This window comes from Eublepharis macularius, chromosome 4 (genome assembly GCF_028583425.1).
Source record: "Eublepharis macularius isolate TG4126 chromosome 4, MPM_Emac_v1.0, whole genome shotgun sequence".
In the NCBI taxonomy this organism is placed as follows: domain Eukaryota; kingdom Metazoa; phylum Chordata; class Lepidosauria; order Squamata; family Eublepharidae; genus Eublepharis; species Eublepharis macularius.
The window spans coordinates 40761004-40905182 of record NC_072793.1 but is presented as its reverse complement, the minus strand read 5'-3'; the positions used below and the strand labels follow the sequence as shown (position 1 = coordinate 40905182).

At 42.4% G+C, this 144179-nt stretch overlaps 2 protein-coding genes across 2 annotated transcripts; both read left to right on the top strand.

Annotated features, from left to right (window-relative positions):
• Window positions 1–51915: 51915 nt before the first annotated feature.
• TEKT3 (tektin 3) lies at window positions 51916–76089 on the top strand. Its single transcript, XM_054977813.1, has 8 exons — window positions 51916–52020; window positions 57284–57891; window positions 61229–61312; window positions 63798–63868; window positions 67238–67381; window positions 69570–69792; window positions 73166–73320; window positions 75812–76089. Exons 2-8 carry the CDS (start codon window positions 57313–57315, stop codon window positions 76026–76028), a joined length of 1473 nt encoding a protein of 490 aa, XP_054833788.1. The 5' UTR covers window positions 51916–52020; window positions 57284–57312; the 3' UTR covers window positions 76029–76089.
• Window positions 76090–95877: 19788 nt separating this feature from the next.
• PMP22 (peripheral myelin protein 22) lies at window positions 95878–131188 on the top strand. The gene is made up of 5 exons (XM_054978646.1): window positions 95878–96024; window positions 97740–97841; window positions 99069–99168; window positions 124051–124191; window positions 129457–131188. Exons 2-5 carry the CDS (start codon window positions 97764–97766, stop codon window positions 129621–129623), a joined length of 486 nt encoding a protein of 161 aa, XP_054834621.1. The 5' UTR covers window positions 95878–96024; window positions 97740–97763; the 3' UTR covers window positions 129624–131188.
• The last annotated feature ends 12991 nt before the right edge of the window (window positions 131189–144179 follow it).

Sequence of the window (144179 nt, the reverse complement as noted above, 5' to 3'; positions counted from 1 at the left end):
GCTGTGATTATCATGAAGGAACTGCCCAGATCGGTGCTGCTGGACCAGAAAAAGTACAAAGATCTAGTCCAGATTTTGAAGGACATGAGAATAAGATACAGATGGGAAATACCAGAAGGATTGTCCTTTGAATTTGGAGGAGTCAAAAAGCGCATCAGATCTGAATTGGAGAAGGAAAAATTCATTAGGGACAATGAAAAGGACTTACCAACAACAAGATTATGAATATGGAGTGTAAAATTATATCTTGGAATGTAAATGGACTCAATTCGCCTAATAAGAGAAAAAATATTTTCCACTGGCTATTAAAACAAAAATGTGATATCGTATGTTTGCAAGAAACTCATATTAAAAAGCAAGACATAAAATATTTAAAGTGTGCAAAACTGGGAAGTGAATTTGTGTCTGCTTCAAAAAAAAAGAAAAAAGGCGTGGTGTTGTATATAAAAGAAGAATTACAACCAAAATTAGTGGTGAGTGATGTGGAAGCCAGATATTTAGCAGTGGAAATAATGTGGAATTTAAAGAAGTTGTTGGTGATTGGAATATACGCACCTAATGGAGCAAAAGAAAAGTTTTTTGAGGACTTGGGAAAACAATTAGATGAATTACCTTATGATCAGATAATTTTAGCTGGAGACTTCAATGGAATTACTAATTTGGAGGAAGATAAGAAATCTGGAACTGCACAAAAGAAAAGAGGACTATTACCAAAATCTTTTTTTGCAATAAAGGAACAAGAAACTTTAGAAGACGTATGGAGGAGACAATATCCCAAAAGTAGACAATATACATTTTATTCTGCAAGACATTCTACTTTATCACGAATTGACATGATCTGGGCCTCCAAAGACTTAGTGTTATGGACTAAGGATGTGGAAATAATGCCTATGGTAGGCTCAGATCACAATCCAATTATGTGGAGATTTGGGAAAAGAAATAAAAGAAGAGGTTGGAGAATAAATGAAGACTTATTGCAAGAAGAAGAAAACGTTGAATTGTTGCGAAGAGAGACCAAATTCTTTATACAACACAACATGAATAAGGAAGTTTCAACTAATAAGGTATGGGACACTTATAAAGCAGTGACTAGAGGCATACTAATGGATTTAAATGCAAGAGTTAGGAAGAAAAAAGAGGAGAAGAGGTTAGAGATTATGGAGAAGATAAAAGCCAAAGAGATACAACTTAAGAAAAGACCAGGAAAAAAGAAGATATATCAGGATATTAAAATTCTACAAGAACAATTGACGGCAATGAATAATAAAGAATTGGAATGGAATCTTAAGAGAATGAACCAGAAGTCGTTTGAGGGTGCAAATAAGCCTGGGAAATATTTGGCATGGCAATTGAAGAAAAGAAAAGAGAAAAGAACCATAAATAAAATTTGTGAGGAGAATAAGACATATTTGGAACAGGCAGCCATTAGTAGAGCCTTTTTTAAATTTTATGCAAAGCTGTACCAAAAAAAGGAGGTGAATAAAGACTCTATAATGAGGTATTTGGAAAAGATGAAGCTCCCTGCAATTTCCGAAGAATGGAGAGAAAAATTGAATAGGGAAGTGACGGAAGAGGAGATAAAAGAGGCAATTCAGTCAACAAAATTAGGAAAGGCACCAGGTCCGGATTGATTAACAGCTAAATTTTACAAAGTAATGGTTAATGAACTGGCGCCTTTCCTGAAAGAAGTGATTGACGGAGTTATGCGAGATCAGAGGATCCCCGATACTTGGAGAGAAGCTAATATATCACTGATTCCTAAAGAGGGACAGGATTTGACTAATGTTAAAAATTATAGACCAATTTCGTTGCTGAACAATGATTATAAAATTTTTGCAAAGATTTTGGCTGAGAGAGTAAAAGGATGGATGTCTGAATTTATTGAGGAGGAGCAAGCTGGATTTTTGCCAAATAGACAAATTAAGGATAACTTAAGGACAGTTATAAATGCTATTGAATACTATGATAAGCGTTGTGACAGAGAGGTTGGTTTCTTCTTCGTGGACGCTGAAAAAGCATTTGACAACCTGAACTGGGTCTTTATGTTTGCCACTATGGAACAGCTGCAAATGGGAGAAAAGTTCATAAGAGCAGTGAAAGAAATTTATAGGGACCAGAGTGCAGCAATTGTGGTGAATGATGAGGTGACTAAAAAATTAACGATAGGTAAAGGTACAAGACAGGGTTGCCCTTTGTCACCATTGTTGTTCATTTTGGTTTTGGAAATATTGATGATTCAGATACGAGAAGATGATGCAATCCGAGGAATAAAAATAAAAGAGTTTTCCTACAAGGTCAGAGCATTTGCGGATGATATAATGTTAATTGTGGATGATCCAATTGAGAATATGCCAAAGGTTATGGAGAAAATAAGGGAATTTGGAGACATGGCTGGGTTTTTTGTAAATAAAAGGAAGTCAAAGATACTATGTAAGAATATGACTAAACAGAAACAACAAGAACTAATGGAAATAATGGACTGCGAAGTAACAAATAAGGTAAAATATCTGGGTATTGAGCTGACTGTGAAAAATATAGACGTATTCAAGAATAATTACGAGAAATTGTGGATACAAATAGAGCGAGACTTGATAAAATGGAATAGGTTGAATTTGTCATGGTTGGGCAGAATTGCAGCAGTAAAGATGAATGTATTGCCAAGAGTGATGTTCTTGTTACAAACAATTCCAATTATCCGGGACACTAAACAATTTGAAAAATGGCAAAGGAAAATATCGGACTTTGTGTGGGCAGGCAAGAAACCCCGTGTGAAAATGAAAGTATTACAGGATGCTAAAGAGAGAGGTAGAATGCAACTGCCCAATTTAAGATTATATCATGATGCAATATGTCTGGCATGGGTAAAAGAATGGATGACGCTGAAGAATCGCAAATTACTGGCTTTGGAGGGATATAAAAAAACATTTGGATGGCATGCATATCTGTGGTATGATAAAGTGAAAGCAGACTCTATGTTTCTACACCATTATATTCGGAGAAGCCTCTTCACAATTTGGAAAAAGTATAAAAATTACCTACAAGATGGAATTCCTTCCTGGGTGGTTCCGTATGAAGTAATAGATCCGAGAACTGTTGATAATGAGCAGCAGTGTTTAACTTACAAGGAGATAACACGAGTAGAATTTTCAAAATTGAGAATAAAAACAGAGGAGGAGTTGTCTCCATGTTATGGATGGTTTCAATACAGACAGATCAGAGATCTTTATAATTCGGATTGTTTGAAAGGAGGAATAAGAATGGAGAACTCAGAATTAGAAGATGTAATATTTCAAGAAGGCAAAAAGGAAATTTCAAGGATTTATAAATTACTTTTAAAATGGTTTACAGAGGATGAGACAGTAAAAGTCCAGATGGTGAAGTGGGCTATAAACTTTCATAAAGAAATAACAATGGAGGCATGGGAATACCTGTGGAAAATGACACTGAAGATTACGACATGTACAAACATTAAAGAGAATGTTTATAAAATGATTTATCGTTGGTATCTGACACCAAAGAAAAATGCGCTAGGAAATATTAATATGTCAAACAAATGCTAGAAATGTAAAAAACATGAAGGATCTTTGTATCACATGTGGTGGACTTGCGAGGTAGCCAAGCAATACTGGGGAGAAATAACAGAAGTAATTAATGAGATTTTACAAATCCAAGTGAATAAAAACCCAGAATTGCTGCTACTGAGTTTGGGAATGGAAGATGTTCCAGTGCAACATAGAACATTGTTATTTTGCATGACTACAGCGGCGAGACTTTTATATGCACAGAAATGGAAAGTACAAGAAATACCAACTGTGGAAGATTGGATTTACAAATTGCTGTACATGGCAGAGATGGACAAAATGACAAGAAAACTTAAAGATCTTGATCCAGGACAATTTAATGCAGACTGGGAGAAGTTGAAACAATATCTGGAAAAAAAATGGGATGTGAAGGGTGAACTGTGGCAATTCAAGAATTACTGAAATGTAATAAAAGAAAAGAGAAGTGACTTTACCGGGAAAGGGGAAATTTAACTATTAATCTAAGCTATTATTAGGGTTATGATAAAATTAGAAATTATAGAGTATTATATAATGGATGTTTTACTATGAATATATAAGATTAAGCTAGTTAGATTTTATTTACAACATATAGCTCAAGTAAAGAATATATAATGGATATTTTAGTATATTTTACAGATTTTAAATAAGCTTAGAATAAGAAATGTTAAAAGACGAATGTGTAATAGAATATTAGAATCTAAGCTAATATTAGAGGTAGGACGATTGTGAAAAGTAAAGAGTTTAACTAAATGGAAAGTAAAATGGATATAATGATATATTTTTATTATGATGATTGTTAATACATATTATTATGCTAGCACTATCTTATTTAGAATGGATGGTTTAATTGAGGTATATAATTGTACTATAAAGATATTTTTAGTAGAGATTTAATAAGCTTAGAGGAAAGAGTATTAAGGGTGTGTTTAATAGAAGATAGGAGATATTAGGTAATTAAGTAATAAGATAGACTAAGGGTTGGAAAACTGTTGGAAGTCAAATAAAAAGGGGGGAGGAAAGGGAGGGGGTTAGGAATAATTTTATAAGGGGGTAATGTATTGAATGATATTATAATCTAATCCAATAAAAAAATTTTTAAAAAAAGAGAGAGAATTTGTGCAAACAAAAGGTGGGGGAAGGTTTGCTGACTTCCTCTTCCCATTCATGGAAATCCTCCACTGGATCCAAACTCATAAATGCTACCATGAGTTCCTCAGAGAAAGGGTTGGATTAAATATCAAGAAATATTCTTCATAATGCAAGACCATGTTCTGAGTGTGTATGTGCTTTTATAAAAATCTTTTCTCCCTCCCAGCACTCCTTACTTCAAGCTTTCGTTAACCTTCCATGACAATACAAAAAGTTTTCTTAACGGTATTAACCATTAATGAAGAAGCTGTCCAAGCAGGCACATACAGTGATGCCCCCGTAAGAGTTTGTTGCTGGCACAAGTAATTATAATGTGTCTTGAGATTTTTTTCCATGCTGTCTTGGGGAGCAGAAGAAGTGACCATTAGGGCAGAATTGCACATATGGGAGCTATGCCAATGTGTTATATTTCACCATCTGTACAGGTGCATGTAAAAACCAGCAATTTCTGGTAATATGTATAATCATACCATGCCGCTGAGGAGCAGCCACAAGAGTTAATGCATTGAGTTAGTGAAGTTTCTGAAACAGGATAGATGACAAACTTGGCAAGGAAAAAGAACCAAATATACAACATTAATCTTTGCATACAAAATAAAAAGTAACAAATATAACAATATTTGTTCAAAGGCTCCCTAAGAACATTTAACTTCTCACATTTGCTGACGGAAGGCACATTCAAGTTTTGTGACCATTATGGATATAGAGGTCACAGGCCAGAAAAAGAGAAACCTTTGGCATGGACTTCTCCTGTGCACCAGAGAAGTGACCAACCAGCCAGGCTTCCTGCATGCCAGTAATGACATCACTTCCGGAAGTGACATCATCATGAAAGGCCAGCAGCGTGCACATACTTTGCTCATGAGTGAAGATATTTCTTCTGGTGAGTACCGGGGGCTCCCATCACTGCTTTGTCAGGTTTTTTGACAGAAACCATCTAGCAACTCTACAGGCATGATGGGGGGAGTAGGTAAATGCCTTGCTTGGGACCAATGGCAGTGCAGCAAAAGGTAGGCAGGGAGGATACAGATGAAGGGTAAAATCCTGGAGAGTTTCATTACAATGTGGAGGTGGAATTATAAGTGAGAATCCTAAGAAGATGATTATTAAATGGGTTGATGATCCCAAATACGTCATAATATTAAAGAATTCAAATAAAAAGTTCACTGTACAAAATAAGCTAACTCTGAATACCATTTCTTTACCCACCTCTGTCATTCCATAATATCCTAAATTTTCACCAAGGGAGCTGATCTCTGTAGTCTGGAAAAAAGTTGTACTTCAGGGAGATCTCAAGGCCTGGCCTGGAGATTGGCAAGCCTGATCATGACATTGGTTTCTTCCAGCAGTTTCTTCTTTCTTCTTCCTGCCATGGAGGATGGCAAAAACTGAAACAAAAGGATGCTATAGGTCCTAATCTTATTTATTTAAAACAGGCAGCTTTGGTTTCTTTGACTGGCTTGGGTCATATGGAATTTTTTGTTCAATTAAGATTTAAACAGAAAGCAAACATACTGTACTGAACCCTTGGGAAGCCAAGGCATTAAAAAAATTACTGACACCAAACTTTGCAGTACGTATTATTATTTCTGTGCATATTTGGAAATGCAACACAGCTGTGTTTTTCTAATTAGGGCCTTGTGTCTGTTGATTCTTTCATATTGAAGGTAGTAGGAAACAGAATCAGAGAAATTGCTTTTGGTTTTGAGAGATGCTAGCCTGGCCTGCCCACATTAATACTTCCCTGCGCTGTTTAAACATTGGAAGGAAATACTGTTGAAAGGAAGAGGCCTGGGGCAGAAAGTAACCTTTGAATCCACTCATCCTCCCATGAGGAGGCTGGTTAGGGCATGCAGATGTGATATGGGAGATGGAGAACTCCAGTCAAGGTTCTGAGCCGAAGTGTTTTTTAGTAGAAACATCTGGGACAAGAACGGGAGCTGATGCTGGGATAGAGGAATATTTATACAAAGCTAAAAAGTCTTTTGTAAAATCCATAAATTACATATTGCTGGGGAAATCTTGGGGCTATGGCTTTGTAACACACTTAGTTGTTCAGAAGCATTACTGCCAAATTCAGAAGCCTGATGGGAGTTGAAGATGACTGCTGGTTAAATGGAAAATCATTTTCATTAAATAAAATATCAAGTACATTAAACTGCAAAAATTGTACCTGTTCAGTGCAAAATAGGAACATTTCTGAAAGCATATTTATTTTGTGATTATTTTTAAGAGAGATTTGCATGCCTTAAAGGTTCTTCCCCTTGTCATCTGGTTGCTCCCTTCTACCCACCCATCACTCTCTCTTCTCTGCTCACATCGTCATCACAAAGATGGTTTAACTTTCACATTTCAATCATTTCCCAGTTAAGATGTTATAGATAAAAATGAGATACAATACAGTATGCAGTGTTGGGTGGCGGTGGTCCTAGGTCTGCTTCATGAGGATCCTTGACCTGGAGGAAAATCCTTCCTGCACCCTCTCCCCCCTCTCCTTACCACCTATATATCTCTGGCCAGTTTCTTCATACCCTCCATGCATCTGATGAAGAGAGCTGTGGCTCTCGAAAGCTTACACTACAATAATGTTGGTTAGTCTTAAAGGTGCTACTGGACTCTTTACTATTTTGCAACTACACACTAACACGGCTAATTCCTCTGGACCTTTGATCCAAGACTCCTACCAGAATAGAATTGATTGGATTCAATGTATATTTGGTGAATTTGTTTTTGTACATTTTAAACAATTTTTCTATGGCTATACTGAGGTTTAAAAACCTCAGTTCAAATAAGCTCTAAATAAGGGGGAAAGTATAAATAGTGAAAACTGTACATCTAGAAACAGGTTGGGCGGCCGGAGCCTGTGTTTTCTCTGTGTATAAGTAATAGCCACCACTGTTTTCTGTATGGGTAACTCAAAAGCTTACTTTATGAGTGAAAATTGGTCCATCAATGAAAATTTTCCCTATACTTACCATTCTCTTTGATGTAATTCATAAGAAGAAAATTGGGAGGAGGAGGAGAAAATTGCTGTGAGGCACAGGAAACAAAGCTCAAATTTATGGATGGAAAGTAGGGGGTCCTTAATGCATTGCGGCCATATTATGCCTTTCTAAAAACAATAGTTGAAGGAAGCTTTCACAGAAAACATAGTGGCTGCATTTTCTCCCCAGCCCAGTCTCTGCTGTAGATTACTGATCAAAAATGATTCACCACATGTGGCCAGGGTACATATTCTGGAAAAGAAAAAAAGGGGGAGGGGGGACTAGTGGCATATGCAATTCAGTTGTGGAAACACAGGGGGAAATGTGCACACAGAATTCACCACATTTGCTTAACAAGAAGTAAACTGGTATATGTGTGGCGTATATTCATTGTATATGTTACGACAAAACAGACTGCTCCCTCCTCTGATATTTGTGTGAGTTTGTTTAGTTGCAAGGGGTAGACTTCTTGTTTGATTCTAGAGCTGTATACTATAGGAATTATTCCCTTGTCCTGAAACCAGTTGCCCCACGCCTGCATCTCCTTGCAAATAAATGGAAGTTGTTTTGAGCACATCTGCCTTGCCGTTGTGTGAACCTAAGCGAGAACCCTATTCCTTGCATGCAAACAAAATGGAACATCACAATGTTGGTCTAGTTTTCTAGCCAATAACTACAAAGGGTAACTGAGAATTGCTGTGTGCATTGTCTAATTTTGTTTCTGTTGTTGTAAAATGATCAGATTACACAACTTTAAACACCTTGGATTTGAATTGTTTTATAATCCCTTATTAGGTTCAAGCCTAAAGTAATGGTTTCTGACTTGTCTCATTCCCAGATGTGTGGATGCTGACTGTGGTTACTCATTACTGGGATAATGGCACTCTGCATATGCTCAGTCAAATCAAAAAGAGTCCAGTTGCACCTTTAAGACTAACCAATTTTATTGTAGCATAAGCTTTCGAGAATCAAGTTCTCTTCGTCAGATGCCTGATACAGAGACTGGTCAAATACAGAAGATTTTGCTACCACAGACTAACACGGCGAACTCCTCTGCACATATGCTCAGTGTTGCTCTTCTTTACTACATATCTTCTGGGAACTATTGGCCAAATTCATGGAGGACAGGTGGCTAGTTATTAGCCATTATAGAGTATTCATATTGACAGGATATATAACTGAGTTCAGTATCAGGCCCTGAGAGCAAACAACAGGGCTTGCATTGCTATACCTTTAAATGCCTTTCTTGTAAGCTTTGAAAGTCCTTTGGTTGAACATTGCCGGAAGTGAACTCTGCACTGGATGAAACTGATTTGACTGTGGATTTACACGCACAACACATAGGGTTGTCATCTCTGAGCTGGGAAATTCATGGAGATTTGGGAGGGGAGCCTGGGGATGCCGAATTTGGGGACAGCTGGGAGCTCAGCAGGCATGTGACGTCATAGAGTCCACCCTTGGAAGCTGCCATTTTTTCTAGGGGGAACTGATCTCTGCAGTCTGGAGATCGGTTGAAATTCTGTGAGAGCTACTTGGAGGATGGCAATTCTACATTGTGTAGTTTTCCCTTGACTGTACCACTCAGACTGCACTCCTCCACAAAAACATTTCCTGTACATAGAAAACTAACAGGGGAAACTGTTGTAGCCTGGTTTGTTCAATCCAAATCTGGTAATGCACAAGGAGAGGTGGAAACAGCCCCCTCCTCTCGCAATACACACTGTGGCTCTGATTGCAGAAAGCTTTGATTGATCATATGGAAAAGCTTGTAGCAGAAAGCCTATAGCAGAGCACGCATTAGCCTTGAACTAGAGAGCAATAATGGGAGAATGGTATTTGCTTCATGTCTTGCTGCCGCCTGGGTGGCTTCTTCTCTGTGGATGAAAAGGAGCAGTTTGCTGGTCTGAGTCCAGCTGCAAATTAATGTTAGGAAATGATGGCTTTAATGTTCAGGCATGGCACAGCAAGAGGTGCTACTACATTGCAGGAGCATTGCAGGTGCTACTACTGCAGGAGGCTCTGCAGGGTAGCGTGGAAAGGGGAAACCTTACAGCTATCTGCTTTCCTGTAAAACTAGGAATAACAACAGGGAGCTGGGTCAGAGGCTGAACTATACTTGTTATGTTCATAATGATTCCACAAGTTGAGCAGAGACAGAATGTGTTCTATTCATATCACCACCATGTGTGAGGGATAAGAAGAGGGGGCTCAAGCATGGTTCTATGGCACCTTGGTGATGGTGTCAGATAAGATTCTAGAAGGAGGTTGCAGGCAGCTACTTTAATCCAAAGCAAATCCCAATATAAAAGCCATTCAATGTCTTTAGACCAACTAAAATGTGTGCAAGCTTCTAAGTTCTCCAGAGCTCTTCATTAGGCTGGATGTTAAAAACAAAACAGGGCACATTGTTCAGGCCATAGCATTAGAGCATCTTTATAGGTTATCTGTAGGATGCCTGGTTGCCTGGCAACCAGTGGGACAGGGACATCAGGGGGCAACTCATCTAGGGGTAACCCAGAAGAGATGTTCCATCTCTCTGGGAATCATCAAAAGAGAGTCACGACTTGCATGGGAACATGGAGTGACATCAAAATATCACTGAAGGTGATTACATTTTTCCCTTTGTCTTGTTGGCTGCCAGAATGCCAGCAGGCAATGTCCACCAGAGACAAGAAACCTCCCATCCCCAGCAGGGACATGGTAACTCTAAAAGATCCTCATTCATTTATTTAAGCATTTAATAGGTTAAAAAGGTAAAGGTATTCCCCTGCGCAAGCACCGAGTCATTACTGACCCATGGGGGACGTCGCATCACAAAGTTTTCTTGGCAGATTTTTTTCAGAGTGGTTTGCCATTGCCGCCCCCAGTCATCTACACTTTACCCCCAGGTAACTGGGTACTCATTTTACCGACCTCAGAAGGATGGAAGGCTGAGTCAACCTTGAGTCGGCTACCTGAACCCAGCTTCCACCAGGATCGAACTCAGGTCGTGAGCAGAGCTTGGGCTACAGTGCTGCAGTTTACCACTCTGCGCCACGGGGCTCTTCCCAAGCATTTAATACCCCTCCTCTATGGAATGTTCAAAGTGACCTACAATCAAAATATAAAATGCAATTATAAAAACACAACAGCTATAAATAAAACAAACTCAGCAATCCATAAACCATGACCATGAGCGGCGCAGCTTATTAGGTCATATGGCAGCGGCTACCTCTGTGGTCCCCTTCGCTAGGCTGCATATGCGCCCTCTCCAAAACTGGTTTGTGCGGAGGTACGATGCCATGCGGCACCCTCCGTCCCTCAAGTTCTCCATCCCAAGGGTCATTCTGTCCTCCTTGGACTGGTGGTTGTCTGATGACAATTTATTTAAAGGGGCACCTTTTGGCTATCAGCATCCTGACGTCACGGTGACCACTGACGCTTCTCTGCTGGGCTGGGGGGCTTATTGTGGTGATGTATGTGTGCAAGATGTCTGGTCTGAGAGGGAAAAGACCCTCTATATCAATGTGCTTGAACTAAGAGCCATACGTTTTGCATTTGTGTCCCTTACAGCATTTTTGAAAAACCGCCAGGTGTTGGTACAGACGGACAACACGACTGCCATGTACTACATAAATCAACAAGGGGGTACAGTGTCCATGGCGCTCTGCCAGGAAGCCACGCTCACTTGGCAATGGGCAATCAGGAATGGCGTGACAATTCGTGCATTACACGTGGCAGGGTCGGACAATGCCCGAGCGGATGCCCTGAGCAGGGTCCTTCTGCTGGACCACGAGTGGGAACTGAACGTAGAGTGCATTGGGCCGATCTTTCGGATGTGGGGTCATCCAGATATAGACGTGTTCACAACTGCGGCGAATTCCAAGGCCCAATTGTTCTGTTCCAGGGCAGGGAGCGACCCTCTCTCTATTGGGGATGCCTTCCAGTGTATGTGGACTCAGGGGTTGCATTATATGTTTCCTCCGTTCCCTTTGATTCCCAGGGTCCTGTGCAAAATAGAGGAGGACAGGACGGACTGCATCCTGGTGGCCCCCTTTTGGCCAAGGCAGGTTTGGTTTCCAAAGCTCCTGCGGATGTCCCAATGGACATATGTGAGTCTGCCCCCTCGGCAGGACCTTCTCTTGAACGGGAGCTTAGTCCATCACGACCCCAGGAAGCTGCACCTGACGGCTTGGCGGATCGTTCCTCCCCTGTAGGTTTTTCAGATCAGGTACAGAAGGTCCTCCTGAATGCTCGCAGACCATCCACTAGGCACTCTTATGTGGCCAAGTGGCGTAGGTTCGAAGTATGGGCACTTGCTAAAGGAGTGGTGCCTGCCAGCAGCCCCCTAGGGGTTATATTCGATTACTTGTGTCACCTGCGGGACCTGGGCTTGAAGGTTTCCTCTCTTAAGGTCCACCTTGCGGCTATCTCTGCTGCTCACACTCGAGTTGATGGTGGTACAGTATTTTCTCACCCGAAATCCCGTCAATTCCTTAAGGGCATGTTCAACCTATACCCACCTGTGTCGGCACCGGTACCTCAGTGGTCACTGTCCCTGGTGCTCTCACAGCTTATGTTGCCTCCGTTCGAACCTCTGGCAACCTGCCCCTTGGACATGTTATCGTACAAGGTATCATTCTTGGTGGCTGTGACTTCTGCTAGGAGGGTCAGTGAGCTGTCTGCGTTGCGGTCTGACCCTCCCTTCCTGGTGTTTCATCCGAACAAGGTGGTCCTGTGTCCCTGCCTGGGTTTCCTGCCTAAGGTGGTGTCCGCTTTCCACCTCTCACAGGATATTGCATTGCCTGCATTTTTTCCTCGCCCTTCCTCGAAAGGGGAGAAGGCCCTCCATTCACTAGATTTAAAAAGGGCCATAACCTACTATTTGGATAGGACAAAGGGCTTCCGATCAAGTCCTCACCTGTTTGTGTGCTTTGGGGCCAAGGACAAGGATAACAGGGCTTCTTCACAGACCCTGTCTAGGTGAATCGTGACGGCCATTAGAAAGGCCTATTCCCTAGCTGGGGTGGCTTGCCCACTTCATGTCAGGGCCCATTCTACGCGGTCCCAAGCATCCTCCTCGGCACTCCTCAGGGGTGTGCCTCTGGTTAACATCTGCAAGGCGGCCACATGGTCCTCTGCGGACACTTTTGTGAGGCATTATGCCATGGATGTCAATGCGGAGCAGGATGTTTCTGTGGCTAAGGCTGTCCTACATTCCCTTTTTTCCTAAGAGAGTCTTGGATGAGCTTCTTTGCGTACCTGCCAGGTACCCTTGGGTGAAATTGTATATATGTTATCTGTATATATGTATATACTGAATATTTATATACTTATTGCACATGTTGTATAGATGTATATATATATATCTGTGTATATAGTTGTCATTGTATTTGTTGCACATGTGGAGTGTTATTGGTGTTGTATAATAATAAAATTGTGTTGGACTTCACCCCACCTTCCTTATTGTGTGAAGCTTGGTACTCTCCCTTGTGTGGAAGCACAGAAGAACGAAGACGAAAACAGGGTTGACATACCTGTAACTTATGTTCATCGAGTTCTTCTGTGCTGACACGCAACCCTCCCTCATACCCCGCTGTGAATTCCAATGCACGATGCTGTGATGACTATAACGAATATTGGTGTCTTTGAAGGTTATGGCTATGTGTATTGGTGAAGCGGCGGCAAGGAGAACTGAGGGGCCGTTGATCGCTGGAGGAGCATGTGACCGTTTGGGCGGGAAAATGGTCGCTGAGGCACACGACGAATGGCCCCTTCAGAGCTATAGAAAATTCTCCGGCGGCTGGCCTGCGCCTGGGCAGTCCTTCGGCAGGGCGGGGGGCGTCGGGGGGAGCGGGCGGGGGGCGTCGGGGGGAGCGGCGCAGCCGCGACCCCCGGGGGCCCCCGGCTGTCTTTGTCTTTTGTCCTTTGGTCTTGTCTTTGTCCTTTGGTCTTGTCTTTGTCCTTTGGTCTTGTCCTTTGGTCTTGTCCTTGTCCTTTGGTCTTGTCCTTTGGTCTTGTCCTTGTCCTTGTCCTTGTCCTTGTCCTTGTCCTTGTCCTTGTCCTTGTCCTTGTCCGGGGTCTTGGGTCCTCGTCCTCGTCCTCGTCCTCGTCCTCGTCCTCGTCCTCGTCCTCGTCCTCGTCCTCGTCCTCGTCCTCGTCCTCGTCCTCGTCCTCGTCCTCGTCCTCGTCCTCGTCCTCGTCCTCGTCTTCGTCTTCGTCTTCGTCTTCGTCTTCGTCTTCGTCTTCGTCTTCGTCTTCGTCCTCGTCCTCGTCCTCGTCCTCGTCCTCGTCCTCGTCCTCGTCCTCGTCTTCGTCTTCGTCTTCGTCTTCGTCTTCGTCTTCGTCTTCGTCCTCGTCCTCGTCCTCGTCCTCGTCCTCGTCCTCGTCCTCGTCCTCGTCCTCGTCCTCGTCCTCGTCCTCGTCCTCGTCCTCGTCCTCGTCCTCGTCGAGGGGGACGAGGGGGACGAGGGGGACGAGGGGGACGACAATGGGGATATTTATTTTTGGCAACCTCTTCTACATGCAAAACTTAAAACTTTTTTGGTACAAAGTTGTAATGTTATAAAATGGTAAAAATTTCATAAAATTGTAATTTTACTAACAATCCAACTCAAATAAGTTTATAGATAATTCAAACAGTATTGCTTCTATAATCATATTAGGCATAAATATTAAACATAACTTTTAAACATTAAGTAAAAAGTATTAAATACTCAGTAGGGATGGGTTGAAGGTTTTATCTTAAATCCTGAGCAGCTTGAAACCTTCAAGTGAGAACTGAAAACACATTTCTCTGTTTTAGAGAAACTGTTTGTCAGTACAAAGTAAATGGGATGTATGTTTTTGTTGCACTCTCCCAACCAGGAGACAGACTCCTCCTAAGAGTTTAATGGCTTCTTTCATTAACAAACGCTAGTCGTTTTCATTACGTGAGGTATCAAAATATAAATGTTTATTTAAATAAAACATAGAAAAATAGAACAGATGAACACAACAAGAATTAAGTTTCCTAACATTTCTTAATGAAATCTAACTCAGTCAGATTAACGATGAAATGGATTCAAGTTACCATAGCACGTATTACAAGATTAAGTTCCCTGCCTACATCTTCATGAGATTTCTTTTGGCCAAAACCCTGATCTGCTATTTGGATTACCATTTTTATATATTATCTTATGCAGAAATCTAAGATCTTTTCATATGATAACATAGATAAATATCAAACCAATCATAATTTAATTCTTTTTTACTATTTCCAATCATGTGACATTCTACCTAGCTAAAAGTACCACTATGCCCAGCTGCAAGATAAGAGAGATGGATAATAAAAATGACAGGAAAAGTTACATGACCAGATCATCCTTGGTCTCTGCTAACAATTACAGAACATTTATCTGATACTGTTCACTATTTTTAATTGGCTGTCAAAGATAAAGAAGCACCAGTTATACACCATACTAGAAAAAGAACTACAGTGAAGTTCATACAGCATTATTTTGAATGCATATGTTTCACTAAGTATGTGTTCTAAACCATAATCAGCAGTGTACTGGTTTGAATCCCACTACTGACATGAGCTCAGTAGGTGGCCTTGGGTCAGCCAGTCCTCTCAGCCCCAGCTCCATTGTGGGGATAAGAATAACACTAACTTGTTCACTGCTCTGGGTGAGGCTCTAATATGTGTAGAAGAGCGGTATATAAGGACAGTTATTATTATTATTTATATTTCCATGACACCATCCCTTGACCTGTGAAATTAAGTCTTTTGATAAATATGAAAGTGATACAAAATATAAATGCATTGCATAATGTGTGAGTGTACATATACAAACTTTAAAAATTGTATACCGCAAAGCATGATTACTGAGAAAGCTGCTTTCACTACTTTCAGTGTGGAGACCTGCTTGTAGATCAAAACAACCTGGCGAGCTGTCTTCATGCAGAGTGCGCTTGGTTCTCTTGGCTTTCAATTCTGCTTTCGTTCAGCATGGGTAAAATCAATGTGTCAGCAGTAAACATTTGTATCACTCCTCTCTGAATGACCTTTTAAATTTTACTGCCTATCGTGTCAAAGCAATTAAAATTAACAATACAGTTACTAAGCTGCTAAGATCAATTAATGGCTCTTAGTCTTTATCTATTGATCTAGTGACATCTTCAAAACCCACTGGTAACAGACTATACATACTTCTCTTCTATCCACAATATATACACAAGGATTGATTACATATTCTTATCTTCTAAATTACCATATTTACATATTTAAATGACATATTCTTATCTCCTAAATTAATTATTCTTTACATCAAGTGACAAGTTGTGGACAGACTATGCTTGGACAGAATGTACACTGAGAATAAATGACATCAAACAAATTGGAAACTAAATAAATCACTTTTATTTAACAAATAAATTTCTTCTGAAGTCTCTTTAGAAATTAAACAATAGAAACAAATAAACTATGTGGCGTTCCTCAAATCCACGTGTAGGATGCTATGGAAGTGGTACTTAGAGGGAAATTAATCTCCATTGCCTCCTGTCATGAAGAGCAAAAAGAAAACATTAGAAATGAAATGATATCTAGAATAAGAAAACTAGAAGATGAACACAAAAAAGGCTAAATTTTCTCAACTAATAACCTTACTGAATCAAGACCAAAAGATCTTTACAAGCATATTTGCCAAAAGATTTTCTAAATTTAAATAACCAACTACATTCACCTTGACCAGACTGGCTTTATGCCAATAAGGAATCTTTTTGACAATACACGTAACACTTTAACTATAATTAATTTCTCTGAAGCATACAAAACCCCTGTATTACTTCTGGCCTTTGATATAGAGAAGGCATTTGATTAAGTGGAAATACCATATCTAAAACTTTTACTTCAAAAAATGGGTTTTGGTGACCAATTCTAAAATGCCATTAATGCTCTTTATCTTTCTCCAAAAGCTACAGTTAGGACTAACAATGTACATTCGATAGATATCCATATAGCAAGGGGAACTAGACAAGGCTGTCCCTTTTCCCCATTTCTGTTTGCCATTACTATAGACAGGGCCAGTGCTACCATTAGACCAACTAGGCAGCCGCCTTGGGCACAGGCCTCAAGAGGGGCATAGTTTTAAACAGATTACTTTCTTGAAAAAAATGCAACTAAGAAAACCTATTGAGCACCCCCTAAATGGTCCTGTCCATAGACATCAAGCAGCACAAAAGCTCACCGTAACATTTATTTATTTATTTGATGTATACCCTGCCCTCCCCACAGATGGGCTAAGGGTGGCTAACAACATTAAAAAATACATTAAAATCACAGAAACATACAATCAATAATATTTTTTTAAAAATGATTAAAATACTCCAGGAGCAGGCTATTTAAACAAATATTGGGAGTCTGTATAAAGGCATGGCAGATGGCTGAGGGCAGCTCTGGAAGAAATGGTGGTCTTAGATGGAAGAAGAAGGACACTCGCTGGCACTCAGCCAAAGGCCCAGCAGAACATCTCCGTTTTACAAGCCCTGCAAAACTGTAACAGGTCCCACAGGGCCCAGATCTCCAGCGGGAGAGCATTCCACCAGGCCAGGGCCAGGGCAGAAAAAGCCCTAGCCCTGGTTGAGGCCAGATGGATGTCCTTTGGGCCAGGGACCACCAGGAGTTGCTTGTCTGCAGAGCGCAACACCCTGCAGGGGACGTAATGGAAGAGGCGGTCCCGCAGGTATGGAGGTCCTAGTCCATGAAGGGCTTTAAATACCAAGCTTGACACCTTGAACCGGATCTGGAACTCCACTGGAAGCCAGTGCAGCTGGCACAGCACATGATGAATGTGCGCTTGGATGGACGTTCCGGTAAGGACGCGTGCTGCTGCATTCTGGATCAGCTGTAACTTCCGGGTCAGGCCCAAGGGCAGTCCAAGATAGAGTGAGTTGCAGTAGTCTAGCCTGGAGGTGACTGTTGCATGGATTACTGTGGCCAGGTCCTGGGGTGAAAGATAGGGTGCCAGTTGCCTGCCCTGTCGAAGATGAAAAAAGGCAGACCTGGCAACAGTCATGACCTGGGCCTCCATTGAAAGTGTAGCATCCAAGGTCACACCCAGACTCCTCACCATCAGTGAAGGTTTCAATTGTACCCCATCGAGGGCTGGGAGCTGGTTCCCAGCTCAATTGCCCCATCATCCAGACACAGAACCTTCAGGGGATTCAATTTCAGGTGACTCTGATGTAACCATACCGTCACAGCCTCAAGACCCTTGACCAAGGAATCCAAAGCAAGATCGGACTGGCCATCTGTAATGATTCCAAGTAAATGTGTGCATGTATCTTTAAATGCTTCATGAGATAGGTGAAGAGTGGGGGGTGAAGGAGATGGATGAGTGAGTGGTATGATTGGTTGAGGACTGAGAGGGTGGGTGGAGTGAATGCAGTTTGAGACTGAGAGTAGAGAGAAAATTTTTAGTCAGAAGAAAGCAGGCTAGCTGTGTGCTGCCTGAATATGTTGAAGTGTTTATGAGAGAAATATAACCTGTGTGGAACCTGAACTGAGCATGTTTGTGAAAGGACACTCAGTCAGGGAAAGAGAGGCCAGCTGTGTGAATGAGAGTAAATTAAGTAACTTTAAGAACCGAGAACTACGTTTATGAAACCGATACGCTTCTTGACTAAATAAAAGTTTATTTTTGTTTTGTTATATCCCAGTGTAGCTGTCATTCCTATCTTCAGGGCCACATAGAACCACGAAGGAGCCTGACGCTTAGGAACGTTACCAAAGGGAAAATTTAAATAAAATATCTTGGAATAAAATATTCCGGGTGGCAGCAGACTACCCAGAGGGTTAAGGGATAGATTAAAAGAAAAATCTACCCTAAAGAAAGTAAAGGTCATAACACCATCCATCAGCAGATAGAGCTGAGTGTCATCCGCATACCGGTGACAACCTAGCCCAAAGCTGCGGGCTAACCGGGCAAGGGGGCACATATAGATGTTAAATAGCATCGGGGAAAGAATCACCCCCTGAGGGATGCCACATACCAAAGAATGGTAAGCAGACATCTGTTCCCCGAGTGCCATCCTCTGTCCTAGATTGTGAAGGAAGGAGTTCAGCCATTGCAGGGCTGTTCCACAAATCCCCACATTGGCAAGGCAGTGGGTCAGAAGATTATGATTGACCATGTCAAATACTGCTGTAAGATCTAAAAGTATCAGCAGTGCTGACCCACTCCGGTCTAGGTGTCGCCGCAGATCATCTGTGAGGGCAATCAGAGCCATCTCTGTACCATGGCCAGGCCTGAAGCTGGACTGGAATGGATCCAGGATAGAGGCATCACCCAGGTATACCTGCAGCTGTTCTGCTACCGCCCTCTCAATTACCTTACCCAGGAACGGAATATTCGAAACTGGGTGATAATTGGCTGGATCAGCAGGATCCGGTGATGGTTTCTTTAATAAGGACCGCACCACTGCCTCTTTCAGTGAGTCTGGAAAAAAAACAGAACTCAGAGAAAGATTAATGATGTCAGCTAATGGTGCCCAAATCCCATCACCACCACTTTTCACCAGCCATGATGGGCATGGGTCCAGTGGGCACATGGTAGGTTTCACAGCATGCAGGACCCTGCCCACCTCCTCCTGGGAGAGTGGCCTGAATTGATCTAATATCAACCCTGAGGACAACCAAGGGGCCTCCAGTACACATACTGGATCAATTGCGGTGGACAGATCGTGGCGGAGTGACAAGATCTGATCCGCAAAATAGTCTCCAAAAGCCTTACAGCTTATTACCGAATTTACATTTTTATTTGTCCCATGTGTGAGGGACGTTAAAGACCAAATCACTGGAAAGTTGTGCTGGGCAAGAACTAGTGGACGCAGTGGAAGCTGCATAGTAGTCTCTCTTTGCAGCTTTCAGTGCCATCTCATAGGCCTTCATAAACGTCCTATAAGATGTTCTTGTCACTTCATCATGGAGTCGCCGCCACACCCGCTCTAGCCGTCTCAGCTCCCATTTGATTTGTCGTAGCTCATCAGTATACCAAGAAGCGACTCTAGTTCGGGGGCGGAGAGAGCAATGGGGAGCGATCTCATCAATAGCTTCAGAGAAACGGGCATTCCAATCCTCCATCAGCTCATCCAATGAGCCACCAGGGGGCATCGGATCCTGCAGAGCGTTCTGCAATTCAATTGGATCCATTTGACTTCATGGGCGAGCATAAATCAGCTTGTCGCCCAAGCAGGAGGGGGTCATGGTGCCCAGACAAGCCCTCAGGATGAGGTGGTCTGACCATGGCACAGCTATAGCTTCATCCAGATCCACCTTATCCCGAACCCAAAGATCAAATCCAATGTGTGTCCTGCTCGATGTGTGGGCATTGATACAAACTGGGAGAGTCCTAATGCTGCCATGGAGGCTATCATGTCCATGGCCTGTGAGGAGGTAGCATCATCGGCATGGACATTGATGTCCCCTAAGACCAGAAGCCTGGGGTACTCCAAGGCCCAGCCAGCCACCGCCTCTAACAGGCCAGGCACAGCATCTGCTGGTGCGCTGGGTGATCGGTACACCAGACAGATGGCTATACTCTCCTTGGCATCCCACACCAAGCCCACACAATCAATGCCAGCAATCTTTGGCAAGGGGAGCAGCCTGATGGAGAAAGACTCTCGAATGAGCACCACTACCCCAACAAGACATTTACCAATATGTAAAACAAGTATGAGAAACCTGTACCATAAATGTGTTGGAATATATGTGCGTTGCAAGGTCTGAGATTCAGTCATTATGGGGTTAATGTGTTTACCTACCATGCTATTGTTTAGATTGACCTGGAAGGGGAACCTGGCTCAAAGCCAATAATCTGCAAGCCCGGGAAACTTGAGAGTGTTTGTAAACTGTTATTGGTCAACAGGTCAGGTGATTTTCTTTCAGGGTCAAGAAGACAGAGGAAGAAGAAGATTCTCCATTCAGTTATCCCAGCTCTTTGTTTGTAACCAGTAGTGAGAACGTAGCTCCAGGCATTTGTTATTTTGTAGGCAATCCTGTTAACCTTTTTTCCTTTAGAAGTAAATGATTTTAAAAGCTAAACTCGTGTACTGACTCTCTATTGATTCAAGATCCATTGCACCTCTGAAGAAAAGCTATTTTTTAACCTTTTTCCCCAACCAAGTGGACCAGTTGAAGTAATTATTAAGGTGAAAAAGATGCTAGCGATTCGTGTATATTGTTCTTTGAATAACAGCAGTATGGTATGACTTTGGATAGGCAATATGAGATCATTAACTCTCGAAAAAGGCAAACCTTATGAGTTATATCATCCTCCTTTCAGATAATACTACCAGTCATTGCTGCATCTCAAAATAGTCTAGGAGACTCAAAGTTATCTCAGAAGTCTCAGTCAACTTGAGAGGAACAATCCTTACTGAAACTACTCCTTTTTAGCTCTCCAGAGAGCCAGCTAAAAAGAAGAAAGCAAACAAACAAAGTAACTGCAGACAAAAGTATCTCCTTTTCAAGTACATAATTCTCTCTCTCATTGTCTCACAGCAAACATGAGAAGGGGGTGGGGGTAGAAGACACTCTGTTGTGCCAGCCAGGAAAAAGGTGGGGAAATAGCTTCCAATGCTACAAAAAGAAACTTTTCAGCAACTTGAGGAAGCCAAGCAAGAAGTGAGAAGGAAAACAAAAGGGAAAACGTGGGAAACTGCCTCCAGAGCTAAGAAAAAAACCACTTCATAGAGCAAACTGTATCCCAGCAACACCAAGAGAAGAGGCAGAGTGGAAAACACTAAAATCTTCACAGCTATTCTGCTGTGTCTGGAAAGAAATGGGCAGAAAGTCAGCTTCATGGCTGCAGTAAAAGGGAGGAAAGTAGGGAAATTCTACTGAAGCAATGCGCAGAGCATACTTGCAGCAGAGGAACAAGTGCAGGGAAAAATACCTCTGCACTAGAACCTACAACTATATAGTCAAGCTTTTAAGGTTTCCTCAAAATCTGAAAATCCTTTAAAGAGTTGTGATGACCTCGTCCAGTCCTTAAGGCCCCTTTTGGTAGGTGCTTGAGAGGGAAAACTGGTCAAGAACAATTTGTCATCTAAACCTTGGTTTGATCAAAGCTGTATTTGTGCTAAAAATGCTTTAATCTATGCCTATAAGCTAGCACTGAGCGCTGAGGAAAAGACCAGACAGGATGCATATCGTTCTCTTTCATTTTTAAAAAAGAAGTATAAATCACTGGTTGCCCGCTGTAAGAAAGAACATACCAGAAAACTGGGCCAATATAACTGAAGCAGCTACGAGCAAAAACTCAGTGGTGTTCTGGAAACTAGTGTCAAATCGCGTCTCCACAGCCGCCTCCCCCTTGGCTTCCTCTATCCCCCCAGATAAATGGACTTCTTTTTTCCAAAAAATGTATGATGATCCTATTCAACCCCCTCCTGCCCTAACAATAGAAAATCTGGCCAAATGCCCCCCAGTTCATGCTGAAGAGGTAAAAGCTTATATTAGCCAGTTAAAGAATGCAAAAGCCCCTGGGGTTGATGGAATATCTCCAGAATTACTAAAAACAAATAAGGACTGGTGGGCAACTTTCCTAGCCTCCCTATTTACTTATATTGATGAAACCGGCTACATCCCCAATGATTGGGGAATGGCTATAGTAGTCCCCTTCCATAAGAAGGGAAAGAAGGAGGATCCATCCAATTATAAACCAATCAGCTTACTAAGCATTGTAAGCAAGTTGTCTACAAAACATCTGATGGAGAAATTTTTAGACTGGCTAGAACAGGAGGATATAATTGCTGATGAGCAAGCTGGGTTTAGAGCTGGCAGGTCAACAACAGATCACTGCCTAGTAATGCAACACCTTGTAGAGAAATACGCTACAGGAGACCAAGCATCACTTTACTGGGCATTTGTTGATTTAAAAGCAGCTTTTGACACAGTTTCTAGAAATAGACTTTGGAGGAAACTGCAGGCCTCCTCTATTGATAGGCGACTGCTGTCCCTTTTGGGGGCTATGCACAAGCAAACTGCCCTGAGTAAGGTGCAGCCAAATTGGGCATTTGACTGACCCCATTCAAACATACAGGCAGGTGTGCCTTCTAGCCCCCTTTCTGTTTATCTTCTACATCAACAATTTGGTAAACCTTTTGAATGACCCTGGATTGCACCCTCCCAAATTAGCAAATAGGCACATTCACGTACTGCTCTATGCAGATGATGCTGTATTACTTTCTAGGGCCCCCATAGGGCTGAAACGAGCCCTAAAAAAATTCTCCCAATTCTGTGATATTGAACACCTTCTAACTAATTACCAAAAAACTAAGATCCTGGCTTTTGGTAAAAATCCAAAGATCAGACGATGGGAGCTTCAGGGGCATCAGTTAGAACAAGTTACCAGCTTCAAATATTTGGGTGTAGTTTTGCAAGCCTCAGGTACCCAAACAACACATAGCAGCTTCATTGCTGATGTGGGAGAAAAAACAGCACACGGTATATTGAAATTCTATGGATCACAAGGGGGGCAGTATGTACTGGCTGCACTCAGATTGTTTAAAGCCAAACCATTGGCCCAATTAGTATACGGATCATTCTTAGGGCTGCCATCCTCCTCTTTCTCTCAACTTGAGAGAGTGCAGTCCAAATTCCTTAGAGCCCTATTACAAGTGCCCAAATGCATGCCTAACTCATGGGTTAGACTGGAAACAGGAATGTTAAGGGTAGAGGCCAGAATCACCATCCTTTCCATTTTCAAATGGCTGTCAGTGTTGGGGGGGAAAAAGGTTAAAAATAGCTTTAAATCATAGGTGCAATGGATCTTGAATCAATAGAGAGTCAGCACACAAGTTTAGCTTTAAAAAAAACATTTACTTCTAAAGGGAAAAGGGTCACAGGTTGCCTACAAAACAACAAACACCTGGAGCTACATTTTTCCTTACTGTTTACAACAAAGAGCTGGGATAACAGAATGGAGAATCTTCTTCTTCTTCCTCCTTCTTCTTGACCCTGAAAGGACAGTCACCTGACCTGTTGACCAATAACAGTTTACAAACACTCTCAAGTTTCCCGGGCTTGCAGATTATTGGCTTTGAGCCAGGTTCCCTTTCCAGGTCAATCTAAACAATAGCATGGTAGGTAAACACATTAACCCCATAATGACTGAATCTCAGACCTTGCAACACACATATATTCCAACACCTCTTCTCAAGGTCTACCATGAACGTCATTATGCATTCATATTTAAAAAACATCATTGAACTTTTCTTTCAGCATTAGGATCAAACATATTCAACATTTCACAAAGATACTCAAACTTAGTTTTAGACAATGGTTTAGTCAGAATATCAGCCGCCATTTCTTCAGTACGACAATGTTCAATTTCTATTAGTCCCTTCTGGTACATATCTTTCACAAGTTCACATTTAAGTCCAATAGATCTGCTTCTTGCTTTAGTACTTTCTCCTTGGCATATAGTAATACACGCTTTATTGTCCTCAAACATAACTACAGGTATAGGTTCATTTATTCCAAAGTCTTTTAGCAGGTTGAAGATCCACTCTAGTTCACTGCAGGCACTCGCCGCTGACACATATTCAGCTTCTGCTGTAGATTGTGCTACAATGGTTTGTTTCCTACTAGTCCAGTCTATCAGTCCATTTCCATAAAAGAATAGATATCCGCTGGTTGATCTGTAGTCACTTGATTCTTCTCCCCAATTGGCGTCCATATATCCAACCAGTCTTGGTTTCTCAGATGGCGAGATTCTCAGCTTTAGGTCTGCTGTTTCTTTCAGGTATCTTGCTATTTTCTGTATCACGTTCCAGTCATGATGATTAGGAGAACTTACTTTTCTGCATAAGATGCTAATAGCTACTGCTATATCAGGTCTTGTGGTTTTGCTCAAGTACAGAAGTTTTCCAATTGCTTCTCTGTATTCTCCAATATTCCTAAGTGGTTTTCCATCTCTTTCTCTCAAGTAATCAGGTTCAAGTGGTATACTTGTCGCATTGCAGTTTTTCATGCCAATAGATTCTATAAAGTCCAATGTTTTTCTTTTCTGACTTAGAAGAAAGGTTCCATCTTCAAGTCTTTCTAGCTGTATTCCGAGGTAATGTTGTGCATCTCCAAGTTGCTTCACCTCTACCTCTTTGTTCAGTCCATCAACTATTTCTTTGATGTCTTGTCTGTCTTGGCAAGATATTATCAAGTCATCAACATAAATAAGAATGTACTGGTATTGTCCATTTTTAACTCTGGTGTACAGACATGGTTCAGCTTTTCCTTGCTTGAATCCTTGCTTTTGTAGTAGCCCTGATATTTTGTCATACCAGGCTTTTCCTGCTTGCTTTAAGCCATATAGACCTTTGTTGAGCTTGTACACATGATCTTCCATTCCCTTGATCTGGAATCCTTCAGGTTGCTCCATATAGATTTCCTCAGATAATTCTCCGTTGAGAAAGGCTGTCTTTATATCCAGATGCTCTACTATCATGTTTCTTGATGCTGCAACACTGAGTAGTGTCCTGAACGTTGCATGGTTGATAACTGGTGCAAAAGTCTCAAAGTAGTCAGTTCCATATTCCTGGGAGAATCCTTTAGCTACTAAACGTGCTTTGTATTTCTCAACAGTCCCATCAGCATTGTGCTTGATTTTGAACACCCATTTGCATCCTACAGGTCTTCTGTCTGGGGGTAAATTTGTGAGAGTCCATACTTGTTTTGTATTTATGGATTGCAGTTCTTCTTCCATTGCTTCAATCCATTTGTCTCTTTCATCTGCAGGTAGTTTGCATATATCTTTCCAGTTCTTAGGTTCTTGGATAAGTTGCACAGTTTCACAGAATCCATACTTCTTTGGTGGGTTTCCTTTGTTGCTTCTTTCCGATTGTCTCACAGTGGTTGCTGCTTCTGTCTCCTCTGGTCCAGTCCCTGCTTCCCCTTCTGTTTGGGTAATCTCTTGAGAAGGTGGACTTGCCGGTTTCCCGGGTGTCACTGCAGGTAACCAATCGACCAATTCTACAGGAGCAGTTTCTGTATCACTTGGATCAGTTGTCACTGTGGATTCAGTTGTATTAGAAGCATATAATAAATGGCTCTCATCCACATACACCACGTTCTGTTCTTTGACTTAGCGCTCTTGAGGATTGTAAATTCTGTATCCTCTTCCACCAGTGGCATACCCTACAATTAGTCCAACTTCAGCTCGAGGATCAAGCTTCCTACTCCTTTCCTTTGGTATAAAAGCATAGGCCTTGGAACCAAATGCTTTGATGTGCTTCAGAGCAGGCTTCTTGCCAAACCAGGCTTCAAATGGAGTAATGCCTGTCACCTTTGAAGGTACTCTGTTGTGTAGATAAACTGCTGTGTTCACAGCTTCAGCCCATAATGCATTGGGTAATCCAGAATGTATAAGCATACATCTGCACATTTCCTGTATAGTCCTATTCAGTCTCTCATAACATCCATTTTGTTGTGGAGAGTGAGGTATAGTGACTTTATGTTCAATGCCTTCAAATTGCAAAAACTTCTTAAATTCTGCATTGCAATATTCTTCACCACCATCAGTACGTAGGCTTTGAGGAGCTTTTCCAAACTTATTCTTAACTGTGGCAACAAAAGATTTAAATTTCTCAAGCATTTCATCTTTGCTCTTCATCAGATATACAATGCTATACCTCGTTTTACTTTCAGTAAAAGTTGCAAAATATCTGTTGCCGCCAAGAGATGGCGCTAGTGGACCAACAAGATCAGAGTATACAGTCTCTAGAAGTTCCACATTATGAGTAGTGGACTTTCCTGTGTAGCTTGGGCTAGTTCCTTTTGCTTTAAGACAGGTTTCACATTTCTCTCTTGCTTTATCACAAACAGGAACAAAAATTCCACAGTCCTTTAACAACTTTTCAACACTTTGTATGCCTCTATGGCCTGTTCTTACATGCCATGAATGTAAACATTCCCTATGATCACAAGCACCTTGGCTAGTTTGATAAATCTGTCCTTCACCAGCATCAGCAACTTCTGGTCTTTCACTAACATCCACAAAATAATGCAGTCCATTTCTCTCTTCAACAGCAAACTTAACTCCAGATTTCCTTTCAACAATTACACTTCTACTACCCATTCTCTTCTGAAGAACCACCACACAGTCCTTTTCCACAAGTTTCTTAGTTGAGATTAAATTCTCTGCTGCTTCAGGAACAAGTGCCACATCTTGAAGGGTAACATTTACTATTTCCCCTCTTGTTGTGCATAGCTTAACTGGCACCTTTCCAGTTCCTAGCACATTAAGTGGTTGTTTATTTACTTGGAACAGTCTGGGTTTATCATCAGTATCAAGTTCAGAAAACAATTCACGATATTTGCAGATATGCCAGCAGCTTCCTGAATCGATGAGGAATAATTTCTTATCCTGAATATCTTCATCATCAAAAACTCTTAGTGAAAAATTACTCCTGCCATTTCTCTGAAATCTGCCTCTAGACACACTCCCTCTGCTTCTGGATCTAAAATTCCCTTTTCGGCTATAATCTCTTCTGCCACGAGAAGGCGCTCTTTCAACATGAGTCTCTGTACTAGGGTAACGTGCATTTGATTGGCTAGCAATGGCCGCTCCATTATTCATTCGGTTTAATGCACAGTCTCTGGCCATGTGGCTCCTTCCACCACAAGAAAAGCAGTTAGTCTGTCTGCCTCTATATCCATTTCCCAAATTCAAACCAGTCATTCCATCAGACACAGCCTGTAAATTCCTTCCCTCTCTTGAATCCAGTTCCTCTCTTAAACTTGTCAGCAATTGCTCCAGTGTTAAATTCTCTTTATGTCTCAAGAGAAGTGCTAAATTATCATAGCTACTTGGTAAACTTTTCAGCAAGGCAACAACAACATCCCACTCTTTTGGGGCCTCTCTGAGTTCATCCAACTCTCTATGCAATCTCATAAATCTTTGCAATTGAGCAGGTATAGAATCCCCTTCTTTAATTTTAAAATCAAACAATTCTATTTTAAGATAGATTATTTTGGTGCATGTCTGTTTTTCAAAACGCTTCTTTAAAGCTTCAAGCATCTCTTTTGCAGTATCAAAGGTATGCAAGTCCTGGACTTCATAATGAGATACTGAGGTCATAATTAATGTTTTGGTTAGAGCATTTTTCCTGGTAAATTCAAGCTTTATTTGAGGATCAGCTGGGATGTCTGCAGTTAGAATGTCCTCAGCATTATGCATTTCAAGTTGGGTTTTTAATAATGCCAGCCACCAAGTAAAGTTGCTTTTATTTAAATGAGGCATATTAAAACTTCCTTGGCTGGCTTGAAAGGGCTTTGGATTACTCACGACACCCTGGTCAGAGGAACTCATTTTTCAGCTGTGAAGATTCAGGCACACATGAAGTTAACAATCTCCTTTGTTCTCTGCTGCCGTCTGCCGGCTCGGTTTCAGGCTCCACTCTGAAGGTAAAAGGAAAAAAAAACCTTCAAATAGTTGTCAGCTGCAGTTTTCTCAGTGCAGACCAGTTTTAAGAAACTTTTAAAGACAGCGAGATCTTTAAAATAGTCTCCTTTTCCCAGTTACAACTGAATGCAGCAAAAAGGTTTGGTAGAAAAAAAATCTGAGCCTTTGTGCCTATCTAGCTTAGTTTCTCTCTTTAAAGATCCATTTCAAAAATTATTTGCTTGTTTGGCAAAACAAACCACCATAACAAAATCACCAACCAAAACCAACCATCCTCTGCTACCACTTTGTTGGGGGGAAAAAAAGGTTAAAAATAGCTTTAAATCATAGGTGCAATGGATCTTGAATCAATAGAGAGTCAGCACACAAGTTTAGCTTTTAAAAAAAACATTTACTTCTAAAGGGAAAAGGGTCACAGGTTGCCTACAAAACAACAAACACCTGGAGCTACATTTTTCCTTACTGTTTACAACAAAGAGCTGGGATAACAGAATGGAGAATCTTCTTCTTCCTCCTTCTTCTTGACCCTGAAAGGACAGTCACCTGACCTGTTGACCAATAACAGTTTACAAACACTCTCAAGTTTCCCGGGCTTGCAGATTATTGGCTTTGAGCCAGGTTCCTTTTCCAGGTCAATCTAAACAATAGCATGGTATGTAAACACATTAACCCCATAATGACTGAATCTCAGACCTTGCAACACACATATATTCCAACAGTCAGGACGTCTAAACCCACAAGGTCTGCTCCTTCTGTTATTCCAAGACAAATTTCAATCTAATTGGCAAAAGGCGACTCTGAAATCCCTGGGAAAATTGGGTCTTTCCCCTCAAAGTTTGCTAGTCATGGGGTTAGACCGAGCAAAATCACTCATTAAGCAGAGAGTGACAGACATTGAAAGACAAACAGATTTACTTAGAGCACCAGGTTTTATTTCTTCAGATACTACTAAATATATTGCCGCTGCTGCAGCCTATTTTTACTTTCTTGAATCCAGTAACTCCAGAAGGGCATTTACTTTAGCTAGGAGTTCAACTCCACCCTCTGCCATTCTGGAAGGAAAGTTTAAAGCTGTCCCTTACTCTCTTAGGCTTTGCTCCTATCCCCTAAGAGAAACTGACTCAATGGAGCACATCTTCTTTAACTGCCCAAGTCACAGTAAAATTAGAGCGGAAACCATCAGTCCATTAGTAGAAACATTCCCTGGAAGTTCAAATAAAATCAAACTTGATTATCTTTTGTCTGATCGGAATCACCAGACAACACATCAAGTAGCAAGATTCTGTGGCCAGGTCTACAAGCAACGCAAATCGCATAAGTCAGACTGAATGTATTTTAACCTTTTAAACAACTAATTTATGATGATCTTATTTTTTTACTCTTATATTTATTCATCATTCTTCCCCTGTATCCAATCTCAACTGTTTTTAAACTGATTTGCAAATGGTTTTATATGTACTGGTCACATAATAATAATAAATGTGACTTGACTACCTCTGCACTAAGAATAGAGGAAATACCTGAACCTACTTCATGGGATGAATTATCCTAGCTACCACCAGAAGAAGCTGAGAAATGGAGAAAAGCGGAGGGTGTGGTGTCGGTGTTGAACAGAATGATAGCACATTGAAAGAGCTCCATCTCTCCCATGCCTGAAATTTAAAATTTATGTTGGAAGGGTAAAGTAAAAATATTTACCCTTCCAACATAAAGATACACTAAGAGATCCGAAAGGCAGATTCATATTTATTAAAGGCACTATAGAAAACCAAACTTACACATTTGGCTCAATTTATGCCCCAAACCAAGACAGCCTAATGAAATTCTAAAACAAAGTTCATTAGAATACACATGTATCACTTAGTATAATGTGCTCTAAACCATATTTTCATGACAAACCCACAGAAACAGCAGCAACATAATCTAAGAGTATAATGGAAAGCAACAAATAGAAGTATCCTGCTCACTAGGTTGGAGGCAAGTTCTGACAACAACAGGGCCAACAACAAAGATTCTCAGGTCAAACTCCATGGTCAAGTAACAGATTCCAAAATCAAAGACTGTGACCCACCAAGGCTCAGGCAGCCAGAGCCTAAGAGCTCACCAACAGCCAAGTCCAGAATACCACAATTGTGACTAGCTAATCCCATGCTAGCTGCGGCCTTATAAAGGGAGTTTCTCCTACAGGTGAGGCTGGGTTCATTAAGCTTCTTTCTCCAAGCTGGCTCATCTCTGCTACTCAGGAGGAGTAGATCAGATCCTGTACTGGCTCTCCTGACATTTTCTCAGCAGGGGGAAGGCCGTGGGCTGCCAGGCATGCGCTCCTGTGCTTGGTCCATGCCTCTGTCCTTACCCTCAGCCTTCGCTGCTCCTGGGGTTCTTTGGGAGACAGTGGCAGTTCTGGCAGCAGGCAGGTCCATGCTAAGGCCGCCTGGCTTGATGACACTGTGGTTGTCAACCCTCCTGGAGATCCCCACAAATTACAACTGATCTCCAAATGACAGGTTTTAACATTCTCCGAAACATGGAGGCTTCTTAGGCTGGCCTATGTGGAATTATACCCCACATAGGTACTACCTGACAATAGATGCCAACCCACCTAGATAAACTCCCTTTATAAGGCCGCAGCTAGCATGGGATTTGCTAGTCACAATTGTGGTATTGTTGCTCTCCATTAGGTTACACAGCAGGGGGGAACACCAAAGGGCATGGCAGCAGTATCTTACACAAAAATAACACAACTCACTTCACATTAAAAAATCACCCCAAAAAATTGCTGTCAAAAGCACTTTATTTCTTTAACTGCTTTAGGTTACACAGTAGGAAGGCACAACAGGGCATGAAAGCAGTGTACTACACAAAAATAACACAACTCACTTCACATCAGAGAATCACCCAAACACAATTGCTGTCAAAAACGGTGAAGTGGGTTGTATTATTTTGTGTAGTACATTGCTATCATGCCCTGTTGTGCCCTCCTACTGTGTAACCTAAAGCTGTTCAAGAAATAAAAGTGTTTTTGAAAGGAATTGTGCTTTTGTGATTCTCTGATGTTAAGTGAGTTGTGTTATTTTTGTGTAAGATACAGCTGCCATGCCCTTTGGTGTTCCCCCCTGCTGTGTAACCTAAAGCTGTTCAAGAAATAAAGTGTTTTTGACAGGAATTGTGCTTTTGTGATTCTCTGATGTTAAGTGAGTTGTGTTATTTTTGTGTAAGATACTGCTGCCATGCCCTTTGGTGTTCCCTCCTGCTGTGTAACCTAAAGCTGTTCAAGAAATAAAGTGTTTTTGACAGGAATTGTGCTTTTGTGATTCTCTGATGTTAAGTGAGTTGTGTTGTTTTTGTGTAAGATACTGCTGCCGTGCCCTTTGGTGTTCCCCCCTGCTGTGTAACCTAAAGCTGTTCAAGAAATAAAGTGTTTTTGACAGGAATTGTGTTTTTGTGATTCTCTGATGTTAAGTGAGTTGTGTTATTTTTGTGAGGTGGAATGCTGGAATGCCCTTTGGTGTGCCCCCCCCCCTGCTGTGTAACCAAAAGCTGTTCAAGAAATAAAGTGTTTTTGACACGAATTGTGCTTTTGTGATTCTCTGATGTTAAGTGAGTTGCGTTATTTTTCTGTGTGGGGGACTGCTGGTGTAATGTGTCATAATGCTTTGCCTACTTGTACTTTGAAAGGGAGAAAATAATTTTTAAAAAACTTTATTTTGTGTTGTTCGTGTTTTATTCTTTGTTGTGCAGTTGGTTCCCATCATAGGGAACAATGGGGCTGGCTGGCCAGCCATCTCTGTAGGTGGTGGGGGAATTTGAGGGAGGGTGTCTGTGGTTCAGGTGCTCTTTCACAGGGACCAGCTGGCACTCAGAAGTGTGCCCACCATTGTGGCACCCCTGGGCTGTGCAGAATTGCCCAGGGAAAGAGAGTTTAGAAGTTCCCAGCATAGGGAACAAAGGGAGAGGGCTGGCCTTTGCCAGCCTGTTCCTGGGGTTATGGGTGTGGGGCTGCTGGGGGTGGATTTGGGTCTGTGAGGGGCTAATGTTGGGATTTGGGCCTGTGTGGCAGCTGGCGGGGGAGGGGATTGGGTTTGTGTGGGGCTGTAAGGGGTGGACTTTGGGGGCTGAGAGCACCTACTTGGGGAGGCCATGAAATGCCCCCCCCCAAGTGGGAGCAGGCTGAGCCTTGGTGGGGGGTGGGAGTAGAGGTAGGAGAAGGGCCCCAGAGGGTTGGGGGGCATTTTGCATGCAAAATGCCACCCCTCGCAAAGGAAGCCTGCCTCTTCATTTTTTCCCATAGGAAATAATGAAGAAGATTAGCAGCAGCAAGCTAAAAAGATGCTCACTTTTCCCTTACTTAGGCGAGGATAGGGTGACCTGGTTTGGGGGGCCATAACATGGCCCCCCAAAGTCCAATCGGTCTGAAACTTGGGGGTTTGTTAGAGAGGGGTTAGAGGAAGGTCCCCACCAATTCTGGGATGATTCGGTGGGAAAATGCCTCCCCCAGGCGTCCGGGAAGACGGAGGCATTTTCCCATTGAAAAAAGCCGAAAGCCGAAAGCTGAAAGCCGAAACAAAGCCGAAAGCCGAAAGCCGAAACGGCTAGCCGTTTCGGCTTTCGGCATTATCCGAAATAGATTCTTGTTTCGGGTAAAGCCGAAACAAGAAAGCCGAAAAAGTTTGGCTTGCACACCCCTACTTGTAATAGAGCTCTAAGGAATTTGGAGTGCACTCTCTCAAGTTGAGAGAAAGAGGAGGATGGCAGCCCCAAGAATGATCCGTATACTAATTAGGCCAATGGTTTGGCTTTAAACTAACTGAGTGCAGCCGGTACATACTGCCCCCCTTGTGATCCATAGAATTTCAGTATACCATGTGCTGTTTTTTCTCCCACATCAGCAATGAAGCTGCTATGTGTTATTTTGGTACCTGAGGCTTGCAAAACTACACCCAAATATTTGAAGCTGGTAAGTTGTTCTAACTGATGCCCCTGAAGCTCCCATCGTCTGATCTTTGGATTTTTACCAAAAGCCAGGATCTTAGTTTTTTGGTAATTAGTTAGAAGGTGTTCAGTATCACAGAATTGGGAGAATTTTTTTAGGGCTCGTTTCAGCCCTATGGGGGCCCTAGAAAGTAATACAGCATCATCTGCATAAAGCAGTACGTGAATGTGCCTATTTGCTAATTTGGGAGGGTGCAATCCAGGGTCATTCAAAAGGTCTACCAAATTGTTGATGTAGAAGATAAACAGAAAGGCACACCTGCCTGTATGTTTGAATGGGGTCAGTCAAATGCCCAATTCGGCTGCACCTTACTCAGGGCAGTTTGCTTGTGCATAGCCCGCAAAAGGGACAGCAGTCGCCTATCAATAGAGGAGGCCTGCAGTTTCCTCCAAAGTCTATTTCTAGAAACTGTGTCAAAAGCTGCTTTTAAATCAACAAATGCCCGGTAAAGTGATGCTTGGTCTCCTGTAGCGTATTTCTCTACAAGGTGTTGCATTACGAGGCAGTGATCTATTGTTGACCTGCCAGCTCTAAACCCAGCTTGCTCATCAGCAATTATATCCTCCTGTTCTAGCCAGTCTAAAAATTTCTTCAGCAGATGTTTTGTAGACAACTTGCTTACAATGCTTAGTAAGCTGATTGGTCTATAATTGGAAGGGGACTACTATAGCCATTCCCCAATCATTGGGGATGTAGCCGGTTTCATCAATATAAGTAAATAGGGAGGCTAGGAAAGTTGCCCACCAGTCCTTATTTGTTTTTAGTAATTCTGGAGATATTCCATCAAGCCCAGGGGCTTTTGCATTCTTTAACTGGCTAATATAAGCTTTTACCTCTTCGGCATGAACTGGGAAGCATTTGGCCAGATTTTCTATTGTTAGGGCAGGAGGGGGTTGAATAGGATCATCATACATTTTTTGGAAAAAAGAAGTCCATTTATCTGGGGGGATACAGGAAGCCAAGGGGGAGGCGGCTGTGGAGGCGCGGTTTGACACTAGTTTCCAGAACACCACTGAGGTTTTGCTCGTAGCTGCTTCAGTTATATTGGCCCACAGTTTTCTGGTATGTTCTTTCTTACAGCGGGCAACCAGTGATTTATACTTCTTTTTTAAAAATGAAAGAGAACGATATGCATCTTGTCTGGTCTTTTCATCAGCGCTCAGTGCTAGCTTATAGGCATAGATTAAAGCATTTTTAGCACAAATACAGCTTTGATCAAACCAAGGTTTAGATGACAAATTGGTCTTGACCAGTTTTCCCTCTCGAGCACCTACCAAACGTGGCCTTAAGGATTGGACGAGGTCATCATAACTCTTTAAAGGATTTTCAGATTTTGAGGAAACCTTAAAAGCTTGGCTATATAGTTGTAGGTTCTAGTGCAGAGGTATTTTTCCCTGCACTTGTTCCTCTGCAGCAAGTATGCTATGCGCATTGCTACAGCAGAATTTCCCTACTTTCCTCCCTTTTATTGCAGCCATGAAGCTGACTTTCTGCCCATTTCTTTCCAGACACAGCAGAATAGCTGTGAAGATTTTAGTGTTTTCCACTCTGCCTCTTCTCTTGGTGTTGCTGGGATACAGTTTGCTCTATGAAGTGGGTTTTTTTCTTAGCTCTGGAGGCAGTTTCCCACGTTTTCCCTTTTGTTTTCCTTCTCACTTCTTGCTTGGCTTCCTCAAGTTGCTGAAAAGTTTCTTTTTGTAGCATTGGAAGCTATTTCCCCACCTTTTTCCTGGCTGGCACAACAGAGTGTCTTCTACTCCCACCCCCTTCTCATGTTTGCTGTGAGACAATGAGAGAGAGAATTGTGTTGTACTTGAAAAGGAGATACTTTTGTTTGCAGTTACTTAATTTGTTTGCTTTCTTCTTTTTAGCTGGCTCTCTGGAGAGCTAAAAAGGAGTAGTTTCACTAAGGATTGTTCCTCTCAAGTTGACTGAGACATCTGAGATAACTTTGAGTAATTGAGAGGGCGGTAGCAGAACAGCTGCAGGTATACCTGGGTGATGCCTCTATCCTGGATCCATTCCAGTCCAGCTTCAGGCCTGGCCATGGTACAGAGACGGCTTTGGTTGCCCTCACAGATGATTTGCGGCAACACCTGGACCGGAGTGGGTCGGCACTGCTGATACTTTTAGATCTTACAGCATTTGACATGGTCAATCATAATCTTCTGACCCATTGCCTTGCCGATGTGGGGATTCGTGGAACAGCCCTGCAATGGCTGAACTCCTTCCTTCACAATCTAGGACAGAGGGTGGCACTCAGGGAACAGATGTCTGCTTACCATTCTTTGGTATGTGGCATCCCTCAGGGGGCGATTCTTTCCCCAATGCTATTTAACATCTATATGTGCCCCCTTGCCCCGTGAGCCCGCAGCTTTGGGCTAGGTTGTCACTGGTATGCGGATGACACTCAGCTCTATCTGCTGATGGATGGTGTTATGACCTTTACTTTCTTTAGGGTAGATTTTTCTTTTAATCTATCCCTTAACCCTCTGGGTAGTCTGCTGCCACCCGGAATATTTTATTCCAAGATATTTTATTTAAATTTTTCCTTTGGTAACGTTCCTAAGCGTCAGGCTCCTTCGTGGTTCTATGTGGCCCTGAAGATAGGAATGGGATATAGCAATGACAGCTACACTGGGATATAGCAAAACAAAAATAAGCTTTTATTTATTCAAGAAGCGTATCGGTTTCATAAACGTAGTTCTCGGTTCTTAAAGTTACTTCATTTACTCTCATTCACACAGCTGGCCTCTCTTTCCCTGACTGAGTGTCCTTTCACAAACATGCTCAGTTCAGGTTCCACACAGGTTATATTTCTCTCATAAACACTTCAACATATTCAGGCAGCACACAGCTAGCCTGCTTTCTTCTGACTAAAAATTTTCTCTCTACTCTCAGTCTCAAACTGCATTCACTCCACCCACCCTCTCAGTCCTCAACCAATCATATTGTCAGAAACTGTTTTAACCTAAGTAACGCCATATTTAATTGTGTAGTGTTTAGACTTCTTTCCCTCCAGGCAACACCTGCAAGGAGCCGATTCCATGGGAAAGGATCCTGTCTTATCTGCTGTTTCGACCTTAGCCAGCTCAGTGCACCTCTGAGAAGTTTTGCTCTATGAACTTGGGGGGGAGGCTGGGCTCCGGGAGTGTGAAATGTAACAACCTTTGTTCTATGATTCATTCCTAGCAACACTTTGCTCGGCCAGGATCTCTAATCCTGGAATATGCACATCTGGGCTTGAATGCTGTCTTTCACAATAAACCTTTTGAAATCAAAAGACCTCGTCTTCTTGCAGAAGGGAGTGAAACAGACTATCAAGTCTGGAATGCCATAGCCTGACACATATCACTCACTCATCCATCTCCTTCACCCCCCACTCTTCACCTATCTCATCAAGCATTTAAAGATACATGCACACATTTACTTGGAATCATTACAGATGGCCAGTCTGATCTTGCTTTGGATTCCTTGGTCAACGGTCTTGAGGCTGTGACAGTATGGTTACATCAGAGTTGCCTGAAATTGAATCCCCTGAAGACAGAGGTTCTGTGTCTGGATCATGGGGCAATCGAGCTGGGAACTGGCTCCCAGCTGTTGATGGGGTACAATTGAAACCTTCCCTGATGGTGAGGAGTCTGGGTGTGACCTTGGATGCTACACTTTCAATGGAGGCCCAGGTCATGACTGTTGCCAGGTCTGCCTTTCTTCATCTTCGACAGAGCAGGCAACTGGCACCCTATCTTTCACCACAGGACCCGGCCACAGTAATCCATGCAACGGTCACCTCCAGGCTAGACTACTGCAACTCACTCTATCCTGGACTGCCCGTGGGTCTGACCCGGAAGTTACAGCTGATCCAGAATGCAGCGGCACGCATCCTTACCGGAACGCCCATCCAAGCGCACATTCATCATGTGCTGTGCCAGCTGCACTGGCTTCCAGTGGAGTTCCAGATCTGGTTCGAGGTGTTAACCTTGGTATTTAAAGCCTTTCATGGACTGGGACCTCCATACCTGCGGGACCGCCTCTTCCATTACATCCCCTGCAGGGTGTTGCGCTCTGCAGACAAGCAACTCCTGGTGGTCCCTGGCCCAAAGGACATCCATCTGGCCTCAACCAGGGCTAGGGCTTTTTCTGCCCTGGCCCTGGCCTGGTGGAATGCTCTCCCGCTGGAGATCTGGGCCCTGTGGGACCTGTTACAGTTTTGCAGGGCTTGTAAAACGGAGATGTTCTGCTGGGCCTTTGGCTGAGTGCCAGCGAGTGTCCTTCTTCTTCCATCTAAGACCACCATTTCTTCCGGAGCTGCCCTCAGCCATCTGCCATGCCTGTATACGGACTCCCAATATTTGTTTAAATAGCCTACTCCTGGACTATTTTAATTATTTAAAAAAATATTATTGATTTTATGTTTCTGTGATTTTAATGTATTTTTCAATGTTGTTAGCCACCCTTAGCCCATCTGTGAGGAGGGCAGGGTATACATCAAATAAATAAATAAATAAATAAATAAATAAATAAATAAAAAAAAAAGTTACGGTGAGCTTTTGAGCTGCTTGATGTCTGTGGACAGGACCATTTAGGGGGTGCTCAATAGGTTTTCTCAGTTGCATTTTTTTCAAGAAAGTAATCTGTTTAAAACTATGTCCCTCTTGAGGTCTGTGCCCAAGGTGGCTGCCTAGTTGGTCTAATGGTAGCATTGGCCCTGTCTATAGTTATGGCAAACAGAAATGGTGAAAGGGGACAGCCTTGTCTAGTTCCCCTTGCTATATGGATATCTATTGAATGTACATTGTTAGTCCTAACTATAGCTTTTGGAGAAAGATAAAGAGCATTAATGGCATTTTAGAACTGGTCGCCAAAACCCATTTTTTGAAGTAAAAGTTTTAGATATGGTATTTCCACTTAATTAAATGCCTTCTCTATATCAAAGGCCAGAAGTAATGCAGGGGTTTTGTATGCTTCACAGAAATTAATTATAGTTAAAGTGTTACGTGTATTGTCTGGTCAAGGTGAATGTAGTTGGTTATTTAAATTTAGACAATGTTTTGGCAAATATGCTTGTAAAGATCTTTTGGTCTTGATTCAGAAAGGGTATTGATTGAGAAGATTTAGTATTTGTAATATGGTTGTCCTTTTTTGAAGTAACTACTATTTCAGCCTCTGACCAAGATAGAGGGATGCTACCTCCTAACATAACAGAGTTGCATGTGGCAGTTAGTGGAGTTGAAAGTAGGTGAATGTATTTTTTTGTAAAAATTTGGCAGGGAATCCATCCCTGTCTGAAGCTTTGTTATTTTTTTCAAGGATTTGATAGTGACTGTAACATCTTCTGTTGTGACTGGTTGGTCCAGATATTGTTTATGTTCTTGTGAGTTTTTTTTTCCAAATTTCCTGTGATGATAAATAATTTAAAATATGATTAGTGTCAGGATTGTCTGATGTACAAATGGTTTGGTAGTATTCAGAAAATACATCGGCTAATTTTACAGAATTAGTTTGAGTTTTTCCTGGGTGCCTTTAATAGCTTATATAGAATGTGAGGAGGTTTTTTCCTCTAATTTTCATGCAAGCAAGTTTATAGATTGGGTGGCCTTTTTTGTGTTCATCTTCTAGTTTTCTTATTCTAGATATCATTTCATTTCTAATGTTTTCTTTTTGCTCTTCATGACAGGAGGCAATGGAGATTAATTTCCCTCTAAGTACCACTTCCATAGCATCCTACACGTGGATTTGAGGAATGCCACATAGTTTGTTTCTATTGTTTAATTTCTAAAGAGACTTCAGAAGAAATTTATTTGTTAAATAAAAGTGATTTATTTAGTTTCCAATTTGTTTGATGTCATTTATTCTCAGTGTACATTCTGTCCAAGCATAGTCTGTCCACAACTTGTCACCAATCCTTGATGTAAGAGTTTGACTAATTAATTTAGGAGATAAGAATATGTAATCAATCCTTGTGTATATATTGTGGATAGAAGAGAAGTATGTATAGTCTGTTACCAGTGGGTTTTGAAGATGTCACTAGATCAATAGATAAAGCCTAAGAGCCATTAATTGATCTTAGCAGCTTAGTAACTGTATTGTTAATTTTAATTGCTTGGACACGATAGGCAGTAAAATTTAAAAGGTCATTCAGAGAGGAGTGATACAAATGTTTACTACTGACACATTGATTTACCCATGCTGAACGAAAGCAGAATTGATAGCCAAGAGAATCAAGTGTACTCTGCATGAAGACAGCTCGTCAGGTTGTTTTGATCTACAAGCAGCTCTCCACACTGAAAGCAGTGAAAGCAGCTTTCTCAGTAATCATGCTTTGCGGTATTATCCAATACAATTTTTAAAGTTTGTATACGTACACTCACACATTATGCAATGCATTTATATTTTGTATCACTTTCATATTTATCAAAAGACTTAATTTCACAGGTCAAGGGATGGTGTCATGGAAATATAAATAATAATAATAACTGTGCTTATATACCGCTCTTCTACACATATTAGTGCCTCACCCAGAGCAGTGAACAAGTTAGTGTTATTCTTATCCCCACAATGGAGCTGGGGCTGAGAGGAGTGGCTGACCCAAGGCCACCTACTGAGCTCATGTCAGTAGTGGGATTCAAACCAGTAGACTGCTGATTATGGTTTAGAACACATACTTAGTGAAACATATGCATTCTAAATAATGCTGTATGAACTTCACTGTAGTTCTTTTTCTAGTATGGTGTATAACTGGTGCTTCTTTATCTTTGACAGCCAACTAAAAATAGTGAACAGTATCAGATACATGTTCTGTAATTGTTAGCAGAAACCAAGGATGATCTGGTCATGTAACTTTTCTTGTCATTTTTACTATCCATATCTCTTATCTTGCAGCTGGGCATAGTGGTACTTTTGGCTAGGTAGAATGTCACATGATTGGAAATAGTAAAAAAGAATTAAATTATGATTGGTTTGATATTTATCTTTGTTATCATATGAAAAGATCTTAGATTTCTGCATAAGATAATATATAAAAATGGTAATCCAAATAGCAGATCAGGGTTTTGGCCAAAAGAAATCTCATGAAGATCTAGGCAGGAAACTTACCCTTGTAATATGTGCTACGGTAACTTGAATGCATTTCATCGTTAATCTGACTGAGTTAGATTTCATTAAGAAATGTTAGGAAACTTAATTCTTGTTGTGTTCATCTGTTCTATTTTTCTATGTTTTATTTAAATAAACATTTATATTTTGATACCTCACGTAATGAAAACGACTAGCGTTTGTTAATGAAAGAAGCCATTAAACTCTTAGGAGGAGTCTGTCTCCTGGTTGGGAGAGTGCAACAAAAACATACATCCTGTTTATTTTGTACTGAAAAGCAGTTTCTCTAAAACAGAGAAACGTGTTTTCAGTTCTCACTTGAAGGTTTCAAGCTGCTCAGGATTTAAGATAAAACCTTCAACCCATCTCTACCGAGTATTTAATACTTTTTACTTAATGATTAAAAGTTATGTTTAATATTTATGCCTAATATGATTATAGAAGCAATACTGTTTGAATTATCTATAAACTTATTTGAGTTGGATTGTTAGTAAAATTACAATTTTATGAAATTTTTACCATTTTATAACATTACAACTTTGTACCAAAAAAGTTTTGCATGTAGAAGAGGTTGCCAAAAATAAAATTCCCCATCCCCATCCCCATCCCCATCCCCATCCCCATCCCCATCCCCATCCCCAGACGAAGACGAAGACGAAGACGAAGACGAAGACGAAGACAACCGGGCCCCCAGGGGTCGCGGCTGTGCTGCTCCCCCCGACGCCCCCCGCCCCGCCTCCGCCATCAGTTATCAAACTCAGTTCAAGGTCTTGACTGTGACATGGCCTTGGCCTGGCATATCGGTAGGACAACCTCTTCCTCTATGTTCCACCACAGCAGCTTTGCTCACCTGATCAGGGCTGTCTTCAGATACCGTTGAGGAGGGAGGGAGAAAGCTGCCATTTGTCTACTGAATGTAAAGCCTTTGTCCTTCACATATGTGAGAAGCTGTTCTCTTCCACATATGTGACAGGGGGACGTAACCCCCCCCCACCAATCCTTGCCTTTTGAGTGCTGACATCTACAATGGATGCCCTGGCTCCATTTTTTGGGGTTCACCAACCCACACTTTACAAACCAGTGGGTGAAGAAGACATCATTTGTGCATGTTATCTACCTACCTCTTTGTGGCTGCATGGCAGACAGATGTTTGGGATATAAACTTCCCTGTGTCCCAAATACCTGGTTCCAGGTCACAGCGTTAGCAAATATGAATGCTGTGCTGTCACAGGATGGCATTGTCAACGATATCAAAAGGCACTAAGAAGTACAGGAAAACAAACAAGGATGCAGTTTCCAAATAAGAGGATCAGTGTAGGGCATTCATCAGGGCAACACATGATCTTAGTCTGCCATGATGAGGGCAACAATCAGACTGAAATGGATCATCTTTATGACGTGGCAATGGGGGTGGACAGGGTTGCCAAAGAAGCCATGGAAAATGGTTCTTCACCATTGGTCCCATCCCTCTTCCATCAACACTGCCTCATCTGGAGGAGATCCAACAGATAATGGGCTAATATGCAAGTACAAGCCAGCAGCAGGAGGCAGCACCACAGTGAAGCCAAGGACTATTGCTGCCTGTCTCCCTCGGCTCGTCTTTGCCTCACTTGCCTCATCATTGGTCATCTGTGGCTGGTGTCTCTGATCAAGAGGGATCACTAATGGGGCAACTGAGGCAAAGGCAAGCCAAGTGAGGAGGATAGGCAGCAGCTGCAGCACCAGGCTTTTCTGCACCACTAGACCACTGGCTGATTCTTGCCTAGCCAGCCTTATTGGCCCTCCTGGCTGCCTGGGCACTGACGTGTGTGTGTGTTGTGTGCAGACAAGTGGTACCCCAGACCACCATCCCATAGGAAATTTTCTCCTAGAGGCCATAATGGCAAACCTGATCTTGCTTAGAAGCCCTTTATCTGTTACATTCTAGAGTATGATATTTGCTGCTTCACCATCCTCAGCCTCCCCAGTCTTACAGTTGCTGACTCCTGCTTGTGCCAGCAGATTTAGGGGTAATATCAGAGGATGGTGTGGTTTAGGAAGGAAAGGAACCTCGGTGGCATATAATGTCATAGAGTCCTCCCTCCAAAGCAGCTATTCCAGGGGAGTTGATCTCTCTTATCTGGAGATCAGCTGTAATTCCAGGAGAACTCCAGGCTCTATCTGGAGGTTGCAACCTTACCCAGTCTCCTTCTCTTCAAATCAGCTCTGCTGTTCCCTCCTGTATGCTTGAACCGTCTCTCCAAGCACCTGCTGACACTTTAGTCAAAACCCTCTTCAGATACCAATACTTCATGCAGCTTTCCAACCAAGCTGTCACGAATTTTTGCATCACTGATTTTGTTCACATTAATCCATTGTTCACTGTACAAACACACACACCCTTCGCATCATTTTTGCACTCACCTTCATTTTGACCCTCTAACTGAATTGGTCTATGGGAAGCAATCCTTAAAGTGGATTCCTTTTTTTGGTTTATTATATATATTAATCGGACATCTCTTAATTTTTTTTCAAATAAATAAACAAATAAATAACTGAAAAAATAGGACATATTTTTTGATTGTTACTTGGAGCATCCAGCCAGGTAACTCCTTTTCGCCTGAGGCTAAGTCCCAGGCTACCAACAGATAATTGTTGGGGTGGAGGGAAGCGAAAAACATGGTCTGGGTGTGCTTTCAGTCCCGAGTCTGCAAAAAACTGCAGTCTGTTTTGTGCTGTTCCGTGAGCATATTGGCATAGAAAGGGTTAATTGAAGGGTGCCAGTCCAGAGTTTTCATTTCTAAAATATTGTTCTGGAGTGTCTCTAACACATACCACTGTTTTTTGTATCACTGACGTTTCTTTAGTGCCCGTTCCGGGCTGTTTTGTGCTGTTCCGGGAGCTTTTTGGCATGGAAAGGGTTAATTGAAGGGTGCCAGTCCAGAGTTTTCATTTCTAAAATATTGTTCTGGAGTGTCTCTAACACATCCCACTGTTTTTTGTGGCACTGGCCTTTCTTTAGTGCCCATTCCGGGCTGTTTTGTGCTGTTCCGGAAGCTTTTTGGCATGGAACGGGTTAATAAAAGCGGGGCAGTCCAGAGTTTTCATTTCTAAAATATTGTTCTGGAGTGTCTCTAACACATGCCACTGTTTTTTGTAGCACTGGCCTTTCTTTAGTGCCCATTCCGGGCTGTTTTGTGCTGTTCCGGGAGCTTTTTGGCATGGAACGGGTTAATAAAAGCAGGGCAGTCCAGAGTTTTCCTTTCTAAAATATTGTTCTGGAGTGTCTCTAACACATCCCACTGTTTTTTGTGGCACTGGCCTTTCTTTAGTGCCCGTTCTGGGCTGTTTTGTGCTGTTCCGGGAGCTTTTTGGCATGGAACGGGTTAATAAAAGTGGGGCAGTCCAGAGTTTTCATTTCTAAAATATTGTTCTGGAGTGTCTCTAACACATACCACTGTTTTTTGTAGCACTGGCATTTCTTTAGTGCCGGTTCCGGGCTGTTTTGTGCTGTTCCGGGAGCTTTTTGGCATGGAATGGGTTAATAAAAGCGGGGCAGTCCAGAGTTTTCATTTCTAAAATATTGTTCTGGAGTGTCTCTAACAGATCCCCCTCTTTTTTGTGGCACTGGCATTTCTTTAGTGCCAGTTCCGGCCTGTTCTGTCCCGTTCCGGCTTTTACCCTGTCCCGGAGATTTACTCCTCTCTGCCCCTGCTCTACCTCACACATCCAAGAGTTCATGGCCATCCAGCTTATGTGCTTCTGATAAAGATGTCTTATCTAATGTTGGGAGGAAGAGGACATTTCCTGCACCAATCTTCGCCCTTCATCCCCAGCCACGCCTCACTCCAGGCCTTTTATCTTCTTTGTTCCCTGTGGGTGCAAGCATGTGCCATGTGCGTGCAATACAGGTCAGTGATCCAACTCATGGTTCAGAACCCTCAGGTGCTTGGTTGAGTCCCTATAAAGCCATCATTTTTGTTGCCTTTTGCAAGGACCTGCTTCCATTGTGCATGTGCAGAGAGTAAACCATACCTTCTGCCTTATACAAACGGAGACAGCCAGCACAATGGCACGGTGAAGTCACTCAGTGATTGGACAGAATTCACTATGGTAGAATTCCTGGTGCTCAGCTAATATTTCCTATCACTGGTTTCCTTTGTCTGCTGCTGATGGTCCTCATCTTAACACTGGCAAGGTTATCATTTTGGTTCCTTCTCTTCCTGTCAGGTGTTTCTGATGTCACATGATTTCCTGTTCTCATGTACTTTCAGCTCTCTGGGTCCCATGCATAGCGAGTCCTCCCAGGTTGAAGGTCACTTATCTAGATTATACTCTTAAAAGGCTGATGTCTGGGAAATTGGGAGTCAAAGGTGACAGGCCTAATTATGAAGCAAGGTATTTTGAAACAGATCACTTGCTTTTCTTTTTAAAATGCAAGAATGTCTAATCATACAATGGACAAGGTTGTATTTATTATTGAATATTTATTTTCAGGGCTTTTTTTCTGGGAAAAGAGGTGGTGGAACTCAGTGGGTTGCCCTCAGAGAAAATGGTCACATGGCTGGTGGCCCCGCCCCCTGATTTCCAGACAGAGAGAAGTTTAGATTGCCCTCTGCACTGCTCAGCAATCTAAACTCCCCTCTGTCTGGAGATCAGGGGGCGGGGCCACCGGCCATATGACCATTTTCACTGAGGGCGATTTAAAATTTAAAAAACTCCTCCCTTGTTCCAGCTGGCCCAAAGTGACATCATTGTGCAGTCCCGAGTTCCACCACCTCTTTTCCCAGAAAAAAAGCCCTGGATAAGATACTGTTGTTAGTGGAGCACAACAGTTCATCTTGGAAGAGACTGCAAGTCAAACACATTCAGTAACGTGAGACATCAGTGAAGGCAAGTAGCTAATGCATTTGGTTGTATATAGGGGCAGGATACTAACTATTTTAAAAGCTCCACAAAAGGTAAGTAGAGCCAAAATATTGGCAGAGATTTACCAGGGACATGAACCACAAGACAGACTGCCTCTGATAAATGTGGACACTTATAGTGTATGTGATTGGGACAAGACAGCTGTTATCTCCACCCTTTTAAGGAAGGGTGGGGGCCAGGGAGTGATCCATTTTTCATCTAAAATGGCCCAGTTGTGAATATAGATTGGATTTTTTCCTCATCAGTACGTCTTCAGAGTGGAGAAAATGTGTCCCAAGAGCATGTGTTTAAGAGCCAGCTATGTAAGTTTTCTACCATTGCAATAAATTTCAGTCCCGTTTAGTAAAGCTTTGGAAAGTCTCATGAATTTGCCAGCTGGAGCCTGGTCTAGGACACCCGCTCTGCACTGTGGCTGCACGTCTGGCTCGTCCCTGAAAGTTAGCTTTGATTGCATTGCTGAATAACATAAATAAATAAAACCCTGAAGCTCTTTATTAATAATAAAGGAGGGCTGAAATAAGGACCTTCACATACACTGTCTAAAGATTCCTTTGCAGCAGGAGGAGAGTAAAATGTATTTATTGCTAAAAGAAGAGATGTAAGCTAAGTCTCAAGGAAGAGAGGATCAAAGAGAGACAGTCCAGACAAAGTTTGAAAGAGCCTGTTCTGGCTGTGCATTTTTCTTGTTTGTATTCTCTGTCTTTTTGGCAACTTTCTGCCTTCTGCCTTGATCCTCTTGATAGGATGGTAAAGGAAAAGTAGAGGGGCCAAAATGACATCTTGTACCACCGCCACGTCACTTCTGGCTGAGCAACTGGAAGTGAAGTCCTTATGTTGTGGGATGCTCTAGGATTCCCCTGAAGCCACAACACAGCAATGTCATTCTAGTTACATAGCTGGAAGGGTCATAGTGGCTTTCCGCAAACAATGCAAAACCGAATTATTCAAAAAGGCTTTTTACTCAGATAGGAGGGAAGTTTTGTAGGGAGGGGGTCTCAGATGCTTTGCTAATGAGTTAGGGACCATAGACTTCACCATTATGTTGCCTTACATATTATCTATTGCTTTGAATATGTACTCCTATATACTACCTGTGCTTCATGTTATCTAGTGTCAGTCCTAGAATTGATTATGTTCTGTTTCAGCAATTCTTCAACTTTGTATTGGATCCTTGCTAATGCTACTTCTTTGTAAAATCCTATGACATTGTTTGTGGAAATGTCCTTGATGCTGTGTGGAGGTGTTCTTGATACTGATTGTACTAATCTCACACTATATAATCCACCTTGAGTCTAAGTGAGAAAGGCAGATTATAAATGACATAAATAAAAATAAATAGTACCATTGTTGAATGCTATTTGGTAAGTCTCTGCCCTTCCCAGTCTCCTGGGGATTGGCAGCTGAGGGAAGGCAGCCCTTCTAACAACATTTATTCCAGTATGAACTTTTGTACATCAGAGCTCATTTCTTTGGATATAATAGAAAGAAAGAAAAACATTTCCCTCAAATTTATCTAGAAAATTATAGAAAGGGAGGGAGAAAAGGGGAGGAGTTGAGTAAAGACTAGCCTGTAGTCATAAACTGGGAGTGATTCTTTATGTCAGAGATCAGAATGGTTTAAGTTGTTGTACACAAGAAATAACGAGAGAGGTCAGAGGTAGAGATGGGCACGAACCACATTACGAACTTCAAAAACCCACAAAAATGGTGATCGCACAATCGCGATCTGGCGGTTCGTGATCGTCCACGGCCAACGAACCAGCGTTCGGAAGAGGCCTGGTTCGGTGCGTTCGGCCGTGGTTCAGGAAGCCAGACAGTCAGGTGCCAGCAATCAATTCCCCTAGCAATGAAGCCAGGGGAATGCCTGAACTCTGTCTGTGCTCCTTCTGTCGCCCTGGAAACCCAAATGGAAGCCCAGCTTACCTTGATCGGCAGGTCTTCCTTCCAACCATGGAGCTGCAAAGCGGTTACAAGTTGGGAGAAGACACCCAGGGGAGGGAGGGGGAAGGGGGTGTCCTGTAGCCACGGGCACTCCAATCTCATCCCTGCAAACCCTGATAGGCAGCTCTGACAGCCAAACACAGACCTCTTGCATTGCTCAATAGGACCTGTGCTTATAAATAGCCGTGGGCTCCCAGGCTGGGTTTCATTTTCAGCGAGCAGTGGCGTGGGACAGAGCTCTTGCTTGCCACTTGCTAGCCTTTGGGGAGAGAGACAGAGAGTATAATTGAGCTTGGATTTTTGTGGGAGTTTCCTGGGGGCCTTGGATTGGAGAGGGTATAACTCCAAGATCCCTTTTGCAATCTTGTCCAAAGTTGGGTGATGGCTGTAGGAGAGCCTGCAAAACACTCCCCGGGAATATGGGCTCTGTAAGTGCCACGGGGGCCATTCCGTGCTCAACGATCCACGAACTGCGTAATGGAAAATGTTCATTGCAGTTTGCGATCTCGGGATCGTCATTGGCACTGAACCGCAAACCGCTGGTTCATTAAAATTTTGGTTTGCGCCCATGTCTAGTCAGAGGTTCTAGCCTGTCTGTCATGCATTGAAGATAAACAAGAGTGCAATAAAGTAGGCTAAATAACAAACTAATTAAGGAAGAAGCAGTCTGAAGCATGAGAGAATTAACCGGCATCAGTAAAGGATTATGGAATGATACAACTTTATAAGTATAATTGATTAAATTTTCTAAAAAGTGGGTCTTGTTGAGTTATTAGAAATGGCGATGAGTAAGCAAACCCAAGTCCATTTAAACTCACAGAAATACTCAAAGGTGCAAATAAAACTAGGAGTGGATTTAGAGAAATAATGGAACAAGTCAGATGTGATCCTGACCCTGGGAGTAGAATGAGTGTTGTAGATCTGGGATGACAGCCTGAGAGAGGAATGGCAGTTCCTGGGAGTATTCTGGGTCTGGAATGATGGTCCCTGGGCCTGGAATGGCAATGTATATTCAAGGGAGAGAGGAATCTTACCTCTTCCAAAAAAACCCTGTTACTAAAGATTATTACTAGGGCTGCAACACCCTTAGTGGTTTAATAGGTTAGCTAAATGTGCAACCATCGCTCCATGTTGTCTAATGTTAGTCCTAGAACTGATTATGTTTTGCTTCAGTATTTTCTACTATGTCTTAGATCCTTGCTAATGCTATGTCTTTAAACTTGTATATGTTTACCTTATGGTATTGTATTGAAATGTACTTACTTGATACTGATTGTATTAACCTCATACTGTGTAATCCACCTTGAGTCTCAGTAAGAAAGGCGGACTATAAATGACGTTAATAATAATAATAATAATAATAATAATAATAATAATAATAATAATAATAATAAAAAAACGTTTTGATTGGCTAAAAATGTGGTCTCAATTAACTGGACAGTAGATTTTTTAAATTAAAAAAATCATATTTTATAAGTATCACGAAGAGGCGTTAAAAAAGAACTAGTAGTGCTATTTATTTAACTACAAAGGTGCATTTGGGAAGCCTTGAATTGTCTTGTAACTTATCTGGAACTGGAAAGTGAAACTGTTTCTAGGCTGAATTTCAGCTCTTCCTAGAATGGCATTGGCAAGCCTGAAGGACCAATACAATACAATAGCTATGATTTTTAAAGTGTGGGTGTGTGGTGGAAGGGCTACCAGGTTCCCACAATGGCAGGAGGATTACAAGCGATAATCTGTGTTGCCTGCTGCCTCTTTGAGAGGTGACAGAAGAATTAAAAGAAAAAAAATCAGCAGCCCATGCACTGTAATGTCACTTCTGCGGAAAACTCAGAAGTGATGGCAGGTAGCTCTAAAAATTGCTGGAAACTCTATGGTAAATTCATAGAGTTTCTCATGATTCCTACAAATACCCACCATCACTTCTGGATTTTTCCTGTAAGTGACATCATGGCACATGTGACACCATGCACCTCCCCTATGTCTACCCTCCCAGCTCCCACTAGTTGTTAGACATGGCCTGACAACCCTAGGTGGTGTATCATATTTCTGTTCAGCATTATTGGAGTGAACAAGAACTTTTGTTGATTTTGGTAGGTAGCTGGTTCCTTGGCAAGGTGGAATTTTAAAACAATTCCAAACAAATTTGGGGATAAGAGTTCTTAGGAAATTCCTAGAGATTTGAGGATCGAGCCTGGGAAGCACAGGGGTTTAGACAGGGGAAGGCACCTCAGTGAGATATACACCATAGAGACCATCCTTCCAAACTGCCATTTCTCCAGGGGAACAGATCTCTGTAGTCCAGAGATCAGTTGTAATTCTGGGAGATCTCTAGGCCCCATCTACAGGTTGGCAACCTTAGCAGTAGATGCTCCCTAAATTACTTTGGGGGCAAAACCATTTAGTGCTTTAAAAGTTAAAATGATTACTTTGAACTGTGCCCAGAAAGTTATAGGTAGCCCATACAGCTGCTGTAGAACCAGTGTAAAGTTCTGCTCACTTCCAAAAAAAAGCAGAAAGTAGCATTTTGGACTACTTTCTGTACAAAGGCAGCCCAGTGCATTACAGCAGTCTGTTCTAGAATTCATAAAGGCATGGGTGATGGAGTAATATCATTTACTGTATTTCATGTATATCTCAGTTATTCTTACATATAGCTCTGTAAGGTAAGTCATTTTCAACATATTGTTGTAGAACTACCAGACCACTTAGTCTACCTGAAGAGTTTGTAGCTGGGATGAGAGTTGAATTGGGGATTTTAAAAAATTCTTATCAGCTGAGCACTCATTGTACTATATCAGGCATAAATGAGAGCCCAATGAATTTTTTAAAAGTGGCAAACACTAGCAGAGCTAACTCCTCACAGCAACAGAAACTCATTCTGAGAATCATACCAGGTCCGCCCAATGCTCCATCTAGCACAAGTATCTACTCTGACTGAGAACCTGCATCCAGCACCTAAGGGAGAGGTCTGTTCCAGGCTTGCTAGAGGAGGTCCCGCAGCTGGTGATACCAGAGACTGAATCTAAGATCATGTACATGCAAAACTCGTGCTCTACTATGGATTTACATTGTCTTTCCATACTCTGCCCCTATGAGGGTTGCCAGCTCCCCTTGGGCCCAACCAAGGGACCAGGGGGCAGTGAGGGGTGGCAGATACTTGCCCTGTTCACCCCCCACATTTTCAGAAAATTATGTCATTCCTGGTGTGATGCTGAAGCGACAAGTTGTGCCAGGGGCCAATTTTTTAAATATCGTCCCCAAATCAGGACAGATTTTTAGAGAATTGGCTCCTATCATGATCTGTTGTTTCTGCATTACACTGAAAATGTTGTTTCTGCATTACACCACATTCTGGTGATGTGAGAGCGAGTGTGCCCATTTTGGCCACATGCCACCTGGGTGGAGTACACGTGTTTGGCAGGTTCCCTGTGCCTACCCCACTGGCAAGGTAAGTAATGCAGGGGAAGGCAGTGGCTGGGGGATCCTCTGCCCCAGTAGGGGCTGGCAATCTAGTCCCTATGCTCCTGCAGTGCCTTCATCCTCTTCTTTTAACTCGGCAAACATAGGCTGTCCTGCACAATAAAGCTATCTCTGCCCTCTCCCCAGCAAACATAGCTCCATTATCCTTTACCCAGGAATGGAATATTGTACTGCTGGCAATGGTATGTGCTTAGCTTTTGCACAGTGGTAAATATTACATCTTTTGAAAACATCTGTACCAAAAGCTTTCCCACATACACACATTTACTAATGGTAGACCAGATGTAAAGGGAGTTAGGGTTCTTTAATAGTGCAGAAGAGAAATTTTTGGCAAATGCAGCCTTTCTCACATGACAACCTTCACCTGCCAAGGTATAAGAGCCCTGCTTTCTTTTCTTTCTGGGTCCCTTTTGCACAGTCATCATACATACATATACATAGGCAGAGATCCTCCTCATTCTCTCACCCCTCCCCCTCTTATATGCATACATCTGGCTTTTGGCCTATCGCAGCACAAGCCTCGAGTAGTCTTGGCCTACTACTCATAATATTTCACATTTACTGAGAAAAAAAAATCCAGGAAATCCTGCAACTGTGTAAACTGTAAAGCTTATAGCGAAATGTGCAACTTGCTCAGTATCTGCTTGCCATGAGGGAGAGAGGCCAAGGGCAACAGCAGGACAGGAACGGGAAGGCACAATAATTATTTGATGTCTTTATTTCATTAGGAATGAACATCCTGCCTTAAAGTGCCAAAAATGGCCTCTCAGTGCAGTTTACAAATAGTTAAAGTACACAATAAAAAACGGTATGGAAACAGAGTAAAAACAGAACAGGCATATGAAAGACATTACTTGTATTTATTTTAAAACACTGAGCCAGCCCAACTAACACACAGCAACCATGATGTCCAAATATAGGTTGCATCTGGGTTTCCTTTCACACAGCTTGTAGCTTGTTGTGTTGCACCTATAAAGACTTGCACCCCTGTAGCTTGCTAGCACAGCTTTCTTCCATATGGAGGATACACAGCACACACTCCCCTTACTGGGTGTAGTAGCAGGACTTGCTGTGGAATGACAGCTGTTCAGAGTATGGTTGTTTATGGCCACTGTTGTGTAAGGAGACATTTGCCTGTATATGCAAACAGCTGCAGGAAGGAGTTTCTGCTCCCTGTTCCTTTCATTCTCTCTACCCACCCACCTCACGTTCAGCAGTCAGGGAATAGAGTTACTTAGCAGCTTGTGAGTCCTTAGCAACCGTTACTCTTCCTCCCCCTCCCTTCCCTTCCTCCCACCTTTTGACCAATGGAAAGTATTGGAAGGGTGTATGTCACAAAGGGTGAGGGCGGGATAGAATCCCTGTGTGGGAGGGAAGCCTAAGAAGATGTTGTTACTGGACATTGGGTGAACAGCAGCCTGTGGCTACAGGAGGCTTCTTCCATCCCTCTGTCTTCTCTTACTTCAGCATTGCTCTGCAGACAGGTGAGTGATAGTCACTTCTGGCAGTAGAGAAGGGGAAAGCTACCAAGGATATCCACCAGCCTCACAGAATACACTAATCGCCAGGGAAGGACACCTTACCCCTGTGGTGCCTGAGCATCTCAGCCTAGGCAAATATGAAATTAGAAGGCAGGTACAGGGCAAATGACTCTCTTTGAAACTGTGAATTCCCCAGAAAGAAATGTATGTGCCTGTCAGAAATGGAGCAATAGCCAATGGCAGCAAGTCAGGGGAATATGTTCTTGCCCCCCTCAAAACAATCCACTGTAAAGATCTCAAGGGAGCCACGGGGGGAATTACGGAAAGTAGAGTTTAATGCTGTTTATTATCAAGTTTATCCCCCTGCTAGGTGTGGAGCGGTAGGATTTAAATGGAGTATCATGGAAAAAGATGTGAACATCTCCCCCCTCCCTCCCCCTAATCTCCTGTTTCTAGAATGAAAAAAATGGAAAGATCTTAGTAACTTACATTTGAGAAAGCGACATATTTGTCTTTTTAAAAAACCCACAACTCAGCAAAAATAGAGAAAAATATGCCCTTTGATCCTGAGTACATTGCAGAGGAGGTCAGTTGGGGCTCAGTTTATAGGACTGTGGCCCACAAATGCCTCAGAGGGGTCTGAATTTCTGGAATTCTTCTTGCATTTTGTGTGTGTGTGTGTGTTTAAGTGTGTAGAGGGAGAGAGAGATTTGTTAAAGAAGTGCCAGTAATTGGGCCAGTATTTGGGCTGATTTACACCAATGCCAGTATTTGGGCCAGTATTTGGGCTGATTTACACCAATTCTTCTGTCATGGAACTCAAGGTAGCAAACCTAACATTTCTAGCAGCTATTGACTTGACTCAAACATAAAGGGAGCTGTGGAGTGTCTGTCATTGTCATGTGGATTGGGTCCTTCTTCAGACTGTGAGGAAACATCTGTTATGAGGTTTTCATCAACAGCACATCTTAATATTGTCCTATGGTGAATAATGATAATAATTCACATTAATCTGCACCGGCAGGAATACTTGGTCTACGGAGCAGAATAAAACACATGACCGTGTGGCATCAACATTGTGAAGGCAAATAAATGCACTAATAGAAAAAAATACATTGACCACAATCCAGGCCCTTTGCTGACCCATGCTTGGGCTGACCTTCCCCTGCTCTGAGGTAAAATTCTCCTCCTAAAGCAGATGAAGCTGTTTACTGGGCTGGAAAGCCTTTAGTAGCATGGTTGTGTTTGTAGCTTCAATTTTCTTTATTGTCCCATCCTTAATGTATAAGTTGAGATGTTACCCAGCCAAGTCTAAGTAGAGGGAAGATCAGAGGTGTGTGTTTCCCCTATAAAAAGAAACTGGCACACGAGGCTTATGGAGTTTTAAATGGAAACAGAAAGTTTATTTACAAGTAGGTTGGATAAGCAGGCATGTAGGCAGGTACTTAAAACTGAACTAAGAGATTTTTGTACAGATTGCTTCACTAGTGTGAGGCACAAATACGCTTGGTATGGCTTGTTAGTAAGAGCCAAGCTACAAGTGATGCCTTACACAGGTTGAACATTTGTCAGCTTCCCTCAAGTTTTGATGGGAGATGTAGGTGTCCTGGTTTTACAGCTGCAAGACCAGGATGCCTTCATATCCCATCAAAACTTGAGGGAAGCTGACAAGTGTCCAACTTGTGCCAGGCGTCACTTGTAGCTTGGCTCTACCTTGCTGACTTGTATGAGAGTCTAATGGGATTAAGCTCTGGATTGATTATAGGCAAAATTTAGAAATGGTTAGGCTTGATCACTGGGGAGGGGGCCATGGCTCAATGGGAGAGTTGCTTGCAGAAAGTTCCAGGTTCAATGCCTGCCATCTTCCTTTGAAGATGATGGGAAAGACCTGTATTTGAGGTCCTGAAGAGTGTCTGCTAGTTAGCACAGATGATACTGTTGTTGATAGACCAATGGTCTGTCTGACATAGTACCAGGCGACTTCATGTGTTTAACCAGGATTGAAAGGCATAATTGTCAAAATCTGAGTTACTATTGGAATGCTATTGCAAGCCAGGTGAATGACAGTTGGGAAAGCAGTAAGGAAAACATTGTATGGAAGATCTGGGAGATAACACTGCTATGCTGTTTGTCACTGGTGAGACCTCCATTACAATGCCATGCCCATCACATCTGTTATCTCTCTCTCCGGTGTATCCAAAAGGATCAGAGATTCACTCCTGCAACTAAAGTGAAGTTTTCCTCAGTGCAATGAATTCCTTTGTTATTGGATTTTGTATTATGTACACCAAGATATTTACATTAGATCGCCTTGAGTATTCAATTTCCAGGGTATAATTAGCTAAGAGAAAGGGACAATGGGCTGCAAGTCAGCGTGCGGTTACTTGAACCAATAATCTCTCTGTGTGGTCACACTCTCCAAGGTGAGCTTATTGAGATGATTTCAGAATGGTATTATAGTGGGAAAAGAAACTGTCAAAACTCTGGATTATCATTTCCCGTTAAGTCTATTAACTCAGTATTAATGGCATCTACACAATTTCCACACATTAACATTTGCCTTCCTCCACCTGGTCAAAATTATGCTATGCTCCATGGATTTTCTTCATCGCCATCAACTAAGGCCAACATTAAAGATCCTGATTTGTGTGTGTGGTTTCCGTATTAGACACAGAGGCTCAGTACCGAGAAAGAGCCCCTACATTGGAATTAGCTTGTTGGTGCTAGAAGATCATATTTTCCATTTCTCAGATTGTGCGAACACTCACAAAAGATCACAATAAGGGTCTTGCTAAATCAGACCCGGAGCAGATCTAGTCCAGAAACTTGTTGTCCTCAGTGGTCAACCAGATGTCATGAGAAAACCTCAAGCAAGGCAAGAAAATGAAAGCTCTCTCCTGCTGTTCCCCGAAGCAATTAATATTCATTGGTGTGCTGCTCTGAACATGGAGGTTCCATCTTCATATATACTTCGTCTATGGTTCTGGAGCCTAGATTAGCCTATGTTCTAAATATGTATTGAACCATTTGCATACTCGAGACAAGAGTAATCTTCATATCAGCAAAAGGTCACCACATTATATGGGAGGTTGTGTGAAAGCCCTTTTGACCTGTTCCTTCATGGTGAATGAGTACAGCTAAGCACATGTGAATACGTATGTGGCTCCTTTAAGAGCATAGGAAGTACCTTGCTGAATCTCGCCTACATCTCTGTGATGCAGCACTCTGTTTCTAACAGCAGATGCTTCTGGCCGTGCACAAGCAATGCATGATGCTGATGGTCCCTTACTGGTTTTTTGAGACTATATGGGCTGTACAAACTGTATAGGTGCATTCCTAGATAATATTTCCTTTATAACAATAGGACAGCAGTGGTACTTGCTATATTACATGTTGTTAGCTCCACTCTCTACGGTGGCGTAGTCTGCCCTTTTATTCCATGCTCTGTAGCCCATATTTCTCTCCTTCTCCCCTTTTGCCAGCACTGCTTCTACTGCTACTGCCATATGTGCCACTCCTTTAGCTCCCAACCTATAGGACAGCTGTACACCTAACAGAATGGATCAAGTTTACACAATAACATAATGATGATGTATAGTGGAGCCATTTAGAAAATATGTACATTGCATTTTTGTCCTGAGCTAAGACCTTTGATCTTTGAGAGCCATTGTAGTACAGTAGTTAGAGTATCAAAACAGGATCTGGGAGACCCAGGTTCAAATCCCCACTCTGCCATGGAAGTTCACCTTGGACCAACCAAGATGAGTAGCCGTGTTAGTCTGTCTGCAGCAGTAGAAAAGAGCAAGAGACCAGTAGCACCTATAAGACTAACAACATTTGTGGTAGGGTATGAGCTTTCGTGAGCTGTGTGGCTCACAAAAAGCTCATACCCTACCACAAATTGCTCTTTTTCTACTATTGGATCAGTCACACAGTCTCAGCTGGGCCTACCTCACAGTATTGTTATGAGGATAAAATGAAGGAGAGGAGAACGATTTAAGTCCTGTTGGGTCTCCATTGGAGAAAAAGAGAGCATAAGTGGTGTAAACAAACAAGCATGAATACCAAATATGCCACAGTCTAAACTGGGGAAGTTAAATCTACTGGATTAGATTCATAGTATAGGCCCAATGTTCTTTTGGTATCTAAAAGTGAGAGGTGCTGACTTTACATTTTGGCACATATAAATATTTTTAAAATCCAAGTGGAATATGATGCTGCTTGTATTATATATATGGTTGTGAGAATTTTATAGCTTGACATAGCTGGGAGGGAGGGAGGACCTCAATGAAGAAGATTATGGAGGTTTAATAACTAGGTCCTCTTTATACATTACACAAAGTGTTAGGTGATGACATGAGGACTTTGATTCAGAGGTTCAATGGGAGTTTTGTGCCTCCTGGACTCAAACATGCCCTTTTTTATTCACGACTAGGATATGAGGGCAGAAGTGGTTGCAGCCTTCTTCTCCACACGATTTCCCTCAAAGCCTTTGTGGAGTTAATATTAGCTGCACTGTGAAACTTACATGCATTCATGTAAGTAATATGATTTTGTAAATGGAACCAATAGTGACTTTATGGAATGCTTTTATGAGGAGAAAACGGCACAGAGGGGAAGGCAGCCATTGCTTTTGCCTGTGTGAGGAGAAAAGAGCTTGTGTGAGTCTGAGAGGCATATTGCTGCCATTGGACCTCTGATTCAAAATCTTTTGTGTTGTCACCCAAGAAACACAAGGACTTCGTAATGATCCTTAAGGGAAATTGTTTATACGGCATTTATGATAGGCTTTTATTGTTATATCAGAAAAAATCTGAATGCACCAAACGGCCTGCCATTCAAACAAACTGTGGGACTACTTTGGCAATCATAGGTATAGACTCTTGAAATGCCAATGCCAGCTGAACAGATGTTCCTTATACCAAATCCAGTATGTATTATTCAGAGGTAACCAAAGATATTTTCTTGCCAGAGAAATGGTGGACTGGGTGATATACAAAATTCAGTATATAGTATTCAGAGGTGACCAAAGATATTCTCTTGCCTGAGAAATGGTGGACTGACTGATAAAGATGTAATAAAATAATTGATAACTTTCTGGCCTTTAATATCATTTTTAAAAATTCTGCCTGAATCTGCCTTCCTTTTCACTCTTTTCTATGGCTGGCTCTGGCATAACTCATTAGAAGTCTCAGTTAAGAGGTACTGTTGTTTGTAAGCCAGGCTTTATTTAATGTGCACTTGTTCTCATTCTTCTTTGACACAGGAAGCCTTACTGGATAGATATTTGCAGCCATGGAGCTTGTAGGCTCTACCTTGACGGCAACTTATGCCCACCCTAGACCAACACCCACAAATTTTCTGCCAGCCATCAGCACTATGGCATCCAGCTACAAGAACCGATTTCCTCACTACTCTTTGACTCACAGCCTGAGTCTTCCCTGGAGACCCAGCACCTATTACAAAGTAGCCGCCATCACTCCAACTTTGGCTCCTTTCTCAAAGAGTTCTCAGGGGCTCACCCCAAGCAAGATGCTCCCCTTCGTTTCCAACAGAACAGCGCTGTTTACTAGGTACACCCCTGACGACTGGTATAGATCTAACTTGACAAGTTACAAGGAATCAGAAATGTCACGGCAGGGAGCTGAGAGGCTGAGGGTGGACACCTCCCGAATGATCCAGGACAAGAACCAGCAGACGAGGAAAACTCAAACTGAAACAACCAAAAATCTGGGAGAACGAGTCAATGACATAACATTCTGGAAAACTGAACTCAACCATGAGGTGGATGAAATGATTGGGGAAACAAATGCTCTTACAGAGATGAAGAAACGACTAGACAGAGCATTGGCAGAAACCGAAGGGCCGCTCCAGGTAAACTGTTCAGTTCCATTGATATCTAACAATACCTGCAGTGAGTGGATCAGTCAATGAGATGCTGGTCTGCAAGCATTCCACTCTGCTGTTAGGTTTTATGCTCTGAACTAGTGTGAGCTGAGTTAGTGATAATCAGGATTTTGGTCATGCGTTATCTCTTCTAGAAAATTTCTATGGAGCACACAGGTGCTGTATTTGGCTTAATGCCTTCTTTTATAAGCAGTTTCCATTCCATTTTAGCTCTAGAAGCGAGCAACTCCACGTCAGTTCTTTTCACAAGGCCACTTCAATGGGAATTAAATTAGTGCTGTCTCTCACCATTCTGTCTTTCTGCTAAGAAGAAAGTCAGGTCACTCAGGGTTTATTTCGTTTTGCTGTTTATATACAATCAATGATGAAGATAAATCTTCTGGTGTTACATAATGGGGAAAAAAATTCAAGTCATTAACAGCATAATATCCATCGCATCAATAAGACTTAATGAGGTAAGTAAACATTAACAACCAAACAAATAATTGTTGGACATTTATTACCTAATAGAAAAATCATTTGACAAAGAGGAGAATTAACTTTCCTTGAAAAGAGGGATGGCCCTTCAGTCTTAAAGGATCTATATAGTTTGCATTAAAAGATATAATGAATAAGATCCTCTGTCTCTTGCTTTTCACAGGGACAAAGACTTTGGCGGCATTCAGATGACCAGACATACTATGGCTTGTTTAGGAACCAGCCTTGGAAGTCCTAGGGCTTGTTCATTCCCTCCTTTTCCCTTCCCTTCTCTCATTACATGCACTGCCAACGCTGAGGCCTTGCTAATTTAGGACTAATACAAATTGCAATTTGTTTCTTATCTACAAACCACTAAAAATCCTGATTTACAGGAAATAAACCACAGTTTGTTAAAGAGTTGAATTGAGGCGTCACCACAAATTGTAGTTGTTGTAAGCTAACATAACTTCAATCTTGGTGGGCCACCCTAGGGATAAAGTGGCCAACATTGCCATAGCAAATGCTGAGAGATTTTTAAGGGTGGTACCTGGTGGGGGGGGGGGGGAGTAGAGTTGGGGAGGATGTGAAGTCACTTCCGGATGACACTCTAGGAATTTCCCCTAATATCTATGTATCAATATTAGGGTTGTCAAGTGCCTGCAGCAGGCTGGAGATCTCCTGTCCCCATTGGGTCTTACCTACTGGCACTCCAGGGGCGAGTGGGAGAAAGAAAAAATAAGATTAAATTGCAATTAGTGATGGCATGACATCACTTTCAAGAAAACCTGATGCTATCACACACCTCTAGGAATCACTGGAAATTCTATGGCAAAACTGCAGTTTTCTGTAATTCTGAGAAGACTACCATCAGTACTGGGGAAACCCATAAGTGGTGCCAGTCCTCTCTAGTAATCACCCCCAAACCCTATGGTTCCTCATGATTCCTAGAAAGATGTGATGTCACTTCTGTGTTTTTCCATAAGTGATGTCACACCATTGCTGTTGTCTGCCCTGCACATCCCTGCCCTGCCTGGTCTCCTGCTGGTTGCTAGGCCAGGCAGCCTTAGTCACTATGGTGGCCATATTCTGGCCATTTTTTGTCCCATTATGCAGTTTCTCCAGAACAGGTGGTTGGGGACAAGGAAAGAGATTTACATCTTGAGGGTGGGCAAATTAAGTTTGCCAACCTCCAGGTAGGACCTAGAGATGTTCCAGAATTACGATGTATCTCCAGAGGACATAGATTTGTTCCCCTGGAGAAAATGGTTGCTTTTGGCGGTGGACTGTATGACATTAAATCCTGCTGAGGTTCCTTCCTTCCCCAAACCCACCTTTCCCAGACTCCACCACCGACTCTCCATGAATTTCCCAGCCTGGGATTGGCAATCCTCAAGCAAAGGGCAAGCCTATGAGGGAAGAAGGGATGCAGGAGGTGTGCATGAGTCTGAGGGCCTTATAATGAACAAAGTGTTGTTTGTGACGTCTGAATGCAGCCACTACTGGTGAATTATTACATCATTAAGATCATTGCACTTGCTTTCTTATGTAGGTGAGGGCAATTGTTAATTTAGAAGGTATTCAAAACAATAGACTCTGTTAGATAATCACAAATTTGGCCACAAAAGTATGCTTTAACACCTGTTGAAATCAGTGGACTTGACCTTGCCCAGCTGACTTGTGCAAAAGGAGAGAAATCTGCACAGAGACTGCTACTGTCTCCTGCTGAATAAGGAAATATGGAGGAAATATGAAGAAATAACTCTGAATTATACAACTATCTGCTGTCACTTCTATGCTTTCCTTTCTGTAGTACTACCGTTGGATTTTCCAGGGATAATGTAATACCAAACCCCAAAGTGTTGACATGTTTGCTTTTTTCTGTTAAAGGACTACATTTGTGCCCTTGTGCATCAGTGGGACTGTGAGGTAGAGCTCATTTGCTAAAGATTTTAGAAATATTCTTTTAAAGAGACACATTAAAAAAATCTAATCTAATAAATAAAATGGTACAGACATGTTTGCCACAGTTGTGTCATTTATCACTAAAAAATGTCATTGATGTTGTCCTTTGTCCAGTGGGTAGCCTCCATGACCCTCACACAAGCACATTCCATGAAACCCACATTCTCTGTACTAGATACCGGAGCTTCAGGATAACTGCATTTTCCTTACCACATTGTGATATGTTTTTAATATGGGGGAAATGTGATATCTCCACAAGAAGAAGCAATCCCTTGAAGAAAGATTCCTTGCAACAAATAAGCAACACTTGTATATTTATTGCATAAAAAATGCTCTGAAGAAGACATTCAGTCATGGAGGTCCTGCTTATGGCAACTGGAAGATCTGTACCCAGTGGATGATTCCCCCTCCTCACAACCATGAGGACTAGAAACTTGCTGTTAATGAAAGGTTCTCCAAAACTCAAACCGTGCACAGGATCCCAGTCTTATAGACTTGGACAACTTCATTTATTAGCAACAATACACATGCATAGATCAAACTGCAGCCTTGTTGTATGAGAGAGAGTCATTACATGCCCATGTGAAGACCAAGGCTTGGATCCAGTGGAGCATGCTCACGGAAGGGAGGATTCCTATCCAAGGAGGACAACTTTCTCACCTCCAAAGAAATTCTCAGCTGGATCCAAGCCCTGGATTCTAATGGAAAGAAACTGGAAGTGGTCTCTCTCACTTTCTCTCTGTATGTTATATTTTCCAATGCAAAGACTCTTAAACTGCACAATAAGTATCCACTAGTTTCATAAAGGGAGTTCCTTTACATTCATGGTCCTTTTCAACAGCTCCATAACATATTATTACAGTTGTGCTCTTTTGTCAAACAGGTAGCCGAGGAATGTCTGCTTCATCGAGAGAAGAGGATGGGCATCGATCTTGTACATGACGATGTGGAGAAGCAACTACTGACAGTGAGTCCCACTGGCATCCTGAGGAGGAAATGTGCTAATTTTTTTCCCCAGGATGGGCTGAATGTTGGATAGGAGCTTTCATTTAGAGTACAATCGAAGTTACTATCATTTAAGTTTTTCAGTAGCACTTGTCTAGAATGTTTACGAAGATGAGCTACTTTTCCTTTGCAGAATAAGATGTGCGAACTCTTCTTGATTTTCACCTATCTACAAGGCATGCTTGGGTATTTACTCCAGAGGTGGGGTGGGGTGGGGACAATAACTCAAATGTGTCTGTGTTTTCCTTCCCCAGAGGCAGGAGGAAAGAAGGGCTCTGATGACCTAGAATGTTATAGTGGCAAGGTTTGCCTCTGAGTCAACCATGAGCCAGGTTGTAATCTTCTGTACATCTTTGGGAACATACAGCTTTCAGTGTGTATGCCTGTGTTGACACCTTTCTGCAGATCTGCCTGGAACTATGATATGATATGATATATGATATATGAGCCCACATTCACAGTATTGGTCTTGATGGTCAGTACTGAATCTAGATCCCTGACCAGGATGTTCACAGCTCCTCAGAGGGTTTGTTAATTTCCTCTTTGTCTCCTGGAACAAACCCTCTGAGAAGCTATCTTTGCAGGCTCTGTAGAGAGGTGAAATTAACAAACCCTCTGAGGAGCTATCTAGCTGGCTCTGTAGAGAGAGGTGAGGTTCAAACTATGCTTCCTGGCTAACACTGCATCTCCCTTCACTTGAGCATCCTCGTGTAATTCATCTTGTATAGTTTAGCTTTCAGTGGTGGCCTGTATCTGCATCCATTGAATTAAATATAACATTACCTTTGAGAACAGTGATTGGCTATGACAGATTCTGTTCCAAAATGCCTAGATAAGCTCCTGTCATGGCCCACAGAAAGTTTCCCACTTACATGGGAAAAGTCTGGACGAGCCAACTGCAGTGTCCATTGCTGTGTCATTCCAAGTTCCTGCCTTTCAGTCCAGAGTACAAATCATATTCCCTGTGCTATATCAATGTGCTGCTGGCCAAACCCTACTGTCATTTGTTCCAAGGTGTTTATTAGCTCATGAAGTCAAGTGACATACAGCTGAGCTGGATGCCAGAAGCTATCTGGAGAATGCTTTCATCCAAAGGAAATAAGGAGTTTCCAACAGGGAGTGTCACATGGAAAAATTTGGTCCTCAAGAGCTGCGTCCCTTTATTTTGCCAGAGCCAAAGGCGTGTGGGAATCAGAATAGCTTCAGGCACTGAAAGTGCTTCTAGAAACCAAGGCTAAATAAAACCCACCCTTCTGTGGTGAGTGTGTGTGATTTTATATGTAGATGGGGAAAGAAGGAGCACGTGAGCAAGTTTCAGTGCCCTGTAAAAAAAAAATCAGCATTGTTCAGCATTAGATTTTCAGGCTAATTAGCATGTTTATGTAACAACCTATGGCTTAAATTGATTGACACAGTCAAAAGGCTAACTCCTACATCAAGTGAGTTAAAGGTGACAGAAAGAGTCTCTGAATAATCAGAGGCGTTTTGAAGATTAAGCCATCTTTGCTCATTGTATGATCAAGAAGCAAATTTTATGGGAGGTGATAATGAATTCATGTACTGGTAGAGAAGCAGGATTGTGACAGTAAACTCTGCCCAAATGACGTGTGTTTTTTCAGACAGAGAGAGAGAGTCTACATGAACACATACATGGGTACAGTTCTCTCCACACAATCCAGAATTCTGGATGAAGCGGGGTTTTCTATCATGAAAAAAGAGCTCTATGTACAAACACTTTTACCTATATGGGTTCTGTATACGTGTGTAGGTTCTATACATGCTTTTCAATAAATACAAATAAAGTCAGGGAATGGAGCTTGCCACTCCGCTCCTGCTTACTTCTAGATGTGCATTCATTGTCTTCCCCTTTCTATGTCTGAAAATAGCTCAGATTAGAATTAAGTTGGTGTTTATTTATATTTCGATTTTCCAGCAAGCTCCTCTAAATCAGCTGATGTATACTCAAAAGATATTCAATAACAGTATTTGATATTCATAACAAACATTCATTATAAAACAGAAGAAAATAAGTAATAAAACATGACAAAAGTTAACACTAGGAAATGCCAGGCATTACCAATAGTCCAAAGCTAAATGCTCCACCATTCTAAAAAAACGGTATCTCATGAAACTGATAGCAACTGCACAAACTTTTGCATTGCTGCATAAGGGCCTATAGAGCTGATATTGAACAAGACAACTCCAAGGTATTAGGGTTATCAGCAATTTGGATATGTCTGGCTCCCAGTTTTACTTTGTACATATAAGAGACTCTCATCTCCGCAATGGATTCTTCCAAGACAAAAGGCTCTAACTTATCACACTGAGTTGCATTTTTGGTCACAGTGGTTATGGAGGCCACATAAGGGTGATTTTGATTGCAATTCATGTTACTTTCATTAATCAGTGGGATGCTGACAGGATTTTTGCTTTTATAACTTAACTAGGAGGTTGATGTGATCCATTCATGCCAAGAGAGAATGAGAAGACACTTGGATAAGGCGATAGCCCAGCTTGCGTAAGGAAACGTTTGGTCTCAGTTTTTCTCAAGAAGGCTTTAAAAATAGTTGGATGTGCACACTTCATCAATTTTCCCCACTGTGCAATCTGAAAGAGAGAAATGTCTTCAGTATCCTTTCTTGGCCTTCAAGTTGGACAGGAGTCTATAGAATGGCCCAGAAAGAAATTAAATGTCTATGAGGGTTACAAACTAGATTTTCAAACATATTTGGGAAATGGACACACAGATCATTGTTAGAACAATGCTGAAAGCTAGCCTTTCATCCGGACCTGTGCAATTTTTGCATGGGCAATTTTTGCCATGTTTGGCTCCATACCTCTTTGGATTTCATCTGAATTCCAGATGAATTTCAGATTTCAATGCAGCATTTCAAGGGCTCTCCTTCAAGTTTTCTGCCTGTGCTTTTTCTCTGTGGGGAAAACCCAAAGAGGTATGGAGCCACACGTGGCAAAAATGCTTAGAGTGGTAGAGCCACTGAACCTCAGTATTCATGCTCGAGGTATGCTGGTAAATATGGGTCTATTTTTGTACTTATCTGCCGGGCTCTGTTAAGTGTTCTTTAAACACAGGCCATCATTTTAAGCAACTCTTTTCACATACCTCACTGCGCTGTGTCTGATCATATCTGATCATTTATCTATTAGTTGTCATGCTCAAAAACCTGTGTTTACAGACAGGCCCTCTCAAAAGTCCACAGAGAGTCAGACCACTCGGCATAATAAAAGTTTAAAAATGGTAACCCGTGATGTGTATTTAAAAAGTTGCAAAACCCAGAGGTGACATCATTGCATGGATGCAACACTCTAGGATGCCTCTGATCCTAGAGTATCACCCCCCCCTCCAATTTTTCTTCCATCCCTTTAAAGAACAGTAGCAGAAGACCGACATGGTGAGACAGGAAGTCTTTTGCTGGAACAAGACACCTGGCCTCCATAGAACACAATGATCAATTAACATGGCCAACAGAATGTAACCCTGATAGCAGTGGACAGATTTAATCCAGATGTTCTTATCAAAATACTTTCAAACTTTTTCAAGGGATGACCTTCAGTCTCCCATCAAGATTACTTCCAGTGTGGTCCTCCTAATTAGCATCTATTGAAGTCCATGGGCTAAGAAGGGAATAATTCTGCTTAGCATTGCTCTGTTTGCTTCATCACGTGGTGTTCCTAGGCCATTCCTGGGCCCTGAATTTTCCAAACTGATACTTAAAATTCAAAATTAGAATTGTTGCCAAATTGGAAATGTGTGTAGCATTTCATTTCATGTCAGCTTTAGCACTGATCTGGAGGATAAGTAATCAGCTTCAGTGAAGCATGTAGATAACTCTGTTTTGCAGACAGTAGCTTTCCCCACTGGTTGCAGAAGGGGAGATGAGAGGCTGTTATGCTGAGCATTGTACCATGGCCTTATCTCTGTGTTCTCTTGTCCACAATATGGAGTCATGATAGATGCCATAAAGGTTGTATAACCTTTAATGGTAGTATAACAATTAGGCAATGTTTCAGGTAAAAAGGGTGATAGAAGAGAAAATGTAGGCTGATGGTTTCCTTTAGGGTCACATTACATGATACGTGGAATTTGAGTCTTACAACCCAACTCGCATTTCATGTCTAACCCAGGAATCACCTTAAGAACAATGTTTGTGCGAGAGGAACATGCTCTGAAGCATAGTGCATCAACAGGAGGGACGTCAGCCTTCCTTCCCTTCTATCCTATACCACTGTTGACAGAAAAAAATAGCTGCAGGAGGGGGGAACTGTTGGTTTCACATGTCTGCCCACAATTCCTGAGCAGACACATGGAACTGGCAATGAAACAAACAGTGCCCCCCAGCCATTTTCTGTCTAAAAGTGGCACAGAGTAGAAGGGAGGGAAGGCCGAAGCCCCTCCTGGCATGGTGCCATGCTCTGGAGCTGACACCCCCTCCCCCAATGCACACTGTTTTAAAAGTGAATCCTAGGTCAGACATGAAATATGATTTGGATTGAAGAACCCCCAATGAACTTATAGTTTGCATATTGTACAAGAAGACCCTTATTTAGATGTAAGGGCAGCTCAACATATGCAAATTACTGTGGGAAACATTGGGGTTGTACCAGAGTTTCCTGCAGTAAATATGTAATGTAGGCCTCAGGCATCCGTCAGACTAACTTGACTGGAATACAGTTCCTAAATACATGTTCACATGTGCTTCAACATGAGTGCACTTGTATTTACACTGTTTATAGGTTTCATATTAACAATCGTAATTGCAACTGAGCTCAGTGTTCACCAGCAAATATTTATGATATGATATTAGCACTTTGGTGATGTTCTGTGACCATCCACCCCCCAGGCCAATAACTTTATATGTGGCTCTTTGCAGCTTATTCTTAACCCAAATGGCAGAGACTGAGGCATAGTTTTTTTGTTTTTTTAAAAAAATGGGCTACTTTCTTCTTCCTGATTATGTGAGCCCAGCTCAGCCCAGCCAATCAGGGATCATACAGACTAGAATTACATAGTGACCTGACAAAGTGATATAGAAAGTTAGTTTAGGTTATGTGATAATATAACAGAACCAATTCATGGTCAGGGCAACGATTCCAGACGTCAATCTGAGTGGGCTTGATGGTAGTATCACATAGACCATAGATGCTGTTCAAAGGCCCTGCTCATGAAAAGCAACTTACGTATACACACACCTACTGGGCTAGAACTAATTGTAATGAGTTGGATTGAAGAGAACTTTCTGTTGACACAGGAAGCTTCCAGTCACACAAGGACTCCTTCCATTAAGTGAGAATGCTGAGGAGCAGACTCCTTAATTTCATCTAAGTCTCCTTCCAGCAATTCTTCTCAGGGCAGCAATGTGTTTATACAGCTGTATGGAGTTGCCTTCTGCTTCAGTGGTTATTATTAATTCCTTTTAAGAAGGGTCTAAATTGCCTTTGAGAGATTGTGTCAACTGGTACCAACCTGCCTCAGGCTGATTAAATCTTCTAGGTAGATTTAGTCAGTATAATGAGCCCTAACCTGCATTTGAAGTATGACATGGGCCATCTCTACAGGAGAGACAGCATGTCATAAATCTGGGGCTATAATGTTGCCCTTTGTAATCATGTCTGCAATAAATTCGGAGATCGGTGCAATACTGTGCAATCACATTAGCCAGTTTAAGATTGGATATTTCTTTGTATGGTAGAAAGCCATAAAAGTGAAGGAAGGCTTTATGCTGATAAAAGCTGTGCATCCATCTCTTGTAACAAAGGAGGAAGCTCTGCAATAACACAAGGGATCTAAAGAGGGCTAGTTATATTGCCATAACTTGCTATTTTGTACCAGCCATTGTTACTCCTCTTTTTCTGGCCTGTCTTACCACAGGTCTGATAGGGCAGCCCAACATGAGCTGGAGAAAGACCTGAGTGACAAGCAATCAGCTCACAGGATTGATGACAAATGTCACCATCTCAGGAATACATCTGATGGCATCAGCTATTACCGAGGTGTGGAGCGCTTTGATGCTACGTAAGTGTTTTTGAAACCTTGTATGCTAAGTATCCTTAAACCACTGACTGAGGACTCCAAATCTAATTGTGTGAGATGTGCTACTCAGTGGCCTGGAAGGATCATCTTTTTGGTTAGTTATGGGGCTGTCTGCCTCTTCCCTAAGCACACATACAGCCTTTAGCTGGTTTTGAGTCTTCCTCTGTATATATATACGCCTTGTAGATGTATCCTGGAAAATACTGATTCCAGAATTCATATTTGTTCATAGCAGCTGCCATTTCATTGCATCCTAGAGGCCTAAGCATGGTTTGCACATGTATGTATTTCATTTGATCTCTCAGCTTTGATTACTTATTCAACATTTAATGACTCTCAACTAGAGTTAGGCACGGACTGGAAAAAATGAACCATGCGGTTCATGGTTCGTCGCATTTCACGAACCACGAACTTTCATGAACCTGCCCCAGTTCGCAAACCACTTCATTTGGTTCGTGAAAACATCGCATCTGGGTCAGCAAATCATCACTTCCAGGCCAGCAGAAGGTCTGCAGAAAGGCCATCCCCTGTTGCCTAGGAAACTGATTGACTGGCGCCAGGCTGTCTGCAGTGATGAACCAAAAAACCAATGAAACAAACGAGCCTAAAGTTCATAGTGGTTCGTCAGACATGGGCTCTGACAAACTGCCAGTTCGCGAACCACGAACTGGCCGGGTTCCTGCTGAATTTTGATTCGTATTTCAGTTCATGCCCATCTCTACTCTCAACTGAATGAGTGAAATCTGGTCTTAGAAAAAGTATTGTGTTTTGAGTTGTTATGAAATTTCAGCCTGTGGCATTTAATCTCTGATGGCTCATTCTCACATGCAAGTCATGAAACCTACTGTTTTGTTTAGAGAGGGGCATGCATCTACTGGCTAGGCTTGCCATCTTCCATGGGGGGCACAGAATTCACTGATCTCCAGACTACAAATATCAGTTTTCCTGCAGAAAATGGCAGTTTTGAACATTATATCCTCACCGAGCTCCCTCCACTTCCCAAACTTCACACTACCCCAAATCCACCCTAAGTTTCCTCTGCTCCCACTTTCCACCGCTCCCCCCACCCCGCCACCACTCACCTAGCTGGCAGGGGGAGGACAACTTTCTGGGTTGGGCTAAAAAGCCAAAATTATAACTGTTTATCAGGTTGGGACACAAAACGAACTTTAAAACCACAAACAGAGACATACTACTTGGGGCTGCTCAGCCAAAGTGGGCAAACTTGGATTTTGGTGGGGAAATCTGCCTCAAAGTAGGGGAGGGAAAGGCGGGCATTGTAATATCCAAAAAAGTGAGTGCCAAGTCTCCCCTCCCACTGGAAGGGTATGTGGACCTAGCAACCCTAATCTACCCTCAAATCTCCAGGAATTTTCCAAGCCAGAGTTGGCAACCTTGCTACTGGTCCTAACCGGTTTATTGTTGCAAAAAGTTTTACAGACAGTGATAACCTATTCTATTGGTGAAGGTGCACAGAAGGCTTAAATGCATCCATACTGGAAAACTGGTGCACTGGCCTGTGGCAGTTCATTCATGAGTTATGTGCCTCCAGCATTCTTCCCATTCTGTATGCCCTCACCCAGCTTTTTATTTTGAGGGGCACACAAACAATCACAACATATGGATACAGATACTCCTGCAGGGGCACATGTTTTTATTTTAAAAGTTAAAAGCAACCATAAGTATTAAGAATTTCCTTATGTAAATAAGGAAAGCTATTCCCCCCTCCCCTTTAAAAAATCAAGAGAGTATGGAGTTTGAATTGATGTGACTGCTAAGAAGGCTACATTTTGGCAGTCAAATATCAAGTCAAAACCTCTGGCTACACTCTTGCTTTCTTTTCTTGCTTAAAAAAAATCTATTTCTCAGTTCCCCTCCTTCTTTCCCACCCCGAATTCCTTACACATAGAAAATGTAGGAAGATGCTCCAAGAGTAACATCCAGCAAAATATGCCTAAAGGCTGTTTGATGTGTTTTTAAAATGAATGTGAAAATAGTATATACATTTGCAAAAGTTAAACATAATATGTTGCAGGCGTTCGTTCTGTGTTTATTAATCACTACAGTTCTTTTGGAATGCTCCATGAATGCTTTACCAGCTGAAACAGGAAGAGCTACATTACAAACATTTGTGCAAACTCTGTGTGTGTCTCCAATTGTGCTTTCCCAGGATTTCAGTGCCAGAATCCTGGGCCAAGTTCACTGATGATAATATTCTGCGCTCCCAGAGCGAACGGGCTGCCTCCTCCAAACTCAGGGATGATATTGAAACGCTGCTTGTAGTGACTGCCAATGAGATGTGGAACCAGTTTAACAAAGCCAACATTGCCTTTACCAACCGTATCTCTGAAACAGCAGATGCCAAGAACAAGATTCAGACACATCTGGCTAAGGTCATCTTCTCTTTCAGCTCATTGTTATTTTCTAGGAGCTATTTACTCAGTAGTACACCTGCCATTTGTGGTACACACTGTAGTTTGCATAGTTGGATGTGTGTGGGTTGATGGGTGGATGGTTCTGACTTGGGGCATTAGACTAGGTCATTTTTAATCTGCTGCATATCTGTGTTCCCATGAATCCAATATTAAATGAAGCACAGTATCTTTAATATTAGTTATGCAGTATCTTAATGGCACTGCCCCCAGTCCAACAGCGCACACATTTAAGAGTGATAGCTGCAGATGAATAGCCCTTTAGAAAAAGCTGTGGTCACAACAATCAGCTACTTAGTAGGGAGTAGAGGGACTAAATCCAGCCCCTCCTTACACTCTTGGTTCCAAGTAGTTGTTCAGCATAGTTACAACTTATCTTTTTACAGACACCACATTTCAAGTAAATAACAGCTTGCTAACGTCACTTCATCTACGGTCTTCAGTGCAGTCCCACATTGGGGACTGTGCTTGCGCAGGCCAGCCACTTGGAACAGGATTTTTTTCAGCTTATAGACTATTTTGGAGGGGGGGACCTCTCCCACGGACCGCTCTGAGACGGCTTTTCCTGCCAAAATGGTCACGTGTTGAGAGAGGTCACCCTCTTCTTCCCTCAGTTCTCCTGCGCCGCTGTGAGCCCCAATCCACAAATTCTTGAGAGCTCGCAGTGGGGCAGGAGGGAGGGAATGTGTGCCTGCATGAAGACCTAGATGAACAGCAGTTACAAATAAGTGCAACTCTGTTTTTCTGATTTAAAATGGAACCTGAGATGTGATGGAACCAGGGACCTCTCTTTGTTACTCACTATACTACCTATGCCATACTTTTCCAAGAGACAATGTGCTCATCCCCCATGATGCCCTGCTGTTGCTGAAATTATTAAACAGCATTTCAAAGTGCAGGATGATACAGCAGAAATGCTAGCAATACTGGCAGACATTCAGGAAATACCTGCATTGCAAACCAAAGCCACTTTTACACTTTTAGCTTTTAACTTTTTCAAGGAACATTGGGGGTTATAGTTTTAAGACGGTGCTCTTAAGCCTAAAACTCTTTGGGTACATTTTGAGCGAGGAGAATGCTGTAAAAATTAAACCTGTTTAATACTGATTTTCAAATTGTACTGCAGACATGTTTGAAAGCTGCTTGCCCCAAGGCAGTCACCACCACAATTAGATCTGATTAGGATCTGCAGGTCTATCCTCTTGATTACTCGTGCTTTGGAAAACCAGATTTCTCTCTCTCTCTCTCTCTCTCTCTCTCTCTCTCTCTCTCTCTCTCATTGTGAGTGAGCTTAAAACAAATGTCCATGCTGCTTTTCTCCTTTTTCTGAGTAAAAACTCTCAATTAATTCCCATAGGTTTCACCATTTCCAGATCCCACAGATTTATTTAGGCTGTCTGAAAACCACTGTGGTATTTTGCATATCCAAAATGCTTCTGCAGGTTGTACTGAAATAATGAAACTGAATTCAAGATAATGATCTAGACAGGGTATCTCTTACAGCTATGTGCAGAGATTCAAATGTGCAGCAAGACATCTAGATTTAGTGGAGGTTTTTTTTCCTTCCAAGCAAGCAACATGAAGTACTGATGTTGATTTCCTATAGTAATTAGAAGACAGTATGGGGGCCATAGAAACAAAGAACAGGAAGTGGTCAAGAGATTACCCTGCCCAGTTTATATCCTAAAATAGCATCCATATAAAAAAGAACCCTATAAAAAAGAACCATACAGTTTATAGTAGAGGGAATTACACAGCCTCTCTGGACAATTTTTCCATAGTTCAACTGCTCTTACAATTAATAGTTTATTCCAGAACATCCACTATAAATCTTCTATTTCATAATTCCCTGAGGGACAGAAGGGAATATCTATTTCCCCTTCTTTCCCACTCTTTTTAGTAAGCTAAACATGACATATTCTTTCATTGTCTCCAGCCCCAGGCCTGTTATAATGAGAAACTTGAATGAGCAGCATAACATGTATCTGTCATTTGTCCATAGTGATCATATACCTCTAAATCCATCTCGTCTCTGTCCTCTAAGTATCTGAAAAAAAGTTATGATAGGAGCCAGCACTGGTACTGAGATGGATCCATATCTAATATGTGACCCTTTGTGGAAGATCCAAGAGATATGCCCTGCAGAATTTATTTATTTACGTCATTTATAGTCCGCCTTTCTCACTGAGACTCAAGGCGGATTACACAGTATGAGGTTAATACAATCAGTATCAAGTACATTTCAATACAATACCATAAGGTAAACAGATACAAGTTTAAAAGACATAGCATTAGCAAGGATCCAAGACAGAGTAGAAAAAATACTGGAGCAAAACATAATCAGTTCTAGGACAACACTAGACAACATGGAGTGCTGGTGGTACAGAGGAGTACATATTTAAAGCAGCAGATAATATATAAGGCAAAAAGAGTGGTCTTAAACCATATCTGCATGAAGAGCAGGTGTAGGAACTGCATGTACATCCCCGTTTTGCCATGTACCTCAACCTATGCTGGCCTTCACTTTCCTTAAGGTCCATGATATAGCAATATTGCTGAAGTTCAACAGATCTGGTTGGTTTCTGGGATGGGAGACTGAGCTCACTCAATGACACCTCAAGGGCCCAGAAGCCCTGCATAGATAACATTTGTTTCATGGAAGAAAGGCAGGGCAACTACTACTACTACTACTACTACTACTACTACTACTACTACTACTACTACTACTACACTTACACTTACATACCACTCATCTAGACTCACTAGTGCCCCACTCAAAGTGATGAACAAAGTCAGCTGTGGAACTGGAGCTGAGAGAAGTGGCTTACCCAAGGCCACCTATTGGGCTCATGGCAGTAGTGGGCTCGAACCAGCAGAGTGCTGATGATGATTCACAGCCTGACAACTTAACCACTATGTTATAGCACATGTTATAAAGTTCCCCTGAACAGGAAAAAATTCTCATGCTTCATCTTCACCTGTGTGTACAACAGCAGCAAATGCACATACCCAAATACATTCAGTGCTGATTCATTTTCTCCCTATCTTCTATGTACTTTGGTGGCACATTAATCAAAGCCAGATCACTCAAAATAGGAAGTACCATGCCACAACTTTTTGGGAGATAACTATTCACATTAATCATTAAGATCTGCTGGCTTTAAGAGGAATAATTTGTTGAGGACCCTCTCAGAATTGAGACCCTGGATTGATTCAGGTTCTTTTACATAAACAAAATGTTAAAAAAAAATAAATTCAAATATTTTTTATCAAAGGTATGTATTGACACATTTGTTGATGACTTTTCTTCACGGTTATTTCCCTCCCACATCAGACTCTACAGGAAATATTCCAGACAGAGATGACCATAGAAGCCATTCGGAAGGCCATCAGGGACAAAGGGCCTCCCTTGAAGGTGGCTCACACACGCCTGGATGAGCGCACTCGTAGACCCAATGTAGAACTCTGCCGGGATTCAGCTCAGTTACGGTAAGAGAAAACAGCAGGCTTGCTGCCATATAGGAATAAAAACATGACGCTGTGCAACAGTTTTTATAAACAGCCAATGTTTTTGGTAAGTAATTGGTCCTTCCAATCCTGCCAGCTGTGCTTTGACATCCACAGTCTCACACACTTAGCAACAGATGCTGCTCAGCCACACAATTTTGAAGTTCTTAGAGACACATTAGTAACTATTCTACAGAATATACAGCTCCATAGGCTTAGGATAATACCGTGGTAATGTCCCACAAGGTCTTTTTATCTCCCCAGACGACTTGGAATGGTTTCTTCCCTTGACAAAAATAACGCATTGAAATGGTTGTTCTCCGGCCGTGAAAGCCTTCGACAATACAACACGTTGAAACAAATTCTGCATCTTCTATAATGTCGCCTTAAGGCCTTATGTGTATTTCCTACATAGGGATGAACAAAAATCCCCTATTTCATTTCTTTTTAATATTTGTTTATAGATCTGTCATTTATTTATGTTCTCCAGGTTTCTGTCTTGGGTACACAAGCTGTAATAAGCAGCTTATATGGTAGTGACACAATTAATTGAAATGGGAAGAATCAGGTTGAAATGGCAGGGATGAGACATTCAGAAGTATCCCTAAATGTAAAGACAGTCCAAGGTATTTCTAGCTGAAGGTTCAGCAGCACAGCTCTTCACAGGGGCAGCATCCTGTGGGTGAGAATTCCAGTGCTGTTTTGTGTACTTGTTGGAAACAGATTCTAGATACACAGTTACCCACGTCAACAGGAGTATCTTATATGTTTCTGCGGAAGATGGTGCAGGGCCAAACTAGACTTTATACATATATCAATGGAACATTATTCCAACAACCCCCTTTTAAACAGGAATCGCCACCTCTAAGGGGCAATCAGTGACAAGGAAGAAGGATTAACCTTCTTACACTGCCATGGCTTGGATCCTGAGGAACATTTTTACTGAGGGAAGGGATGGTCATCTGCAGTGTGGATGTTCCTCATCTTCCCCCTTCTGCTGGAGCCTCAAATACTCATGCCTTCTGAGGTAGTGGGGACCACCAGGAAAAACACGTGAGGGGAACTGGAGATATTCTGTGGGAGTGAGGAACCAGCAAAAATTGCCCCCCCCCTCTACTTGTGGAAATCATCTGTGGTATCTAACCTCATAGGCATTTGGCATTGGGTTGAGGCCATTAAATCCATCAAATGTGTCTCCCTGCCAGCCTTCCACCTGTGGGGGGGGGGCTATATGGTCATCTGCCCCCCCCCCCCACAGGAGCAGCCGCAGGATATCAACCCACACCTTCACCCTTTGAGCAGGCAAATTGTTGAAATGCTGTTTGCAAGATTTGTGATTTTATTGTTATGCCTGTGTTTTTGTTTTTGTTGTAACCCGCCCTCAGCCCGCTTGTGGGGAAGATGGGATATAAATTATATATTAACATTATTATTAACAACAACAACAACAACAATAATAAAAAATATTTCCACTCTCTATGCAGCTTCCCCCCCCCCCCCCCGGAGGGAAGGCGGCATGGTATAGCCTGATCTCTTCAGATCTTGGAAACTAAGCAGGGTCAGTACTTGGATGGATGGCCTCCAAGGAAGACTCTGCAGAGGAAGTCAATGGCAACCCACCTCTGCTTCTCCCTTGCCTTGAAAGGCCCTTGCTGGCATCACCATAAGAAATTAATCTGCTTCAAATTTTGCTACAAAAGTGGGGTGGGTGGGTGCTATTTTAGTTGTGAACAAGGGATGCATCATTATATTTAGGTTATCCCAAAACTGCTTAGCAGTTGTGGAAGAATAATGGGACACTTGGCTCCAGCAAAGAATAGCTGTGTCTTCTTTCACATTTCCTCTGAAGCTGTTGCATTGGCCACAGCTGGAGACAGGAAGCGAGGCTAAATAGATTGTTGATCTAATCCCATGATGGCATTCTAGGGGTAATTTTTAACTCCAGTTCAGTAACTCGAAATAAATAGGCATCACCTTTGAGTGCCCTCTTGGCACCCTGGTTGCCTTTATTCACCTATTGGCTACCTTTTAATTAGTGAATTCTGCTGGGTTTTGCCTGCTCACATTAGCTGTCAGAGGAATGTGAAGCCCAGAGAAAACAAACTGAAAACCCCAAATAGCAAAATGAGAACAGGAAACCACAATTTTCCATCCTTTTTCCTAAGTGGTGCTGCTTGTCACACGGGCTGTTCCCATAATTCACTCTAATGTTTTGTCTTACTAGTTTTGTGGGAGTAGAACCTGCTTCTTCTAGTGAAAAAAAGGGCATTTTGCTAGCTCCCTTATGGCAAACTAGTACGCTGATTTTTAACCAGAGTAAGGATCTCATTGGAGTCCCCTGCATTTATAACCATTTTTGGACTTCTAAGAAGCCTCCAGAGAATTCACCAAAAACATGATGTGTGACAGTGTGAAAGACAAAACACTTTTCCTGTTTTCTAACTTTGCATTTTTTTAAATGTGTCCCATCCAGCCTTGTTAATGAAGTGTATGAAATAGATGATACGATCCAGAGCCTTCAGCAGAGGCTGAGAGAAGCAGAAGATACACTCCAGGCATTGGTGCACACCAAAGCCAATTTGGAGCACGACCTGGCTGTCAAAGCAAATTCCCTCTTCATCGATCAGGAGAAATGCATGGGGATGAGGAAGACCTTCCCCAATACACTGAGGCTGGTGGGATATGCTTAAACCAGGGCCAACCTCAAAAGAGGTGGGGAGGAGGGTGGGAAATTACTAATGAATAAAACTGTGTCTAGGGTGGTGTGCTCTGTTGCACTTTTCTGGGGTTTTATTTTTAAAGATTATATTTTCTTGATTAAAGACGTTCTGCACAGGAATTCTGCTACCTCCTATTTTTGTCCAGTGTGATCTTTTCTATGGTACAGAGACTTATTGACACACAGAATATTTGCTGTGGACAGCTCATTGGCACAAAGCCCAGTCCTATACATGCTTTCTTATGAGTAGGAGGTCCCTCTGAGTTTGATGGGATTTAGTGTGCATAGGATTTTGTTTTACACCTTGATCCAATAGGAGAAAATGTCTGCACAAAAGGAACACTATGTGCATATTTCCCTAGGCTGGAAATTTGACCAAGAGTCAACTAGAGAGTGGAGAAGATGAAGGAAGAAGAATAGAGAGGAGTCAAAAGTGGAGTGCCTCAGGGATCTGTCCTGGGTCCTGTGTTCTTCAACATCTTTATAAATTACTTGGATGAAGGAATAGAGGGGATGCTCATTAAATCTGTAGATGATACTAAATTCGGAGGGGTAGCAAATACAACAGAAGCCAGAATCAAGATTCAGGATGATCTTGACAGACTGGAAAACTAACAAAATTAATTTTAACAGAGATAATGTAAAGTTCTGTATTTAGGAATAATTATAGAATGGGGGAGACTTGTCTCAGCAGTAGTCTATGAGAAAAAGTTCTAGAGGTCTTAGAAGGTCATACAGTGAACATACGTCTGCAGTGTGATGCGGTAGCTAAAAAAGTGAATGCAGTATTAGGCTGTATCAGCGTAAGTATAGTGTCCAGATATGAATTGATGGAATCATTTTTCTCTACTTGGGTTAAACCTTACTTGGAGAACAATGTTCAGTTTGTGGCATCACAGTTTAAGAAGGATGTTGACAAGCTGGAACATGTCCAAAAGAGGGCAATAAAGATGGTGGGGGATCTGGATACTGTCCTATAAGGAAACATTGAAAGAGCTAGGTATGTCTAGCCTGGAGAAGTGGAGACTATTTTAGACTTATATTAAATGGTTGTACTTAATCTATTACACTCTCAGAGTGGAACCACAAGTGACAAAAGGCACAGGTTGGACACTAGTCAGCTTCCCTCAAGTTTTGATGGGAAATGTAGGCATCCTAGTCTTGCAGCTTGGCTCTCTGACTGCTGTCCAATGGACTTTTCAACTGTCACTTGTCCAACATTCCGCCAAGCTGCCTACATTTCCCATCAAAACTTGAGGGAAGCTGACAAGTGTCCAACCTGTGCCTTTTGTCACTTGTGGTTCCGCTCTGATGTGATATGATAGCCCTCTTCAAGTATTTGAAGGGCTGTCAAATAGACAATGGATCAGAGTTGTTTTCTGTTGCCCCAGAGGGTTGGACAAGAACCAAGGGATTAAAATTAAATCAAAAGAGTTTTCGGCTCAACATTAGGAAAAACTTCCTGACTGATTCCTCATGGAACAGGCTTCCTCAGGAGGTGGTGGGCTCTCCTTCCTTGAAGGTATTTAAGGTTAGATGGGAACCTGACAGCTATGATAATTTTATGACCCACTATGAATTTAGGCAGATCATGAGATGGAGGTCATGAAAAGATAAGCCAGTGTTAGTCTCTCATGGCCCTTTCTTATATGCCCAGGGTAATGCAGATCACCACTTTGGGATCAGGAAGGGATTTTCCTCCTGGCCAGATTGGCCAGGGATCCTGGAGGTTATTTTGCCTTCCTTTGGGTCTAGAGCAGTGGTCACTGGGAGCATGAATGGAGGAAGCAGCTGTAAATTTCCTGCATTGTGCAAGGCATTAGACTAGATGATCCTCTGGGTCTCTTCCAGCTCTGCATTTCTATGTTTTTTAGAATGAATCAAGCCCTCTTATCCTCCTCCTTCCCTCCACCTTAACAAAGCCTGGCAGTTTTGAACACTATCAGATCAGGGCTGCATTTGTGTAGCCCTATTTTCTGGGACAAGCATTTAGAGCGGTAATTTATTCTTGTCATCTCAACCTATAATTTAGGCAGCTCCAATTGCACAGCCTTCCATTCCTTTGTTTTAGCCGAATGGGAGGGAAATGGCACAATGGAGTCTGAAAATGCATGGCAATTAGTGTAATTAGGTGCTGATATTCAGTGTGTATTTTTAGGCACATGGAAGGATAAACATGAATTATTTGGCATGCAATAAAACTTTCCAATATATCCTGTTTCAAGCAATCAGAATTTTCTGTGATTTTTTTTTCTTGCTATGAGAAATATTCTAGTTACTGCATGGCTTGTGCTGTACTTTTACAGCATTTCTGGTATACAACAAGAAAACAGGAAAATGTGATTAAATGGCAAAAGTTTGTGGATGATGATGATACTCAGCAGCTCCTCAGCAAAGGCACCGAGGTAAATTTAGCAAAATGTCAACTTGGTTCCTCAGGGAAACATTTTGCTCTCAATGTGTTGGTATAAACAATGAGGCACCTCAGAAAGGAGCTGAAGATATAACAAACTAGTCAGTCATTTTAAATACCTCCTTTTTATAACGGCCTGCACACATGGCTAGTGTGGAGAGCACAGCCAGAGTTGTATTTATGGATTTGGACAGATAAATTGGAAACTTGATGGTTCCCACTTATAAAACTGTCATCTGTAATTAGAAATCCATATAATCAGCAAATACCCATGATTCCTAAACTGGCTTATAATTGGTATATCACTCTCCACAACATATCTGTTGCCATGAGCAACTGGCTGTGTAAAAGGTACAGTGGGCTCACCCCTTGACTAAAGGCGCCTGAATATTTCACTCTGCTAAGCATTTCACTGGGTTTTGATGAATCTGTGCAATGGCTTTTGCTTTCCTTGCATTTTGCTAGGATGTATCCTGCCTTACCTCAGAAGGGGCAATACGATTGTATAAACTAAGTATTGCAAAGCCATTACTTTCCGCCAGGATATGTGTCGATCTGTTCCACTTAAGCCAAACAGAATTTCCATTGTTTCAAACTCATGAACTGGCCATTCACCAGATGTACATCAGTATCCACAGCATGTAAGTGGCACTTAAGCCCATTCCATCAGGAGAGCAGCTCAGATGGGGGAGGGGAAATCCCTCCCCCATTTTTGTCTACTTGTCTGCCCTTATTTCCATCATTACCTACCATGCACATGCAATTAAAGAACCCCCAATATACTCCTTGACCTCACAATCTAATTTCACTCACAGGATATTTTAGGGTCTTGTGTAGAGGGTCCTTATTTAAATTAAGGCAATGGGTTGAAACAGATGACCTTCAACTTCGTTCAAGTACAATAATGTGATTATGAGTTGTCTTTCCATCAATTGCTTTAATTTATCAATTCTTTCCAGTATTCCTCTCCCTTGAACCATAAATGACAATATATATCATTGAATTTGTCCTGGTTTCAAAGTACCTATATAGAACTGATTAATTTTCTCCCAGATATTCATTTTCAAATCATAAACATTAATCCCTCTCTTCACCTCTCCAAAATTCATCATTCTAAAACCAGTTTTAAAATGAGAATGATCACTCTGCTACGTTTTCTGTGTATCACTCAAATCTGTTTTCCCTACCTTTCCCTAAACTAAGCATTTAGCGGGGGGAGAAATTACTAGACTTCTAAAACCTGTATGGCCTCCGGCAACCTGAAGAAAAGATAGACTCCTTATGCATAAGGTATATGCACCAAATGAAATCCAGGAGAGTATACTGTCAGGGAAATTAAGAGGTAATGGAAGTTTGTCATATCTGAAGTAGGAGTGCTTAAAACCTACCAGTTTGGCTCACCGTCTGTTCACCACTTTCAAACAGGGAGCTGATTTATTGTTGATCAGTTTGATTATTAGCAAACAGAGCCTGTTCATTATTTTTTCATGTATTGAAACAGTACAGAAGAGTGCAATCAGCAGTGTTTCATGCACACGCATTCCCACACAGCCCAGCAGGAAGGAGCTCTACTGTCCTCCACCTGCCACAGTGGCACACCTCTCAGCAGCCAATCGTATAAACAAACAGTGAGCAAATCAATTAGTGAGTCAAAGCCACTGATGAAAGATACTGTATTTTTAATTTTTTTATAATACACTCAAGGTTAGGAATGCTTATTTAGAAACAATGCCACTATTATTTCTGTATTGCCTTGTATCTCTCTTTTGTCTCACCTGGGTCACTTACCTTTCTGACTGTAACTTCTGGAAATATGGTACAGTTAGGTTAGCAAGACCACATCTACTACTCTGATATTATCACTTGTTAAAAGTTAGTATCTTTGACTGTGTTTATCTAGCACTCCTTTATATGAAGACAGGCTGTATTGAAAATGCCTTCAGATTTCTGATATCTGTGTGGTTTCTTTAGCACTAATTATATTTATGCAAGAAAATGAATTTACTTAATGCACAGTGGATCAGCCAACTTTGCCTTTACCTATACCTCCCCACCTCATTTGTGGGCACCAGAGATTACATGTGCGTTTACATATACAGTGTCCTTACCAGGGCTTTTTTTCTGAGAAAAGAGGTGGTGGAACTCAGTAGGTTGCCCTCGGAGAAAATGTTCACATTATTGGTGGCCCCGCCCCCTGATCTCCAGACAGAGGGGAGTTTAGATTGCCCTCCACGCCACGGTGCAGAGAGCAATCTAAACTCCCCTCTGTCTGGAGATCGGGGGGCGGGGCCACCAGCCATGTGACCATTTTCAAGAGGTTCCGGAATTCCGTTCCACCGCGTTCCAGCTGGAAAAAAGCCCTGGTCCTTACCAACTAAAAATAAGAGTAGGAGGAAAATTGATTCTGTTATTAGGAGTTGTTAACAATCATGTTTTTTCTAAAAACCCATTTCCCCCCCTAAGAGTTCTCCCTGGTTGATGATATTAGTGCATGTGTGTGAACTGCTCTACACTGAAATCTCAGGTGGTTTCTTTTCCAATGGAAGTAGTAAGTTCAAATCCTTGTTAGTAAGTTCAAATCCTTGTTAGTTAGTCTAGTATGAAGATGCCTCTGCTGTTTATTGTTCTTCCTTCTTCAGAGTACTCCATTTGGCAAGATCTTGGATACTTTTTTTTAATCTTGGCAGACTATCCTAGCAAACAGCAGGTCCAAACAGGAAGTAATTATTCTTGGCTACCTTTTGCAAAACAGTTGGGTCTCCTGTAGATTAAAAATAGCATGCCACTGTTTTATACACAAGAGTGCATTTTAAAGGAAAAAAATCAAGAAGGCATGAAATTTTAGGAATTGGGAACAAGCGAGTTATCTTCTTTGAGTGGCTGATGTTCCTTGGATTAAGTTTGTCCAACGATGATGTCTCTTTTTCTAGCATTTTAAAATGTCCTTGTTTTTCCAAAAGTAAACCTAAGGGTATGCTGCAAAAGTCTTTTTAACTTTCAGCTTCCCCAGTGACCTATAACATACTACTTTATGTGCTGAATTTGGGGAGAGAATTTGGGCGCTACTTTGACTGAAGTTTCCTTGATGGCCACTGGCCAGCAAGATTAAAAAGGTGTAACTTGCTTGGACGTCCCAGATGAAATGTGGGGGTGTTTCTCTGTGTGTGCTTGTAATGCAGCATCCACAGTTTTTCATTTTCAGGTGTGTGGAGAAAGTTTCTGATTAATGGGAACAATTGGTTAAGAAAATAAGCAATTAATTTAACCAAGAAGTCCTTCTTCCTTACCACCTAGAATGCAGAGAAATTTCCTGGACATTACTCTATCACTTGCAAATGAGGGAGAGGGAGGGACAGGGCTGAAAATGGGCTTGGTCAACAGTGAACAAGACAAGAGGTCAGGAATTTGCTGGTGATGACACAAGAGGCATGCAGCCCCACAGCTTCAGCTCTGAGGCTGCAGTGCTTTAAATGGGCCTTACAGTTTTCTTCCAGAAACTTGTTTTTGCTCTTGTTCCTTTGGTAGTTAATTTAAAAGTGATTCTTTATCACAGTCATGTATATATGAAGATTGCTAAACACAACACATTTCTCTTTAAATGTCACCTCAACTTTATTTGACCTGCATCTTCTTTAGCTTTGAAATCTGGTTTCCAGCAATTGAATACCACAGTGAATTATTAGGGAACGTATTTAGTCCATGTTGCCTCAATACAAACATTTCCAGAGAAGTCACAATTTTAAAACAATACATAGCAAGCAGTGCTAACTAGGAGATGCAAAGAAAATTTACATAAAATAGGGTAACCCTAAAATAAAAACAATTAAAAGATTTATAGCAATTAATTCTGAAATTTCTAATGATGGCCCTAGAGAATAAGTGTAAAGGAGGGGGATGAATCAGTTTTATAGAATGAGGAAGAAGAGCATGTGTGATTCTGTCTTGGCCATAGGAGCATTAGGAAATGTGGGACACAGGCAGAAGATCTGCCCTTACTTCCTTACATATGGCTTTTCTCCATACTGTGATTCCACTCTAGAATTTAGCCAATTAGTGCCTAGTCCCCTTGTTTCCAGTTCCAAAATAGCCTATGACTTCCTTTATAGACTGGTGTATGTGTGTGTGTATGTGTGTCATGCTCTGTGAAGCAAAGAAGAGTCCTTATTGAGTAGGGAAAACCTAGAAGATGAATCTATATTATTCCTTCTCAAACCAGAGCGCTCTCCTTCAGAGTTTCCTGTTATTTTTTTCTCTCCCAGTTCCTAAAATTTAGTGACCTGACCGTATTCTATGCTATTAGCACAGCAAAACTTCTCATTGGCAAAGATGATATAATGCATTTGTGGAAATTCCCTTTCATCTTAAAACCATATCCCCACTCATCCAGCAGAAATATTTGTCACTAATAGCTATATACAAATCACTTTAACAACGGAAGGATTTTCAGCTGTTTTTGTCAATTATGACATGAACAAAAAAAAATCTTTCAGCTATTAAAGTGATTTGTATATAGCTATAATTCAGTTTAGTATCACGAAAACCCAGAACCAGTGTAGTTTGTAGCCAGATAGTTATTTTGAAAGGTGAGGTGGGATTAGACATTTTAAGTTGTCTGTCTGGTGGTCCTCAACTTGTATAATGGCCTGCCCAAAGAAGTCCAAAGAGCTCCAGTCTCTTGGCTTTTTACAAACTATGCAAAACTGAATTATTCAGAAGAGCTTTTTCATTCAGATAATAGGGCTGTGCTGTAAGAAACAGCTCAGAGAGATGGTAAAGGGACAGGGACTGCAGACTATACTACTGGATACCGTCTGTTGATGCAGATATGCACCTACTGGGTAGTTTCCATGTTGTATAGTATGTCACATCAAATTACTTATGTTTTGTTTCAGCAATGTCCCAGCTGTTGATTGTATTGACTTATGCTGTGTAATACATCTTGAGTCCCAGTAAGAAAGGCAGAAACTACATAAAATACCATATATATTGAAATGAAGTACTGTGCAAGTGACTTAAGCCATTTTCTGTCTCTAGACTAGGTAGTAACTCTGGTAACATTAGATCACAAGTCTGAGTTGATCATTCTTCAGTTAATCTGTGGTCCCAACAATTCTATTTACATTACATTACTTTGATTTGAAGGACTTTACTGGGGAGGGAGAGCAGGACAGACCCAAGGAAATACTTGAGGTGATGATGTATACCACAGAGGAGTTCCATGTGGTACGTGACCACAAAATTGATGTACAGCAGAACCTAAATGCAAGTACACACATAATGTGGCAGCAAGGGGCTACTCACCATAAATAGCTTATTGACCATGATTTGAACTTACACAGGGAAACAGATGAAATATTTAGAATAGATTTTGAAGAGATTATCATGTTTCATTTGGACATCAAACAAAAGCAGGTAGTAAAATAAATTTTCTTGATATATTTGTAGTACCCTTGATATATCTGTACTATCCAAACACACCATTCTCTCTCATACACATGACAAGACTCAGAAACTAGCATGGCACACATCCACACAAATACACACTTTGCATCCTATATGCATACATAATGTGTAGAACAGATATTTTAAAGGGATTTTTGAAAGTAATTAATTGTTGGGGATTAGGAAATGGAATAAAACCTCTGAGGTTCTAGGTAGCAGGTAGCTCAGAAGTCTGAAAATTAGCCAGGCTTGCTAAAAACCAGTCAGTTAGCAACCTAAGAGGCAGAAGATGAAGAATTCAATTGAGCCATTAAGAACAGGGAGAACTGTGTACCCAGCCCTGAGCTCCTTGAAGAAACCACAGAATAATAACGCAAGGTAATAATTACTACTTGGCCATTAGCATGAAACCAGGGAATGAAAGCATTGCGAGAGCTTGCACAACACCGACCAATGGACTGAAATCCTTCGACCCAGAATCTTACCCTCCCCAGCGTTATCCTTACTTCATCATTATTTAAACATGCACAGCTACATTAGCTGTGCAATCATAAGCACAATTACATTCTTCTCAGCACTGACTTCAATAAAAGGTATAACTCTGTTTAGGAGGATCTTGCTCTATTAATCTCTTTTGGCTCCCAGTAGATTTTTCTTGGGGAGAAAGGCTGGTTTTTTTGCTTGTTGTAGGGTATCTTATATGGTAAAGATGCTGTATGACTATGATAAAAGAAGCCACATCCTCCAATTTGCAGGATCTGTTAATTGTAGGATGTTTTGGAGGTCTTTCATTCATAGGGTCACCATAGGTCAGATGGCAATAACACACACATGACTATGATCAACAACCACAGAATTAACACTAGAGTCAATAGCCTTATAACAGCTACAACTTTTCAGCAAAAATCATTGCTGGGGCGGGGGGGGGGGAAGGAATGCAGCTTTCTACATAATTTTTTTTAAAGACTTATGCAGCAAGAACACCTGCACCTAATATGTAACCCTCACTTGAGAGACATGTTAGTCCAACAGTGGAATAATGAGAGGTCTTGCTTAATTTTAAAATACACTTACTGGCAACTCTGTTGGCAAAGCCTCAACAAAGACTGTGGAAACAGCTTCCAGATAAGAATACAATAAATGCAATTTACACTTGGACAGTCCCACTTCTCGATTTACTCTCTGAGCAGAATTAAGGCGATAACTAAATGTAGGAGGGGTAAAGGGGCTAGGAGGGCATTTTTCTGCAAGACTACTGGACGAGAGAGCAGCTCGCCCCCTCCAGCAGATGTGTTTGTAAAAGAAACAGAAATATTTTAAAAATAATCACAGAGCCTTACAGAACAGGTAGTTCTACTCCCCCTCCTCTCAATTTTAATCAGCTTGACAGGTTAACTTGCACACTCATGAGTCAGTGCTCAAAATGCATCCTATCTAACACTTACAAGGTACAATCAAGGGTTGCAAAAATCACTCATTGCCACCTAGGTATGCAATACTCAGTGCAAAAGAGGCCCCTTCCCGACTCAGTTATTTAAAATTTCATTGCATAAGACTATTGTAACGGATAAAATAATAGACTATAGAAGACCAAACATAATTTAACAAAAAGGCCAAACTAGCTCCTACAACACTTGGTGCAATACCTGTGGCATATAACACTGAAAGAAAAGAAAACCAGGCTTGGAAATAAAGCATGCCTGGTATCTTAAGGTATTCCTCTTAATATAAGCAACAGGAGTAATTTCAAATGTACATGGTCCATTTTCTAGTATGGTGATTCAGGGTCACTTTGGTGTAGTCCACATCTTTTTGCAAAGTGCAGCCAACGTAGATTACTCATGACTTGGTTAAGAGCATTATGTGCAGAAGATGGACCAGTAGTCAATTTCTGATAGTGAAAACCTAAACAGTGAAATCCTAAACAGAGTAACTCCAGTCTAGACTCACTGAAATCAATGGGATTAGACCGGAGTAACTCTGTTTAAGATTGCACTGCTAGTATCTGCTAGGGATACTTATAAAAAATGTTGGATCTGAGTTTAATCCAGTAAAGTCCTACTTTAGTTCTGAAACAAGACCGTATGTTCTGGATCACCTATAATAGCTGTTTAAAGAGTCTGAATACACTTTGTAAATTTAAAGAATGGTGATGGATTCAAGTTTTTTTTTTAAAGGTAGATCATCCCAGACTGAAGCCAGCAAGCTTATTTTGCACAGCAGCCCACCCTAGCCATGTAAAGTAAGACAGCAGACATAAAAAATTATTTTGACTTATCATCAACGTCCATTATTCCAGCTGCTCCCAAAATATCCAACCCACTGTCATACCAACAAAATTGAACCTTGCCAAAGAGGATTTTCCATGTACTTCTAAATGGCACAGAATTTCCTGTTTGACTAGAACAACTTCAAACCATTTATAAAAATTAAAGATGTCAGAAAATGAAAGGATGGGGCAAAATAAGTTCTCTAATTTTAAGATCTCCTTCAATATACATCATAGTAAGATATTTCAACATTGGACAACAGTGGGTTGAATCTGTCTCTAAATTTCTAACAGAAGGGTGGAAATTTCTGCTGCAGAGATCCCATTCACCCCTCATGCTGTTTCCACGCATCCATTATCCCCCAGGAGCAGCATTTTGAGGATCATTTTGGGATGTAGTGGGAGGTAGGTTGCCATTTCCATCTTAAGAGCCGCATTCTTCAGAGAAACCCAGAAGAAAGAAAGATTAGAAAGTACTCCCTGTACAAGGAGATTTTGTCCAAATACCAGGGCAGTTCTAGTGGGTTGGTGACATGATGACATCGTTTCCAGAATTGATATCAGTGTGTCATGACATCACTGGCAAACATTCCCTGCAGCTGATAAGTCCTGTTCCCCACCCCTCATGGGCCTCCTCCCGCCTCCTGCTAGTTGCCAGGGGAGACCTGGCAAATCTGGCAACTCTACATTCCATTGATGGAAATGCCTTCCATGACATTTACCGCAGGATCTGAACCAAAACCAGTATAAACAATCATAAGACATCCTCAAAAAAATTCTGGAATAAAAATGTCTTTAATCCAATCTAGAGAGCGTGAAATGATGGTGCAAATCTCACCTTCTGAAGGAGGAAATTCCATAACCAGGGCACCGCACAACTATTGATAATAGTGAATCAGTTGCCAAACACTTTGCTATAGCCCCAAGAATTGACTTACCAACATCTGTATTTCACAAAAACACACTGGAAAGCACAAACAGGAATCTATATCTGCCTGTCCAGCTATGTAAACAAAACCTACTTACACAGGCCCTCCATCTTCATTTACACAGGCATGCACGCACGCACGCACACACACGTACTTCTTTCCAGACCTTTTATGAATTCCATGCTTTCTGACCTCAATCTAGACCCAATTCTTGCTTTCCTTAAGCACATTCCCCCCTCCCCCTGCTTTGTATGGTTTTAATCCTTAATAGAGGAAATTAGAAAACCATTCCAAAGAATCTAGTAGCAGAAAAAGGCTCTTAAGATGAAGTTTTTCCCACAGAAGACAAGACACATAGTAAAAGTCCATTTCTTTAGAGTTTTTGGACTACACTTAAAATATAGGCGTGTAGGACTATCTTTGAGATCAGATGTGTTCATTCATCATATTTTAAGATGTAGGATCTTTTCTTGGTCCTCTTTCAGCATGTTAATTGCAGCCAAGTTGAAGCCCCATTCATACAATGATTGTCCTGTCTGTATACATGGACCTATTCTTCCATGCTGTCATATGGACAGAAAAAAGTGACTTAAATTGTAATCCTAAACAGGTCTACTCAGAAGTAAATCCTACTACATTCAATAGGGCTTCCTTCTAGGAAGTGATATGGGTTTCCTGGGGAATTTTTATTATTTGAATTTAAATAAATATTTAAATAATGTTAGCAAGTTAAGGCAAATACAAGCCTGTATTATTCCAATGTTATTACCTGGAGGGTCTATGCCAAGCACCAAAGTTTGTCCATGCTTCATATTCCTCATTGAGCTCCTCTAACATAGCTGATTTGCAGCACAACAGATGACTATAGATGAACAGGCAGTATTTCCATATGTGGGGTAGAAAATTTTCAGTGGAAAATATACAGTAAAATATATGACAATTACTGGTTGGACATTGTGTGAGACAGGATTCTGGATTAGATGGACCAACTGGTCTGATCCAGCAGGACTATTCTGATATTCTTAAATTAAGGTCACACGCAGTCCCTTCTGCACTGGGAACATAACTCCTCACTATCAGAAGCCGAAATCCCTTTCACATCTCTTATGTTTGGTCAGTGTGGTGCCATTCATTTTAGTCTGCATCGTGTCAAAATGTGTCAAGATTGATGACTGCTGGTGCTTTCATCACTGATGCCATCACCAGTGACATCACAGCACCAGCCCTTTCCCCTTTTTTGCACATGTGACGAATCAATGCATCACTGGAATGCTGGATCAATCTATTTCCTGGATTTCTCCCTCTCAACCCATCAGTGCATTGATCCTACACTGGATTAAAAATTTTTAAAGCGAGTAGAAAGGAAAATGGAGATTAAAGAGGGGAGGGGGGAGGAATGGAAAGGAGGGGGAGGAAGTGGATGGATAGAAAGCAGTGGCCAATCACAATGAAGTGGGCTTGCAGAGGGTGGAACACTAAAAGATGGGATAAAGAGTATGCATGGAGAAACAGCAGATTGAAAAACAGATATATATATATTTTAAAAGTCAGGGTATAAGTGCTCCCACAAAAGCTGTGGAAAAGCTGCATAGTAGCCACAGTGACTACTCATGGCGGCAAATCTGGTGCACATGGTCATGAAAAAGTGTTGCAGTATGGGAACTGAAGCAGTAAAATTAGCCTGTGCAGAAGAGGGGAATATCCAAATTCCCCTCCCTCTTCCCATATCCTTTGTAGAAGTGCTCTTAATTATTATTGGGAACACACCGGTCAATTAGATTGACAATATTAAAAGACAATGGCCATGACTCCAGTCCACTCCAGACTGAGGATAAAATTGCATTGAAGGAGGAAAAAAACTAATTGAGTAGGGCTTTAGAAGACCAGAAAAAAGCTTTCATTTGTCATTTGAGCTGCCATATGTCATTGTGCCATGGGGGGAGGGGTACATGAAAGTACAACACTTTATGCTGCTAGTCTAATAGATCTCTGTGCCAACAGACTGTATCTGTGCATAGAATGGTATGTGCATTGCAAGCTTGTCAATTAAAGGCTACTGTCCATACATCACTCTTTTCTTTCTCTCCCTTCCCATTTATTGCCTGTACAAAATCCAAATACACATGCCTCCGATGCATTCTGTTTGTCAAAGGCAGGCAGAATAGATTTTCTTGTGGCTTATTCACAAGATTAAAAATATTTGGAAAGAGTAGATTTAAAATCCCTGAAGCTATAATGGGAACCACATGCTCAATAAATATGTCCAGGGGCTCCTGTCTGTTTGTAGCAATTTCCCTTTCAGGAAAAAAAAAGGAGACATACCACCTTCTGAGAAACGGTAGTGGCAAGATGAGATCTCATATTATATGCCTTTCCTGCTCACTTTCTCCTCTACAACATTGTACCCCAAAGAGTCTTCCTCAGCCCCAGGCCATTTGGATCTTATGTATGGGTTTTTGCATCATTCTCATTTTGGCATTGGTGGAAAGGGGATTAAATCCAGCCTGTTTCTGCTTGATAAAGAACAAGATGCAACCTTGCCCTGCATCTTATCTGCAATTTCTAACATCAAAGTCCAAGTATTTCACACTCAGCATGTAATTAGTTGTGTTTTCCTTTAATTTGTTTGAGAGCCAGATCTTCATTACGATTTAAAGTTCAAAAGCAATGTAATAACGAATTTGCTTTTCACAGAATTCAGCTGATATTCCAACAGATAATTGGGGGTACGTTTTGGAGCATTCTTGAACCAGGGCTTAGTCTCAACCTTTAAGGAGTAGCAGATTGTAGACACGACAGGAGCAATCCTAAGCAGTTCCCTTCAGAAGTAAGTCCAGGGCTTTTTTTCATCTGGAACATGGTGGAATGGAGTTCCGGAAACTCTTGAAAATGGTCACATGGCTGGTGGCCCCACCCCCTGATCTCCAGACAGAAGGGAGTTTAGATTGCCCTCCGCGCCACTGCCGAGCACTGCCGAGCGGCGCCGAGCAATCTAAACTCCCCTCTGTCTGGAGATCAGGGGGCGGGGCCACCAGCCATGTGACCATTGTCTCCCAGGGCAGCCCATTGAGTTCCACCACCTCTTTTCCTAGAAAAAAAGACCTGAGTTAAGTCCCATGTTATTCAATGAAACTTACTCCCAAGAAAGTGTCTGTCTTTAGAATTGTAACCAAAATGTGTTATCTTTAAAGCAAATTCCAGACTGACACTTGAAACAAAGGCTTCAGCCTGTCTCATGATAGGGCCAGCCTTGCCCTGCTCATAGAAGTTGCTGCAGTTGAATCTTGTAAGATGCCAACTCATATGTTAAAGAGGTCACATGATGAGAAAACTTGTGAGAAGGCGGGAAGAGACTGAAAAGAGGAAACATGTGACCCAATGTAACATGTGAACTGGGTCTAGGGCTACTGTCATGTGATGACCAGCATATGCTGGTTCCTGAAGAATCTGAGAGGAACGAGGTGGGAGGGGAAGAAACCAGATTGCTCCGTCCATCTGTGCCAGCAACTTCCAGTACATAGTTTTTAAAGACTACTGTGACAGAGCAAAAAACAAAGCAAACCCCCAGCAACTTTGTTTAGAGTTTTACTGCAGAATAGCTCTGTAGTGCTACAGCTGAAAGATATGATGGCAGGAGAGAATAAAAGCGGGTTGAAGTCAAAGGCTTTAGAAGGGTGTAACTCTCTTCAGGATCATTCCATTAGAGAATCTGGCTTGCTTCTACCCTGTGACCCAGATACATTAAGCCCCACTGGGTATGTCTGTTGCTCCTGTTTTATGAAAATCAAGGCATACCAGTTTAAATGCTATCGGGGTTCTATTATCAGACAGTTCAAGGTGTCATTCAGTTGAATTATTTTCAGTCAGTGTTTCTTGAAAGGCTTAAACCTGTAGTCAGCCTGGCTTCAACAAATGCAGATCTAAAGGCAGATCATTGCCAAGGGTGGGTATCACTGTGGCTTGGATCCACCGGTTTCGATGAATGGAAGGATTTCTGCCTAAGAAGCATGAGCCTCCCCTCCCCCATTCTGGTTGTATCCCAAAATGCATCTTAAAAAGCTGTTGGTGGAAATGCTTCTTGGATCCAAGGCTATGTTTCCACATTATGTGTGAACGAGATGTTTCACTCCATCTTATAGCACATCGATCAAGTAACTGGACCTTTTGACCTGGCATAGCATGAAGACTGTAGTTGCAGCCTTGGCTGAAGATACCAGCTACAAGACTAGTAGATGCATTTGCCTCCTTCTAGTTCTGCTAGATCTTGTGCACCCTCTGATACTATTGATCTCATGAAATGAACAATATACAAGAGAGAGACCTTGCAGGCATTTGTAGGACTGGTGTAGTGTGGTATTCAGGCAGCTGCTCATTACCCCCTTAGAGCTTTCCCCAGCCAGTCGTACTGCAGCATCATATCCCTTCTCCTGTTCAAACTGTTTTTGAAATTTCATATGGATTATGGTATAATCAATATACTATAGACACTTGCACTATTTATTTATTTCCTTAGAAAATATATAGGCCTCCTGCAGTTTTGATGTTTGTTTAGTATCTGACAGAAGTCTGGATGTGAGTAAACTGATGGAGACTAAATCCAAAGGTGATTAGCTGCATCTGTGATTTACAATGTAATCCTGCAGACTTAGAAGGTGGTAATTCTACTTAAGACTGCACTGTTAAAGGCATAGAGATACCTGTCACTGATGCGGTACATTTCTTCCTTGACACTCAGCCTACTCTTTCCAGGATTACAGAGATCCCAGAAGCCCAGACTGCAGTAGTAACCATTTTTCCATAGGTGAGGTGGGCTTTTGACATCCAAATATCAAGAGTGAGATTTCCTGAATTTTTCAACCAGTGTCCAAGTTTTGGTCTCCAAAAGCTGGAACAATTTTGTCATTTGAAATATAAAAAAGGAGAAACAGAATTTTCCGTTTTGCAACTGACACAAGAAGTCAGGTCTACATTCTGTGAAGAACTAGTTGTTCCTTCAGTCCAAAAAGCAATTCCTGAATTCCAAGATGCAGCTTGACAAGAGACTCAGAACTTCAAATTCTGACACTGACCTTAACTGTGATCTTACCGGGTATTATACCAAAAGAGTCTCTAGTCTGCTCCAGCAGACCAAGTCCCGACACAAAATGCAAAGCTTTCTCAATCTGACTAAAGACAAAACACTAATCACTAACTCAGAATTTGACTCAAGCAGGGCTTTCTGACCTCAGCTAACTGCATGTTCCATGGTCATGTGAACCACCCTTGTGTGTCTCAATAATGCAGACAGAATTTACTTCCCCTCCAATGATTCCTTCCCTCTGCAGCTGCTAGAAAGCAATTACTCTATATGGCATTGACTCCAAGAAAGTGGGTATTGTATGCAAGGAACAAAGTGCCTACTCAATCCTGGAAACAAACTGCACTTTCTCTGCACATCAATAGAAGCCAGAGAGCTTGAGTTCTTCCCCTTAGAGAGCAAATGCCCATGACTGGAACGCCTTGTGGAATACTTGAAGGAAGAGGGTGTGTGCTTGTCTGTGTCTGTGTGCAGAAGAGTAGGGAAAGGAATAAAGACAGCTTCTTATTAAAGTGTGTATCATATAGATCATCATTTGGCGCTTTTCAGATTTATGAATCGTATCTGAACATGCTTTTCCTTTGATGAACACTTAGTTCAAATGTACGCCTTAAGCGAATACTGACTTGCGATAATTTACTTAAAGCAACAGCAGGGTTCTTTCTGCTTGACTCTTCCACTTCACTTAAACCATTCTCACAGATTGTGAATTTAGAGATATAATGAGTGAATTGCATATTTGGATGAGACAAGCGAAAACCTAAGGGATGGGTAATGGGGAGTTGGGAGGGAGAACAAGACTAATCTAGCACTTTTTGAGCCCACCTTTCCTCCAAGGAGACCATGATGGCATACATGGTTCTCTCCTCAACTATGGGCCAAGCTACAAGTGACGAATTACACTTGCCTGGCAAGTGAACAGACTCATGTGTATAGTGCCCGTTTAAATTCTGAATTGCTGTGCATTTCTTTTACATAGATACTTATAAATGGTCAGAAGCATTTTTAGAGCATGCAAGGAGTTTCTTTTGCTACATTTACTCCCTATTTTGCAGTGACCTTTGGCAAACTGTGCTTTAGTTGCTCCCTCTGTGGCACAATGGGTGACCCAGGGAATTTGCGGGTGGGGGGAGTGTGGCAGGTTACTCAGAGGATTGTGCCAAACTATGTGTACTGCAGTCTGTCTCCGCTGTGATGCTGTGGAATATCTTTTTAATCTTACAATTAACAGATAACCCCATGCTGTGAATGACACCAAAGCCCTAGGTACAGAAAGCCAATATCATGTAGTAGTTAGCGTGCTGGATTAGGGCCAAAGAGGCCTAAGTTCACATCCTCCAAGCTCACTATCTGACCTTGGGTCAGTCACTCTGTCTCAACCTAACCTACCTCACAGGGCTCTTATGAGGTTAACATAGGGCCAAACTACAAGTGACGAATTACACTTGCCTGGCAAATGAACAGACTCACGTGTATTCCTCCCTGTTCACTTGCGCTCCACTTGATCAAGTTGTATTCTTTGAACTGCTAGCCCTGTCTAATCCCAGTAGTATGGGGCAGTCTGTGACTGTGGTAAGGGGACTGCACTCAACACATGCTCAGCACAGGCACCACAGAGCTGAACTTGAGACACAGAAAACAGCTTCTTGGTCAGATGAAATTCTTCTGTCCTTTGAGCCTCCCAATTAGAGAGCCTTCAGTTCTGGAAGTTTCTGCCTTTTCTGATGCCCCTCCCACCGTTAGTGCCATATGTATCTGTCCATACCTCATGCCATGCAGCTAAATGACATTTTTTTGCATGTCAGGGCTGCTTCCAGCACTATTGCATTCCCAGAAGTGGCTCCTTTGCCTAAAATGTCACACTGAAATTACGTGTGAAGAAAATACACATGTGCCTCAAAGAAAAGAAAAAAACAGAGAAAAAGCCAAACGTTGGGATCCAGGATGATCACCCTGTGATAAAAATGGAACACGGGAAAGGGGTGTCTTTTTGTTTCAAACAGGTGTGCTAAATTGGCCTTGCAAACCAAGGCCCAGTGTCACAGCCCACCCTGCTCCAGTTGTGTACCCGGATATTTCTTGTCTCCGTTTTTGCCTTGGCCCTTCTGATAGCTGTGACAGAGTGACTGACCTCTCTCTGGCTCCGCTTGCCTCCGGGGCTTTTCATCAACTCTTTCGGCCACTGAGGTGTCAGGCCGGCCACTCCCTCTCGGAGTAATCCTTTGCTCCCCCTAAATAGGCTCTGCGTGCTCGCTATGTTCCCTGCTTTGGGATAAAGATAGAGAGATGCTGTCTCTTTAAATAGGAGAGGGTGTTCTCTCTCAGGCCACCATGACATATCTGGGCGTTGGAACGGGGGCTGAATAAACTGGGCGAGCACGAGAGTTGCCATCGCAGTAAAGGGATTGGAACCAGTCGAGGCTCAGCCCGCGGCAGAGGTTCAGGAGTGCCGAGGGGGGCAGCTCTGTTTCTGCTTGGGATCCAGCAAGTGGAGTTTAAGGCGCCTGGCCCTTGCTTTCTAGGGAATACCACGACCAAGCAAGTGGACTCTCCTTGGCTTCGGTAAGTCTTCTTTGAAAACGGCTGGTCTCCCTCGCGGACCCGGATTATGCGGCCTTACATCTTTGGCAGCTTGGGGTGCTAAGAAGCCTCCAGAACGTCGCATCTCCATAGAACGTCCCGGCGGTTTCTTAATTCGGATCACTAGTAAATCCCGAGCGCAGGCGCCAGAGTTGCAGCGGGTGTGGTGGTTTTGGTGGTGGGCACGCGGGGCGACCGTAGAAGCCCGATGCTAATAGAAGGACGCGGAGGATAGGAGCTTTCTCTTGACAAATCGTATGTCAACGAAATAGAAAGAGGAAGCTATGTCATCGATTTCACGTCGAAAATAAACGTGCGGCTGGTGCTGACGTTTTTTTCGGGGGTTTACACGGGAAGACCAGACCTCCTGGCCCGGGAGCAACAGGCTTAGGCCCGGAGAGGAGAGAGGGATTTTTGAAGTCACCACGAACAGACGCAGGCGCGCCCTCGGCGTAGCGGATCGAGATGGGCTGTGGGCCGAGAGCCGGGCGCCTCTGCTTCCCAAGAGGAACGGGGCTCTCCGGCCCCGTGAAGAGTAACGGGAGAGGCTGTGCCGAGAGTTGAGCCGAAGAGGGCAGTTGGTTTATTCGGAGGAAATGCGGAGCAGGGGGGACTGGCCGTGTCCGCTGCGCCCCCCTGCCGTTGCTTTCTTTGGAGCCCACAGCGGGCAGCCCTGCCTGCCGGGGCTGTCCCCGGGCCCCCTTTATGGGCCCCTCAGAATTTGCACCCGCTGCCTGGAGCGAGATTGCCCGCGGGGCCCCAGCCTCTTCTCGGCGTCCGTGAGCAACAAGCATCGCTTTGCCGGGACGGAGCAAGAGGGGGAGTCAACGGGGAGACAAGCTTGGGCGGGCGAGGGGGGGCCCGGCTAGCAGCTCGCTGTCCTCGGGGTGGGTTCGAGGGAGGGCTCTGGAGAAAGAAAAAGGCCGCCGAGAAGGGCGCGGGCCCGGGTCCCGTTGATCTCAGCGCTGCGCCCGCTCCCGTTTTTCCTCGGGAGAAGTCTTTCTGGAGGGGCAGCGTCCGCCGCTTGCCCGGGCCGGCGTGATAGACAGACACACCCCGCCTGGCGCTCGGCCACAATCGGGGCGTTGTTTCTGCTTCGAGGCGAAACTTTCCGGCCCCCGCCCCCTACCGGGCTCAGTCGCTCTTCGTGCTGAGACGCGCGGGCTCCCGCCTTCGGATCGGACCTCTGTCTTTCGGGAGCTGGTTGTTAATTCGGGGAAACAGGCAGCGGAAAGAGGAGCGAACTTTGGCAGGACAGTAAGTGGCTTGCAGCGGGCGGGTCCTTCGCTGGGGTCGGGGGGCTCTCACCCCAAAGCCCTCGGGCGCCTCGCTCGTTTTGCACCGCTCGCTATACCCGATCGGCCGCAGCTGCTATTCAACACCCCCCAGCAGTTTACATCTAGGGGGCCCTCCCGCGAGGGCCTCGGGAGCCGAGTCAGTCAAGCCCCGGTCGACCCCCACTCCCGCTTCAGGGCTTCGCGGCTTCTGTGGTTTCGCTCGGTGGAGGAAAGTCAGCCACTCCAAGCTGGGCCGGGGTTGATATAATTAGAAACGAGCTGAAAGAGCTCGACGCGTCGATCTTCCCCTTTCCTCTCTACCCCCGCCCCCCTCCCCGCGCGGAATTCCACCCTTAATACCAGTCGCTTGGCAGACTTGTGCAATGGGTGTGAAGCTGTGAGTTTTTTTAAAAACAGCCTTTCCTTTGGGATCTTTTTCACCCCATTGCGGAGATCCGGATTGTTACTTTCCCGCTGTATTGCAAAAGACCGTCTGGCTCTTTGCCTGGGCCGGTGCTGCCCTTCCTCCCTAAAGAATTATTCCTCTCTGACGGGAAACTTGCTTTGAAAGACGCTGACAAACCTCTGTTGTGAATTCTGTCCCACCGTTTGGGAATCTCTGCCCTTGTCCAAAGAGGCTTGTCATCTTGTTTTAGCTGTGCTGGGCATAACGGGGCTGGGCCAGCTCAAGGAGGCTGCTGGCTTAATGCAGATGTTGATTATTCAATGGAGAATGGGGGCTTTGTGGCATAACGGTTTTCCATTCCCCGCCTCCAAACCAGGCAGCAGAGGTTTGGTTCAAGCAGGAGGAGACTGCATTTTCCAACTTTATTTTAGACCTGTCTTTAATTTTGGAGCTGTTTCTTAAACACCCCTTCAGAAAACAGATGTTTGATTTTTGTCTAATGGCTGTTTCTGAGGAGAGCCCCTTGGCTAAATGGAAACTGTGAGGAATGCAATGGTGTTGGATATCCAGCATATGACGGAAGCTTTCCAAATCTGGGAAGATTGAAATTGATCCCCAAGAAAAGAAATAATCCAAGGTGTAAAATTTTAGGGTGAGGTAGGTAGAGAGTTTTGCAAAGTTTATTCCAAATCCTTCAACTTTAGTTGACTCCCTTGGCTATAATTGCTACACTTTTCCAAGTATCACCACTCTACCAGAATCTGGTTTACTTCAAATATTGCCCTTTTCAGCCCTTTCAAACAGTCAAGACTAATTTATTTTAAGACCCTGTAGTGCTGTTAGCTCACCCAGAAAAGCAGTTGCAGTCTCTCTCTTCTCTTTCTACACAGGCATTTAGTCTTCTGTTTACAAAGCAGAGACATAGTTTATGAATGTATTTAGCCTCCTTAACACCCACCCTTCCAGTGTTTATTTTCCATCTCAGCTGCACCCTCTGCCGTTCACTCTCTGTGGAGAGGCTTCCCTCCACTTCCTAATCTTGGAAGTCAGCACCTCTTCTTTTACCTGAAGTAAAAAGTCCAGTAGCACCTTTAAGACTAACCCACTTTATTGGATGCATCTGACGAAGAGAGCTGTGATTCTCGAAAGCTCTCTTCGTCAGATGCATCCAATAAAGTGGGTTAGTCTTAAAGGTGCTACTGGACTCTTTACTATTTTGCAATGACAGACTAACATGGCTAACTCTTCTGGATCTTTTACCTGAAGTTTCCCCCCCCCTTTCCTTGCAGATCAATTCAAGACATTCTGCCAAAATGCTCCTGTTGTTGCTTGGGATCATTGTGCTGCACGTGTCAGTGCTTGTCCTTCTCTTTGTGTCGACGATTGTCAGTGTAAGTATAAAAGTCTTTTTTGGCACCTCGCGTAATGCCTAAAGCACATAGTGGCCTAGGGTTTAACAAGGGTGGGAATCTGCACATCACTTTTACAAAAGTCCCTGTCTTTGGCTTTGAAGTAACAGAGTTTTAGGCTGCATGCAGCCCTGTGGATGCTGATTTAGGAATAAACCCCACTGAAATCAGTAGAATGTCTGAATAAGTAAGCTTAAGGCTGAATTGACTTCATGCAGTGGCCTTTTGTGTCATTGGTCAAAACACAATTAGTTTCTCCTAAAGTGGAGGGGATGCGGAAGTTACAGCTTGAACTGCTGTGTACTCCAAAGTAGTTTCATTGTTACTTCTGGATATTTGTTTCAAAAGATTGTATGTATAGGATACCATTATATTTTAAATGGGTGAAACTGAAGGATTTCAGAGGCAATGTGAGCCAGGATTCATCCTTAGAATTATATTTCAAATGTCAGGGGACAATGTGGATTTGGGCACGTGCAGAATATATTCCCCCACACTGAGTTACCCCAACCAGCCACCACCTATCCAGTACTGGAAAGAAAAGTTTCCTGCAATGGGGCATAGCTTTTGAGTATGCTTCAGTCCATTTTCAGGGTTTTTTTAATAAAGAAAAAACCCCATTTGGTTGTCCTAGGCAGAGAAATAGAAACACCAAAATGAAACTGGTTGTGTGAGCAGCTAGCTCAATTCTAGGCAGCTTCATTTGCATGCTTTTCAAGGAAGCCTAATAAACATACTTCCAGATTTCCTAATAGATGTGTTAGGAGTGCATGCAGAGTAGTCCTCATAGCCTTGCCACTGGGAAGTGAGGGTAGGGGGGAACTGGATTTCCCTTCCCCTGAGAGATTTGGCAAAGGCTTAAAGAGATTTGTTTTCTTTTGATCTCTCTCTCTCTCACTCTCAATGAAGTCAAAGGAATGAAAGAACAAAGTAGACATTTTTCTCTCCAAATAGTTACATGTGTATTTGTGTATATATTTTTTTTTTGCAAAAAAGGCCTTTATTCGTATCCAAATCTGTTTAGAAGGTTTGAGTCACCTATTGATGACTCTTGATTCATTCCAGTTCTTCAGAATTCAAAGCTAAGCAAGAACGAACCTGTCCAGTGAACTTACCCTAGGAAATGTATCTGCTTAGCTGAAGGCTTTTGTGGATGTTAAGTTTGCATTTGACTTTGCCTTGTCTTATAGTTTTATCTTTCTCTTTCAGCAATGGCTCACTAGTGGTGTGCGTGTGACAGACCTTTGGCAGAACTGCACCTTGGGATCACTCTCAGATGTATTTCATTGTGCACAGTCATCTCCAAATGGTGAGCACGTTGGTTGAAATTAATGTCATCTTTCAGAATAGCATTTTCCTCTGTATCCTTATCCCTGTAAAATATTTATAGGTTTGATGTAAGCTGCTAGGCTATGGTTTGTTCTGAGTGTAATTGGGCAAAATCTCATCCTTTTTGTCCTGCCCGTGTGTGTCTTGCAGTACCGCCCCCCCCCCCCCAATATTAAGCACGTATTGCTCATTCCAAGCTTCACATTTTTCAATACTTGTTATACCACTTGACAATTCAGCCACCTGTTCTGTACTGAGTTGGCCTGGTTTGGTTTCTGAATGAAGACCTTCATCTGCGATTTTTGATTTTTTGAAAAACAATCCACTGGCTGGCCTCTTTTAAAGATCACAGGAACTACTGGGATTTCTTTCACTGACAGAAGAAAGTTTTACATGTGATCCAAACAGCAAAAGTCCTGTACAAGAGATTACAGGTAGTTGTATTGGTTCCAACTCCCCCTCCTGGTCCATTTTATTAGAAACAGCTAAAATATCACAGAAAAGGGCGTGCAGGTTTTTGAGTTCACCAACGTTCTTCATTGGGCTGGATGTTAAAATAAAGAAGGGGAAAGAAAAATTGAAGATTGGGGCTGTAATCCTGTCTGCATCTTAGCTGAATGCGATGCCAACCGGATTTGATTCTTGTAGCACTTTAGTTTTCTGGGAAATGGGGAGGCTGCCACTTCTGTTTGGAAAATATAAGTATCACTAACTTTTTGAAACATACATAATGTCCTGTGGTTGCCTGCTATATAACTAGCTGCTATTTTGACACGTGCTTTGTAAGTCTTAATTCTTGGAGCATCATAAGCTTGCTCATATTTTTAAATCAAAAGATAAAATATCTGTATAAGTGAGACATCAAAAGCAGATATACTCCGGAGATCTAGGTTCAGATTGCTGCTTATCCATGTACTTAGTTGACCTTGGACAAATTGCTGTCATTTACCTTTAGTGGGAACTACTATAGAATAAATCTATAAAAAAATGGACATTCTACTGATTCATTCACAGCCATGTTGTGAAGATATATGAATAAATTTTGCATATTAATATCCATAGAGATTATGAATAATGATGAAAATGAGGTCTGTTAAGGAACATCATCTTGGAAATAAGGATAAAAGGTCCTAATTTGTCATAAGATTTCATCAAGTCAATCTCTGACTGTGCAGTCCTAAAAAGAGCTTCTACTGGAGAAACTCTGCTTTGGATTACACTGCTAATAGCTAGCAATTACTACGGCATTTCTAGCAATGGACAAAAATAGTATTAATAGTGTTGGATTCAGTGCTTATGGAAGAGGCAGGAAGGATGATTTCATCCCCTATTCCTTCCCATTTTGGCCTTGCAACTCATGTGCCTGTGTGTGACCCACGACTAACTAAAGTTCTGACCTGGAGTCAGAAAGGACTGCTGTGGGGAGGAAAAAGAAGCAAAGATCTGTGACTTTCAGCCCCTTCTGCTGACTAATTTCTGGATCCAACCCAAAGAGGTTGGCACTGCCAAGTTCACCACATGTGCAGCCAATCCCAGTTCGCTCCACCCAGCAGGCAGGTCAGGCATAGACGAATTTATTTCCCAGAACAAATGGAAAGCGGAGAAGTGTTTGTTACTCCAGTATTTGTATGATTGTTCTCACAGTCTGCATCCACGCCCTCACTAGAACTGTCTGCTGTTCATTATAGCTATGTCCTCAGGCATGCACAGCTTCTAAGAAACTGCACATCACATTTTGGAGGTTGCTTTTGAACTGTAATGTAGCTTTTTAGTGCACCACCAACTTAAGCAATCGCTCTATGTCCATGCAGACCTTCCTCAATCCCACTTAGCTACACAGTGAATAGAGCTCTCCCATGTGGCATCTGGGCTAGTACCCAGGTTGAGTCACTTCATGTTGAGTCACCATGAGATCAGAGTCCCCGGGGCATTTCATTCAGTAGTTAAACTGGGCTGTGCTTGAATGGGCCTACTTTTAACTACCCTCAGGACTGTTTATTTAGAGTCCGATGAGGAATGCTGGCCTTTTCAAATCAGAGACTTGAAAATAATCTTTTTATTTCTGGAAATAGCTGAGTTATGCCCTCAGAAGTTCAGGACCTTTCACTCTTGCCTTCAGAAGTTCAAACTCTGGCAAGGGGTAGAATTTTAAATCTGTAAATCGTTCTGTAATTTGAAATTTATGACCCTGCCATATGTTACTTTAATACTTCAGAAAATGGACATCCATTTCAGTGCCATAAGAAACCCCCAGGTACATAATGACTGACATGAAACATGGAGACTGAATGTTTGAAACTGAATGCTTGCAGATGACTGGGGGGAAAGTAGGTGGCCATTTAAAGCAAGTCCTTTTAAAAGATTGAAACACTTTTGCATTAACACAAAGTAGTAGCTTAGAAGCTTCACAGAATTTGTCACAATTTTTTCCAGCAGTTTCTTCAAGCAGTTCAGGGTGGCTTCTCCCCTCTATCATTTTATCCTCCCAGCAACCATGTGTGGTAGGTTAGACTGTTAAAAAGAGAGGTCAGGATGTATTTTGCAGGTTGACCGAGGGATGACCCTCTGGTTCACTGGGGCACTCAGTTGTGCACCTTAAGAGGGTATTATTCTCCTCCCCATTTGTTTTAAACTCAAAGCAATTGTGCAAAGCAAGAAGCTGCATTCTGAATTGGGACTTCATATTGGGAGGAGACAGTACTGATCTCTCCCCCTGCGGGTTGTTTTTCTTATCAGATTTGCTCTCTTCTATCTTGTGGGAAAAGGTGCAATTACCTTTGTCTTTTTCTTTGCAACGCAAAAAGTAGCTGGGAGTGGGAAACTGATATGAAAAAGCTGTAGGGAAAGAAGTAAGAGTCCCCTCCTCTATGTAAAATTACATTTCAGCTTGTAGCTTTTTGTACCTGTTTAGCATTTCCTTAAAGAAACATTCAGGGAAAACAACCTCATGACTGAGGTATAGTGTGACCCTAATTTAAGCCCAGGTGCAAAATCTCCAGTTTGTAGCAGTGCATACTGGGACAACCATGCTAACAGTTTTTAGTAAATAATGAGCTCGCTCAATATACCCTTTTTTTTTTAACTTGTGATGTTTTGGAATTTAATATATCTTCCAAATTGCATTTGCTTTTCTCTGCTCTTCAGAACAGATTGAAAGTGTCAGTGAATATTGTCTTTCCACTAACTGAAACTCAGGTTATAGTATATTAGTAATGAAACCTACATAGAACAGAAGTCAAGACCGAAACTTCAGTTGATTTTAGTACATTAAGATTTCATCCTTTGCAAGCCTGTCGATGTCCCACAGATAAAATGAAAAGCCAAAAACTAACATGTTAATTTTTTTTAAGATGGTGACCACGCACAGGGCTATCTCTTTGCCTAGTAGTTGGCTTCTAGAACAGTTCCGCTATCTTTTGGAGGTAGATAGAGACCCCTGGAACTAAGTGTTCAGGTTATGGAAGTTTAGGTGGGTAGCCATGTTGGTCTGCAGTAAAACAGCAGGATTTGAGTCAGGTGACACCTTAGAGACCAACAAGATTTTCAGAGGGTAAGCTTTCAAGAGTCAGATCTTACAGTCTGAAATTCTTGTTGGTCTCTAAGGTGCTGCTGGATTTATAATCCAGGTTATGGAAATGCATGTTTTGGACCTAGCAAATGTTGCTCTATGAGATGATAGTCTGGAATCTGAGATAGTGGGGCAATCTTGCCTAGTTAAGGAACAATAGCTGATCAGTTGTTGGATTCTTTTACAAGATATGCATTTTATCTTTTTAATAAATAGAAGTTTTATTCTTTTTAAATATGTTATGCTCCAGCTTTCAGCTGTTCATTCTTCAAAATGAATAGCATAGAATACATACAAGATTAGAAATGTGATTAACCGGGTCCTCCTGTGATCTTGACTGCTGTTCTCTCCCCCTGCCCCGCCCTGGTGAGGTTTGGCAGCCTAAGATTGGAGGCAAGGGCTCCATGCTATGTTGCTCGATTGGTACCCCGAGGCCATGCTTTCCTCCCCTGAGGCCAGGTGACTGTTGAAAGCTTCACTGCATTAGTTACAGTGGGAGAATCTAGGGTGGGGAGAATAAGCTCCCACATGCTGCTTCTTGCTATCTCTAGCCAATGGAAGGAGTCCTTTTCTATGCCTGTCTTTTTTGCAGGATGATTGGCTGTTCAGGTGATGGTTAGGCAAAGCAAGCCAGCAAAAAAGGACTCCTCTTTTCCTCTCCTCCTGCAGGGTACTGATAGTCTGGAAGGAAGAGGCCAAGTTTTTATTCCTTTCTTATAGTATGCACCTATTTACCTAGTTCTGTTTTCTTCTGGGTAATTAAGGGAAGGGACCATGGCTCAGTGGCAGAGCCTCTACTTTGCATGCAAAAGATCCCAGGTTCAACAGTACTGACCTTCAAGGGTCTGACTTGGTATAAGGCATGTGTTCGGTTGAGAGTGATTTCTTACTTGCAATGTGTCTCTGTAAAATCCTCCAGCTCCACAGGAGTGGGACCATCAGTTTCCTAAAATTGCTGAATTGCAGCATGCATACAGTGTTTGAACCAATTAGTAACTTTGTACATATGCCGGAAAGTGTCCTGAGGAAGCTTTATGGAAGAATTAGGGGCGACCAAGTGGTAGGAAGGTACGTGTGGGATATGCATGGAAGAATTCGGGGTGTTATGATAAGTCCGAATAGTTGTCGTTCATTCATTGGTGAGGCTTTGTGATATGATGGCTTTTGAAGGCTTCTGTCAGTCAGTGGATTGGAGATACAACTGTGGATGCTCCCTACTGTGAGGGTTTTTGTAGCAGCTCATTAATGTAATGCTAATGGTAATTTTAATTATGCTAAAAGCAGTGTTCCATGGTTTGTACTGCTGATGTGGTGTAGTGGTTAGAGTGCTGAGAACCAGGTTTGAATCCCGACTCTGCCATAGAGGCTTTCTTGGTGACCTTGAGCCAAATGCACACTCTCACAACCTACCTCATTGGGTTGCTGTTTCATTTATTTACTTCATTTTGATCCTGCCTTTCTCCCCATTGGGTGCCTCAGGGTGGTTTTCATAATTTTATCTCTCCTCCATTTTATCCTCCCAATGACCCTATGAGATAAGTGAGGCCGAGAGAGCGTGGCTAGAGCAGCCAGCTCCCTGCGGGGCAAAAGAGAGGGGTGGGGGTTGCAAGGGGGAATGGTGTAGGACAATGGGGGGAGTTACTAAGTGAGTTGCATGGGACAGTGGAGCATCCTGTGTTGCACCAGAAATGACATCACTCCTAGTGTGATTCAGAAGTAATGAGTTGCTCCAGGGGCTGACTGAGTAAAAATTGGTCCCAGTCAATAAATTGGGGACCAGTTTCTACTCAGTCACCCCCCCTGGCACGAGCCATTATTTCCATGTTGCAACACATGGGTGCTCTGGAATGCGCAGGGGCTCGCTTCCCTCCCCCATGTTCACACGTGCACACATACACCTCACTGGCCAAATGAGAGGTGGTAGGGATTGCCCAAGGTCACTCAGCAAGCTTCTGTGGAAGAGTGTAAGTTGCTTACACTCCATTGAGAGGAGAAATGTGTGGCATAAATGAAGAAAATTTTCCCTGGAGACAAAACTCTCTGCAAAATGGGTGTGTGCATGCCCCTGATGCTCTCTTTCTTGTGGCTCACTGTTGGCCTCTTGTGACATCACTTTAGAATAGTCTGTTTTATGATGGAATAGCAGCTGTATTTTTGAATTGATACTGTGAATATTCACATAGAGAAAAAAAATCCCCTGAGATCTGTGGACCTTAGGCTCTAGGAGGAGTCTCAGGGGTCTTAATGCAAAAATCGTGATGTAACGGGACACACTCAGCAAATTGTGATGTACCGGGACACACTCTCTGTACCGGGACACACTCAGCTAATTGCCTCTATTCAGGGGTCATTTTCTAGAAAAAGAGCTGGAGGAACTCATTAGCATAACTCATTAGCATATGCCACGCCCCTTGACAGCACTGGAAGTGTGTCATTAGCATAACTTATTTGCATATGCCACACCCCCTGACATCACCACCCATCAGAGGCCCGATCCAGGCCAGACCGAAATGGGCTCAAAACGACTGAGAGTCGGGTGGGCAGGGCCACCTGACATGTGACCTCTTTGGGGAACTGCCGGAATGGTGTCCCTGCGTGTTCCCCCTCGAAATGAGCCCTGCCTGTATTCAAAGTATGTATATTGAATGTACTAAGAGGGAAAAGGGGATTGTAACAGTGAGTTCCCCACCTATGCATTTTTCCTTTAAGGAAATGTAACATTCTATACAAGCTGGTAAAAGGCTTGGTTCTTACAGTTCTATATAGCTCCTGAGTGCATGCAAATGTTCAGGGGTCCTGAGTGCATGAAGAGGGCCAAAAACAAAAAGAGTCCAGTAGCACCTTTAAGACTAACCAATTTTATTTTAGCATAAGCTTTCGAGAATCAAGTTCTCTTCGTCAGATGCCTGATACAGAGGGCCAGACATCCATGCACTTATATTTGTGTCTGCTCGGTACATATCTTACCTGCATAGATCAGAGGCCAAGCTTATTGCCCCCCCCATTGTATACCCTTTGAACTTGTGAAAGAGGCTTACAAAATAGATCATAATGGCCTTAGTCCTTCATATCTATGGAAACACTTCTGTCAGCTATGGTCCCCCACAGCAGCTTTGCTCATCTGAGAAGGGCCTTCTGCAAGTACCATCCTGCAAATGGGCAAAATCAATATATATGTACATTCTCTGCTGCGGCCTCCAATTTATAGAATGTCCTGCCTGAAGAGGTCAGGAAAGTTTCCACTCTCCTGACTTTCCACAGCTATGCAAAACTGAATGATTTAGAAGGACTTTTTACTCAGGTCTGTTCTGCAGGAAAATGGTTCAGAGAGATGTGTTGGTAAAGGGCTATAGACTATACTACTGCGTACTGTCTGTTGCTGGAAGTATGCTCCTACTGGATAGTTTTCACATTGTTTAATATGTCATGTCAATTTAGTTATGCTTTTTTTCAGCTTTGTATTGGATTTCTGCTTGTTTTTGAATTTCTGCAATCCTTACCCTATTGTATTGTTTATTGAATGTTCCAGCCGTTGATTGTATTGACTTATGCTATCTAATCCATCTTGAGTCACAGAGAGAAAGGTGGACTATAAATAATGTAAATTAAAAAAAAAGTTAAGTTTGACTACCAGTTTCATTTAAGTATGTCCTGGATCTTAATCAGTATAGTTGTTAATTCAGCTCTGCATATTTTAAAGAAATTATACCCTGCTTTTCTCCATAATGGAGACCCCCCCCCCCGAGTGGCTTATGACATTGTTCTTTCCATTTTATCCTGACAACAACCACCACCCAACCACCTTGTGATATAGGGTAGGCTAAGAGTGTGACTAGCTCAGGGTCACCCATTAAGATTCCATGGCAGAGTGGGAATTTGAACCTGGGTCTCCCAAATCCTAATACAACACTCTACCTGCCACATGACGCTTAGTATTGGATCTTGGTACTATCCTAAGGCAAGGGATAGGTGGGCACTTTGACCAGCGCTGAAGACTGAGCAAAATGTACTGTAACTTCGAGTGCTGTGACTGTTTTACGTAACAAGATTCTATGGTGTCTGAATCCCCAAAGTGCCATATTTTTTCTGTTCCTGCCATGTAGTAAACAGGACCATAATTCAGACACTTCTGCATCCCAAGAAAAGTGCATTATGGAGCACATTGTGATCCCCTCCCCCCTCTTTGCACTCTGGCCTTTCAGTTGTCATAGTGCAATGCATCCACCTTTGCTTCACATGCATACTCCACTAACCTAATTCTCAAAGCTCTTGCATGTGGCATACCTCCCCTTGGAAGCAACATCTCCCAGAGGCAGGCTGGTGGATGTATGCAGGGGAGGTAACAACAACCTCAACCACAACAACATTTGATTTATATACCGCCCTTCAGGACAACTTAATGCCCACTCAGAGCGGTTTACAAAGTATGTCATTATTATATAATATATTATAAATATAAATATTATATTATAAAAGGGTCTTGACATTGTAGGTATGGCTGTATGTGTTGCACTGCACCCAGTGTGAGGCTGACAGTTCAGGAGGCAGGCAAGATTTCTGTACCTTCTGTGAGAGTGCCTCTGCATTTTGCTGGGTCATGCCCAACACAAACAAATATGTCTGTTATCAATATCAGAGTAAGGTTCTCTAATGTAAGTCTGGCAAGGCTTCTAAGGACAATTGATTGCTGTAGTATCTGAGTAAATTACAGTATACTGCTAGATTTCAGTAAACTATTAAAATCTTGGGAATTGTTTCAGTTGATTTATCTGATGCACTCCTGGGAAGCAGTCTAGATTTTACTGGTCAACCACAAAATTGGTGTGAGTTTGTGAGAATGCATTAATGTCTCTTTTTGCTCCATGTTCCTGTAGGCCAGAGGATTTGCGTTTAAAAAATATTTTATTTTATTATAACGAAAGGGGAATACAGAAAAAAGAGGGATAAAGGAAGGGGAAAAGAAAAACTAATATATAGCTCCAGAGGAACTAGCCACATTAGTCTGTAGTTGCAAAATAGTAGAGTCCAGTAGCACCTTTAAGACTAACCAATTTTATTGTAGCATAAGCGTTTGAGAACCACAGCTCTCTTTGTCAGATATAAAGCTGTGTGCTACAAGGATCATTAAAGGGCAGAGTACAAAATCATAACCTTTAAAGGTGTTAGAATAGTAATTAAAACTGTTTTTAATTTTAACAGAGGATTTGCTAATGATTTCCATGAAACTTCATCAGTGGTACTTTTTACTCCTAGACAAGAGCTTTCCCCCCTCATTGAGGGGGGAAATAATGGCACTGAAAGCATAGTGGAAATAGTTTCAAAAGAATAGGCAGGGTACTACAGGATTTACTCCTGTTTTGAGAAGTGCTGATATGAGCTCTGTTTGGAATCCCTGACCCACAGGCCAAATCTAGGAACTGTATCTCTCTCTTTAGCAGCTGCCAGTTGCAGCAATGCAGATCTTATGACTGTCCCCCCAGCTGTCAGCAACAATCCATAAGAAGTACCTAGAACTGATTGCTTCAAGGCAGCAATCCTGTGTGTACTTGCTTGGCAGTAAAGTCCAATGAGCACAGTACTAGTATAGGCAAAAGATCAAGTTGCCCGGCAGTAGTGTTTGTAACTTCCCCATGTCCCCAACTAATTTTGGGCCCAAGTTGATTTTAGCCTAATCCCCAACCTCATTTCTTCAGGTCTCTGAGGGCCAAGCTACAAGTGATGAATGACACAGGTTGGACACTTGTCAGCTTCCCTCAAGTTTTGATGGGAAATGTAGGCAGCTTGGCAGAATGTTGGACAAGTGACAGTTGAAAAGTCCATTGGACAGCAGTCGGAGAGCCAATCTGCAAGACAGAATGCCTACATTTCCCATCAAAACTTGAGGGAAGCTGACAAGTGTCCAACCTGTGTCATTCGTCACTTGTAGTTTGGCCCTCAGCTAATGGTGATTTTCTGCAGGAAAGCAAGCAGGGCCTACTTAAGGAGACCTTCTCAAGTTCGTGATAAAAGAAGACACTTTAGTAGTTGTTGAATGGATTCCTAGAGAGTTTTCTGTTTAATCGTAATTTCAGGTAGTCCTTATTTTTCTGTTCTCAGGAGACAAGGACTGTGACAGGAGAAATACGAAGCTCTGTTTCATGACCTTGTGAAGGAGAAAGTCTGTCCCTCCCTTCCCAATCTGCACCAGCCGTTTCCCTGGGACTTCCCTTAACATCTCCAACAACGTGGTGTTGATAGAGGGGAAGGGAGTTGTCATATGTATCCCGCTAGTTTATTTAAAATTGAGAAAGTGGTCCTCAGATCCCAAAGGCTTGTCCTTTCTTAATCTATTGTTGTTCCTGTCCCTACAGGCCTGGGAAAAAATGTCTTACCCCTTTAATAGAGGCTTAATGTGTGGAAATGGGCAGCTGAAGCTATTCTTGGCTTGGAAGTAAATAATATTACCTGGTAAATAAAATCTCAGTAAACCTCTGTTAAACAGGATGGACATCTTTTTTTCCAGGCAGTTGGCAACACTGTGTCCCAGAGTTTGTTTATAGGTGTTTGTCTATTCAAAACTAATGAAATGAGGCATACGTAGATAAGGGAAGCAAAATCTGAAACTAGGCGTATTTTGTACGTCTAATGTTTAGGGAGGGACATGCTGAATGTTGCATGCATGTACTGATAAACATACTAAAGTCTTAAGGTGCAAGGAGGGCAAAGCCGATATATGCCACCACAAAAGACATGAGTATGCATCTGCAAACTAGTAATTAATTGAGGCCCCCTGCCACATCTATCTATAATTTTTAAGAAAACGTATCATCTTGCATAAAGTGGTCCTTTGACTTTGAGCCTCTGAGAAGTTCAAGAGCTTTGGAATGCTTATTCAAAAGGATTGCATACCCACATTTGGGGGGTTTAAGAGGAAGATATCAAAAGAGCTTTGTTGATTGCTCTTGGAGGTTTCAGTTAGACTAGGGCTGCAGTCCTGTGCGTGCTTTCCTAGGAATAACAGTTTAGTGAGGCCTACTTCCAAGTAAATATGCACAAAATCAGACTACATGGCAAGAAGGTCAATGGCTATGTAATAGGGTTGCCAACTTTGGGTTGGGAAATTCCTGGAGATTTGAGAGTGGAGCTTGGGTAGAGGAAGGATTTCAGCAGGGATGTGATGTCATATATTCCAACCTTCAAGGCTTCTGTGTCTTCCTGGAGGCTTGATTTCTGCTGTCTGGAGATCAGTTTCTGAAAGAAATCCTGGAGGTTGGCAGCCCTGCTAGGTAAGGTCCACACCTTTTGGAACTTCATATTTCAAAGACATAGGTAGGGTTGTCTGGTTTCCCTGCCCCCACCAGCTGCCCCCACCCTTGCTGCTGCTCATCTGCCTGGCAGGGGGGAAATGTGCATAAGAATAGGGGAAGCAGTCTGGCAGACACGTGCCCAAAGTGTATGCACACCACCGCATCTCACGGTGATTACATCATTCCCGGCATGATATGGAAGTGACAGTGTTTTAAGCTGATTTTTAAAGAATCAGCCCTTGATGCAACCAGGTCATGCTAGAAACGACAATCGTCCGAGAATGTGGGGACATGCATGCGGACACCTGTGGCTCCCCAGGCCCCCATCCCCTGGTTTTGACTGGGGTAGGGATGGTAACCTTGCCTGGAAGGCAGTTATAAACTGAAGGACTTTTTAAATTCAAGTGATTCCAAAGATGTTGCTTGACTGATCAGTTTTACATCCTTTTAACATCCTTGTTTTCTGTAGGATTTTGTCAGAGAGATCAGCCATACGGGGGTGGGGTGGGGGAAGGTTAACTAGCCAGTGGCAGATCCAAGAATACATGGATGTGGAATGCAGCTGCACTGTCTTTATCCTGCATTAGTCCACCGCTCTCCCTGTTCTTTTTCAACCTACAGTGGAGCTTGCGCTTTACAGAGGTTAAATTCTGTCCACTGAAACTGTTTTCTTAGTGGCTTCAGAAAACACATCCCAGAATAATCATTGGCAATCTCCTCCCCTGCCTGTGTCTTGGATCATGAAGATTGAGTTGGGCATATTTCACCACTGTTACAGTAACTCCTCAGTTGACTGATCAGGATGCAGTAATTACAAGTCCAAATATTGGCCTTCATTTGTGCTCCTAGGCATTGCTCATGCAGCTTCGTCTCAGGAATCCAGGACCAAATCCCATTGGCACACCAAAAGATTATTATCAGATTCTCCATTGAGGCAGCCCTGCTTGAAGATGGAGTAAGGCCAAAGAGCCCAAGGAATTACAGGCAGTTGATCATGACTAGTTCACATTTTCCAAATGACATTTCAGAGAGTTACAATACTTGCCTTCTTCCCCCCCTTCCTTTATGATACAGCTTGCTTTTCACTCAATATAACCAAACCTTGGGGGAATGTTGAGAATCCTACCTGTCCTTATGAGACACTGGGGCGAAGGGTGCCAGTTTTTAAAATAACCCAATTCCTGTATGTTTAACCAGCTTAAGACATGGCAGTTTTGAAACGGAACCTTTTCCATCCACTTACTGCTATTTAGAAGTGTCATTTACTGCAGTTCTGAATAGCAGACTATGATTAGACCAGAGTTGCCAAGCTCCAGGTGGCATCTTGAGATCTCCCAGAATTACAACCAATCTCCTGATGACAGAGATCAGTTCTTCTTGAGAAAATAGCTGTTTTAGAGGGTGGACTCTTTGGCATTATACACTGCAGTCTCTAGGCTCCACCCGCAAATCTCCAGGAATTTCCCAGCTTGCAATTGGCAACCCTAGATTAGATCTAGCCAGTAGGAAGGGTAGCCATACCAATTGGGACAAGCTACAGAGATTTTGCAAACTGTGAGTAGGGTTGCATTCCCCCCCCCCCTTCTAGGGCTCCTGTGCCTTTAAATATTTGCATACGTAACCAGTTAGCAAGTGAAGCTTTTCATGACAATCCAATAATGAGACAAGCTTGACCTTTCATGCAGCTATTAAAAATGCAAGCATCTGGTGTGTGTGTCTGTGTGTGTGGAGTGTGTAAATCTGTTTATCCAAGACAACAGTTGATCCTTGTGTCCAGTTTTTTTTTGTTAAGTCTATTGCACTCATTTACTGAGACACAAAGCAAGCAGTACTAGTATCTAGCATTACTGAACATGTTACTCAGTTACTGTTGTAGTTATGAATGGAAGCCAATGTGACTGCTAGTGGTAGCGTTTGGGTTGCCAACAGATGTGAAGAAAAATGTCCTGCCCCTTTAATAGAGGTTTAATGCGTGGAAATGGGCAGCTGAAACTCTTCAGGGCATGCAGTAAATAACATCACCTAGTAAATAGCATGCCCTGAAGGACACTGTTTCCAGGCTATTTGGCATCCTTGCTAGGGCTCGGAACTGGGGAAGATAGGTTTAGAGTAAAGTTGCTTGCAACATGTTTCCTGGCACAGATGCTCTGCCTCGATGAATGCTTTATTACAGGCAGACACTCACCAGCCACAGGTCCCCCATTCCTATCTGCCAATGTTTATCCTATGCTCAGGGTGGCATACATAGGCCCAATTTTATCCTTACAACAACTCTGTGAGGTTGGTAAGACTGTATGAGAGTGATGGCTTAAGGTCACCCAGTAAGCTTCAGGGATTTGACCCTGGGACCTCCATCTGCATGCTAAGAAACATGATGGCTGCTGGTCTTCTCTCAAGCAACTGCTAAAGGCGTAAAACCTCCATTAAGAAAAGGGTGGCAGATCTGTTTCAGAGCTTTACTTCACTGTAAGCTAAATAGATAGCCTTTGCTTTGGACATAACCATGAACTACCTCAGAATGGTAATGAATAACTTACACATTCCAATGCTCTTGTGTGCTTCAGCAGGACTATATGAACTTTAAAAATTGTTCCTCGTTTGAATCTGCTTCAGTTGTCCCACCTGCAAATTTGTCAACTTCTGTTGCTGTATAGGAGGCCTCTTTTAGGGTTGCCATCTGGCTTGGAGCAAAATGTCCTGTCCGTTTAACAGAAACTAAATGTTTGGAAATGAACGGCTGAATCTTTTCATGAGAAGAAGAAGAATGTGCAGTCCATGGAGCATTCCAGCCAAGAGACAACTAGAGATGGTTTGCCATTGCCTTCCTCCACATAGTGACCCCAGTTTTCCTCGGTGGTCTCTCCTCTAAGAACTGATCATGGCTGACACTGCTTAACCTCCAAGATCTGATGAGCTCCAGCCGAACTGGGCTATTCTGGTTGCCCAGTTTTTCATGACATGGAGGTAAATAACACCACATTAAGTCTCTATTAAAGGGATTGGACAGGTGTTTGGCCACCCTCGCAGCAACACGAAATGACTTCAAAGACTATCTTAGGATGGAGAGAGACGTTTCTAAATGGGTGCTCTCTGTGGACAGGAAGGTGATGCTTTCTGGTCTCTTTGAAGTGAGGTGGAGGAATACCAGGACCAGCTCTCTGGGGAAGAAGGAAGTAGTCACCAAGAAACACATCAGTGGGTACCATGGCAATTAAAGAAGAAAAAAACTAAACATGTCTGTTAAGTAAGAGTATTTAATGAGTGAAAATGGGCCATTGTAATTGCTAACAGACCCTGACCTGGATAGCACAAGTCCAACCTCATCAAATCTCGGAAGCTAAGCAGGGTTGGCCTTGGTTCGTAATTGGTTGGGAGACCTCCAGTGAAGACCAGGGTTGCAGACGCAGGCAATGGCAAACCACTTCTGCTACTCTCTTGCCATGGAAACCCCACTAGGGGTCACCATGAGTCAGCTATGACTTGACAGCACTCTCCATCACCAACTCATCTTAAGGGGACAGTTAAAGAAACCAGTCTAAAAGTTAGCAACCCTACATGGTTGGCACCCAGGAGCAGCATGTTGGGGATCACTGTCTTGAGGGAAAGGTTTTACAGATGTTCTTTGTTAGAGGAGTTAGTAGTTACATTCCCTGTGGACAATTCTTATATTTTATGAGTGATGGCATGTTTTAGTAAAAGGTTATTTATTATAGAGTAGCAACTTTTGCAAATAAGCTGCATGGTAATTTGATGGTGTAGCATAATTCTTATATTTTTAAAGTTGGGTTTCCACATTTTTATTAGCCCTGCTCCCCTTCCTGTAGCAACAGCTTGACAAACACAAATGAACCACTGGAAGCCCTTCTCCTCCTTATGCCTCCATGCCCGGAAAAGCTCCAGCTGTTCAGATTCTGCATGTTAGGTTCCTGATAAACAGCTGGGAGCAGAGCTGGCAAAAGAATGGTCAGGTCTATAAAGGAAGCAGGGCAGATTATTTAGAAGGGATTGTAAGTTTCGTGAATTACTCATTCCTGAAGGGCCATAGGTGCCCTACAGGGTTGTGGTAAGGTCCAAGAGGCACTGGATTGCTTAGATAACCTTTGGAATGTCAAGAATCTCCTTGGGATGGTCTCCTGAGAGTGCTTATCTTCTTTGCAGGGGAAGAGGCCAGGCAGAGAACATGTAGGAACAAGTGAAGATAAATACATACCCACTTGGAAAGCTTTATAGTTCAGGAAAGCTTTGCAGTCTTGTAGAGCTTTCGGGGTGGGAAGGGGCGTTGACTCAGCAGAAGAGCATGTGCTTTGCGTGTGAGAACTCCTGAGTTCAATCCCTGGTATCTCTAATTAAAAGGTCTGTAGAAAAGATCACCCCCAAATGAGATCCTGGAGAGCTGTGGCCAGTGAAGAGTAAACAGTTCCTTTAACAGACGATACTTTGATGTAGAGTTTCCTTCTCCCCTACTAGTGAAGAGTTCTTGTCAGTTAAATCTGCTCATTTCCTGCAAGCATCTTCCATTAGAGGATGGCTGTGCAATCTGTTAAACAGCCTGCTACTACAAGATACCAAATGGAACAAAAGAGAGTATGCTTGTTTCATGTGTTTAAAAAATGCCGTGCCTCTGGCTTAGAGCTCATGGCACCAGTATAGCCAAATCAAGTATGCTAAAAATACAGATCCAAACGGGCCACTGAAATACCTCCTGTACCTATTCTCAGCCTGCTTAGATAACAAAAGTCTTACATCACCATTGGAATATACTTCGGCTCAGGCCTCCAAAGAAGGGAGTTCAAGCTAGAGAATAGCCAGTTGCTGCTTTCATTGGGATACAAAGGCAGGACCTGCACTGGCACAAAGGGAAAGGGGTGTTGTTTAGGGCACATTGGTCTCAGTAACTATAACTGAAGCCAAAACCCACACTTGAGTGTTTCCAAAAAGCAACTCTCCCAGCCATGCTAATTGCAGGAATTATGGGAAGACATTCAAAGATGGAGTTTGCTACCTGTAATCTGTACAAATCACCAAGCTTGCAACTGTAGGTATATCTTGATTCATCTTGCAGTGACTCCTCCGTAGCCATTTGCCAAGTACACCCAGATTCTGTTATATGCAGGATTTACTCTGAGGCATCTTGGTATAATTTCTCCAGGCTACTGAACTCCTTGTTACTTACACAGAATGATTTTTCTGACTCGGTGTAAATGTGTCCTGTAAAGGATTCTTTTGTGTAATTTTTTTTCCTGCTTAACAGTTTTGAGCATGTGTTCTCCTTAGGAGACTGACAGTGCAATTCTATTGTTGAGTTACTCCCACGTAAGTTTATGGATTTCAGCAAGTTTAGACTAGAATAAGTGTGCTTTGCTAGTTAGCCTGAGAGACAAAGCAGGGGCTGCAGTTTTATGGTGAGAATTTTCCATGAATGGGGAAGATGTACAGGTAGACTAGTAGCCTTGCCATGTTTGGCTCAATTACTAATTGAGATGTGTCCCAGTCAGTTTCTTGAGGTAAAGTTAGATTTGATTACAACTTTTTTTTTCTTGATCTCAACTGTATGGAAGAATTAGGTTCACTGTTGTTCTAGATATTATATAAGTTCTAGATATATAATAAGTATGGTTGTTTCTTCCCATCTGCTTAGCCTCCCAGTTGTAGCTTATTTCTCATTTCTTGTGTGGCACCCTCCTTACAGATCTCTTAGGCCTCCACAGCCATCTGTACGTACTATCCAGTGTAGTATAGTGGTTAGAGTGTTGGGCTAGAGTTTGGGAGAGCCAGGTTCACATCCCCTCTCTACTGTGCAAACTCACTGGGTGACCTTGGGCCAGTCATTCTCTCTTAGACTAACCTACATCAAAGGGAGCGTTGTTATGAGGATAAATGGAGGAGATGGAAATGATGTTGTTAAGCTACTTTGAGGTCCCATTAGAGAGAGAACCATAGTGTAAATAGCCAAATAAAATACTATGTTTTTTCCAACCCCCATGGCTTCCATTGTTTCGTGCCCTCCCCTCAATTTTTTTAAAAATGATTGTATCTGTTTTTTTTCTTTTGGGGCTCTGGAACCCCCTTCTTCATCCCAGGATTTGGAGAATTTTATGTATTATCTTTCTTCGTTGCAAGGCTTAAGTCAACTGAAGCTTGGAGTCTCTTTCTGTTGCGTATTTACCCTGCTTTTCCTCTAAGGCGCTCAGGGTGGTTGATATGGTTCTTCCCTCACATTCTAAATAAGGCTTAAAACGTTTTGACCAGATTTTGCTTAATGCTGTATTCTGAAGCCAAAACGTAGTATATGTGAAATTCAAAACTCAAATGTTTATTCCTTTGATTATATGATTAATCAAGCAGCTTCATGTGATAGCATGGAATGGTATTTAGTTATCTGGGGTCATTATTAGTTCAAGTTATAATGCAGTAACTCATTCTCTTGGATATAGGTTCTGTTATCATGAAACACTCCTTTATTTTGCAGCCTCCCTGCTAATGTCTCCACATATGAATCTGCCTTTAAATGAGTCAGGTCATTGGTCTATCTAGCCTAGTATGAACTGTGCTCTACCAGAGGTGTGGAGGTCTATCCCAGCCCTGCTACCCAAGCTTCAGTTGTTAATGGGAGATATCAGAGATTGTTCGAAGCAAGTGTGCTCTTTCTCATTTGGCTACTTCATGTGGGAAAATTAGCACTCATTCTTGATAAACTAACTGGGACTCTAAATGCGTATCTACTGTGGCCATGCCATTTCTTGGACAAGAAACCTGCATTGTGGAGGATACTATTTCTTACTGCTTACTCTAAGGATCCTTCAACAGCTCGTACCTGCCTGGGCTGCATTCTTTAGTGCTTATACAGCGATAAAGGGAATTGAAAGCAAGGCACATAATCTTTTCTTCTTCTTTTAACCCAGGGAGCTCCGTGAGGTCCAAGCTTGAAGTGACGAATTACACTTGAATGGCAAGTGAACAGACTCACATGTATTCCTCCCTGTTCACTTGCGCTCAACTCGAGTGAGGCACAAGTGGAGCACAAGTCAACAGGGAGGAATACATGTGAGTCTGTTCACTTGCCATTCAAGTGTAATTCGTCACTTTGAGCTTGGCCCTGAGATAAACTAGTATTTAAAACTCTCCATGTGTGTAGCTCTTGATGTCTCTCATTAAACAACATGTGTGATCTTTGAAATGTTAACCTTCATTTATGGTAACTTTATTTTATATTTTTAATACTGTTTTTGTAATAACAGGGCTGTCAGGCTTGGATTGCTTGCCTGCCAATGAAGTTCAGGGGCTGTTAATGAGCGGCCATCTAGGAAGTGCTTTTCTTTGTGACAGTTTTTCACGGGGAATGTAAATGACACAGCCATGTGGGGTGAAGCAAATCATGTGACTCCTGCAAAAGATACCACTATCCTTTCTGAAAGGCACTACATTGTAACATTAAATTGATGGATAGAGAGCTGCCTGAGGTTGGTGAAATAGCATCCTAATTGCTAGGAGTACAGCCGTACCATATGTGAAATTGATTTATTTTATTTTTATTTACTTTATTATACTGCTCCTTTCTCTCCTATGGAAATGCAAAGCAGCATACATCATTCTCCTCCCTTTCATTTTATCCTCACAACTAGAGATGGGCACGAACAGGAAAAAAAACCACGAACATGATGTTTGTTGGTCATTGCCATCCATGAACAGGGACTCACGAACACTTACGAGCATGACCTGGTCACGAACATGTTCGTGGTTGGATGTTCGTGGGGGCCAGCAGGCTCTCCTCCAGCCATCATCCAAGTTTGGTCAAGATCCCTACTGCACCACTCCCAGAAACCTGACCTGAGCAGGCACTGGGAAAGGTACCAATAATGAATAATAGCTTGGCCCCAGTGCCTAAACACTATAAATGATGGCTCTCCCAATACAGAACTTAGAGCAAAAGAAAGGGAACAAATCCCACAGGGAGAGAATACCTTAATTACAATTCAAAAAGTTTATAATATTTAAAGTGCCCAAGTGCTACACCATTAATAATTTCATATCTATTCTTTCATAGCAGTACATACACTATAATGTATCAAACAACCCTACACCCCCCACACGGAATACAGTCCAAAGCCGTGCAAGGGAGGTAACTCCGGGAAACCTGAAAGATAAACTCTCAACAGAGTCTGGAAATCTCTTATAAGTCAGTTCTTCGTTTCTCCTGTATTCATATAGTGCTGGTGGAGAGATGAAAGGTACCAATAATAAATAATAGCTTGGCCCAGAGCCTGGCAGCAGCCCTGGAACCTGAAGGTGTAGATTCCTATCCCACCATACACACAGAAAATTCAAGCTCCAATGCACTTTCTCTATCAAAATGCCAACAGCAGCTGTCTCTCTCTTTCCACTGTCTGCAAAGCCAGAGCTGGGAGCCCCCTCCCCCCTGGTCTTTGCTCCCTTGTAACAGATTTGGAGCTCCACACTTGAAAGGAAGACCTGCCTATCAAGCTAAATTGGGCTTAGATTGGGGTTTCCTGGGCAACAGCAGGAGTTCAGACAGAGTTCAGACAATCCCTGCCTAAGTTGCCAAGGGAATTGATTGCAGGTGCCAGACCGTCTGGCTTGACGAACAGCAACAAACAAGGCTTGCAACGACCACCTGTTCGTTTAGAATGGGACCTCATGAACAGCTTGTTCTCGAACAGCAGATTGGGCTGTTTGTGGCTTTTTTTTGTTCGTATTGCTGTTTGTGCCCATTTCTACTCACAACACCCTTGTGAGGTAGGTTAGGCTGAGAGTATGTGACTGGCCCAAGGTCCCCCAGCAAACTTCCATGGCAGAGTGGGGATTCGAACCTGTATCCCACATCCTAGTCTGACACCATAAGCTCTGCACCACACTGACTCTTGAAATATGGTGAAATCTTTTAACTACAGGAGGCAATATAGCGAATTATTTCCCTACGCAGAACTCCTTGGAAATGAAGAGAATGGCAGAAGAAATGAATTACACTTTTTTCCTGCATCTTTTGAATCAACTTCCATGAAGTATAATGTAAACTGTACATGTGACAGGCAGCTATGTCTGATAGGTGATACTCAGCTGAAGTTTTAGGGAAGGAGAACGTACACATGCGCTTAGAGATTACATCTAGACACTAAAAGGAGTGTTGGCTCTTCTTTTTGTAGCATATTAAATCTTTTCGTGCAGCCAAGCAGGGGAAAGTCCTGTAGGTGATACCAGGAAAAGTCCAAGGAAGGTAGATAGGAAGTAACGGGCATTAATTAAAAGCATGCCACCGCACACTCAGTTTGTGGCATTAACCCTATTCAGTTGTTACTTTTTATTGCTTCTGTCTTGTATACTGGAAGAGTACGCTGTCTGCAGTCTTTCTGATGCAATCACCGTTTTGTTGGAATAGGGCAATGTGCATATTTATAAGCTTCAGTATGTGCAAGTATGTACCCACAACAAACCTGGGTTTCTGATTCCCTGTTCGCCAGTCATGGTGACTGGGCATATTGAGAGGATCAGGTATAGCATGCTTTCCTGGAGCTTCAAAAAGTTAATGACTAAGCAGGGTTACTATAGCTCTATATGGATTGTTCTGTCTGACACAGAACTTGGGTAGAACAGTTCCCCATGCAGTTTTGGAGACTCCTGTCATAGCAGCTCAAACCCTCTCTTTTTGTCATTCGCATCATGTAGCATATAAAGAGCTAAAACAAATTGTCCAGACATCCTGGGAAGCTGCTTTATATTAACAGGTTGTTCCACACTGTTGCGTTTCTGGTATCTGGTGGGGGTGCTCAAACACTTGATTCATCTTCCATCCTATTCATTGGTCATGATCTCATTTTTTTTTTAAATGATAGCTTCAACTAGTTGCTGACCTGTTTGTGGCTGTTTGGGAGAGTGGTACACTGTATTCCGTTCTGACCATGCAGTATGGTGCAGTTAGGTTTGTCTGTGTGGGCACGTTCTCACAACACTCTGATTGTGTTCTACTCCTCCCCCCCCCATCCTTGCAGCATAACTATTCTGCTCAGCAGGCAGTTGTTTAAATATACAATTAAATCAGTCACAAATCATATTAGTCATCAATAAATGCCGTGTTTTAATTAAATCCTACACTTCAGTGGTTGTCTAAGTAGTCCCTAGTGATGCTAATAACGGCTGCCGATTGGTTTGACTCATCAGTGTCTTTGCACTTGTGTAATTTTGCTGAAACCTGATGAAAACCTGTTTGGCAGGCATTTGTGACTGTTCAGCATGAACTGAACATGTCGGATGAGCAGATTGCATCTGACACCTTGGCTATCAAACATATCCAGGGTGAAATTTTAAGCATCCTTAGTGTCTCCTTCTCTTCCCTACAAGGCCAGATTAACAAGATGCTAAAAATCCTGGTAATATAGTAGTAAGAGGTTTCTTTTAATTCATTTTTTATTATTATAAATAAATGTAATCATATAAACAATGATACAAACTAAAGGGAACCATAAAACCATGAGATACAGAGAGGAAAAAACATAAAATTAAACCATAGAAAGCATTAATAGAGACTACACTTCACAATCTGTTCCAAACCCAAGAATCACAAAGAACAAACATCTAAACTTTGTTGCATCGAGGGAATTACACCTTTAGCACATATAAAATCCAAAGCTGGTTTCCATATTTTATCATACTCGAATAAAGGAACTACCATACCTAAGTCCCCAAAGAACAGATTATGCATAATCCTACCCATCAAATATTGCTCCCAGATTTCTGGTACCATTTTTTGAGCAGTGATCCCATGAGAGACTGCCAGTTCCTAGCTAGTAGTAAGAGTTGAAATGATTCTGAAAGACTGTCTGTTGTATGCAAAAGTCAAGTCATCTTCTCATATAGCCTACTAACTTTCAAGTAGCTATAAATAGATAGCGATGATCCTTTGAGTTAGCTGGTCACATTCAGTCTCCTTTAGCAGTGGAACTAAACTGTGCCATGTATTTGGATGTATTTGTTAAACATTCATGCATCCAAGCAGTGCTGCTATGGTATTTTCGTGTTCACTGTGGTGTTTGTTTTGCAAGGGCATTTACCCACCCACAGGGCATGTAAATAGCTGAACTGTGACTCAGGCTTCAAGGATGTCTTTGACTGATCTCATAAGTCTCCTGACTTTGACAGCTGTGGTAAAGTGCCTCTTCTAAGGTTCCATAAGAGAATAGGACAGGATTGTTGCAGAGGGTACCTGGATATTTACAAGGCTCTTTTTCTTTTTTTGGTTTGGTAACCCGCTGGCATATCAATTGGTATATAAGCAAATTATTTTAGGGCCTTCCCAGACATCATTGTTTTTCTAATTGCATGGATGTCACAAAGCCATGTTACGTAGCAGGCCTGAGGATTGTGTGTGTTGCAGGGGTGGCAAGGCGGAGAGGGGGAGGACTGCAATTATCCGGCATTCTGTCATTATTTTCTTAGAAACAGTGATTCTTGTCCCCGCGCATGCCACTCTTGTAGATGACATGCTGAAAGGATGGCATGTTGCATATATATCATGCTGAGGGCTCATCTTTAGCAATGTGGGAAAAATTCAAGCTATCCCCTAGCTGCAAGGTTGCTCCCGCACCCATCAGACCAGGAGGTATTGTTTCATGTGATTAATTCAAGTGCAGTATTAACCGATAAAGATGATAACCTCACAGGAAAGCAATTAGCGCAAGAAGACCCTTAACAGGTTTTGTCCTTCTCAATGGATGTTAGTGGCTTGATAGTACAATTGCGGCCTTTTTGGCATAGGCGATTTTTGCTGCTTCTGGCCCTCTACCTCTTTGGGTTTTCTTCTGAATTCCAGGTGATTGACTCCCCCCTTCAGATTTCAATGTGGCGTGTCAAGGGTTCTCTTCTGAATTTTCTGCCTGTGCTTTTCCTGCACGGGGACAGAATTAGGAAGAGAATCCTTGAAACGCCACATTGAAATCTGAAGGGGGAATTAATTATCTGGGATTTGGAAGAATAGCCAAAGAGGTACGGGGCCCAAAGTGGCAAGAATCTCCCATGCCAAAAAGGCCTAAATTTAAATGGCTGCTTTGTCGTACTTGACATCTCTCAGCCTCAGTTTCCCATCAATAAAGTGATATACTTGGTTTCCTACCTAAATTGGTACATGGTTATGATGTTGATGGAGAGAGGTAATAAGGATTATGGAAATGATTTGTGTTTGTGTGTGTCAGGATTTTCTTTCACTTAACGGAAATCCATTTAGAAGTAGATATTGTTCTACCAGCTTGGACATATGGAACAGAAACAGTTTCTTCAACTTAATACCGCCCCCCCCCCCAGTCAAGTATGTCATTGTGCCCTAGTCAGAATATGGCTCAGGAATGTTTCTGGAATATGGGAGTGGTGCTGCACTGAAGACCCCCAGTGGGCCTGGCTTTATGTTCTTATAATCTGCTGTTAAATAAATATGATTTCTTATTAATGCATGTATGAAGTCCTTCCTATTTGAAAGTAACTTACGTTACTTCTTTGCATGGAGAATATGGACATTTATGTCCAGAGCAGCAGATGCTAAACATTAACAGAAGGATGCCAGTATGTCCTCAACACAAAGTAGAATTTTTGTAGAATAATGCTTAGTTGATGAGTAGCACCCTCTTCATTCCATCTCACATCTGACATATTATGCCAGGGTGCATTGTGGAGAAGGAAAATGCATGCCGGTCTGTTGGTTAGTCTTATTGTCTTGAGCAAGAGTCAGCCCAACATCCAAATATAAAGAATGGCAAGCAAGCTCCAATATTGGACAGGAATAGTGCTATTAATAGCAGCTACACTGCTAGGTCCTAGGAAGATCATGAACTAGCAGTAAGCTCCTGGTTGTTTATCCTCTGGCAGTGTTGGGTTAAAAACACTGCAGAGTTTCTGGAGTTACCAACAAGATTAGGCTGGAGATTGTACAACTGTCACAAAGCCTGGCCTACTATGTCACAAATGGCACTTTAGAAGAAACTGTGAGGAAGTTTTGTTTTATTTATTTATAAAATCCTTACTCCACACTTCTCTTTGGCTCAAGCCAGCTTTGCATCATATCAAAATCACAGTAATAAGCCATAAAACCCCAAAACACACTTAACAGACTCAACAGCACAAAACAAAAGCCTGAAAAAACAGCAGTTAGAAGTGTTATTAATTAATAAAAGGCCTGCTGAAATAGAGCTGCCTTATAAGCCTTTGTGAAAGATGATAAAGGTGGCAGGCTCTGGAGGCCTGTTCCATTAAGTAGGTCCTGGGTGGTGGCAGTGCAAGCAACCTGCAATAAAGGTACTATACAGAACCACAAAAAGAAGCACAGTTGTTGCATAGGTTCATATACAGGTTCCTCCTTGCAAAGCTTGGAATAAATTTGCAGGAACCCCTTTGCAAGAATTTGCAAGGAACCCTACATAGATGCTTTGTTACTTTAGTGAGGGGAGACATATGTCACTTCCAGCCACACTTGGAAGCTTCTACTCCAGGGGTCCCCAACATGCTGCCAGTGGGTGTCGTGGTGCCCACCAACAATTTTTCTGGCACCTACCAAGAATTTTTAGAAGGTAGGCGGAGCCAGGTGGGGCTTTTGCCCAACAGGTCTTATGATTGGCCGTTGGAAATTTGATTGGCTGTATGATTTTTTAAAAGTTGCTTGTACAGCGGCTGCCACCACAGCACAAGGATCTTCACTGTATGACTGAAGGTAAGCAGCAGCCATTTTGTGGCTGGCTCTACCTCCCGCAGTAGCCATTTTGTGACTGCCCACAGGCTTAAAAAGGTTGGGGACCCCATCCTACTCTTAACTAATTTTCTTCATCCTTGTACGAACTTTGTGATAATTCAGATACCCTACAATAATTTTTATACTAGCTGGAGAAAATATATTGTTTTGACTGAGGGTTTAATAGCAAGCTGAACAGGAAATAACTGTTATAGTCCCATGCGCAGAGACACTGTAACGCTATCTCTAGTCAACATTGCCCTAATGTTCTGCTCCTTTTTCCAGAATGGCTACAATCTGTCCAAGCATTGATGATCCTATCCATCATCTTCAGTGTTTTGTCTTTGTTCCTGTTCTTCTGCCAGCTCTTCACTCTCACTAAGGGCGGACGGTTCTACCTTACTGGCATTTTCCAGATTCTGGCTGGTAAGTAACAGAAGTTTTGCAATATTGCAAAGGGAAATCTTCTGAGGTGGAGCAGGGACTAATGTTGGGAAATAGGATAATTCTAAAATAGCAATGTCAGCTACATAGATGGAAATAGGTTTGAAATGGAGCCCTAAAGCAGGAACACTCACTCTGGTCAACCTCATTGTGCTTCTGAATCCAGGACTGCTGAATACTGTGATTGTTTCAGTGACTTCCTCTCCTAAAGAGTTCATTTGACAAGCTTAATACTGGGTGAGAAACTATTGTTCTTGTCTAATTTGGCAAACCTTTTCCTGTATTATGATTCTGTCCGGGGCCCCATTATTGACCAGAATTCAGTATGGTCTCCAGCCTCACTCCCAGGCCTAGGACCACCTTCTCACAGCCAGCTGTTCCCGATGCCTCACTAGGAATGCCTTGGAAAAGAGCAAGAGTCCAGTAGCATCTATAAGACTAACAAAATTAGTGGTAGGTAGATACCTGAAGAAGTGATCTGTGGCTCACGAAAGCTCATACCCTACCACTAATTTTGTTAGTCTTATATTTGCTATTTAGTTGAATGTATTATATGTGGCCACAGGCCATTACAAGTTAAAAATGTATTTACAACTCTAAAATTTTAAAATTTCTAAACTTACATCTATCTCTAAAAACTTACATCCAGGCACAAAAATAGGTGCTACTGGACTCTTGCTCTTTTCCACTGCTACCGACAGACTAACACGGCTACCCATCTTGATACAGGAATGCCTTGTATTTCTCCAAACTGAATAGAGGTTAATTCTCAGACCATCTCAATAGGGATCCCAATGAATGAAGCAGACTAACCGTGCTTCATTAGGCAATACCAAATTCCAGTCCACCGGGGGAAAAACCCTCTGCCACCACCGATTAAAAATAACAACACTTTTGGAGCATCAGAAAGAGTTATAGGAAGTTACCGGAATTCCTCCTTCCTTCCTGGTCTCATGCTGAGATGCCCATATTATGTGCCCCAAAGGCTGGAGTGCATTTTAACTTTCTTTGAACATGTGGATGCACTGGGCACCAAGAGAAGCGGAGATAGAGCACTGAACACTGATTGGGTAGGCTGGCCATAACAAGCATTGTTGCTGACTATTGTTCCAAATTATTGCACATGCAGAATTCCCTGCTGAATTGCCTGATCTGTATTCTGTCCAAGATTTTAAAGAAGGTTTTTGTAAAACAGAATGTTCAGCAGTTAGAGACTACTGCTTCTATTGGTACTGTTTGCCGTGCCGTAGAGCTGTATGGAAGATGAGAATGGGACTTGAGCCTGGAAAGAGGACAAAAGACTTCTGGCTGATACTATGCTGTGTCACAATGCCAAGCTCCTTATGGGAGCTTAGGACCTGGTCCCAGTCCACCTGCTGCAATTATAGTGTCAGTACAGTTATTTGACTAACTGATTAAAGTACATTAAGGTATGCATGAGGACAGAGAATGAGCATATGGTCAGTCTTCAGGTTATCTGAACTAATTCTTGCACAGTTCCGGGTCTGTTGATGAGTTGTATGGTCAAAATGAATTTTTTCCTGAATGTACCTTGTTCCAGAAGCAACCCTTTCAGAGGGGTGGGGAGGAGGAGATGTGTCACTAGGGAATGTCTCTGTCCTTAGGGTGGTGCTGACTCTCGAAGATACCTTGAAAAGCTCTTATCTCCCATTAAGGGTGTTCCATCTATAAGAGATGTATTTGTTTTCAAAATTTGTGTCCTGCCTTTCTGTTATTTAGATCTTCGAGGCAACATACAAATCAGTTTGAACAAATAGCGTTCAAACAAGAATAAATCACAAGAATATGAATAACAGAATTACTGTAGTACATACCAGTGTCTCATTCTTTGGGCTTAAATTATTGCTCCCTTGCCAGTTAGTGAAACAATACTTTCTCCAGGCTGAAGCATCCTTGACCACCATTCATCAGCTTATTCTGTGGCTCTGTCTGTTGTAGCACCAGGCTCTAAAGGGAACTGCAGAGCGCTTCTGAGGAGTCCTTATGTCTGTAGCTCCTTCGCTGTTGCCTGTCCCACGTCTCTCTGCATTCCAGCCAAGCCGTTGGCGAACATTCCACACCCCAGCTGCTAAAGAGAGAGAGTCTGTTTAGGAGGCTCTAGAGTGGGGCCTTGTTGGCCTGTGACCAAATTAATTTGAATTCTTTAAAAAAAAATGGTTGCTTGCACATTTCCTCATAATACTGCTCAACCTTTTCGGCTGTCCATTTTTTTACCTTGCATATCATTGCTGAGGTTTATTGAAGATTCAGAAGCATTTGTAGGCAGCCTAAGTAAGGATGCTCTGGTGTAACCGGAACTGCTGTAACCAGATGGAATCTCCGTTTGTGCCCGGTGGAGCATTTGAAACCTATCCTTGCAGGAGTTGATGAAAGAGCTCTTCTCAACCCCGTCAATCCTCTTTGGAGGATTGTCTTCTCTTTGAAGAAGATCCTGCGCCAAAGGCAATCCTCTGCCATTGACCCTAAGAGCCCCAGTATTAATTCTGCTGGTTTTTGCTGTGTAATTCACTAGCAGCATTTGGAGGGGAGGAATATTGAGTGCAGGAGTAGTTTCTGCTTGGTGTGGAAGGTCTCCCAGAAGAAGGAAAATGCCATTAGAACTGAAGGCCATCTACTGGTATATGATGCTTTTGTATTGTAGCTAGGTCGTCTTCCATCTGGTCTGGGCCTGGATGAAAGATTTCCTGGGAATTCTCTGTGATCATGTGATAGCAATACAGACAATAAAAAAAAACCCAGAATCTCTAGTGCTTACTTTTCTTATACATTTATTATGAAAAAGTAATAATGAAAAATAATGCAATAATTTGTGAATGGCTGGTTGATGCCATCCCTTCAGAGGGTCAACATATTCATAGTCAGTATTTTTTTTAAAAAAGGGTGATTTCAGCTTCTGTTCCTGTGTGTGTGGAATGACATATCTGCATGACACCAATATGACTGAAAATGTTCTTTTGTCATTTGTGCTTAATTAAATGGAAGCTTGAGAAATGCAAATAGGATCAACCCTATCTTGTTGTTAGATATCCGATTCAAATCCATGTCTGTCCGTTGAGAACTGAATGAAAGATTTGTACTTCTGAGGTACTTTTCTGTTTGCTTTTAAATACTCATACTCGGAGCGCAAGTTGATAAAAACAATCTTGTAGAGAGCAGTAATTAAGGCAAGGAATTCAAAGCTATTTTATTTCCTTCAGATTGGAGTAGACTGTTGCTTGTATGATGGACCTCTCAGTTTTGCACTGCCCTCCTTTTAGATCTACACACAAGAGCTCTTATTCTGAAGTCAAAGTTGAACCCTGTGGCCTTTGCTTCTGCAGTATATGTACTGCCATGGGCATAACAACAGATATCATTTCTGAAAACTGGCTACAAGTTTTCTTTGCAGGATAAGGAGCACAAGACATCTATGTTAATTCCTTTATAAGGTGGGGATTTTATCTCATTCCTCGTCCCCAATCTGTCTTGAGACCTAGTAAAGCCTTCTGGTATCTTCCATCAGGAACAGAATAAGGGCCTTCTACTCATCCTTTTACATACACAGTCTGTGCTGTCTTATCTGGTGACTGTAGGTGATTTGTGGAATGATCACAGCACTCTTTGCCATCCCACCCAAATCGGAAGACAATCATTTTTGCTCCCAGCATGTGGGCTTCTGCTGTTGCTGTGGGTGTCCTCTTCATGGCCTGGAGAGAATGGGAGCTGCATCAGCAGCTTGTGAATTCAACACATTCCCACTCCTGCACTTTCTGGGAACAAAGCAGGCAGTGTAGAGGGAAAGAACAGCTCAAATATCACTGTGGTTAGGTGTAGGTGGTCCTGAGGCACGTCGCAGGGATTTGGAACAGAGTCTACTCTGGTGGCACATTGAGCAGGTTGTGGAATTGCTGGGATCAACGAAAAGGCCTTGTTCTGGGCAGTGAATAGAAGAGTCATTGTGTAAGCCTTGGCAGTCCCCGATGCTAGGCTTTTAAAACACACACACACAACATAGTTCTAGAGCTGGTGTTGCTGATCTGGCAATACAAAGAAGCTGAGCTTAGTGGCATTACTGCACAGGGGGCCTGGCTCACCCTGGTCATGCTTTGATCACTGGGCTTAGGGCAGTGGAGACAGCGGGATGGAATAATGAGACAGCAGTCTGGTTTAATGCCTAGCAGCAAGGCAGGATTAATCATTATGCTAAGTAAGTTAAGGAGTCAGGGTCCATCCAAACTGGGATCCTTGCTGAAATGTTATTTTCAATATGGAAACAGTGCCTGTCCAAGCTTCCTCTACTGGGCATCTTTAACCTCTTCCCAATTCAAACAAGAGAGGTGGTACCTGCGGGACCACCTCTCACCATATGTTCCCCGGAGACTGCTGAGTTTGGCAGATAAACATCTACTGGTGGTCCCTTGGGAGGTTAACCTTGGGAGGTTAACCTTGCCTCGTCAAGGGCCAGAGCTTTCTTGGTCCTGGCCCCAACCTGGTGGAATTTTCTGTGGAAACCCAGGCCCAGCCAGATTTACTATCTTTCCACCAGGCTTGCAAGACAGAGATGTTCCACCAGGTATATGGGGGTTGAGGTGGGCAGGCTGAAAAACTGGCCTCCTCCCAGGTGGGGGGGAGTATGTGCCCCCCTTCTGGTTCTGTAGCCATCTGTAACTGGCCATCCCACCCCATGAGTTATTAGGCTGAGGCGGTGGGGCAAAGTGTGCGTGGCTGTTTTATAAATTATGTGTTATTAATGTTTATATTGCTGCAAAATTTATTATATTTATTGTACATTTTAAAACGTGATCCGCTCTGAGCCCACTTGGGGGGAGAGCAGAATAGAAATTAAATCAAATAAATAAATAAGAAGATTGGAGGCCATTGTTACCGCAATTGTGTCATTAAAATTTATCACAACAGTTCAGTGCTCATTGTAGGAAGCCCTACACCTCAGCAAATCTGAGTAGGGTCTCAGGGACAGGTGGATGAGTGGATTCTGAAGGAAGTTTGGTTGTCTTTCCAAAGTTGGTACTTCCGCTATGCTCCTGGTGTTGCAAAAATGCAAGACATGTTGATTCTGGCCTCTTAAATATGGATGCTGAGCACCTAGAATTTCTTGATGGGAGGAATAACACTGGGCTTGGGGTGGAGAAGAAGAGGTAGTAGTAAGCTTTGCCCCCCTCCCCTGGATAGGTCTTCCATTTCAGTCACTGCTTTTCGTGCTCACGTTCTGTCTCCTCTGTTCCCCAGGCCTGTGTGTGATGAGTGGAGCTGCCATCTTCACCGTGAGGCAGTCAGACTGGCATCAGCCTTCAGAGAACCTCTCCTTCGGCTTCTCGTACATCCTGGCCTGGGTGGCCCTCCCGCTGGCCCTCCTTAGTGGGGTGATTTATGTCATTTTGAGGAAGCGTGAATGAAACGTCAAGTGAGGCTGCGGAGAATGGCGCACTTGGGACAAGGGGGTGTCCGAGAATTAGAAAGTGGGAAATGGAATTTAACCAAAAAAAGTAAACCCAACAAGGAAAACAACAAAAAAGAAACCTAACTGAAAGAAGGGTTACCGTGTTCATTGAAGATGTATATAGTATCTATGGTTTTTAAAAAAACCTATTTATAACACTTTTTACATATATGTACATAGTATTGTTTGCTTTTGTTTGTTTGACCTGCCACCATGTTTAAGCCTAAAGAAAGTGCCTAGGAACTCTTACTCCTAACAGTACATTTAGAGGGTTGTCCCCCCTCATGCCCCTTCTGCTGTGGAAGCAAATGGATCCCTCCTCCAAAGCTTTCCACTCCCAACCCCAAGCCTGGCATAAATCAATCGGATGGGCAAGAAATGCTGCTACTGCACTGGTGGTGCCTGATGCCTTCATTAGCCCCTGGTAAATAAATGATGGAGACAAATGTTAAGTGAAAAGGGGAAGAATGTCTACCAGAATGTAGATGATGCCTAAGACAAGGGTGAGAGAGCAGAGCCTCTATGGCTCTTGGAATGATAGCCAGTAGGTGGTGTAATATGTGGACCATAGTTTCATTGTGGCAACCTAAAGTAATGTTGTCACTTTCCCCCATGCATAGTCTCCATGTTTGACACCCTGAACTCCTTGAAAGAAGAGCAGGATATAAAGGTCATCATCAAAAGTCAGTCCCAGAAGGGAATGTCCTCTGCCATTGCTCATTGCATGCGTTAAGTCCCATAGAAGTAAGCATGATCTAGAATACCCAAAACTAGCACTCAGGTTGAGTTAGAAGAAAGTGAGTAAGTAGAATAAGAAGCAATTTTTTTTAAAAAAAGTTGATCAAGTCACTTTATAACTAGTCCAAGTGGCTATCCTCAGTCATGCCTGTTGGGGTTGATAATGACCTTGGGGAAAATGACATTTTCTATCCCTTTACTTGAGAATAAGCTAAAGTAGAGAAAATGAATGAAACATGGTAAGCTCTGAATCCTCCTCCTTCACCAATCTATGAAATTGAATACCAAATCTGTGAAATGGTGCTATCTATTTACCATTCCTTATATCGCTAAGCCGTTTAACCTTTACTCACTGGAAAGTCAGATAACGATTTATGAATAAACCAAGGAATAGGAATGATAAATAATTCTGTGTAATATATACAGCCTATAACTGCTTTTGTACTTAGGAAAGTTGCTATTATTATTATTACTATTATTTTTTTAATAAAGCATTTATAACCAAAGTGTCTCTCCCCCCGCCCCCCCACTCCCTCACAGCCAGGAGGGAAGCCAGTCTTCTAGACCCTGTTGGATCTCCCCAGCTCCTCTGTAACCCTTTTCTGTACTTCCAAAAGTGTGTCTGGCAATGAACTCTATTGGCAACCGCATGTAGATGTGTAAGCGGTGCCTTTTGATGCTAAGACTCCAGACATTATTATACAATTATTTTGCTTTGCTTTTCTGATTTTATACCAACTGTGTGGACTAAGAAGCAACAAAATAAAAGTCAGAATAACTCAACCATGTCTGCCCTCTTTTGGATCTCTTATTGTGCCAAGTGAATGCACGCATATGGGTGAAATATGGGTTGTGGTGCGCCAAATAATTGCTAGAAACCATCATTCTCTGTTATCAATCACTTTGGATCAAGATCCCATCACATCTGAATATTTGTATCTTGCACTTTCTCTCATAAGCTCACAGATCCCAGCAGTTGAAAATATGATCGCATAAATGTAAATTTTTATAACATCCAGAATAAATAATAAAATCACTAACAAAAACACAAATAAAATAACTAATAAAATAAAATCACTAATTACCCTCCACAAAAGCTTCATCTTGCATGTTCTTGCAAAAACTAACGAGGAGAGCCCCATGACTTGTATTGAGTTTGGACTGTTGGGGAGAATGTGGCTGTCATGTGGCTCTTGATATAGAGAGAGAATGTGGTACCTTTAGGGAAGTGGGCCTCAGCGCATGAAGGGCTGTATAGGTAAGCATGGACACTTTGAACTAGAAACAGATCAAAAACCAAGGAAGATATTCTAGATCTGATGTCAGGTATTGAAAACTGCTACTTCCTGTCAAAAACTGATCTGCTGCAACTTGTACCAAAAGCAGTTTCCAGGTTATCAAACCATTTCAAGCTATATCCTTCAGTAGATGGATGATTTTTAGCCTCTTGCTTTTCTGATAGCTGAGCCTGGATGGAGAATTTATATAAAGATGGGTGAAGGGAGGGTTGTTATTCTCTGTTCTTGGACAAAAGATATGCATTATTTACCATTTTGGTATGGATCCCTCTTTATGCCCTTGCGAACCAAACTGCCAGGGCCCAAACTGAGGCATGAAATGATATTACTCCTTCCACTGTCCTGAGACAATGGAGAGCCCAATGTGAAAGAATCATCACCTACAGAAGTTCCAGTATCTTCTCTGGTTCTCTTCAAAGCACCTAAATTTAGAATTGGTGTGTGTGTGCATGTTTGTCAGCTCTTAGCACCAGTGCTTCCTTTTGCCTCTTATCTTTTGATCACCAACATGGTGGCTAACAGATTTAAACTTCATGCTAGTCACAGGTTCATTAGAGACGAGCATTAGTCCGGCCATTTTTGTTCCCAAGAAACAGGTGAAACTATGTTAAGGAATGATGATGTATTTGGGGTATCCATTGCCTGCAGATCAGACGATCTTTCTTCCATGCTCTACTGAATTTAGTCTCTTGTTCTGCCATCTCTGGTTATGCATGGGAAGTCCTACTTTACTGGCTTGGTTTCAAGCTGCCTAGGTAATAGCCAACAGTTGCATATTCTAGGTGTCCAGCCGGAGTGCTGTTTGGACCAAAAGTCTCATAACAGAGAATATGAAACTAGGAGTTGTTTTCCCTTAGTGGGCTCTTGAGTCAATTGCCTGACGAAGACCTGTGTGGGCAGATGTGACAGCCTTGTGTTCTCTATTAGAGACAGGGTTTTGGTACAACTTTTTTTTCTCTTTATGCACTGTGTTAGTGGTTCAGTGCATTACTCTAGTCTCTGTGTGATGGGCTGTTTGGAAGAGAGTACACCTCAAGAACCAGAGGTCCAACTTGGATGACTAAAGTGCCTGCCCTTGTTGGTGTTTCAAAGGGAATTTCCACAATCCACTTTACCTGAAATGTTTGTACAAATATGAGGTGCAAACTCCAGCACAGTAAGCAGCATAGTTAGTCCTATGCTTATACGAGTATGTAAAAGAAAAACTGGTTTACCATTGGGCCACTGGCCACTTTAGAACAGCACATCTAATGCCTATTAGTTGCTGCGAGCGAGGTCAGACACTTCTGACCTGATTTGTGCCACACAACATCTAGTTGGGCCCTTATGTGCCATTCTGTCCATGCATCAGCAATTCTTCCCATGGAACTGCTTTTCATTCTGTGGGGAAGGAGATTTTTGCTGATTCCCTCTTCCTTCTGTAGATTCCCAATTCACTCCCTAGAATGAATCTTCAGGTCTACTGAACTGCAAGAGCACAATTTTGGGGGACAGAGAAATAAGAGCGGCGATGCAGGGAAGTCGCCTTCCTCTAGCACTTTGCTCACCTCTTAGGATCCAACCTCCAGTGTACACACGCTACTTCCCCTCTTCTGAGAGTCCTGAAGGTAAGAAACTGAGCATGGAAAGAAGGTGCTTTGTGGACTCACTTCAGATCCTCCCTACCACAGACACATTTTTAAATTTTATTTGCACGTGAACAGGATTTATAGTATAGAATGCACCCCTTGTGCATTCTTAAGCCAAGTAAGGGCACAACAGGGGAAGGTGATTGCTCTGTTTCATTCTCTTGTTGAGTGACCACGAAATATTCGTATCTCAAGCTCGCTGCTTCTGTGCTTCTTTCCAATGGGCAAAATAGGACATGATTGGATATGGAGAAGAGAGAGAGCCAGAGAAGATTCTAAACTCAGGGCTAAACTACATGATATACTCGTGAATTGTCTCCAAGTTCACTGCTTTGATCAGAGTCATCCGTCAGATCCAAGAATGTTACTTTAAAAGCCACAGAAGCCAATTTTGCTGGCAATGGGTGGAAGAGGGGGCTCCTGCTCCAGCCTTTTCTGTGCTCCTAAATAACCCCCAGTGGGAAGTTATTTGTGAGTTTCTATTTTTATGTACTGTATTTTAAATTATTTTATTGTTCCTACAGTGATTCCGCTTGTGGGAAGGGTGGGTTAAAAAAATCAAATAAATTAAATTATTTACATAATATTGGAACTGTGAGTACTTGGACTGATCCATGTGCATCTCCGAAGTTATGCAAGTTATGCAAATCTTTGGAAATATATAGTGCAATGGTGCACCTATTGTTGGATGTGCCGCTATTCTTGAAGCTAATGTGTATCTGATCAACGCAGTGAACCGAGAGACAACTTGTAAACAAATGTATTGGATATCTTAGCCCTCAGAGACCACAATAAAAGGAAGAGGTGATGGGCACTGTTTCTGTGATGGAAGCATCTGCAATTGCAGCAAATTACGCTTCCATTTTACCTGACCTGATTCCTCTACCCTGGTCATAAACCTGTACTTGACTCCTGTCTTTACTTCCAGTAAAGGAGGAGGCTGGGGAAAGAGGACACTGGAGTCTTCACCAGATTCAAAGGTGGGACGAAGTGCCCTGTTCTGCATCCAGTTTTAAGAGGAGAGAACTGGAGGGCGAAAGCTGGAGGAGAAAAACGAGTTTGGTCAGAAAAGTTGTCTCTCTTTTCGACTAAGCCTCAGACTGTTCTTGTCATCTCAAACAAGGTACAATTTTGCTGCTCCCTCCATTCATCCCAGAGCAGCACAACCTATCTATTTTATCTAACATTTGTTTAATATTACAACATTTATCAGTGTTAATGTACTGTAAGATGTTTTAAACATTTGTTGGAAACTTAGTACATAAATGCCCTAAATGAATAAATGCCCAAAGTTACCTCACTGGGTAAGAGACCCAGAACTTAACAATACTCCCAGTGTTCAGTAGTCTATCTTCTTCAATCAATATGAACAGAGGATTTAGGTGTTGTGGAACAAACAAAGACAAAGCATTTCTGAAATTCCATAAATATACCGTATCATGTAAATGGCCTTGCTGCCCAAGCAGGACCCCCTCCCCCCCCCAGGGTCCAGGAAAGTATACTCCACACCATTTGGTCCCTGAAAGCAAAGGGTGCAACTAAGTGAAAGGAATATTATATATTTCCAAAACATTTTCCTTGAAAAAACAACAACAACAACAACAACGGCACTTATATACCGCTCTTTTAGACAGATTAGTGCCCCACCCAGAGCAGTGAACAAGTTAGTGTTGTTCCCCACAATACAGCTGGGGAGATGGGGCTGAGAGGAGTGGTTTACCTAAGGCCACCTACTGAGCTCATGGCAGTGGTGGGATTCAAACCAGCAGAGTGTTGATTTGCAGTCAAACCACTTAACCACTGTGCTACAGCAGCTCTGTATTGGAGCATTTGAGGTATTTCAAGTGTTCATGCACATACAAGCACATTGTCTCAATCATTTTTGCCATTGTCCTGTGTAGCAGGCCCACTTTAATTATTCTCAAAGGTGGTGGCAGAGGCAGAGATGCAAAAAGAAAAAGAAGTTTACCTAAGAGAAGGCAGAGATGAGATGATGGTAGAACACTTTCTGGATAGAATAGACCATAGGCCAATTTTCTAGTGCCTGTTGTGCTTGCTGTGATTCCGTCAGGCACTCAAGTTCTTAATCAATAGTGTTCACTTTGGACCAGTAATACCTTAAAGGCCTTCCTGAGAATGCTTTCTTGCTTTGAAAGCTGCTTTAACAGTTTAAGAGTTTGTAGTTGCTGTGAAGTTTGAACCAAGGATATTCACTCTGCTCACTCCCTTAGGATGAAACCTTATATACAATCAGATGTATTTCCCCCCATATTTTTGAGCACACAAAGTTGCTTGCACTGCATCAGATCCTTGTCTATCCAGCTCAATTGTCCACTGTAAAGAGCAATGGTTCTCCAGAGCCCGAGTCTTTCACATCACTTACTGTATGTGTAAGGTGTTGTCAAGTTGCAGCCAACTTATGGCGCCCCCTGCTGCGGTTTTCAAGAAGAGATGAACAGAGGTGGTTTGCCATTGCCTGGCTCTGCGTAGTGACCCTAGACTCCTGGATGGTCTCCCATTCAAGTACTTACCAGGGATGATCCTGCTTAGCTTCCAAGATCTGACAAGATTGGGCCAGACTGGGCCAACCTGACCCTTATAACTGGAGATGCTCCTGATGGAAACTGGGACCTTCTGCAAATGAAGCTCTAGCACCGGTCCACACCTCTTTTCCAGAAGCAGCAGTGGGAGTCTGCAGTAACCCATCTTCTACTGTGTTTGCATTCAGCATCACCCCCTATAGATGGGAAAGCAGCAGTTGCAGGGGGAGGAGTGGTTTGAGCACAAAAGCTGCTGGAGGGGGAAGCAATATGGTATTTTTATCTATGTTTTCCTCCTCCTCAAAGCACAGAGGGGGTTTTCCCAAATGCTGCCAGCTGGGGACTTCCTTTATCTGCTTTGAACAGCAATCCACTTTTGTGGCCAGCAGCTACTAGTAAGCAACTTTCTGTTAGACAGAAGTTTCCCCCAACTGCTGCTTCAGCTTGACGTCTCATGGTGAGAAGCCATTAGGTGCCCTTTCCATTTCAGGAAACTAAAAATGGGAATCCAGGAATACTTAAGCACTGCACTAGCCTGGACACAAGTATTTCCTGTGGCCATAGAGAAGTCTTTTAGCCAGCCACACTAACCATTCCTGGGGTGGATGGTTGGGACTGAAGAGAAAAGGATAGCTTTCTTCTGGTACTTCTCCTGGTGTGACTGCACAGTATCACAGGGCCTGGCTTGCTCTCAGTAGTGCAGGAAGCTCCCTGCTGAGCTACTGGGTGATGATGGCACTGCTAAAATAGCACCCACCCATCCCATACACCCCCATTTCTGCCCCTTGCAGCTGCTTGGGAGGGAGAAATGGCAGACTGAGCCAGGCCTTCAGCTTCCCTCTTGCCCAGCTGCTTCCCCTCCTGGATGTGAGTAGTAAGAAAGAATCCACCCAGTTTTCCCTCCCACTCCTTGTTTCAAACAGTACAGCATAGCAATTTTGTGAGAATATTTGGGGCGTCAGAGTCTGCTAGGGATGGGGGAAGAGTACAGAGATCCTTCAACTATATTTACGGCCATTAATAATCAGACGTTTAATTTGGACCAATAGCAAACAAGAATGAAACAGGTTCAAACATCAACAGGTCACTTCCACAATGTTCTTTAGGAAACCTCCAAGTTTCCTTGAAACTCATGCAGCTTTTAAAAGACTCCAAATATTTTCTGTAGAGAAGAGAAAGAATGCAACCGTGTCACTATGTTCAGGCTGAGATATTGCAATGTGAAAGCTGATGGTTAATTTCTGACTGAGCGATTCATTTAGAGCAACTTACACCAATGTAGGGAGATAGATCAAGAGGGTAGCTATGTTAGTCTGTCTGTAGCAGTAGAAAAGAGCAAGAGTCCAGCAGCACCTATAAGACTAACAAAATTTGTGGTAGCTAGAATGTCTAGCTGTATCTGAAGAAGTGAGCTCATGAAAGCTTATACTCTACCACAAATTTTGTTAGTCTTATAGTTGCTACTGAACTCTCGCGCTTTTCTATCAATTTAGGGGTCGCATGTCCCTGCTTCAATCAGAAATTACATTTTTCCCCCTGGTTAAAAACCTGTTGACACTGGGCAAGCACTGATTTTCTCATAGTACTGTTGAACTGCTGTAGGAATCGACTGATTACTGAAACTGCTTCCAGATCTTCATCTCTTTCCCTCCACACTTCTGCCTTATTCCAGTGGAGCATTTCACGATTCCAGAGGGCCTGAGAGATGGAAGCAGAATAATTCTTTTGGGTGAACCACTGTTACTTTCATTCAGAAATGTTTCATCCTTAAGCTAGTTAAGGATCTATGAAGTTCTACTGCAAAGATTTGACACTCGTATTTCTGGAGTTCCAAAGTCTTCAACTACGTTACAGAAACATTACTGCATGACTTAAAGAAAACGGCATTTGATGAATTCCGTAGTCCTGCTTGAGCACTAAAACGCCTACTTTTATTCTCAAGAAGAGAAACATGGTTTAAGTCTGCCCCCTTATGGCTAAACCAATAGAAAACATCTTTTAAAAGCTGCAATTTCTGTGTATGAGACCAAAATCAAAAAGAGTCCAGTAGCACCTTTAAGACTAACCAATTTTATTTTAGCATAAGCTTTCGAGAATCAAGTTCTCTTCGTCAGATGGACAAAAGGTTCTCATCTGACGAAGAGAACTTGATTCTCGAAAGCTTATGCTAAAATAAAATTGGTTAGTCTTAAAGGTGCTACTGGACTCTTTTTGATTTTGCTACCACAGACTAACACAGCTAACTTCTCTGCATCTGTGTATGAGAGCTAAGCTATAAGAGACGAATTGCACAAGGACGCATGAAGGGAGTCGCAATATTCTGAGTTTTAAAAGAGATTGGAAGGCTTTGTCAATCCCTGGCTTCTCTACAGAGCCAGGCAGATCCCGGCTCAAATGGTTTGTTAATTTCCGTTTTTAACAAAGTGAGAGAGGCTTCCTTTGCAGATCTCACCTCCAGTCAGTCTGCCATTATTCCCTGTGGGGGATTGGGGATGGGGATGGAGTCGTTTTTCAACCAAATGTCACAAAAATTGCAAAATTCTTTTGCCTGTCTACCAAAGAACCCCCAAGTTTCAAGCAAATTGGACAAAAGGTTTGAATTCTATGGGCCTCTGAGCAAGCCCAGGCGTTCTACTTTCAGAGGAAAAAGTTTCCACCCCATATGGAAGGGAAAGGAGTATGGCAACTCTCTGCACCATGGGATTGGATGGGAGTATTGTGTGCTCTTCTCTTGCAAGGATCTGATGGGAAGGGAGAAATGCCATTGTCCAGGAAAACAGTAAAATCAAAAGGAAGCACAAGCTCATAGCTGGTAAGCAATGGAACTTGGGGGTGGGGTGGGGGGAAACATAGATCTTTTCGTGGAGGGGCTTTTATGATTCCCAAATAGCCTAGATGAGCTTTACATTCTGGAGTATCACATAGTAACTCCCCCCAGTTATTTTTGTGTTTTTATGGCTTGGGAATTTTGTTATGCAGACCCCTAATATTTAGAACAAAATTAAGACCTCTCTGTAATATTGTCCTTGAAATGTCTGTGAGTATTTACATCTGCAAATACATCCTCTACATCCTCCTGCTGCATTGGTGCACCAGCATAGATACTGCCAGAAAGCTGAAAAGGAGAACAAGAAAAGCAGAACAAAATGTGCTGCTTTTGAATATCCTCTTCAGTTATGGTGAGACCATCCCAGAGATCCATTGCATTTGGATCCAAAATTGTTGCTAGAATCTCAGCACACTTTTGGAACTGTTAAATTATAACAATATTGCCCGATAAAACAGCTGGATAGGAGAACAGCAGCAATACTTTGGAACAACTACAAACGGAGAAAGAAAGCACACCTAACAGAAAAGATTTTTCAATGCATATTATATCATAATTAGTTTAACAACTCCATCCTGCACTTAACAGTAAACCTTTTTACAAAATGTGCTGGCAAATATCTTTTTTTCTTTCTTTTATTGTCTTGCAATTGTAAATACCTACAAGCAATTTTTTCCTATTTTAATTCAACTTTCAATTATTCAAATCATTTATTCCTGATTTGGCCACATGAGGGCATGGCTTAGCTGCTTGAAAACAATTGCAAGTTTTTGCAGAACTGTGCTACATTATCTCTTCAATTCTGAAGATTTTCTGAGGGCTATAAATACAGTAAGCAAGGTGATTGTCTTGTACCAAATAGTGTGTGCTTTTATCACTATGAAAGAAAAAAACACAGGTAAGTAGAAAAGATCTTCAAGTGTACGGAAGTGTTGCAGAAACCAAGATCAGGATAATACATGCTGTGGTATTCTCCATTACTATGCATGGATGTGAAAGTTGAACAATGAAGAAAACTGACAGGAAGGAAATGGATTAATTTAAAATATGATGTTGGAGGATAATTTTACAGATATCATGAATGGCCAAAAAGACAAATAAGTAGGTTCTAGATCAAATCAAGCCAGTTTGGTGTAGTAGCGGCAGGACTGTAATCCGGAGAACCGGGTTTGATTCCACACTCCTTCCCTTGAAGCCAGCTGGGTGACCTTGGGTCAGTCACAGCTTCCTAGAGCTCTCTTAGCACCACTCACCTCACAGGGTGATTGTTGTGGGGATAATAATAACATACTTTGTAAACCACTCTGAGTGAGTGTTAAGTTGTCCTGAATGGTGGTATACAAATCAAATGTTGTTGTCCGGAGTCTGAGGCTCATCCCCCGGACTTACCAGGAAGTGGGGGTGGGAGGCAGTTGGGGGACCACTACCCAGCCACCCTGGACCAGCATGGGCCACCCAGCCACAGGAAGGTGGAGAAGCCCCCAAGCCCCAGAGGGTCAGAAGGAGCAGGTGGAAGCCAGCCAGCCCCACCCTCCAGTGGGAGACTGAGGGCCAAGCTACACATGACGAATGACACTTGAACGGCAAGTGGATTGAGTGGAGGGCAAGTGAACAGGGAGAAATACACTTGCCATTCAAGTGTCATTCATCATGTGTAGCTTGGCCCTAAGAGCCCTACTGGGGGCAGGAAGGACAGCCAGGAGAGGGCCAGGGCAGAGGGAGGAGGCACAAGATTTAGGGACAGCCAGCCCTCTGCCAGCCAGGCAGAACAGCAGAAGCAGCGCAGAGCCACACCCCAAGCTGCAAACAGGGAGGAAGGGGATAATAGAGACCAGCTGGGGATGTTGGAAGCTCGGAGCAGAGGAGGCTTGGCAGCCAGCCAAGAGAGCACACCTGTAGCTGTCCAACACGGCCCAACAAGCTACCACAGGTGCAACTGCTTGGGGCTGTCCAAAGCAGCCAAATTAGCTACCTCCAGAGGCAACTGCTTGAGGCAGCCAAGGCCAATGCCAGAGAGCCAAAGAGGGGTGTGGCTGGCAGATAGGGCCAGGAATGAGGGAAAGGATATAAGGAAAGTCCACCCACAAGGCGTGGTGGATTGTGTAGGAGGAGTGGAGCAGGAGTGATTGGAGGTCAGATGGAGAGAGGAAGGAAGACAGCGAAGGTGATGAAGGAGAAAGGTGGACACAGTGGCAGGGCTAGGTTGAGCAGACTTGCTGGTGGCCTGAGAGGGTGCATGGGTGATGTATACCTCCCCTCCTACCACAAAGCGGGGTCGTGCATAATCTCTAGTGGCACCCCGATAACGAAGCCAGGTGCCCCGGTGCCCAACGCAGCAGTGCCTGGGGGAAAACCTGACAGTTGTTGTTATTATTATTATAAGCCTGAATTCTCCCTAGAAGCTAAATGACTAAACTGAGGCTATCATACTTCAGACACATCATGAGAAGACAAGACTCACTGGAAAAGACAATAATGCCAGGAAAAGTTGGGCAGTAGGAAAAGAGGAAAACCCAGCATGATTTGGAGTGATTCAATAAAGGAAGCCACAACATCCAATTTGTAAGACCTAAGCAAGACTGTCAATGATAGGACATTTTGGAGGTCTTTCATTCATAGGGTTGCTACAAATTGGAAACCTTGATGTCACATAACACACCCACACAAACAACACAGAGAAAAAAACAGCTGTGAATGGGGCGAAAAGGGCATATTTATTTCAAAATAGCTTAGCTACAGCTCTAGGTGATAGGGACAGAGTCTTCACTCTGTTGTAGATTTCCATAACCTCTTCATTTATATAAAGATCAATTCAAGGCAAAAGATCTGGTATTCAGTAAGACAATAAATGTCCACCTCAGTGCAACATGAGATGAGAGGTCAAGAATTTATATTAAGATATATTTAAGCGCCTCAAAAACAAGATGGTGGCCAATCAGGTGTTATGGGGGGAGATACTGACCAAAATATCATATAATTGCCTGTATTACCACTGTGACGTGAAGCCCAATCTCATAGTTTGTACAAGTATTTCCCATGTCAGGACCATACTTTCATTGGGACCACTAGAATTTATGGAGGTAGTAATTATTTTTGTTTCACACAATTGGCTTTTCCATGTGCTTCTGCATCATTAAGATGAATTGGTAAATGAGGGGGAGTCTTACATTCATTACATTTATAACAAATTCATAGCACACATGTCCATCCAATTGGGTTTCAAAATAGTTCAATCATGGTTCTTTCCAACATTGTGTTGATAGTTATCCCATAAGTAAGAAGTCACTGCTTCAGGATGCACAATTGTTAGTCATTACTTATTTATTTATTTAATTTAGAGAATGTATATGTTGCCTCTCAAGAGACCTGCTTGAGCTAGCTCAGTAATACATTATTTATTAAACGATTAGCATTATTTTTAGGAGTTGTGGGTGCCTTACCCTCGTTATTTCATTTATCCTTGTCACAAACACACATACTCAGGAGATAACTCATTCGTATTTTCATTTTACAAATTGAGTCAAGGGCTGAGGTAATGTGATTTAGCAGGTGCTACCAGTGAGTTTTATAGATGAGCAGCTATTTAGGCCTTAACATCTAGTTCAGTATTCTAACTATTGGCCCACATTCACAGAGGACCAGTTCCATGGTGGTGTAAATCAAGCCCTAGCCACATATTATGTCGAACACATGTGTAACCCCCCCCCCCCCCAGAGTCCCAAGGACCAGGTTCAATATGTTTACCAATTCAAAATATAAATGCAATTTATTTTAACACAAACTATGAAAACATTCCCAAAGTTATTCATACTGGATCAGTAACCAGTGACCCCAGAGTACAGTCTTACTCACAATCCCTTGGTAAAGTGTGCAGACAGTTCTGTGGATTTGGCCAGAGGCTTTGCCTGGAACATTATATCCAGAAGGCCTTGCCACAGCAGGACTCTTCTTGTGAAGTTGCTGTCTGAATCCTGGGGCTTGCTTGCTGCCCTAGGAGCAGTTCCCCTTTTCTCCTAGCAAGACGAAGTGGGGCAGCTCTGTGCCAGGGTGCTGCTCTCAAGTAGTCAATGAGTTCAGCTGCCAGCAATTCCTGCTCCTGCAGCTCTTCCCAGCTACAGCAGTTCTTCCAGGTAGAAAAGTTCAGCTCTTCCAGCCAGTAGTTTCAGCTCTGTGACGTTCTTAACTCCGAAGCTTGGAAACAAGCTTTGCCTTCCAAGCAGCAGCAGCAGCACCACCTCCCCTCTCCCTCTCCAGTCTTTTCAGCTAGCCCAGTCCTGTGTTATACCACCTCTCCAGTCATGGTGATCTCTTTTTTTATACACTTGTCCCATGAGCCTTTGCTGAACATGCAAATTAACACAACGCTAGGTACAGCTCAGATATCTGCTAGTCTGGTCTATCTATGTATCTGCAGTCTATTAATCAGACCTATAGCGGGAGGAGGGGGAGGATACCGCGGGCCCGCAGGGCAGCTAAGCAAGGTGAGGGTGGGGGTGGGGGCTAGGGTTTGGGCCATTTAAAGGGCCCTGCCGCTTGCATGTGGCAGTAAAAGTTTATATGGCCATTTCCCTGGGGAAATGGCCATTTAAACTGCCTCTTTAAAATGAACCAAACAAACCAGTAGACCAGTTCGTGGAAGTTCGTGGAAATGAGCTTCCATGAACCCCTGGTTCACGAACGACAAACCAGGCTGGGTCTTATTTGGGTTTGTGCCCATCTCTAATTACTATATTTGAGTATCAGTTGTTGGTTGTTGTGGGTTTTCCGGGCTGTATTGCCGTGGTCTTGGCATTGTAGTTCCTGACGTTTCGCCAGCAGCTGTGGCTGGCATCTTCAGAGGTGTAGCACCAAAAGACAGAGATCTCTCAGTGTCACAGTTGTATCAGTTGTTGCTTTGACTTTTATCTGACTGCTCCCTTTCTCCTCCTGTTCTGTTTACTATTTTCCAGTTTATTCTGATATTATGAGGTTCCATGGGGATAGCCTGTGGTGACAGCCAAACATCCCCAAATGGTTCTTTTTCTCAACAGGTGCTGGCAATTGTTCACACAGGTACACAAACTCACAAGTACTTAATCCTCTCCTGACCAGCTCCTTTTTTAAATTTGTTTTTAAAAGTAGGGGGGCAGAGTAAGCTGCTACAGGTAAGTCACAGGTTCCAGCAGGACCTATTTGTCAAGGCCCAGTAGACAAGTTCATGCAGGAACTGTAAAGGGTGGAGTCACCACCAGCAAGGACGGTCAGACTGCAGAGCAAAAGACCTCAGAAACTCAGCTCTAAGATTGAAAACTTATTCTAACCATTGTCTGCTACAGACACACTAATTTCTTAAATACTGCAACAGGCTCAGACAGGTCCAGCCAGGCACCATCTTACTAGGATAAGACATGTTTCTTAAGGGGTGTTTGGGACTCCTATGGTACTTTGTGACCTATTGGCAGGTCCTGTGAGGTCTGTAGCAAGTGAGACTTGCTTGAAGGC

What these genes read in the sequence shown, in the direction of transcription:
- TEKT3 (XM_054977813.1), top strand. Translation starts at nt 57,313, where the DNA reads ATGGAGCTTGTAGGCTCTACCTTGACGGCAACTTATGCCCACCCTAGA. An exon ending in TTCAGACACATCTGGCTAAG is followed by an intron (nt 69,793 to 73,165) that starts GTCATCTTCTCT and finishes CTCCCACATCAG; the next exon opens with ACTCTACAGGAAATATTCCA. An exon ending in CGGGATTCAGCTCAGTTACG is followed by an intron (nt 73,321 to 75,811) that starts GTAAGAGAAAAC and finishes TGTCCCATCCAG; the next exon opens with CCTTGTTAATGAAGTGTATG.
- PMP22 (XM_054978646.1), top strand. Translation starts at nt 97,764, where the DNA reads ATGCTCCTGTTGTTGCTTGGGATCATTGTGCTGCACGTGTCAGTGCTT. An exon ending in TTGTGTCGACGATTGTCAGT is followed by an intron (nt 97,842 to 99,068) that starts GTAAGTATAAAA and finishes TTTCTCTTTCAG; the next exon opens with CAATGGCTCACTAGTGGTGT. An exon ending in TGCACAGTCATCTCCAAATG is followed by an intron (nt 99,169 to 124,050) that starts GTGAGCACGTTG and finishes TCCTTTTTCCAG; the next exon opens with AATGGCTACAATCTGTCCAA.